At 35.5% G+C, this 144179-nt stretch overlaps 7 protein-coding genes, 6 long non-coding RNA genes and 1 pseudogene across 15 annotated transcripts; 8 read left to right on the forward strand and 6 right to left on the reverse strand.

Annotated features, from left to right (window-relative positions):
• The first annotated feature begins 8772 nt into the window (after window positions 1-8772).
• On the forward strand, window positions 8773-23932 carry LOC114295251 (putative disease resistance RPP13-like protein 1). Of its 3 annotated transcripts, none has more exons than XM_082916843.1 (9): window positions 8773-13428; window positions 14749-14940; window positions 15032-15093; window positions 16709-16840; window positions 17864-17908; window positions 20053-20119; window positions 22884-23153; window positions 23253-23300; window positions 23438-23932. In XM_082916843.1, the coding sequence occupies exon 1, from the start codon at window positions 9168-9170 to the stop codon at window positions 10572-10574; it is 1407 nt and encodes a 468-aa protein (XP_082772969.1). In that variant the 5' UTR covers window positions 8773-9167; the 3' UTR covers window positions 10575-13428; window positions 14749-14940; window positions 15032-15093; window positions 16709-16840; window positions 17864-17908; window positions 20053-20119; window positions 22884-23153; window positions 23253-23300; window positions 23438-23932. The 3 variants fall into 3 exon arrangements, with proteins under 3 accessions (XP_082772969.1, XP_082772971.1, XP_082772970.1); XM_082916845.1 differs by lacking the exon at window positions 15032-15093 and adding an exon at window positions 15407-15475; XM_082916844.1 differs by lacking the exon at window positions 15032-15093.
• Window positions 10652-13360, forward strand: LOC145819406 (putative disease resistance RPP13-like protein 1). The gene is made up of 3 exons (XM_082913394.1): window positions 10652-11192; window positions 11334-12279; window positions 12601-13360. Exons 1-3 carry the CDS (start codon window positions 10652-10654, stop codon window positions 13358-13360), a joined length of 2247 nt encoding a protein of 748 aa, XP_082769520.1.
• A 21692-nt stretch (window positions 23933-45624) lies between the features above and the next one.
• Window positions 45625-47709, forward strand: LOC114295241 (uncharacterized). Its single transcript, XR_014362460.1, has 2 exons — window positions 45625-45751; window positions 47508-47709. It is a non-coding gene; the product is annotated as an uncharacterized LOC114295241 (long non-coding RNA).
• Window positions 47710-54400: 6691 nt separating this feature from the next.
• On the reverse strand, window positions 54401-59463 carry LOC114295246 (two-component response regulator ORR26-like; annotated as a pseudogene).
• An 856-nt stretch (window positions 59464-60319) lies between these two features.
• Window positions 60320-61845, forward strand: LOC145819408 (small heat shock protein, chloroplastic-like). Its single transcript, XM_082913395.1, has 2 exons — window positions 60320-60447; window positions 61322-61845. The coding sequence occupies exons 1-2, from the start codon at window positions 60320-60322 to the stop codon at window positions 61818-61820; spliced, it is 627 nt and encodes a 208-aa protein (XP_082769521.1). The 3' UTR covers window positions 61821-61845.
• A 16266-nt stretch (window positions 61846-78111) lies between these two features.
• LOC145819409 (uncharacterized) lies at window positions 78112-81770 on the forward strand. The gene is made up of 4 exons (XM_082913396.1): window positions 78112-78143; window positions 78669-78987; window positions 80162-80475; window positions 81500-81770. The coding sequence occupies exons 1-4, from the start codon at window positions 78112-78114 to the stop codon at window positions 81768-81770; spliced, it is 936 nt and encodes a 311-aa protein (XP_082769522.1).
• Window positions 81771-83360: 1590 nt separating this feature from the next.
• Window positions 83361-85120, reverse strand: LOC145789316 (uncharacterized). Its single transcript, XR_014362493.1, has 3 exons — window positions 85063-85120; window positions 83888-83962; window positions 83361-83789 (listed from the first exon to the last, which is right to left on the reverse strand). It is a non-coding gene; the product is annotated as an uncharacterized LOC145789316 (long non-coding RNA).
• Window positions 85121-85344: 224 nt separating this feature from the next.
• Window positions 85345-95828, reverse strand: LOC145820606 (uncharacterized). Its single transcript, XR_014362489.1, has 3 exons — window positions 95705-95828; window positions 95344-95523; window positions 85345-85561 (listed from the first exon to the last, which is right to left on the reverse strand). It is a non-coding gene; the product is annotated as an uncharacterized LOC145820606 (long non-coding RNA).
• Window positions 95829-97218: 1390 nt separating this feature from the next.
• Window positions 97219-100751, reverse strand: LOC114297161 (uncharacterized). Its single transcript, XR_014362488.1, has 2 exons — window positions 100608-100751; window positions 97219-98062 (listed from the first exon to the last, which is right to left on the reverse strand). It is a non-coding gene; the product is annotated as an uncharacterized LOC114297161 (long non-coding RNA).
• A 10043-nt stretch (window positions 100752-110794) lies between these two features.
• LOC114295262 (large ribosomal subunit protein eL21x/eL21w) lies at window positions 110795-113141 on the reverse strand. Its single transcript, XM_028239484.2, has 2 exons — window positions 112495-113141; window positions 110795-111205 (listed from the first exon to the last, which is right to left on the reverse strand). Exons 1-2 carry the CDS (start codon window positions 112729-112731, stop codon window positions 110948-110950), a joined length of 495 nt encoding a protein of 164 aa, XP_028095285.2. The 5' UTR covers window positions 112732-113141; the 3' UTR covers window positions 110795-110947.
• Window positions 113142-118105: 4964 nt separating this feature from the next.
• Window positions 118106-120603, reverse strand: LOC114295238 (large ribosomal subunit protein eL21x/eL21w). The gene is made up of 2 exons (XM_028239452.2): window positions 120212-120603; window positions 118106-118473 (listed from the first exon to the last, which is right to left on the reverse strand). The coding sequence occupies exons 1-2, from the start codon at window positions 120446-120448 to the stop codon at window positions 118216-118218; spliced, it is 495 nt and encodes a 164-aa protein (XP_028095253.2). The 5' UTR covers window positions 120449-120603; the 3' UTR covers window positions 118106-118215.
• On the forward strand, window positions 118937-119267 carry LOC145820605 (uncharacterized). Its single transcript, XR_014362487.1, has 2 exons — window positions 118937-119072; window positions 119107-119267. It is a non-coding gene; the product is annotated as an uncharacterized LOC145820605 (long non-coding RNA).
• A 13469-nt stretch (window positions 120604-134072) lies between the features above and the next one.
• Window positions 134073-135644, forward strand: LOC114295250 (uncharacterized). The gene is made up of 3 exons (XM_028239463.2): window positions 134073-134238; window positions 134361-134422; window positions 135278-135644. Exons 1-3 carry the CDS (start codon window positions 134181-134183, stop codon window positions 135407-135409), a joined length of 252 nt encoding a protein of 83 aa, XP_028095264.1. The 5' UTR covers window positions 134073-134180; the 3' UTR covers window positions 135410-135644.
• Window positions 135645-137270: 1626 nt separating this feature from the next.
• On the forward strand, window positions 137271-137922 carry LOC145820609 (uncharacterized). The gene is made up of 2 exons (XR_014362492.1): window positions 137271-137403; window positions 137788-137922. It is a non-coding gene; the product is annotated as an uncharacterized LOC145820609 (long non-coding RNA).
• The last annotated feature ends 6257 nt before the right edge of the window (window positions 137923-144179 follow it).

Genomic DNA, 144179 nt, shown 5'->3' on the forward strand with positions numbered 1-144179 from the left:
TCCCAGTGACACCACATTGGTGCTCCTCTCTGGTTCGCTCACCTGCTCCTTCCCTAACTTTCGACTGGGAGGCGAGTCTACTGAGGCCAAGTCCTTGCCAGACCGGTCTACTAATCGATCTCCCTCTACTTCCCCTTCCTGATCAACATTTTGCGCCCCCTCTACCTCCAAACTCATCTTGGCCTCTTCCTCTACAACCTTGGGGCTATCTCCTCCACCCTCTCCTTCATCTTCTTCCCTACAGGCCCTTCTTCCCCACCCTCTGCAGTCACCTTCCTCTTCTTCTTCTTCTTCAACACCAACTCCACCTCTTTCTTACTTTCTCCTTTAGTGGATCCATCGGCGCCTACAGGGGCACGAAATCGATTAAGTCCTTCTTTCCCAAGGGTTTGGGACGTGGTTGGACCGACCTCTTTGCGACCAATGTTGGCATTGGGCCTAATTGTTTCTCCTTCTATTTTTCGACCATCGCGAAAGCATGCTTATCTTCTGTCCCTTGCACCTTCCTCCTTGCCTCCACCTCTTTTGGAGCAGGATCTCATTCAGCCAACTCAGGCCCTAACTTTAGGGCAAACAAGGCTAAAGGCTAAACAAGGTCGTCCCATTTCAGCCCCTCCTTCTCCCTAAACTCCCTTCACTTGCTTCACCCTCCTCTCCGCCGCCGCATCTAACTTCGGCTCTACTAACTTGGTGGGGACTTTCCAAATCGTGCGCACCCCCGTCCCATCATTCGTTGATACATAAAACCATCTTGGTCTCCAACTCTTCACTAAAGAGGGCAATCCCTACCAATCCCCTCATTGCTACCGTCTATAGGGTCACCCATGTCTCTTACTGCTCTAAGGACTTGTAGCATGTAAAAAATTCATTCACCCCCACCGTTTCTCCCCCAGTCGCCCGTGGCCATGCAATCGCACAAGCAAATGGAATTTTCTATTCATTTGACATTAGTTGTCTTAGAGCCACTCAAGGTGATTCAGCACGTTCACCACTACTTGTGGGAGGGGCAACCTCAGGCCCCCTCCACAGCGCCTCCTCATACAGCGTAAACTCCATCGGTCGTGCATCAGATGCCCTCTCATTCACCATCGGTAGCCTCAGCTCTACTTCTGCCAGAATCTGATATTTGCTATGCAACTCCTCCACATCCTCTACCATTAACGTGGATCTATCAGCCTTGGTGTGCCAATGGTCAGGCACCACTTGGCTAATCGGCTGTGCCGCCGAGATCATTGTGGAAGGCAGGGGTTGCTCTGGTTGCTACACCCCCCTTTCCCTATGCTTTTTTGCCCTATACTGTTCCACCAGCTCCACATCGTCATCCTCTCCTAAGGCCTCCAATGCCATGGCCGACACTTTGCCTTGTGCCATCTCCTTCATGTTTCTGTCTATTGCTTCGGTTGCGAGGGCAAGAAAGTTGGCAACGTACAAGAGGAGAGAGTCCGCTGAGATGTAGGAACTCAAGTATGGAATACGATAATTTTTTGTAATCAGATAGGTAAAGCACACAACTCCAAAGGCCCAAGGTTTGCCTATTTTCCAAGGGTCGAGGTTAAAATTCGCCAGTTTAAAAATTTGATAATAAGAACACCCCCCGCCTTTTCCACACCCCCCACCCATTCATTCCTCTCCCCTAACCACTTCGTATCACTTATCCGTGGCTTACATTGCCCCACATGTAAGGCCACGATCCCTCCCTCGTCTATTCCATTTCACATCATCACGTGCTTACCAGCTCCTTCAGCCCTGTACGTCGTCAATGCATTTTCGCCCTCCTCACGGTCGATCACCCCACTCGGCCACCTTCGTGGTCAGCCTCTCTCACTGTCAGTCACTCCATTCAGCTACCTTAACGGTCGGCTGCCCTAACTATCGGTCACCCCATTTGGCCACCTTCGTAATCGGCCCCCTAACAGTCAGTCACCCCACTCGGCCACTTTCAAGATCGGCCCCCTTCACAGTCGATCACCCCACTCGGCCACCTTCGTAGTCAACCACCCTCACAGTCGGTCACCCTACTCGTTCTCCTTCGCTGTCGGCCGCCCTCACTGCCAATCATTTCGCTAGGCCACCTTCGCTGTCAGCTGCCCTCACGGTTGGTCATTTCGCTCGGCCTTCTTCGCGGTCGGCCGCCCTCACAGTCAGTCACTTTGCTCGGCTACCTTCGTAGTCGACTGCTCTCACGGTAGGCCTCCCAAGGTGCCACTCCCTACCGGCCTATCTCTATCTCCTTCCCGGGCTTAAGGGACTACCTCCACTTTTCCTATTCCCTTCGTTGGTCTAAAGCTGCACTTGGGAATGGAGTACTACTCATACTGATGGGCCCTCAAGATGGTCCAACCCATAACTCAAGGCCCAAATCGAGGCCCGGATACTAAAGCCCAGTATCCTTGGAAAACCAATATTGAACCAAGACCAATAGCATTTAAATACTTGTCAGGCAGGAAATCAACCACTTGAACAGACAAAGATCCTACAAAATTATTACACCCACACATCAGCCATTAATAAGGCCCTTATAGCATTAAATGCAGCAACCCCCCCACGCTGGAGGATACAGACTCACCATGAACGATGCTAATTAGACTATAGACTTTAGGCCAACAAGACAACTTGAAATGGATAAGGAAATAATGAGCAACGGATATAAAAAGTCTTGGAGATACGTTGAGGTTAAGTTTTTCGATCCCTTGTTACATACACACACAGACACACACACACACACACACACACACACTCTCTCTCTCTCTCTCTCTCTCTCTCTCTCAAGTCAATCTGCCCTAACCTAACTTGGTCGTCGGAGTGTCCGTCGGGGGAACTCCTCCCCCTTTGGACCTTTTTGCAGGTATGCTTTGGGGACACCGAGGTCAGTAGATCCGTTAGAAGCGTAGATCAGTCCAGCCCATCTTTTGCTGAAGTTACCACATTATCAGATATATTTATAACGTACCCTTTTCTAATTTTTAAATCTACTTAGTAGGTATTTGGCATGCACTAAAAAAGTATACTTTTTTTTGTATACATACACTTATTTGGGTCACATTTATCAACATCTCCTCTCTACTTTTCTACCTACTTTCTCTACCTTTTTACACATTTTTTTATAAAAATTCAAAATGTACATTTATTTATAACATTCCAAACCACCCCTTAATCTTGATATACTTAAAAAAGTATAAAATTTGTACAAAATTATTTTACAAAATTCATTGAATACAAAAAAAATACAAGAATATACTAAATTTTCAATTTTTTTTTTTTTGGGTGTTTTTTGTATTTGGTTAATTTTTCTTTTTAAAAAAAAATTACAAAGTGTATCTAAATTATGTATATTGCTAAAAAAAATTATGCATATCTAAAAAATAAAAATAACTTAAAATATTCAAAAAAATTACTTAAAAACAAAAAACTTCCACGCAATATTCAAAAAAAAAATTAATAAGCAGCACATGATGCAACAACGAACAACCGTAGTAGCCACCCTTGAGATTGTTCACCACGTCATAGGGTATTAGCATAATAGTTTCCAAGGTGGCACCTTCCACCATGAAACCAGGTTTAGGGCCCTCTGGCTGAGTCTTTGTGCTCATGACTTCACTCCTGGCCTTGGCTTCTGCCTTCAGTTTATCATTGTTCTTTTTCCTCAGTTTGAAGTCCTCGATGCACCTTCAAGGCTAAACATGCTCGATACGGACATGGATCCTCTTGCGGATAATCCTGTTACCCACCTGTATTTATGTACATACACCATAACTTAAATTATGTTCTATTTCATCAGTTAAAAAAACAAAAACAAAAAATGTAGAAAAGCACTTCCAAATAAATTTTAAAAAATTAGTAGATGAGGGGAGGTTAAGTGTTATAATATTTAGTTCAGGGTAAAGTGATACGGGACAATAGTTGAGGGGAGTAAAGTGTAATTCACCCTTGCTGAATATGTCAATTACTTGTTTCATGAAAATATGTTTTGAGAGAAAAGGATGTTCATGCTAAATATGTCAATTGGTTTTTTTTTTTGGGTATTCACAACTAAATATGTTACAATGATAAGTATGTCAATTACTTTATCTTCTCTCTCTCTCTCTCTCTCTCTCTCTCTCTCTCTCTCTTTATTTTATGGTTGGGCTGTTTTATTGAAGTTTATTTTGAATTTATGAATGTTTTTGCATGTGTTCCACAAACAGAAGTTCGATCATTTGAAGGCAAATGGGGATCATGGTCAATTTATGTAGGTTGAATGTGCCAGAAGATGACTGCATTATGGACTCTGTTGGGGTTATTTGTGATGACACTGAAGGACATATAGCATCTAGAGCTTCAAGTGCTGGCATTGCACTGAAGGTGATTATTGCTTTGTTTTTGTGGCATTTTCGTGTTATATATGCAAAGAGTTTCTATATTATTTGTCTCAATTCCTTAAATTGTATCATTATTTTTCTACTATTCTTATTTAATTAACCCAAGTATGGTGATGGTGGTCGAATTGGTGTTCTGTGGGAGGAGTTCATTGGTGGCCATTGAAAGTTTGGTAGGGGCTATGGTGTATGAAGTTGTGTGTGTGTGTGTGTGTGTGTGTGTGTGTGTGTGTGTGTGTGTGTGTGTGTGTGAGAGAGAGAGAGAGAGAGAGAGAGAGGGGGGGGCATTCAGAGGCTTTGATTAAAAAATAAAAATAAAAATTCAGTTCCTCTATGGCATTTTGTCCTCCCAAGTTCCCAACAACCACGCAAAAGAAATGCTTTTCTTGGTAGTGAATGAAACCTTGAAGTGGTTATTGGGTAGCCAGTTCATTTGATGAAGTTAACCAAGTTTCTAGGGGCCTATTTGGCATCATTTTCATTTTCAATGCTTTTTTGGCGTGTCTTTTATTTAGATTCGATGCCTTTGTTGATCACAATTCACAACTAAAAGTTGAAATTTGCATGACATCATTTCTAAAATGGATCATTATTCAGTTAAACTTGAAATTTATGCTTCAAATATTTTTAACAAATAAGTGGACGTGTGGGATTAGCAGCAATATATGGCTCCGATTGTTAGGTATCCTCAAAAGGTCCATTTAGGGCTCCATTTATAGTTGGTTGTTGCGTTAGTGGTGTTGGACAGTATTTAATGAAAGGATTTGCTGCTCGGGAGTGTTGTGTCTCATCATCACTATATGTATCCTCGTTATTCAAAAATGCTATTTTATTTTCTTTTGGGAAGTATAACTAATAGAATAAAAACAGAAAACAAAAAGAAAATTGTATCTTATAAACATGCAATTTTAATTCATCTTTTACTATGAGGAACATTATATTTTCTTGGTATGAGGCTAGTTTAATATTGGGATATTTTTGTAAACGTCTTCGCGTTTTTGTGATTTTTGCCTAATTTAGTGCTTTCTTCTATGTATTTAGTTTTCATTATTTATTTTTGTGTTAAACCTACAAAAATCATATTCTTTGTTTCCATTTATGTATACCCCCAGCTTGTGAATCTAACATGGTTATTATTTTTGTTGCACAAGTCGCAGGCAGGTCCGGGCTCTGCTTGCATGAAAGTTTTACGCTCTGTTATGTAAGATAATAGCCAACACAGTACTGATAAAAGTGTCAGAACTCTGGTTGATCAAGCCAAGGCTCCTATATCAGTGAGAGCTCCCAACCCTCAACCTTAATGGTTTTTTTTAAGGAAAAAAATGACTTATTGTTTGTTTGTTTCCTATTTAGCTTCCCAGGACTTCAACTAAGCTGAAAGCTATAGAGATTGCAGCAGCCTACAATTCCCTGTCTTTTGGAATGGGTTATTTTGGAAGCTCTATGGAGCGGCCTAAGGTACTATAATATGTTTCGAGTAATATTTCAAAGCCCAGCATATAAATTTTCTTCTTTAATTGATATATTTAGATCAAATTTTAAGATCACAATGAGTTTAGTCATGGTGAATCATCTCATTGAGAGTAAACTAATACATTGTGTATTAATTAGGTGTGAAGTGTCCGTTAACATTTGATATATTTAATGATTTCTTGTTTTATAATTGAACAAATATTTTATAGAAGAGCATATCATAAACTGACTGGAAGAGATTTGCATTTCGTATCTAAATTGTTCATTTTGTATCAGTCATAATTGTAATGGTGACATATAACAGTTTGTAGTTTGTCCTGTTCGATTTTTTCTTTTTTTGCGTTTTTGTGTCCATATCATGTTATATTATGTTGGTTTACATTTATCGATTTTTTTGCTGATTACACGAAACGAGCAAGCATGCCGCAATTCAAACCTACTTATGTGTATAATTTTTTACTTAATTATGTGTTTAATTTTTTACTTATACGAAACTTATTTGTTTTATTCATCTGTTTTTATGCAGGTCTCAATTCTTAGGACTACAAAATAGCAAAATAGGATCGGCATCGACCAGTTTGCCACACGAAAATGATGTTGGTGAAAGTAAAGGATAAAATATTGTGTGCACTAAGATTTTGATAAGAAATTTAAAATTTGGAAGTAAATCAAATTGGTTTATTTATTATTTCTTTCAAGTGACTCATCATGTTTCAAATGGTAATTAAGGCAAACCTAAAACTTGAAAGATGTTCATTTTTGCTCATGAGAGAGATCAGCACAATTATTTTATGGACCATTCTTCCGCAACATGATAATGGGCTTGTTTGGTGAGAAAGTTGAAAATGTGTGAAGCCTCTTTCATTGGGCTACGGGCCAAAACCTTAAAGCCTAGGTGAGCTTGCATGGTGGACTGATGAGTGGGCCAAAATAGGCTACATCTATGGGCTCATGGCCTAGCCTCCAAGCTTAGCCCAAGATTTGAGTCTTTTTTTTAAAATAATTTTTCTTCACTTTTTTTTTTTTTTATAATTTTTTGTGGGCTGGGTTGTGCTGGGTTTCAAATTCAAGGCCCAATCTCTCTTGTGCTGGCATGTCTAGGATTTGGGCTTTATTTGTGTAAAAGCCCAATGAGCTTGGGCCAGGTTGGGTTTCAAGTTCAAGGCCCAATTCTAAGCTCTGTCTAACTTGGGTTGGCCTGTCCAGGATTTGGCCTTTGTATGAGTAAAATCTCAATGAGCTCCGGCCAGGTTGGGTTTCAAATTCATGGCCTAGTCTTACTTGGGCTGGCCAATCTAGGATTTGGGCTTTGTTTAGGTAAAAGCCCAATGAGCTTGGGCTGGGTTGGGTTTCAATTTCAAGGCTCAATACTAAGCCTAGTCTCATTTTAGCCGACATGTCCAGGATTTGGGCTTGGTTTAGGTAAAAGGCCCAACAAGCTTGGGCCGAACTAAGTTTCAAATTCAAGGTCCAATTCCAAACCTAGTCTTATTTGGGCAGACCCGTTTAGGATTTGGGCCTTGTTTGGGTAAAAGCCCAACAAGTTTGGGCCAAACTGGGTTTCAACGGCAAAAAACTATATGCCATTATCTTTGATATTTCTCAAATTTTTAAAATTGAGCCTTTGAGATCCATTACAATAAGAAAATAAATATGCACAAATTTTAATCACTAGTTTTTATAGTTTGGTTTTAGTGTCATTTCGACCTTTGTAATTTTAATTAATTCAATTTTAATCTTAAATTTTTTATTGTCTCAATTTAACTTAATTAACTGCAATCATTAACTCTTTTTTTTTTAATTATGAAAATTGCACACATAAGTAGCATGAGTTATGCTTTTAGGAACAAAATTATAATTTTTCTTAACTAAGTCAGTCAATCTCAATCATCTCATTAACGATTTTACTTCAAAAACACTAATTGACGTTATTAATTGAATCAAAATAATACAAAATTTAAAATTTAAATCAAAATTAAATCAATTAAAAATGTGAGAATCAAAATGATAGATAAGACAAAATAGAAAACTACCAATTTAATTTACCCAACAAGCATTACCACTTTCCCTATCCTGACTCCAGGAAAGATCCAAGGCTGCAACCTAAGATAAGAAAATAAAACAAACAACAAAATCAAATCAAGGCCAAAAAAAAAAAAAAAAAGCTATGGTACAAAAGAATTTCCCTATCTTGATTCTAAGGAAGATCCAAGTCTGTTGGCTCGCAAGCTATCAACTTGTAACCTAAGACAAGAAAATAAGACAAACAACAAAATCAAATCAAGGCCCCCAAAAAAAAAAAAAAAAAAAAACTATGGTACAAAAGAATTTTTTTTTTATGATTGTCAAGCAAATATTCAAAAATATAATAAAAAATAAAAAAATTTAGTCCTCAATTTGTATTGAAAAGTGTTGTTTGGACTCATGGATTTCGCTATGAGTTTCAGTCTGATAATCTAAACCAATCATTTTGTATTTTAAATTTCTCATTATTTAGTGTTTTTAGACTACTACACATTATTCATGTCAGAACACTTGTTCAATTATCTCTTACAAAAGAGAGAAAAAAAATTTAATTGAACTGTAAATTAAATCATTGATCTCTGTAATTTAAATGAAGTGTCATTTTAGTCATCGTAATTTTAATTTGAACATTTTAGTCCTTAGATTTAAATTTTGTTATAAGATGATCTTTCCGTCAAATGTTGTTAACAATTGAAACATAAAAAATTAAGTGCAAAATTAGAAGGATCAAAATAAAATTCAAAATAAATTATAGGGACCAACAACATAATAAATATATTAATTACATAGGTGATCATATAATTGGTTTTGAATTTCACTTCAGTCCATCTTTTATTTTACTCATAGTATTTTTCCGTTTCAAATTCAACAATAAGTAACAAAAAAAATCACATTCCAACAAAATTGAAAATGTATAAACCAAATCCCAAAACTATATTGTTGGTTAAAGATGGGAAAACTTCTAAGCCACCCTCTACCAACTGAGAAAAACCATGATAGAGATATGAATTCATTGAAAAACATATTAACAAACGTAATTGGGTTCTTCTACTAACAATATTATATTTGGGTTCTTTTATTTTTATTTTTTAATTTATATGTTGTTTTCGCAGAGTGACAGAGGGCTAATGAAAGGAGACTCTATTTTTTACTTAACTTTGAGCACTCAATTTCTTCTTCTTCTCACAAAAATATTGCCATTTTTTAGACTGCAAAAGCTTTTTTCACTAAAAAAAAAAGTCAACAACCTCTTTGCTTTGCTTTGCTTTGCTTCTGATCTGTTGGTTTTTTCTTTTCCTTCTATAATCGGAAACAATGCCTCTAGCACAGATCTTTCTCTCTGGCTTCGTCAAATTGCTGTTTGAGAAGATGACCTCTTTTGTATCCTCGAAATTACCTGCCTTTGAAGGTATTGATACCCAGCTGACCAATTGGACCAAGATGCTGCGCCAAATTGAAGCTGTCCTGATTGACGCAGAGGAGAAGCAAATGACAGTTCCAGCCGTGAACCTATGGCTTGATGATCTCCAGGATCTGGCATATGATTTGGATGATTTAGTGGATGAGTTCGCCACCGAAGTTTTGCAACACAAGCTCAAGGAAAAGCCACGCCAAACTAGTTCCAGCAAGGTATGGAACCTTATCCCTAATTTCAAGCCAACAGATGTTATCTTTAATTTTAAAATGAAGTCCAAGATTGAGGAGATCAATACCAGATTGCACAATAGTTTTGAACAATGTTCGAAATTTAATTTGGTTAAGATTGTTGGAAACACCACACCTACTAAGACTTGGCAAAGACCAGAGTCTACATCTTTATTTGATGAACCTCGTGTTTACGGCCGAAAACACGATCAGAGTAAGATAATTAAGTTGCTTGTAAAGGGGGATGAATCAAGTGATAACAACATTGGAGTAATTCCCATTGTGGGTATGGGTGGGATTGGCAAGACCACCCTCGCTCAGATGGTGTACAAGGATGAAACTGTGAAGGAGTATTTCAATCTGAAAGCATGGGTCTGTGTGTCAAATGAGTTTGACATTATGAAAATAACAAAAACTATTTATGATTCAGTGACTTCCCAAACATGTAGTTTTAATAACTTGGATCAAGCTCAAGTTGAACTACAGAAGGCTTTGGCGGGAAGGAAGTTTTTAATTATTTTAGACGATGTCTGGAACGAAGACTACAATGCTTGGAATGTTTTGAAGAAACCTTTCAATGATGGAGCCCAAGGGAGTAAAGTCATGGTGACAACACATAACAGAGACATTGCAACAATGATGGCAACTGTTGAACTCCATGACGTTAAGATCCTATCAGATGAGGATTGTTGGTCATTGTTTGCACAACATGCCTTTGCGAATACAAGTATTGATGCAAATCCAAATTTGGTATCAATTGGTGAGAAAATTGTGGAGAAATGTAAAGGTTTGCCTCTCGCTGCTAGGACACTCGATGGCCTTTTACGTAACAAAGTACAAGATGAGGAATGGGTAAATGTATTGCGTAGTAAAATATGGGATTTACCACACAATAAAAGTGACATCCTTCCTGCTTTGAGATTAAGCTACCATGATCTTCCTTCGCATTTAAAGCAATGCTTTGCATATTGCTCAATAATACCCAACGACTATGAATTTGAGAAAGAGGAGCTAGTCCTATTGTGGATGGAGAGGGCTTCATTATACAACAAAAAGAGAAGCAAATGGAAGATGTAGGAGCTGAGTACTTCCATGAATTGTTGTCAAGGTCTTTTTTCCAACCATCTAGTACCAGTAAAAGCTCTAAATTTGTGATGCATGACCTCATCAATGATTTGGCTCAAGTAGTTGCAAGAGATACTTATTTTAGAATAGAGGATAGATTGAAAGATCAAGACCAGTACAAGAATCTAAAGAAAGCTCGACATTCATCTTACATGCAGCAATACTATGAGGGTATGAAAAAATTTGAGATCATTGATAAAGCCATGCATTTACGGACTTTCTTACCATTTGGCTTAAAATATAGATCGGGTTATAATTTGGCAAGCAATGTTCCCCTTAATCTATTCCCGAAGCTAAAACGCTTGAGGGTGCTCAGTATGAGTAGATATTTCATCACAAAACTTCCAAATTCGGTTGGAGATTTGAAACATCTGTGGTATCTTAACCTTTCCTGCAGCCATATAAAAGAATTACCCGAATCACTAGGCTCTCTCTACAATCTACAAACATTGATGTTAAGAGAATGTAAAAAACTGAAAAAGTTGCCTCTAGATATGGGAAACCTAATTGACCTACGTCATCTTGATACTACAGGTGCAGATTCCATAGAAGAATTGCCAATGGGAATAGGTAAGTTGGTTAGTCTTCATACACTATCCAATTTTATTGTTACTAAAAACAATGGGCTTCGGATAAAAGAGTTGGGGAACTTAATTTATCTATAGAGGAAGCTTTGCCTATCTGGATTACAGAATGTGGTGAATCCTCTAGATGCAAGGGAGGCGAATTTAAATGATAAGAAGGGGTTATATGTGTTATCAATGGAATGGATTGTTAACTCAGATGATTCACGAGATGGAAGAGTTGAAACAGAAGTGCTTGACAAGCTACAACCTCACAAGAATTTAAAAGAGCTCCATATCAAAGGCTACCTTGGTACAGGATTTCCAACTTGGATAGGAGATTCTCTGTTCTCCAATATGGCTAACCTAAGTTTAGATAATTGTGGAAATTGTGCATCCTTGCCACCACTCGGACAACTACCCTCCCTCAAAAAGCTTTACATTAAAGGAATGAGTGTACTAAAGCATGTCGGTTGTGAGTTCTACGGGCAAGGTGGTGTTCAACCTTTTCCATTACTAGAGACTCTAAGCTTTGAAAATATGCCAGAATGGGAGGATTGGTATACTTTTGAAGATCACAAGGAAGTTCAACCATTCACACGTGTCAAGTATCTCTCCCTAATAAAATGTCCTAAACTTCTTAAAATGTTGCCTACTGATCTACCTTGTTTGAATAATCTAAAGATTTCAGAGTGCCCGCAATTCCTAGTTGAAGGTTCCAGCATTAGCCTCCCATCACTCACCTGTATAGCTATGAATGGCGTCCCTCTAACAAGCCTTGAAACGGTCCTTGAGATGGCGAGTATGGCTGATGATGAAGTGATATCGGCAAATGCAAAGTGTAAGCATCCGAGTTTAATAACTTCCTTGAACATTGGGATGATCAAGAAACTCGAGCTCTTGTCGAAATGGGTTACTCATGGGCTGATGGAACTCAAAGCATTGAAGATTACAAGCTGTGAAGAACTCAAGACACTGTGGAAGAATGAGGCGAGAGTGCAGCACAGTCTCCTTGCATTCCGAAGTTTGCAAATTAGAGGTTGTCCCCAGCTTGTTTCATTGTTTGAAGAAGATAAGGATGAAGAAAATGAAGGGTAACATCAGCAACAACAAGAAGAGGGACTCCCTTGCATAGCGAGGCTTGAGCATCTAAGAATATATAATTGTGAAAAGTTGGAGAAATTGCCACAGCTGCTACATACCTTCACTTTTCTTCAGGAGTTGTATGTCTATAACTATCCAAGTCTCGGCTCTTTTCCAAAGACAGGTTTTCCATGCACGCTGAAAACACTCAAGATACGTAATTGTGAGGCTCTGCAATCCTTATTTGGGTGGATAACACAAATTAATGACAATAATCTTGAAGTGTTAACGTTTGAGAATTGTCCATCCCTCACATGCTTGATATCGTGCAGAGGTGGGGGCCTACCACCCACACTTAAACACCTTGAGATTGAGAGGTGTAAAAAGTTGGAGGCACTGCTAGTAGAGGAAGGGATGGAAATTAACTGTCCATCTCTTGAGTCTGTTCGGATCTGGGGTTGTTATATGCTTAAATACTTGCCAGATGCCCTTCCTAATAATAATAATCTCAGGAATCTCAGTCGATTGATCTTGTATGGGTGTAAGAATTTGGAGTACATTCCGGAAGGATGGTTCCACTCCGCAACAAATGTAACATATTTGAATATCAGGGGATGCAAAAAACTGAAGGCCCTACCACACGGATTGCAGAGCATCAACTACCTCACTTCTCTTCAAGAGCTGTATTTGAATATTTCAGAATGGAACAACTTCAAGAAGATTGGTTTGCACAGTTTATCCTCTCTTAAAATCTTGTTGATTGAAGGCAAAGACGAAGAACATTCAGTGGGTTCCAGCTTTCCGATAGATGGGATGTTGCTGCCCACCTCTCTGATCGATCTTCATATCTCGAGTTTCCGAAATCTGGAGAAGCTATCTTCTAAGTTGTTTCAAAATCTCGCCTCTCTTGAATTTCTTAAAATCGGTGGTTGCCCTATGCTCAAATCTTTACCAGTGCAAAGGTTTCCTCCCTCACTTAAGAGATTGTCGATCATCGGGGGAAGTCGGAAACTAACAGGGAAGTGTGAAAAGGGGAAAGGCAAATATTGGCCCCACTTAGCTCACATTCCTTGTGTCGACGTTGATGGTTGATGATTGATGATTCTAAGTTCTAAACCATGTGGAAATTCCCATCGCAATACAAGCAATCAAATTGCCAGGTATCAAAACATAAACTAATTTGATAAATATATACATTTAAAAATATTTTCAGATTTTAAAAAACAATATTTTTTCAAAAAATAGAAAATCATATGAAAAACCATAACTGTTTTTGCTTATCATTTTTCAATTTTTTTTTTTTTTTTTTTTTTTTTAATGAGGGATCCCTGAAGTATGCAATACATTATATTTTCAAGTTAATCGAATTTTTTTGGATGAGGAACTTATTTGCAAATTCATATAAAAATTTAAAACAAAATAAATTTGTATTTTGAATTAACAAAAAAATATTTTTAAAAATAATGAAAAACATATGTTAAATTTAAATTCAGATGACCATTATGGAATGAGTAAATAATTTTTAAAATTTTGTTTGGTTTTGCAGTTTTCAAAAACAGTTTTAAAATTTTTAATTCATATTTTTTTAATATATTGGCTAATTTTCTTTTTTTTTTTAGATGCATCTAATCTACATATACTTAAAAAAATTTAAAAATTTAAAAATATTTAAAAAATTTAATAAATACAAAATAAATACAAAAATGTATTAAATATTTAGTGCTTTTTTAAACCATTTTTTTCATAAATTTAATATGTTTTAGGTGTATTTAGATTGAGTGGATCTAAAAACTTTAAAAAATATTGATTAAAATACTTGAAGAGTTCACTGAAAATTATAAAATATGGATTGAAACTTAAAAACTATTTTTGAAAACGCCAAAACTGAATAGAGTTTTAAAAATTATTTCAATTTCTAAAAACTAAATGAGTTTTGGATTTTTAAATTTCTAAAAAATATTTTTAGAATATACAACCAAACAAATTTTTAGAAAATTATCTTTCAAAATTGATTATGAAAACCAAACCTTAGTTTTTTGGGTTTTCTGTGCTAGTCATTAATAAATTATTTTTGTATTTGTTAAGTTGTTACCTGTCTAGTGACTAGGGAAAAGTCAGATTGAAAGTGATTAAGCTGGTGTAAATTCTTGTTGAAGGGGGAATTTTTTGGCCAGTCAAATGAGGGTAATGTTAAAAAAAAAAAAGAAAAGAAAAGGGAAGAGAATGAAATGCTATGAAATTATCTAAGTAGTTTGCAAATGCTTAGAAAAATTAAATAATTTTTTTGTTGTTGGAAGAGCAAACTTAAAGGTTACAAACAAATATACGCATATCTGGTGTTGAAATTTCTTTTTGGTGAGATATTCTAATAAATATGGAAATTGAAAGCAATTTTAATTGTATACTTGGAGTTGTTACATTTTCTGTATGAAAAGAATTCAGAGAAGTTGTATCAATCTATAAGGGATTATTTGATACAGATATGTGCTTTCAAGGATTTGAATACAAAGAGAGGCATATTCCGATAGATTTCCTTGCCTGCTTTTATTTCCCGAAGGAACCATAACAAATGGAAGAGTTCTCATTTCTTTCCAACTTGGTGCAATTGTCCCTGGATATCCTGTCCATCTAGTGATTGTTTGCTATCCCCATGTACACTTTGACCAATCCTGGTAAGAATTTTCTTTAGTTGAAATCGTTTTGTTGTTGTCTTTCATAATGTCTTTACCTAACTTGCATCATATGGCCTATCATTTTGTTTAGGGGAAATATAGCTTTGGGAAAGCTCATGTTTAGAATGTTCAAAGTTTCACAATTTCATAGACGTATGTTGAGTGATTTTTTATACTAAAAATGTAGTGAGTTTGGCTTCCCCCACTATTTTTGTTTGTAAAATTTTTGGGTAGTATGTTGTGTGAAGTGGAAATTCATATATATAGGTTGTTATAGTGATGCCCCAATTTGCTATTTTTCTTTTGATAACTAATTCACTCTCGCAGATCATCAATGTTGATTATTCATCAACTTAAATGTATATGCATTTATATGATGTGTCCTTGACTATATTATAATTTGAATTTTGGTTACAAAATAACTTGTATGTTGTAAAAAGTTGAAGCCATTTATTAAATTGTACAGGTAGAGTATCATCTTGTTATCTTACCCCTTGAAAATCAAGAGGAAAATGCTACCCATTTTGCTTAGAGGGTGAGTCGACATTATTTGATTAATCTTTGTTTCCTTGTTGGCTTTACTTAATATTTTAATATTAATTATATTCTTATACATCAAAGTTTTTAATGGGCACATTACATACAATTTGTTAATTATTTTTTATAATGTCAACATGTTCTGTATTTCATATGCTTAATCTCCTAAGCAATTCAGAACCAGTGGATCTTTAACACACCGTAAATATTGTAATTGAATTTGTGTGATGTTATGTCTACTGCATTTGTGTGTGGAAGCCTGCCCTTTTTTTTCGCATCTGTGCACAAAGAATTAGCCAATTGATGATTCCTGGTCCTTGGATTTCAAGTAATATTATATATATACAAGGATCAAAATTTCCGGTGTGTTGTTTCAAATAGTACAAAAACAAAAACATCTCGGAAATATTTTATGAAATAAAAATTAAATTGAAATGTTTGAAAATATAAATTGAAATATATCTAAATGTATAAAAGCTAATAATTGATTATAGCCATTCAAGTAAAAGAATTAAAAAACTAATGTCACCATGAACTAAAAATTATTAAGCATTGTCAAATAACTCAATTTTATTAAACAAAAATTTCCAATGAGGTCTAAAAACTTACTTAAACAGTAGCAATAAATGAAAATTTCTAAATTTGTATAGATACAATTTACTCTTTCAGTATGTCGCACTATGTTTTGGTGTGTTTCACTATGTTTTGATGTGTTTCAATGAAAACACTAGAATTTTATTATTCCACTAGTGTTTCGTTTCGGCCTCTTGGGAAATGGAAACACTTTGGCCATTTCAACGGAAACAAATGAAAATTTTGTTCCTCATATATATATTAAAGATAAATCCATGTCAAAAAGTTTTCATTCATGTATTGTCTACGTTTTCATGTTATTTGGTTCCAAACAAATGGCATATGGTACCTATTAAAATTGGGTGTAATTGCACATGCAACAGCCCTCGTGTCTTCTATGTGCACTATGTTAACTTATTACAATTGGAGGAATAGTTTCCTATTGTCCATCTTTAGTTTGGGAAATTTTTCCCTTTTGTATTCTTTTAGTAGCTGTTGGTGTATTGCCATGATTCCTAGGGCAGAGCCATGTATAACAAAGCTTCCACTGGAAATTTGAAGATCTGAAATTATATACACTCCACATGTTTACAAAATATCTACCTAACAAACTCTGTTACAACAAGTTGAACTAACACTTGACTTGTTTGGTTTGCAGAACAACATATCTCTAGTCTAGTCTTAGATTGAATCCTGGATTGCTGAGTCTTGCTTGGTTACACTAACTGTACAAACATTTCATTCCTATGGGGACATCATGCTGCTTGCAAAAGCTTCCGAGTCCAAACAGGTCACTTTTCGTGCTCATGTGTTTTGGCTTTTATAGTTTATCTTGCTTTTAGGTCGGCAAAAATGATCTTGTTCTTCATTCAAACATTCTATGAAGTGCTAGATTTCAACTCTTAAACTTAATTTGAAGGCCTTTTTTGCGATGGACCAAGAATATTTGATGCAGCTGCAATGATGGAATTTACATTGTCTCCTTGGGATCTCATAATTTATTAGGTGTAGGCCTTGAAGCACACCATTTAACACTTGTAATTCCTGTCTTCCAAAATAAATAACTTCAACTCTCTTTCACATGCATTACTAAAAATATTTTAGTGTACTCTGGTTTGCCAAGTTTGATTTCTTTCAAATTGGGTATTTTAGTATTCATTTCTCCGTTGTATGTTTCCACTTTGATGGAAGCGTATTTTTTTTTGGGCCAAATTCTAGGGAGTATATATGTTGTTTGGCAACATTGTGTTTGTTCATAGTGTTTATTGCCTAGCCTTGGAAAACTATCCAGGAACTTTCCCGAATGCAACTTTAGCTTCATTGGTTTCTTTAATATTTTTTCATATTTACTTGGAAAACTTTTTGTAAATTTCTCATCTTGTCTACTAACTTCTATACACGCCTTTTTCTAATAAATGATAATGTTAAATTATTTAAAGAGTCATGCTAATGGCAGCCCAATGGGCTGCCAATAAGGGGAAGAAAATGCCAAAAAACTCTCAATGTATTTTTTACACATCCCAAAGCATTTTCACAAATTTGGACACACTTTTTACACGTCCCCTGGTACTATTGACAGCCCAAAGGCTGTCTTTAGCATTTTTCCTTATTTAAATTATGCAAATGTATTCCATGTCCAAGAGATATGCTGGAAGACTCATAGGAATGATGGAAACAGCCGTAGAATACCACATGTTTTATAAAATTAAGTTGCATCTCTCTCTCTCTCTCTCTCTCTCTCTCTCTCTGTGGGGGAGTTTGAAGTCTTCTATGGAGTCCACCCTAATTTTTTTGTCATTTGTATGCTTTGCAGGAAAATCCCACACTATATACTGTTGAAATGGCAAATGTGGAATCAGTGAGTTTTTAATTGAATGATTTATATATGAATACTTTTGTTGTGTTATAATATGGTGAAAATACAGATAAATTCATATCATATCTTCAGGGGTTGTTTGGTAATTGTGTTGGGCTAAATAATCACAAAAGGACAAAAAAAAAGTCAAAAAATCACAAAAAGCCAAAAATCACAAAAACACAAAAAAATCCATCATTCCAAAGCTAAAAAGCCAAAAATCCAAAAAAGCCAATCAAGAATACCAAACGAACAAAAAAGTCTCAAGCTAAAAAAGTCAAAAAAACCAAAAAGTCAACTAAAAAAGTTATTGCCAAACGAAGGCTCAATATCTTTTGGTTTTGTTTTTTTTTGGTGTGTGTGTATATTTAATATAAATGTACAACACATTTTAGAAGAAAAGAACGAAGCATGCTTTTGTATCTATTGGTTAAAATGATGAAAATTTGAAAATGAGCTTTATAGACTTGTAATTTACATAGGGCTCTAGAAAATTATTTTTGGGTGCTTCGAATGCATGTTGTTCTGTGTTCCTATAGTCAAGAGCACTCTATCGAACTTGCCCATTTATTTTTTGTCCATGACCCATTTTTGGCGTTTTATCCTTTCAAAACGTTACCCACCTAAGGTTTTAGTTCAATTGTGAATTTTATTTTCCTCCCAAGGAAACCTTCGAGGAAATATATTTGAAAACCTTTTGAGATCATTAAATTTACGATTTTGGAACAAAAATTTACCATGTTTCGGAACGTGCTTTCCAAAATCTAATTCATTTGGGTGTTAACGTTTTGTGGTAACAATTTGGTTTTATGGATTTTGTAGAGAGCTTATTTCCATTGGTTTTTTAATTGGGGTGCATTCTGCACATAGCGCATGCCTATTGTCTCTGTTGGTTTGCAATAAATTATCCTTGTTTTTTTAAATGCAGAGGAAGATTCAAGTAATTTGATTACCATCAATTATTCTAAATACATTCTCTAAACCAAATTTCTCTCTTCTTATTCAGTATTCTAGTTCATCATTAATGGATTACTCTCAATTTTATAATAATTGGTCAATTGGAAAGAAGATGAAATGGATTATATCTCTTCTTTGCCAGACATTCGATTTAAGCAGTTCAAAAGCTAAGGACTTTCTGGATACATTTCTATCCATGAATCCAAATTCCAGATATGACGACAAGAAATTTTAATTTTAGTGATATTTCTATAATACAATAATTGTCATGTATGGCTTCATTTTCCTGTAAGGAGCTATTTATAATATACTTTTGATCAAAACTACTTGAGTTGTTCATTTGGAACTTCATGCCACCTTACCTACATGCAAGTCCCTAAATGTGATCAATTTTCCTTCATTCTGTCGCACAAGATTATTGAACAGGGTATTTGAATTATGGATGAGTGATCTTCTTGTTTTTTTATTTTTTATTTTATCCTTCATTTCATGTGTTCCTTCTGTCCTGTTTCTTTTTCCTTTCTTTCGCTTGTAGATGTGATTTTTATTTGAGTTTATTAAAATGTATATTTTCATTGAACTAAAGCTGCATGCATGCCAATGATGCAAATGAAGGATTTTTTGGTGGCTAAATGAAATTATTCTTGATATTTCATTATTTGATTTAAAAGCATATTTAAATTGCTTCTTCCCATTTTTCTCAAATATATCAAATCCTTGGTAGGGTTATAATTAACGTTGATCATGAGTATTTCTATGGATATATATTTTTGCCCTCATCAGTATGCTATGTCTTAGCTGTGCACTGGATAATCCTACTGTTGCACTGAAATTCATTAATCATTATCGTATCAGGCTTTTCTTTTCTCTTTATTTTTTCTTTTATGCATGATTTTAAAACATGTGAACTCAATTTTCTTCCAACAACTGGGTTTCGAAATTGACACTTTTTTTTATATTGTGATTTGTGACTATTATAACATACTGTAGTGCTTCACTGAACTGAAGATGTAGACCATATGTATCTAAATATGCTTAACTCTGTCCTAGTTGCAACATGCAGCACTGAAATGCTTTCTTTTCTCTCTTGAGTTTGTCTAATTGCATTTAAGTTTGTGTTAATATCAATAGCGCTTAAGTTGGCAGTGATGCAAGAATTGTTTTTCTCACTATTTGCATCCTGCTCATAGCGGACAGGTTAGAATCCACGATTTCTTCAGGGTCCTGAGATTGAAGGCTTGTAATCTTTCTGAAAAGGTTAGTTACCAAGTATTTTTCACTTTTTATGTAACCTGCTGATCTTTAATATGAATATCTTGTTTGTGTCTCCATGCTTGAAAGGCCTCTTTTAAGTATGTTATCTCTGTCTAGTTCTTTTTTTATTTTTGACATTCAAACTGCAAACTCATTTGTTACATATAAATATTTTAAAAATTAATTTGCCATAGAGTGAAGGTCGATATACATTTGAACAATAAAATTGTCAGAAGACAGGCATGACAATTTTTAACAAGGATTTGTGTTTGTGTCAAATGCCAATACTTTTCACACTTTCGGAGTTATGTAGAACACATTTTAAAGCTGTTCTTTATTCAAAAATTAAACTTCATGATTTATGACACTTGGGCAACATGTCCTCACACTGGCCAATATGTAACCCGCAGAACTCATTTGTTGTGTTACTGATTTCATCTAGTTTAGAGAAAAATTGTAATCATGAAGAAATATCAAGTCAAAGGCTTGTACAAAAATTTTCAATTTGACCATATTTTAAAAGAGGATAAATTACCTATAAGGAGTGGGGTGTGGGAGGAGAGAGGGTGTGGGAGGAGAGAGAAGTCATTATAGTTATTTGCACTTCTGTGCCTGACACAAATTCTGCTCTATCTGTCTCTGTTATCATCAATGATTATATCAATAGAATTCACTACTAGAAAGTTCAATTACAACTTAAACGATCCCATTACAGGGGTGAGGACACTCTAAATACACATATTGCCAATTAGAAGCAAATCAATTAGGAAATTGATAGATGATTGATTATTATCCGTGGATTGATATGACTACTTTCAGTATGTATACGTAACCAAGTAGGACTAGTTCAGTTGACCAGAATTCTTGCATCGCTCATGTAGGTCAAGGGTTCTTGTCTTGCCATGGACAAGGTTCCCCTCCTCCCAAGGCTATGATTGCAAATGTCCAAAAATAAAAATAAAATAAAATAAAGAAAGATATTACCACTTGGAACTTGCAGACTGGGGACCCTAACATTCCAAAGTTGTATAACAGAATGCTCAACTCCTAATTGGATTCCAAAGCTGCAATGGCTTGTCACACTTGATTAAAACCTGTGTTAAGTATCAAATGAAAAAAATACTAGAAGCATGTTTTTCCTTAATTTTTCTTATCAACCTGTATAGAATTGAGTGCAGCAAGTATTGAACGATGTTCTCCAGGAACTTCGCACCAGTGACTGCAAGGCTATGACAATTATCATGGTTATTAATTCCTCTGATTTACTTGAACAAAAATACTTAAGCATTAAGTTGCACAGATGATAGTTAATTAAAGGAGAAGGCAGTATAAGTTACGACCACAATATATTAGATTTGTGAATCATATACTATGCGATTTGCTATGTAATAGTACTCTTATTTGCTGTTGTGTATCTATTTTCTTATGATTTGATGAGTCACTATCTAACTTTCAATGTTGGACTGTAGTGATGTCCCATGTCTGTTCGTACTTCTTAGATGTTGACCCATGTTATGTCTTTGTGATGACTTGAACATAGTTGCTGGTGACACAAAATGGATGTGAAATTATGGTTACTAATAGGAAAATGCAATATTGTATAATTATGAAGCAAGGGTACAGATACTAATACGATACGAGTATGTCGATATGGCAAAATCTAAAAAAATTAGAGTACGGATAACGCTTGGTATGTTTGTAAAAAAAATATTTATTTTTAATTTAGAATAATACAAAAATTGATTAAATGATTTAATTTGTTAAGATTCAATCCACAATTAACATTGAATGCCAAAAGTAAAGGTATAAATCAAAATTAAATGTCATTATATTAAATAATTTACAAATCACAGCTTAATTTTATTTATAAGGGTAAACTATCAATAAGTCCTAATAATTAGACTTAATTCTCATCAAATCCTATTGAAAATAAGACCTAGTACAATGTGACAATTTTTTGCATATGTCGCTAAAAATTGACAATTAGTGACTTTTTTTTGTCACAGTTTTTTATAAATTGTTACTAAAACTTACAATTAGTGACTTTTTTGTGATAAATTTTTCAAACTGTCATTAAAAGTTAAAAATTAATAACATTTTTTTTAAACTGTTGCTAAAACTTATAATTAGTAACATTTTTTGTGACAATTTTTAATCTATCGCTAAAAATTAACAATTAATAGCATTTTTTAATAGTGTATGATGAAAAATGTCATAAATTATCATATAACCTATTGGACAATAAGTCCACTTAGTAGGACCTACACGTAAGTCTCCCATTTTATAATCATGCTAAGCATAAAATTAAAAATAAAAATAAAAAGTCTAGAGAAAGAAATTTTATCTTTGTAGTAGAAGAAAATAGTGTTTCGATTAAGGTACGGTATAACTTAGGTATATATTAGGTACGTTTGAATATTCCAAAAATTTGAATACGTGTTTCGTGTGTCCAGTAGGTGAGCAGAAGTACACCATACGAAATACCATTTGCCGGTGAGTACCCAGTACTGGTATGGCATGTTTGCCAAAATACCCATGCTTCATAGTTGTATAACTATGTAGATAATACTAGGCCTTAATCTTGAATGGATGGATATGAGGCCTTTGCTGGGGAAATAAATTAGATGCGTGACTAAATTTTGCTGTCCATGAAATGTGAAACAACATTACAATTTACAGCTACTTGATTTGAGAAAGTTTTCATATTTAAGAAGTTATTTTTTCTTGATTTCATCACCTATCTCATGGCAATTATTCTATGTTGTAGATATTTGGAGTCCTTGATGTGGAGAAAAAAAGGATAAAATAGCATTCAAGTAGGGGATAATCTCTCTCTTAGTTATACATGCGATCCCCAATTGGTCCCAACTGTGTCTGCACAAAGCCAATACAGAGCCTCTCATAGATAGAAAATCTATTGCTTGCAGTTCCTATATGGGTCAACTCATGTCCTACAGCAACCATTTTCAGACGAGCCTGTGAATTGGCCTTTGTTGAGTGTCACACTGGTGGAAACCATTACATTTCCGAGCAAGAAGTATGTTTCATACTCTTTTCCTTGGTATTCCCTTTTATTTATTATACTTTTGGATAAGGTTTAAGTTGTGTACTCTTCGTTGGTAAATGGATGGCTCAGTTGGGAGATTCCATTAAGACGGCTATTCCAAACATGGACGAGTTTGAGGTGAGTAATTGACATCCTCATGGGTTCAATGGACATGTCAGTCTAATCCATACAATAACCTTAGAAAAGTAACCACAACGATATATTTTTCTTGAAATTCTTTCGAACTGACGCTTTGTTTTACTTTACATTTGTAGATCCATGAACTATTCAAATCATTTGATACCGACAGCGATGGGAGGATCAACAAGGATGATTTTATCGCCTGTTTAAGAAGAAATCCTTTGCTTGTTGCACTTTTCTCTCCCCAGTTAATGCACAAGAACTTGTCTAGAGTCGATACATAGGAGGTTAAAGGAGATGGTGTGATGGATGATGGGTTGATGAGTCTTCTGTAGATTTGGCTCTATGAAACATTTTAGCTCTTTCACAAAGGGCTTAAGTGAGGGATAGGTCATTTGCATATAATTTTTTTTCTTTTGAAAATAGTCACTTAACTTCTTGTGGTTTGTTGAATAAAATATACTATCTTCATCAAAATTAACAATGTATTACACATGTCTACGTTTTCAAATAGTATGGGATTATGTGTATATATAGGGGTACAGTGAAGTGTTTAGTTTAGAAAATGAGATTATTTAAGTTTGTTTACAAGTACTTATAAATTACAAGGAGTCAATTGTTTATTTCAAATGACATGGGTATTATGTGCACATAACTTGTACTATAAAGGGATAACGTGAAATATTGGTTTTTTTTTTTCTTTTCTTTTTTTTGGAGGGGAGAGGGGATAAATTATAGATTTGCTACTTGAAATTTGTCTAGAAATATAGTTTACTTCTTGTGATTTTAGAAATTATAATTTTTCCCTCGTCAAAATTAGTTTATTAACAGAATTGATGAAAAAAATAAAATAACCCTTTTTTTTCCCATAATTAATTAACATTACCCTATTACCTATCTCCCTTTCCTTTGTTGTTAAACTTGTTCTTATTTTTCTTTCATTTCAACCACTTTCTATCCTTGTCCCCCTCTCTAGCACCCGACCCTCTCTCTCTCCTTCACAGCTACCATCGTAATTTCTTTAAATGGTTGGGGTACACTTTCTTTCCTAGTCACCTCCACTCCCTTCCCTACTTTCGCTGCTTACTCTCACTCCCACTTGTACAATCCTTTCTTGAAACACTTTATTAGTGCTCTTGTATTAAAATCTAATCAGAATATACCTGGAGCCATCTCCTTATTAATATAACCTTACCCATCACTCCTACTCCCAGTTGTACTTGAAAAAGAAAATAATAATAAACAAATAATTATCAATCCCTCAGCCAAATAAATATTGGTTTAACATTCAGAATTGACACCATTGTTGTGTGATTCAAAGAAAGAGACTTGCATTTTTTTTTGTTTTTTTTTTTTTGTATTTTAGTAAATGCTTTTGTGACTACTTTCTTCTTTCTTTGTGGTACCTACCATTATTGGTTCACACTCTCTTCTTTTCTGTTTGTCATTTTTTTTTCTTTTTTTTTTTTTTGGGTTAATTAAAAAAAAATCTAAGGTTTCACACATTTTTCATTTTAAATCTCAGTATTTCAGTTTTAACAAATTAAACTTTGGAGTTCCATCTGTATTTTAATGTGCCCTCTTCTCCGTTCATTTTCGTCTATATAAGGTAATGGAGAATCGTTTTGAGGTTTAAAGTAAAAAACACTAGAGTTTAAAGTGAAAAACGCATGAAACTTTAAAAAAAAATTGTAATTAACCCTAATATTTAGGGGTTGTTTGGCGTGTCCTAAATAAGTGCACTTTTTATATTTTTGGACTAAAAAGTTGAGGAAAAAAATATGAATGTTTGAGTTAACTTTTTGTCTTTTTACGAAAAAATGTGTAATAAAAAATTGTATAAATAAAATGTATAGGGGAAGAAAGTTGAGTAGGTTGTATGGCTGCCTTGCTCGGGGCAACGTGTTTTACACAGCAAATTATTACCTCCTTCGGGACAAAGCGTTTGGACAATGATGGTCGGTCCATGGGGGCCACCACGGGTCCCATTTTAATAATCCGAACCGTTCAATATGTACAACTCGTCGAGTATTATATGCCTGTAAAAAATCACGTTGATCAGATATCGATGGCTATATGATCGGATTAGTTTTTTTTTCAACAATTAACTATCACACCATCCGTTTTGTTTATACAAAACTGATTTGATCATATCGTTAACGATATTCGATTAACGTGATTTTTTACAGGCATATAGTACTCGACGAGTTCTACATATTGAACGGTTCAGATTATCAAAACGGAACCCTTAGTGGACCCCCAAGATCCTAATATTACCGTCAAACTTTGTGGCTTTACATATGTAATTTTTTTTTTTTGCCCAAAAAGTGTATGACCTACCTTCCTGCTGGGACAGTACGGCTGACAATGTAATGAAAACTTTTGTATTACAAAAATGTATAAAATATTTTTTAATATTTTTTATTTGTGAATAATAATGACTTTTTTTCTTTTTGTGTAACTTTTTGACTTTTTAAATTTTTTAGGACTTGCCAAATCTGGCCTTAATATTCTCACCTAATATTTACATAATTTTTTTAAACCAATAAATTTGGTTGCTAATATATTATTATCATCTTTAGGACCAAATATTTTCGTCATTATCCATTAAAAATATTTTGAGATCAAATATTTTTATTATCTATACTATATATTAAGCAAAAGGGGATTTTTAACCCCAAGCCTTGTGGGAGTTTCAATCTCCCAATCTAAATTTTCTAATTTTTTGATTTAAAAAAAAAAAAAACCTTAGCATTTATTAACTTCTCTCAACCCCCAAGTTTTACCCTCATAATAACACTTTAATGCATTAAGAACAAGCATAAAAAAAATTCTTTGAAATCCAACACATATGAATTCCTTTAAAAGTCACAACACATATGATTATTATCCCTCATAATAACACTTTAATCCATTAAGAATAAGCATAAAAAAAAAATCTTGAAAAGTCCAACACATATGATTATTATCAAAATATTAAACTTTAATATAATATAATAAAAAAAAAGACAGTTAATTCCTTGAAAAGTCTAACACATCTATACTTCTATCTATACTATATATTAAGCAAAAGGGGGTTTTTAACCCCAAGCCTTGTGGGAGCTCCAATCTCCCAATCTAAATTTCTTGATTTTTTGATTTAAAAAAAATAAAAATATTAGCATTTATTAACATCTCCCAACTCCCAAGTTTTACCCTCATAATAACACTTTAATGCATTAAGAACAAGCATAAAAAAAATTATTTAAAATCCAACACATATGAATTCCTTGAAAAGTTTCAACACATATGATTATTATCCCTCATAATAACACTTTAAAGTATTAAGAACAAACATAAAAAAAATTTCTTGAAAAGTTCAACACATATGATTATTATCCCTCATAATAACACTTTAAAGCATTAAGAACAAATATAAAAAAAAAATTTCTTGAAAAGTTCAACACATATGATTATTATCAAAATATTAAACTTTAATATAATATAATAAAAAAAAGACATTTAATTCCTTGAAAAAGCATTTAAAAAAAATCTTAAAAAGTCCAACACATATCATTATTATCAAAATATTAAACTTTAATATAATATAATAAAAAAAAAAGACAGTTAATTCCTTGAAAAGTCTAACACATCTATACTTCTATACTATATATTAAGCAAAAGGGGGTTTTTAACTCCAAGCCTTGTGGGAGCTTCAATCTCCCAATCTAAATTTCTTGATTTTTTGATTTAAAAAAAAAAAAAAACATTAGCATTTATTAACTTCTCCCAACCCCCAAGTTTCACCCTCATAATAACACTTTAATCCATTAAGAACATGCATAAAAAAAATTCTTTGAAATCCAACACATATGAATTCCTTTAAAAGTCACAACACATATGATTATTATCCCTCATAATAACACTTTAATGCATTAAGAACAAGCATAAAAAAAAATTTCTTGAAAAGTCCAACACATATGATTATTATCAAAATATTAAACTTTAATATAATATAATAATAAAAAAAAAGTTAATTCCTTGAAAAGTCTAACACATAAGATTATTATTAAAATATTAAACTTTAATATATAAAAAAAAAGACATTTAAAAATCACAATTCACATAAATAGATAATTGTAAATACAATCCGTGCATAGCACGGCTGATATGCTATCTATACTATATATTAAGCAAAATGGGATTTTTAACCCCCAAGGGCTGTAGGAGCTTCAATATGTCAATCCTAATTTCCTAATTTTTTGTTTTTTTTAAAAAAAAAAATTAACCTCAGCATTTATTAACTTCTCTCAACCCACAAGACTTTTTAACTTCTCTCATAATTACTACAGTACCTTTTCCGAAACAAATAATTTATATATTAAAAAAAAATTAAAACAAATATAAATATCTATATCTATATCTATATCTATCTATTTATTTATATCTATCTCTAACCCAAAAGTTTTGTGGGAGTTCAAATATGTGAAGCTTAAGTTCTTAATTTTTTTGATTTTTTTTTTAAAAAAAACTTAGCACTTATTAAATTCTTTCAAGTCTTTTTAACTTCTCCAATACACACACTCTTTTTAACTTTTCACATTAAAAAAATAAAAAATTTAACCTCAGCTTTTATTAACTTTTCTCAACCCACAAGACTTTTTGACTTTTCTCATAATTACTGCAGTACCTTTTCCAAAACAAATAATTTGTATATTAAAAAAAATTTAAAACAAATATAAATATCTATATCTATATCTATCTATTTATTTATATCTATCTCTAACCCACAAGGTTTGTGGAAGTTCCAATATCTGAACCTTAATTTCTTAATTTTTTTTGATTTTTTTTTAAAAAAAAAAACTTAACACTTATTAAATTCTTCCAAGTCTTTTTAACTTCTCCAATACACACACTCTTTTTAACTTTTCACATACCTATTGCAAACAGTGAGTCTCCTTTTTGTTTTCTCCTTCTTAACTTCTCACTTCTACACTTTTAACTTCAGTGACCACGTATGCAAACTGTCACGACCCCAAACCGCCCCTAGAAGTTTGGTGCCGTGATGGCCAGTAATCCGTAATTACCGAAGGCCAACTTTCAAAAACTTAACACAATCAGAGTAATAATGAACGGGGCTCACGAATGCGGAAGCAATAAATCAAATACAAGTAGTCCATAAGAGCAGTGCATAGATCAAATGCAATGACATTCATCTTACAACTTGAATACAGCCAAGCAAAATACATGTTACATCTTGATCAAAAGGCTTCTCGAGCCGACATATACAAAATACAATAAATACAAGTCAAGAAGCATGATTTTCAAGATTTGCCGACATGCAAAGCAGGGCATCGCCGACGTAAATACAAAAGCAAAGCCGACACAAGCACGAATCCAAAACAAGCATCCAAAACGATCTAGGCGTCGCCGCCGTCCTGCTCATCACCTACATATATATAGAGGGGTGAGTACAAAACTCAGTGAATGGTACTAGAAATAAAGGTTTGCATGAATAAAGCCGGAGTCTTTCAAAACGAACGAATCAAACTTTATCGAAGCAAGGGATGAACCGTATTCATCAATCAAGTATTACAAGTATCCAAAGATAATAACATCGGCGAAGCAAGGGATGAACCGTATTCATCAATCAAGTATCATAACATCGGCGAAGCAAGGGATGAACCGTATTCATCAATCAAGTATCATAACATCGGCGAAGCAAGGGATGAACCGTATTCATCAATCAAGTATCATAACATCGGCGAAGCAAGGGATGAACCGTATTCATCAATCAAGTATCATAACATCGGCGGAGCAAGGGATGAACCATATTCATCAATCAAATATCATAAGTCTCAAGGGTTACTTAGGCCCGTAGCCCGGTTTAACAAGGACCGTATCCTTTTTATACTTAGTACTGCGAAAGTTTAGAGTCCTCCAGCAAGGGACTTGTGCACTTGGTACTGCGAAAGTTTAGAGTCCTCTAGCACAAGGGACTTGTGTTACTTAGGCCCGTAGCCCGATTTAACAAGGACCGTATCCTTTTACACTTAGTACTGCGAAAGTTTAGAGTCCTCCAGCACAAGGGACTTTCCAAGGGTACATCAAAGCAAGGCTTATATTGACACATCAAAACAGGCTACTCATTCATGCTTAGCAAATACTTTCGTCAAAACAAAACAAAACAAGATTCATCAAAACAAGTGTAACATAGCTTTATTAGAAATACCACTCACCTAGTTCTTCAGGTGTAGACTCAAAGCAAGTGTCAAGGACCTACAACCACACGGCAAATCACAATCTCAAAGCAAGCTCTATACATGCAAATGATCTCGGCATTCTTGCCAGATCCAAGTCAAGTGAAGCAAAACAAGTTGGGAGTTCAAACACTGCTCCCGTCTTATGAAAACACACTGGGCATCGTCTAGGATTATGCCGAGGTCCCATTAAACAAAGTCGGGAAAAACCTGGGTTTCCCTTTTGAGTGTATGAAGAACATGATCATTTGGAAGATGGATGCAAGATCACAACTTGTTACAAAAATCTGAGTTTTCATGCCAAGAGTTCAAAACATGGACCTGGGTACTCACGCAAGAAGGTCATGCAAGAACAAACACAAAAACATGATTCTAGTTTCAAACTTTCGGATCAAAACGAGACTCTCCTCAAGAAACTCATGAAAACCATTTTCTCTTCTCAAAACCAACTTCAAAACAATGCATGACGTGTAAAACAGATCCGATCATGCAATGCAGCTAGATGGTCAGCAAGAACAACCAAAGGAGATCAAGATTCTAACCTCAAGACTCGGATCCAACGGTTCCAACCACGAAGATCAAGCTTGGAAGATCACTCTCACTCAAGAACTCCTCTTCTTCCTCCTCTCTAGAGCTTCTCTCTCTAAAACAAAGATTTGAGACAAAATGATTTGTTTCTAAGTCTGCCGGCTGTCTTAACAACTAGCCCGGACACGTGGCGTTATCGGGTTGGTTCAGCTCCAAAAAGGTGATTGATAGATAAGACAAGTCTCTGACAAAGTGTATGCAGCAAGCTCGGGTAAGACACATCGGCAATAAGATGACATCGGCTCAAATCAAGGATCCAGCAACAGGATAACAAAACATCGGCTAAGGAGGACGACACTTGACTAAGCTGTGCCACACCTTGGCCGGGGTGTGCCACATCTCGGCCTAGGCCATACCTGCCTGTGGATAAGGTTCAAGTGCGAAACATCTCGGCAATGAATGCCCGAGGTGAAGATGGGGTTGAACAAGATCTCAAGATAGTTCTAAGCACAAAGGGTCAAAGGCGGACTAAGCTCAAGATGACCTCGGCTATGCACACACACACTAAGCAAGGATCAAAATCATGCAAGCAACGGTAAGCAAATCAAGGCAAGACAAAACTTTCAATTTATCGTAACAAGCAAGACCATGCAAGAATGTATGCAAATATGACAAGAATAAGGTGAGGGTTGTTACATCCTACCCCCCTTAAAGAAGTTTGGTCCCCAAACTTGAATTACCTTGTTCCCAGAACAACTCCGGATAACGGGTTCTCATATCCTCTTCCTTTTCCCACGTGGCTCCGGTGCCATAATGCTCCTTCCATTCGACCTTTACCATCGGTATCGATCTGTTCCTCAATTGCCTCACTTGTCGGCCAATAATTCTTATTGGCTTCTCCACATAGCCCAAATCCTCATTAACTGTGATCTCGGAATGCTCAATTACATGTAGTGGATCTCGGATGTATTTTCTCAACATCGAAACATGAAACACATTATGGACTTGACTCAAATCCGGCGGCAAGGCAAGTCTGTAGGCAACGGGGTTAATCCTCTCAAGAATTTCAAATGGCCCGATATAGCGAGGTGCTAACTTACCTTTCCTTCCAAATCTGGAAACTCCTTTCATTGGTGAGACCTTCAGGAATACATGATTCCCAACTTCGAACTCAATCTCATTCCTTCTCTGATCGGCGTAGCTCTTTTGTCGGCTCTGGCAGTTTTAATCCTCTGTTGGATGAGTTTAATCTTTTCTGTTGTCACTTGAATCAATTCGGGACCAAGCAGGGCTCTGTCTCCGACTTCGGTCCAACATATCGGCGACCTACATTTTCTTCCGTACAAGGCTTCATACGGCGCCATGCCAATGCTAGCTTGATAGCTGTTGTTGTAAGCGAATTCCACTAAGGGCAAATGTGTTCCCCAACTTCCTTGGAAGTCCAATACACAAAGTCTAAGCATATCTTCAAGCGTCTGAATTGTCCTCTCAGTTTGCCCATCTGTCTGGGGATGAAAGGCTGTACTAAATCTCAGCTCGGCTCCGAAAGCCCTTTGTAGACTCTGCCAAAATCTAGAAACAAATTTAGGATCTCGGTCTGAAACAATTGACATCGGCACTCCATGAAGTCTGACAATCTCGTTCACGTATAGCAAGGCAAGTTGATTAGCGTTGAAGGTAGTCTTAACGGGTAGAAAGTGTGCTGACTTAGTTAACCTATCCACAACGACCCAAATTGAATCCATACCCTTTGGTGTTTTCGGCAACCCAATCACAAAATCCATGGAGATGTGCTCCCATTTCCACTCAGGAATCGGCAAAGGTTGAAGGAGTCCCGCTGGTCTTTGATGTTCTGCTTTCACTCGTTGACAATGTAAACACTGGGACACGAATTCTGCTATTTCTCTTTTCATATTTGGCCACCAGAAGGTCTGCTTCACATCTTGATACATTTTGGTGTTCCCTGGATGGACGGCAAACTTAGAACCGTGAGCTTCTTGCAAAATTTTCCTCTTTAACTCTGGGATGTCGGCCACACATAACCTTCCTTCAAACTTGAGTACTTGGTTCTCGATGGTATACCCTGGTCTCGGCCTTGTGTCAATCTCCTCGGCTATTTTCTTGAGGAAGTTATCCTCCATCTGTCTTGTCTTTACCTCATCAACAATAGTTGGCTCCACTGCCATCATGGTCAAACACGCCAAATTTCCATCTGATTTTCTGCTCAAAGCGTCGGCTACACTGTTAGCTTTACCTGGGTGATATTGAATTTGCATATCATAGTCTTTCAACAACTCCAGCCACCTTCTCTGTCTCAGGTTCAATTCCTTTTGTGTAAATAGGTACTTCAAACTCTTATGATCTGTAAAAACTTGACAAGGAGATCCATACAAATAGTGACGCCAAATCTTTAAAGCAAACACTACGGCTGCCAATTCTAAGTCGTGGGTAGGATAGTTTCTCTCATGAGGTTTCAACTGACGAGATGCATAAGCTATAGCCTTACCCTTTTGCATTAATACACAACCCAAACCCTTATGCGATGCATCACTATAGACATGAAATTCTTCATTACCTGATGGTAGTACAAGTACTGGTGCTGTAACTAACCTCATCTTCAGTTCCTGGAAAGCTGACTCCCGATCTTTAGTCCACTCATACAGTGTTTCTTTCTTGGTTAGTTGCGTCAATGGGGTTGCGATCTTTGAGAAATCTTTCACAAACTTTCTGTAGTATCCTGCCAAACCCAGAAAACTGCGAATCTCGGATACATTAGTCGGCCTCGGCCAATTTACTACGGCTTCAATTTTGCTAGGATCAACGGAGATACCCTCTTCATTAATCACATGGCCCAAAAATGAGATGGTAGAAAGCCAAAACTCGCACTTGTTAAACTTAGCATACAATTTCTGCTCTCTCAAAATCTGTAAGGTAAGTCTCAAATGATTTTCATGTTCAGTTTTGCTCTTGGAATAGATCAGTATATCATCAATGAAGACAACTATGAACTCATCTAAGTATGGTTTGAAGACTCTGTTCATTAAATCCATGAATGCAGCAGGGGCATTGGTTACCCCAAAAGGCATCACTAAAAACTCGTAGTGGCCATATCTTGTTCGAAAGGCAGTCTTTTCAACATCTTCGGCTTTAACTTTGAGTTGGTGATAACCAGACCTAAGGTCGATCTTAGAGAAGACTCGTGCTCCCTGTAATTGGTCAAGCAGATCATCGATCCTAGGCAATGGGTACTTGTTCTTAATGGTGACTTTATTAAGTTCTCTATAGTCAATACAAAGACGGAGTGTGCCATCCTTCTTCTTAACAAATAAAACAGGTGCTCCCCATGGTGAAGTGCTCGGCCTAATAAATCCCTTATCTAACAACTCCTGCAATTGTAGTTTCAATTCTCTAAGTTCAGCGGGGGCCATCCTGTAAGGTGTCTTGGAGATCGGCTGTGTTCCCGATATGATGTCAACAGTAAACTCTATTTCTCTATCAGTCAAGTGGCCAGGCAATTCGTCCGGAAAGACGTCGGGGAAATCACTAACAATCGGGATGTCGGCTAAGGTAAAATTTCCATTCTGATCCCTCAATATACTACACAAGTAACCTCGACACCCCTTCTGAATTAACTTATAGGCCTTAATGGACGAAATCAAGTAAGGTGGGGGCACTACCCTTTTACCCTGAAAAACAACCTCGGCTAGGTTTGGGGGTCTCAATGTGACACTTTTCGAAACGCAGTTAATAGATGCATCGTTTGCGACTAACCAGTCCATTCCCAGTATAATATCAAAATGAGTTATGTCTAGAGGCATTAGATCTACTAATAATTCAACATTCTCAATCACAACAACACATGCTCTGTAAATGGATGCAACGATCATAGGTTTCCCAGATGGAGTAGACACAGATAATAAGAAACCAAGGGGCTCTAACTCTCTATTAATTTTCTCGGCAAACTTAGTAGATATAAATGAATGGGTAGAACCCGAATCAATCAACACATAGGCATCTTGAGAGCAAATTAGAAGCATACCTGACACTACTGCCTCGGCATTTTGAGTGTCTCCCGGTACTAATGCAAACACCCTGCCCTGCCTCATCTGTCCTTTCCCAGCATTTCCCTTCTGAACGGAACCCGAGGTATTCTCACCCTTCTTGTCGTTATCAGCTTTTGTCTTGGGGCAATCTCTCACATAATGGCCCATCTCGCCACATTCATAGCAGGCTCCAGTCGTCCGTCGACAGATCCCGAAATGCTGTTTCCCACAATCCGAACACATCGGTTTAGCACTCCCTTCCTGCCTTAGGTTACTAGTACCGCCCACATTCGTTCTCTTCTTGGTGCCCAGTTGTTCTCGGCGATTGTCACAGTTTTGCCTTTTTCGTTGGTTCTCTCCCGAGCTCTGGTATCGGTTCAAATTAGCTTCGGCGTGAATGGCTTTGTCCAATACTTCGGCATAAGTCGGCATATCGAGCAAACTAACCCGGTCTTGAATCGGTCCACGAAGCCCACACTCAAACTTCCTGGCTTTCATGTATTCATCGTTGGTCATGTGAGGTACAAACCTTACCAATTCAGTGAAAGCGCGGTCATATTCCGCCACTGTTCTGTTGCCTTGCGTCAGAGTATGAAATTCGGTAGCCTTGCGGTTTCGAACACTTAGGGGAAAATGTTTCTTGTAAAACAACTCTAGGAATCGGGTCCAGGTCAAATCTGGATTGCTCCCTCTAACCATCATCCACCACCTGCGGGCGTCATCATCTAATGTGAATGCTGCCAACGTCACTTTCTGGGCGTCGGTGCTAGGGAAGATCTCGAACAACTTCTCCATTTCTAAAACCCATGCCTCAGCCTTCATCGGCTCTATACCCCCAGAGAATCTCGGTGGTCTCATTTTCTTGAACTCCCTGATCAAAGCTATCGTGCCATCCCCATATAAGGCAGGCTGCGGGGGAACTTGCGGCACTGGCGGAGGTGGAGGTGGAACTACGTTTCGGCCGTTGGTCTGCTCGGCCTGGGTCGACGTAGCACTAGCGAACTGCTGTCTGGTTTGCCTCAACTCGCGGGCCAAACCTTCAACTAATCTTTCCAATCTGTCCATTCTGTCTTCGGGCTGATCTCGGCCAAGCGGTGGTCTACCTCTCCTCATGATACTATGAGTGTGCAAAGTATGACTTTTAAACAATTAAGCACATAACCACATAGGCAAATAGCAAATAAGTATATCAAAACAATGCACACTTCACTCAACCAACGAATACCATGATGCAACCCTAACATCTTTCTAAGGGAAATCCTATGCTCTTCAGGACTCAAGTGTGTGAATAGCGTATACTGAGGAACTTGTGCTCTGATACCACTCTGTCATGACCCCAAACCGCCCCTAGAAGTTTGGTGCCGTGATGGCCAGTAATCCGTAATTACCGAAGGCCAACTTTCAAAAACTTAACACAATCAGAGTAATAATGAACGGGGCTCACGAATGCGGAAGCAATAAATCAAATACAAGTAGTCCATAAGAGCAGTGCATAGATCAAATGCAATGACATTCATCTTACAACTTGAATACAGCCAAGCAAAATACATGTTACATCTTGATCAAAAGGCTTCTCGAGCCGACATATACAAAATACAATAAATACAAGTCAAGAAGCATGATTTTCAAGATTTGCCGACATGCAAAGCAGGGCATCGCCGACGTAAATACAAAAGCAAAGCCGACACAAGCACGAATCCAAAACAAGCATCCAAAACGATCTAGGCGTCGCCGCCGTCCTGCTCATCACCTACATATATATAGAGGGGTGAGTACAAAACTCAGTGAATGGTACTAGAAATAAAGGTTTGCATGAATAAAGCCGGAGTCTTTCAAAACGAACGAATCAAACTTTATCGAAGCAAGGGATGAACCGTATTCATCAATCAAGTATTACAAGTATCCAAAGATAATAACATCGGCGAAGCAAGGGATGAACCGTATTCATCAATCAAGTATCATAACATCGGCGAAGCAAGGGATGAACCGTATTCATCAATCAAGTATCATAACATCGGCGAAGCAAGGGATGAACCGTATTCATCAATCAAGTATCATAACATCGGCGGAGCAAGGGATGAACCGTATTCATCAATCAAATATCATAAGTCTCAAGGGTTACTTAGGCCCGTAGCCCGGTTTAACAAGGACCGTATCCTTTTTATACTTAGTACTGCAAAAGTTTAGAGTCCTCCAGCAAGGGACTTGTGCACTTGGTACTGCGAAAGTTTAGAGTCCTCCAGCACAAGGGACTTGTGTTACTTAGGCCCGTAGCCCGATTTAACAAGGACCGTATCCTTTTACACTTAGTACTGCGAAAGTTTAGAGTCCTCCAGCACAAGGGACTTTCCAAGGGTACATCAAAGCAAGGCTTATATTGACACATCAAAACAGGCTACTCATTCATGCTTAGCAAATACTTTCGTCAAAACAAAACAAAACAAGATTCATCAAAACAAGTGTAACATAGCTTTATTAGAAATACCACTCACCTAGTTCTTCAGGTGTAGACTCAAAGCAAGTGTCAAGGACCTACAACCACACGGCAAATCACAATCTCAAAGCAAGCTCTATACATGCAAATGATCTCGGCATTCTTGCCAGATCCAAGTCAAGTGAAGCAAAACAAGTTGGGAGTTCAAACACTGCTCCCGTCTTATGAAAACACACTGGGCATCGTCTAGGATTATGCCGAGGTCCCATTAAACAAAGTCGGGAAAAACCTGGGTTTCCCTTTTGAGTGTATGAAGAACATGATCATTTGGAAGATGGATGCAAGATCACAACTTGTTACAAAAATCTGAGTTTTCATGCCAAGAGTTCAAAACATGGACCTGGGTACTCACGCAAGAAGGTCATGCAAGAACAAACACAAAAACATGATTCTAGTTTCAAACTTTCGGATCAAAACGAGACTCTCCTCAAGAAACTCATGAAAACCATTTTCTCTTCTCAAAACCAACTTCAAAACAATGCATGACGTGTAAAACAGATCCGATCATGCAATGCAGCTAGATGGTCAGCAAGAACAACCAAAGGAGATCAAGATTCTAACCTCAAGACTCGGATCCAACGGTTCCAACCACGAAGATCAAGCTTGGAAGATCACTCTCACTCAAGAACTCCTCTTCTTCCTCCTCTCTAGAGCTTCTCTCTCTAAAACAAAGATTTGAGACAAAATGATTTGTTTCTAAGTCTGCCGGCTGTCTTAACAACTAGCCCGGACACGTGGCGTTATCGGGTTGGTTCAGCTCCAAAAAGGTGATTGATAGATAAGACAAGTCTCTGACAAAGTGTATGCAGCAAGCTCGGGTAAGACACATCGGCAATAAGATGACATCGGCTCAAATCAAGGATCCAGCAACAGGATAACAAAACATCGGCTAAGGAGGACGACACTTGACTAAGCTGTGCCACACCTTGGCCGGGGTGTGCCACATCTCGGCCTAGGCCATACCTGCCTGTGGATAAGGTTCAAGTGCGAAACATCTCGGCAATGAATGCCCGAGGTGAAGATGGGGTTGAACAAGATCTCAAGATAGTTCTAAGCACAAAGGGTCAAAGGCGGACTAAGCTCAAGATGACCTCGGCTATGCACACACACACTAAGCAAGGATCAAAATCATGCAAGCAACGGTAAGCAAATCAAGGCAAGACAAAACTTTCAATTTATCGTAACAAGCAAGACCATGCAAGAATGTATGCAAATATGACAAGAATAAGGTGAGGGTTGTTACACAAACAGTAAGTCTTCTTTTTGTTCTCGTCTTCTTGACTTTTCCTTTTGTTTACTGTTTTAATATTGTACTTAGATAGCGCATAAAAATATTTGTAATTTGTCTAGCGAATAAAAAATTATAATTTGATTTTTTAATATGATTGAAGTTAGATAAATATAGATCCTCACAAAGAGAAAAATGTGATTATAATTAGTTGAAAGATTCTTTTTTTTTAATGTGATTGTAGTTAGTTTAATAGTTCTTTTTTTTCATTTATTTATTTTATTATTGGAAAAATGTGATGTGATTGTAGTTTGTTCAATAGTTCTTTTTTTTAATATGACTGTTGTAGTTAGTTTAATGGTTTTTTTTTAATGTTATTTAATCTTTTTATTTACTATTTTAATTTTATTTTTAATATAATTGAAGTTAGATAAACATAAACACTCACAAAGAAAAAAATGTTATTGTAGTTAGTCAATGGTTCTTTATTTCATTTATTTATTTTTTTTATTATGGGAAAAATGTGATGTGATTGTAGTTTGTTCAATGGCTCTTTTTTTTAATGTGATTTAATCTTTTATTTACTGTTTTAATGGTTTTTCTTTACAATTATTTATGAAAAAAATATGATTGTAGTTACATAGTATAAAAATATTTGTGATTTGATTTGATTTTTTTCTGATTTGATTTTTTTCTGATTTGATTTTTAAAGTACCAATTATTGATAATGATCAGATTGTATTCTGAAAAAAAAATTGTAATTGATTTTTTTAACTCATTGTGTTTTTTGAAAAAAATTATTGTGTTTTTTTAACTATCAATTCACTTAATTTATGATTTGATTTTTAACTCACTGTGTTTTTTGAAAAACAAAATGAATTGTACTCATTAGGGTCACATAATGTACCAATTATTGATGATGATTAGATTGTATTTTGACCAAAAAAAAATTGTAATTGATCTTTTTAACTCACTATGTTTTTTGAAAAATAAATTATTGTGTTTTTTAATTATCAATTGACTTAATTTGTGATTGATTTTTTTAATTATTGATGATGATTAGATAGCATTAAAAAAATTGTGATTTGTATGATTGAAGTTATCTTCTTTTGTTTATAATTTTATTTTTTAATATAATTGAAGTTAGATAAACAGAAACACTCACAAAAAAAAATGTGATTGCAATTTGTTCAATGGTTCTAAATAATCTTTTTTATTTACTATTTTAAAGGTTATTTTTTCAATTATTTTTTTTTTATTATGTGAAAAATATGATTGTAGTTAGATAGTATTAAAAAAATTGTGATTTGTATGATTAAAGTTATCTCATTTTGTTTCTAATTTGAATTTTTAATATGATTGAAGTTAACTCACAAAAAGAAAAATGTGATTGTAATTTGTTCAACGGCTCTAAATAATATTTTTATTTACTATTTTAATGGTTCTTTTTTTCAATTATTATTTTTTATTATGTGAAAAATATAATTGTAGTTAGATAGCATTAAAAAAATTGTGATTTGTATGATTAAAGTTATCTCCTTTTGTTTATAATTTGATTTTTTAATATGATTGAAATTAACTCACAAAAAGAAAAATGTCATTGTAGTTTGTTCAACGGCTCTAAATAATATTTTTATTTACTATTTTACTGATTCTTTTTTTCAATTATTTTTTTTTTATTATGAGAAAAATATGATTGTAGTTAGATAGCATTAAAAAAATTGTGATTTGTATGATTGAAGTTATCTCATTTTGTTTATAATTTGATTTTTTTTAATATGATTGAAGTTAGATAAACATAAACACTCACAAAAAGAAAAATGTGATTGTAGTTTGTTCAATACTTCTAAATAATCTTTTTATTTACTATTTTAATGGTTCTTTTTTTCAATTGTTATTTTTTATTATGAGAAAAATGTGATTGTAGTTAGATAGCATTAAAAAAAATGTGATTTGTATGATTGAAGTTATCTCCTTTTGTTTATAATTTGATTTTTTAATATGATTAAAGTTAGATAAACATAAACACTCACAAAAAGAAAAATGTGATTGTAGTTTGTTCAATGCTTCTAAATAATCTTTTTATTTACTATTTTAATTGATTTTTTTTTCAATTATTTTTTTATTATGAGAAAAATATGATTGTAGTTAGATAGCATTAAAAAAAATTATGATTTGTATGATTGAAGTTATCTCTTTTTGTTTATAATTTGATTTTTTAATATGACTGAAGTTAACTCACAAAAAGAAAAATGTGATTGTAGTTTGTTCAATGATTCTAAATAATCTTTTTATTTACTATTTTAATGGTTCTTTTTTAAAAGTTATTTTTTTTGTTATGAGAAAAATATGATTGTAGTTAGATAGCATTAAAAAAAATGTGATTTGTATGATTGAAGTTCTCTCTTTTTGTTTATAATTTGATTTTTTAATATGATTGAAGTTAGATAAACATAAACACTCACAAAAAGAAAAATGTGATTGTAGTTTGTTTAATGCTTCTAAATAATCTTTCTATTTACTATTTTAATGGTTATAGCGATCCTGGTTGTCCTTTTACTGTTCTGTTGTATTCCGGACTCGGTTCCGTGATGTTGGTAGTTGTATCTATCTTGTTGTCGTCCTTTAATTCCACTTGATTGAGTTTTAGAATGTTTTGGGCAGGGTTGTTACAGGTTGGTTAGGCCTTGGTTTCAATTCCTTGTTGCCCAGTTTTTAGGCGGTCCGCTCGAGCGGGTATTCTTGTGCTCAAGCGGGGATTGCACACCTCCAGTATTTCGTGTTCCTGCAAAACTTCTGCAGGTGTGATTTCTACGCTCAAGCGGATTTCTTTACGCTCGAGCGGTGGTGCTCGAGCGGGTTCGTTGACGCTCGAGCGGGTAGTACTTTCTGGGTATAAGTTCTGGGATGGGAAAATCTACGCTCGAGCAGACTGGTTTTCGCACTCGAGCGGATGTGCTTTATTCTTGTGTCTTGGCGCTCGAGCGGGTCCTTTTGCGCTCGAGCGTACCTAGTTTTTGTTCTTGACGCTCAAACGTTGTATTTTCCACTCGAGCGGGAATGTCGTATATCAGTTGGCTGTGAGACAGTTTTAAATCACTTTTTCTCATCCTTTCTCTCTCTTACTTTTCCAAAAAAGCCATTTGAGAGCCTCTCTCTCTCTAAAACCTTGCCTTCTCTCTAGGTATTGATCTAGCTAGGGTGTTTTCCTCACCTTTGGCCTTTACAAAAAGGTTGTTGATTGTTGAGGGCTAACTTTTGATCCGAGAAATTCGTGGTTTGGAGCATTTTCGTTTTCTTCACCTTCTTGGTTGGGAGTCATCTTTTAAGGTAGGGATAACCTACTCCTCACTATGGATTTTGTCTTTAAATTTTAGTATTTTGAGATGTTAGGGTTGGTTTGGTAATTTTGCAAAAATTTGGGGCTTTTGTGTAAATTTGCAGAAGTTGGGGTTTTAACCATATAAAACCTAGATGCATGTTTGGCATGGAGAAGTGAAATAAATGTTAAAACATTAATGAAAATGGAACCTAAGGGTTGTAATGTTAATTATGGAAAATGCCCTAATTACATTGGTTAATTAATTCGCATAATTAATTATGAGGAATGAGGAATTGATTTGGAAAGGTATGGGATTAAAGGGTGTAGTTGGATTATTTATCGCTCACCTAGTTGAAATGTTGATTATATATCCATTGTTGCATTTATATTCTGTATAGAAATAACTGCTTTGGGCTATCGGTAGAGGATAGTCTTGATTGTTGTAGACAATGCATGATGATTAGGCAAACTAAAACTAATCACTGGAATGCGTCATTGAGCATGACGGTTGAAAGAATACATTAAATTTATGTATTGTGTGATGATGTGTATAATTATTGTTTATATGCATTGTGTCGTGTTGGAGGAGATAGGGGATGTACTCCACGGTTTAGGGGAAGATAGGGGATAGACCTCTAAATCGGATGTTGTTGGGAGAAGATAGGGGATGGACTCCATAGATAGAGCTCATATGCTTATCTAGTAATGTGTTGACACAGCTCATATGCTTGTCCTTGGAAGTGTGATAGTGCTCTTATGCATATCTATGGAAGTGATGATATAGCTTGTATGCTTATCTGTTGGTGTGTGATATAGCTAGTATGCTTATCTATTATGAAATGGGAAAGTGTTTAATATGAGTTACTGTCTCATATAAGTTGTTCGGCCAGGTTCTGAGCCATGGTTATAAATTGAGAATTTAAAAGAATTGGAAAATGGACTGTATCATGGGCTTGTATGTCATGAGACTGTAAAGTGTTATAAGTGAAAGTATCAGTGTGGCCATCTATCAACTGCTAATCTTTTAGTCATTGTTCATATTTGGTTTAGTGTATTTCTACTGGGCTGTGGCTCACCCTATATGGGAACATCATTTTCAGGTACAAGTAGCATGCCACCTCCAAGGACATAGCTTGGGAGGCTAGAGGCGGACACGCTTTTGTTGTCTTATTTCTTTTTGATGTATTACATGTAAATTCAAGCCAAGGGCTTAATGTGTAATTGAGTTAGTACTCTCTTTTGTAACCAAGTGTTAACTTAGAAAGCTGTAAGCCCGTAGGGCATTTGCTTTTGTTGTTAACATGTAATACTTTTGTAATAAAGTACTCTGATGAATTGAAGAATGTGGATCTTTTGTATATAAATGTATGTTTACATTGATGGGTTTAATGTTACTATTTTGAGGGCGTTACAGTTTTTTTTTCAATTATTTTTTTTATTATGAGAAAAATATGATTGTAGTTAGATAGTATTAAAAAAAATTATGATTTGTATGATTGAAGTTATCTCTTTTTGTTTATAATTTGATTTTTTAATATGATTGAAGTTAACTCACAAAAAGAAAAATGTGATTGTAGTTTGTTCAATGATTCTAAATAATCTTTTTATTTACTATTTTAATGGTTCTTTTTTAAAAGTTATTTTTTTTATTATGAGAAAAATATGATTGTAGTTAGATAGCATTAAAAAAAATGTGATTTGTATGATTGAAGTTATCTCCTTTTGTTTATAATTTGTTTTTTTAATATGATTGAAATTAGATAAATATAAACACTCACAAAAAGAAAAATGTGATTGTAGTTTGTTCAATGCTTCTAAATAATCTTTTTATTTACTATTTTAATGGTTTTTTTTTCAATTTTTTTTTTTATTATGAGAAAAATATGATTGTAGTTAGATAGCATTAAAAAAAATTATGATTTGTATGATTGAAGTTATCTCTTTTTGTTTATAATTTGATTTTTTAATATGATTGAAGTTAACTCACAAAAAGAAAAATGTGATTGTAGTTTGTTCAATGATTCTAAATAATCTTTTTATTTACTATTTTAATGGTTCTTTTTTAAAAGTTATTGTTTTTATTATGAGAAAAATATGATTGTAGTTAGATAGCATTAAAAAAATTGTGATTTGTATGATTGAAGTTTTCTCTTTTTGTTTATAATTTGATTTTTTAATATGATTGAAGTTATCTCCTTTTGTCTATACCTTTCAGAAAGTAATGAAAAAAAGATGTAAGTATAACATTTTTACTTTATAACATTTTATAAATACATAATATATGTGTTGTTCATTAATTATAATACTAACTATCATGTTGACAATGCAGGAATGCTGATAGAAGGCCCACAACAATTTAGATTTTCGTTATTTTTTGTTTTACTTATTCAGTGAATTTCGAACAAATGTAATAAATTCTTATTTTTATTACTTTAATTATGCAATGTCAATATTTTCTTTTAAAATTTCATATATTTTATGCTAACAATTTAAAAATATGTTTGACATAACTATGAATGCTTTTTTTTTTTTAATTTAATCTCGTGCATAGCACGGGTGATATGCTATCTATACTATCTATACTCTATACTATATATTAAGTAAAAGGAGGTTTTTAACCACAAGCCTTGTGGGAGCTCCAATCTCCCAATCTAAATTTCCTAATTTTTTGATTTAAAAAAAAAATCTTAGCATTTATTAACATCTCCCAACTCCAAAGTCTTACCCTCATAATAACACTTTAATGCATTAAGAACAAGCATAAAAAAAATTCTTTGAAATCCAACACATATGAATTTCTTGAAAAGTCCCAACACATATGATTATTATCTCTCATAATAACACTTTAATGCATTAAGAACAAACATAAAAAAAATTTCTTGAAAAGTCCAACACATATGATTATTATCAAAATATTAAACTTTAATATAATATAATAAAAAAAAGACATTTAATTCCTTGAAAAGTCCAACACATATGATTATTATCAAAATATTAAACTTTAAGATAATATAAAAAAGGAAAAAAAGAAGACATTTACAAAAATAATAATTTAAAAATCACAATTCACAGATATAGATAATTGTAAACACAATAAAATAGGAGGGCATTCATGTCTACACGTTTTTTTTATAAGATCTCCTCCATCATAATAAAATAGCACTTTATTTCTCTCATCTTATAATATATATATATATATATATATATATATATATTATCTATCTATCTATACTATATATTAAGCAAAATGGGGTTTTTAACCCCCAAGGCATGTGAGAGCTTCAATATTCCAATCTGAATTATCTAAATTTTTTATTTTTTATTTAAAAAAAAATCTCAGCATTTATTGATTTGGTCAAAATCCCCTGATCGGCATTTATTAACTTTTTTCAATCTACATGTCTTTCCACATGTCTGCTTTTATTGATTTGATCAAAATCCCTGTTCAGTATTTAAAATCCCCTCATACAAATAATTATAGATACAGCCCGTGCATAGTTACTGCAGTAGCCTTTTTAAAAAAAATTATTTAAAAAAAAAACTCAACATTTATTGATTTGATCAAAATCTTCTGATCAATATTTATTAACTTTTTTCAATCTACATGTCTTTCCACATGTCTGCATTTATTGATTTGATCAAAATCCCTGATCAGTATTTAAAATCCCCTCATACAAATAATTATAAATACAGCCCGTGCATAGTTACTGCAGTAGCCTTTTTAATTTCTCATATACACTATGGCTAGTGATAAGATTGTTAAATTATTTTTATAAAAAATCTTTAAAAACATAATTTATATATTAAAAAAATAATAAAAAATATAAATATTTATAATTATCCCGTGCATAGTACGGGTGATAAGCTAGTACTATATATTAAGCAAAAAGGGGTTTTAAACCCCAAGCCTTGTGGGAGCTCCAATCTCTAAATCTAAATTTCCTGATTTTTTGATTTAAAAAAAAAAAAAAAAAAAAAAAAACCTTAGCATTTGTTAACTTCTCCCAACCCCTAAGTCTTAAACTCATAATAACACTTTAATGTATTAAGAACAAGTATAAAAAAAATTCTTTGAAATCCAACACATATGAATTCCTTGAAAAGTCCCAACATATATGATTATTATCCCTCATAATAACACTTTAATGCATTAAGAACAAGCATAGAAAAAATTTCTTGAAAAGTCCAACACATATGATTATTATCAAAATATTAAACTTTAATATCATATAATAATAATAAAAAAAGACATTTAATTTCTTGAAAAGTCTAACACATATGATTATTATCAAAATATTAAATTTTAATATAATATAAAAAAGAAAAAAGAAGAAGACATTTAAGAAAAAAAAAAAGACATTTAAAAATCGCAATTCACATGTATATAAATAATTATAAACATAATCCATATCCGTGCATGGTGATATGCTAGTTTTAACAATTAAAAAGTCGGGCCCTAACTTGCTCATTCTCGCTTCAACGGTTTGCTCAATCTTCAGCCCTAAAGTTGGGAGCTCCAAGGCAGATTGGGAGCTCAATCTTCTTCAAATGTTGGCGCTTCTCTCTCTCTCTAATCGATCTCCGTAATCGACCTGTAAGAGCTCCAATTCAAACTTTCAATTTCTTATTATTTCATAGATTGAACTTTTTGTGTGTGTGTATATATATATCTTAATGCGTGTTGGAATTGAAGAATTCTTTACATAGATTGAACTTGTGTGTGTATATATGTATTGTATATCCAACCTAATGCGTGTTGGAGATGAAGAATTGTTTTCTCGCATAGTTCGATCAATACTGTATTTCGTATGCTGTTAATTTGTTGCTTCAGTGAGTTTTCAGGTGTTACACTATCATTTTTCTTTTTTTGATTTCCAATTTCTGATTATTACATGGATTGAACTTGTGTGTGTGTATATATATATATACGGCCTTCTTCTCTGTTTTCTCTCACTTAGAATAAGAATGATGAATGAATCGTCTCTCAGTTGGCTTTATGTATCAAACTCTCCATATGTTGTCAGATTGGGTTTATCTCTGTTTTCTCTCATTAAATCATCCTCTTCTTCATGGATGGATTGAACTTGTGTGTGTATATATCAAACTCTTGAGATCTTAATGACAGTAAATTGCCTACTACTGAACTAATGACAGTAAATTGCCAACTACAAGAAATATTTAGGGACTAGTTAGATTTGGTCCCTAAAAATAATCTTTTAGAGATAAATCTAAACTTATGATAATTTACTTATAAAAATCTTCATAACTTTTGGGAATTCTTATGAGTTTACTCGCAAATTTAATTACCTAAGTATATGTTTTTTTTTTGGGTCCCTCACCTCCCGCACGTGTACGCCTCTTCTTCCTTTTTCAAAATAAAAATAAAATTACCTAAGTATATTTTTTTTGGGGGGGGGGTCCTGACTCAGTCTTCTGAGTCGGTACCGAGTAGTAGTTCCCAGGGGATATGATTTCAGGAAGCTGTGCTGTGTGTGGAGATTGTTTAGCTGATTTAATATTATTACTATGTTCATAAATAAAATTACCTAGAGAATTTGGGTTGTTGACATAATTAGACTTGACTGTTCCCCAATATCTAAAGTAGTAGTTGACAACTTGACACAACACAAGTATATGTTTGTAAACATTTAGTCTACAACAATTCTAGATATTAAACGTCCAAATATGGAATAGAGACTACTATGGCAAATAAACTTTTTGGATGAATGTAATTTGAAAACGTATCGGTGAATGATTACTCATGAGTAATAATGGTGAATCATTTGAATTACCAGTGAAGGAAAGTAACAAATTTTTATTTTGTTTTTAATGACATTAACTAAAGTAGCAACTTAACCATGTCCCTTGTGTATGAGTTGCAGTTTTTTGGTGATGCAAAGAGTTGAAGGATTCTTTTTCTATACTTCTTCCACAAATTGTTTCCTATAAGACTTTTGAGAAAGTCAAGAATATCATTTTACCTGACTATTTTCATCAAGGTAGCATTAACTGAAAACCTTTTAATCATTCTGAGGAATTTTGTTTCTTATACATGATAATGCCTGATTTTGTAGCAATTAATCAGTATGCTTTCAATGTTAGGATGGATTTCTTGATTTTCATGACCAAAAAATTAAAAATAGGCATAATTAAAGTTGAAAGATATATTTAGACATATCTACATGAATTCAGGGACTTGGTGTTTTATGTAATGGAAGGTAAAGTAGATCCCCAACTTTATAAACTCCACAATAAGTAAAATTTAACAGCGTTTGCAATTTTTATTTATTAGTTGTAAATGCTTACTGCTTTTTAATCTGGGTTAGACATTAATTCAATTTTTTCTATAGGATGAAGAGGTTCTAGATGAGGTGTATGCTTCTAATGGAAGCAAACCAGCTCCAGATTATTCTAGGCCAAAGAGGAGTAAGCGATCAAAGCGGAAGCGCGCAGTATGAAAATGTATACTTAATTGAGTGTAGTTTAAGTGGGTTCTGTATATGTAAACAAATTGTATCTTAGTCAATATATAGTGGGCATTTTTTTTCTTTACAGCTTATTCATTTAAGGTTTACTTACAAATGATGACAATCATTCTTTTTTGTTTGATTGAAAAGACTTGCACATCCATCATGATGTTTGAAACTGATATTTATGTCAAAAGTTTTTGAGTGCTCTTTAGGGAACCTTCTACACCATATTCTTTCAAAAATTAGAAATTGTTGAACCATAAATCCCATCAATGGATCAAAGCAGCAAAGCAGGCTGTTTTACAGATGTAGAATGCTAGCTTTTGAATATTTTGATAATTTTATGCCCACCAATCCCAATATTTGAGGGCTATGTTACATGGACTTGGCACTTTGGGGTGAAGTACCCGTGTCGACACGACACGACACGGGTGCGGGTGTGGGATCTGTGTCGGATTCGCCTATTCTCTCTTGGACACGGCTCTTTACAGACAAAAGAAATGAAAGAAGAAAGAGCAAGAGAGAACTTGGTCGAAGCTCCATCCAGTCGAAGATCGAAGACCTCCAGTCGAAACTCCATCTGGTCAATCCAGTCGAAGATCGAAGCTCCATCAGTCGATCGAATAGTCGAACACCAGACAACTTCGAAAAGCCTCTCTCTCTTTCGCCTTCTCTCTCTCCCTTGCGATCACGATCCATCGATCGCTTTGCTTCTCTTCCTCTCTCTGTTGTTTTATCTTCTTGACTTTTCATATCTCTGTTGATTCATATCTATTTGTATCAATCTATATATAATAATAGTTAATAATAGTTAATAACTATTATTATATATTATATAATAATTATTATATAACATTTAATATATTTATAAGATAATATATATTTATATATATTAATAAAAAAAATAAATACATGTATGTAAAATCTTAGTAGCAGGAATCGTTCATGCTGCTTACGATTCTTCCTCAGAAGCGCGATTATGTGCTTCTGACTCAAATTCGTTGAAGAATTGCGATTTTGATGCAAAAGAAACGTGAATCTGATCACGAATCTTTCTTCTTCTCAATCGAAGCTCCATCGCTGGCCATCGCAAGACCTACACAGGCCATCGCAGACTTCTCCCTTCCTCCTCGCTGGTCTTCGCAAGTCGCACACAGGCTACGCGACTTCTCTCTCCTCTTCGCTGGTCTTCGCGAGACGTCTCTCTCTCTGATCTTCTCTTCTCAGATTAAAGATATATATATATATATAATATGTATTATGTATATATATTTGTTTTTATAAATATATGTTTTTATTTATATATTATATATAACTTTTATAAATTATATATATATATCTGTTTTAATTTATATATTATATATTACCTTTATAAATTTATGTGTTTTTATTTATATATTATAGTTATTGAATTAATGTTATTATGCTATTTTTTTAAGAAAATAATATAAAACAAAAAAATTTAACAAAATTTTTTTAGAATAAATAGATAAAATTAACAAAAAAAAAATTTAGAATAAATAGATAAAAAAGTAATAAAAATATTTTAGAATAAATTAAAAAAATTCTAATAAAAGTACGTAATTAGAATATTTTAACATATAATTTTTTATAATTCTTATTTATTTATAACATATATAGTCCCATAAAAAATATAATCTTACAATATATTTTTATATATTATTTGAAATATATACAAACACTCTCAACTAACGATTCTTGAAATGTCTACGATTCCACACTCTCGCTCCCGCTCCCGCTCCAGCTCCCACTTCGTGCAACTATGTGTAAAATAAAATAAAAAAATTAATTAGAACACATTATTTAAAAAATATAATAAATAAATAAAATAATTAATGTATATTAAAATAAAAACATTTATAAAAAAATTAAGAAATTTGGCGTGTCCCCGGCCATGTCTGTGTTCCCATTTTTTAGAAATTGTCATGTCCCGTACTTAGTTGCAGGAATCATGCAACCAGGTGACGAATCTTCGTAAGAAACGCGATTCCGCGTTTCTTAGAAAGAAACGTGTAAGAATCGCGTTTCTGTAGAGAGAGAAACGCGATCTTGTCCAAGATGGGATCGTTGGTGGCTATGAACAAAAACCCTAGCTTGTTGGTCAACAAAGAGACAGAGGAGAAAGAAGGTGAAGAAGAACCTAAACGTCGTCTCTAGGTATGTCCTCCTTTGCTTCCTTTTCTTCTTCTTTCATCAATTCGAAGGTCGTCTCTCTTTGTGTTTTTCGTCTCTGTCACAGTTCGTCTCTCTCTCTCTCTCTCTCTCTCTCTCTCTCGCACGCACGCGCAGATTGTCTCCTTGCTGATCATTGTCTCCTCTGCCTTCGTCTTTGCCTTCTGTCTTTGTCTCACTCGCGCCCTCTCTCTTTCTGGCTTTCTGTCACGATATATATCTAATATAAGTAATATATATATATATATATATATAAGATGAAACATATATAATCTTTATATAAATGCATATATATTTAAAAAATAAAAAAAAAATCAACACATTATTATTTAATATATATCATATATCTACATATAAATATATAATAAAAAAACATTAATAAAAAAAATAAAAATATTAATATATATAATCTTTATAATATATATGCATAAAAAAAACATTAACACATATAAATATAATATATATATATATATGAGTATATATTATACATATTAATAAAAAAGCACAAACACATATGTAAAATAAAATTAAAAAAAATTAACATTAACACATTATTTAAAATATATAATAAATAAATAAAATAATTAATGTATATTAAAATAAAAATATTTATAAAAAAAACTTCTAATGTGTATTAAAAATATATATATATATATATATTGTCGCTCCCCGAGAAGCTCCCAACCTAAGAAACTTCTATCAGCTCCCGCTTCCTCGCTCCCGCTCCCGCTTTGTGCAACTAAGGTCCTGTATCTGTGTCTATGTTCGTATGTGTGTCCGTGCTTTATAGATTTTTATTTGTTATTTATATAATATAACTTATCTTCATATAATAAATATATTTTTTTAAAAAAAACTATTTAACGTATCCCCGTACCCGTATTCAAATTTGGATACATATCCACGTATTCTTAATTTTTAATTTTGAAGTATCCGACTCCTAGATACACACCCGCACCCAATATTCGTACCCGAGTTCGTATAACTTAGTTTGAGGGTGTTGGCAGGGGTGTATATTTGATACAGACCTAGCATTTGGCATCCTTGAGCTATGACAAAGGACAATTAAATAAAAGGAAGAAGTAGATTATATTAAAGGACATTGCAGCTAAGTCTGCACGATGAACTTTCCCATGCCGTCCAAATCAGCTGCAACATATAAGTCTAGCTTATGCAGAACCGTTATACATGTTGACAAATCACCCCGAATAATATTTGCTTTTCTAATGAGTTTATTGTTTGAATATAGTTTCAGAAGCTAGGTACTGAATTTTCCTTGGCTGCATTGAAAAAAATATTAGGAGCCAATATATGTTTTGTTTTAAATCATGTCACAAGCCATTTAAAAATGATGTAGGGGTTTTCACCAACAAATGTGCTAATTTACTATTTAAAAAAGGTCATAGAATTCAAAACGTGGAATATATTGCATCTTTATACAAACATAACACCCTAGACACAAGATGTTTCTAACTTAACGCAAATATGTCTAACCTCCATAAACTCCAAAGAAATATTTTAATAACCTGTTCCACTCATTACGTGACACAATTGCATTCATTGATTCATGGCCTTGATGGGGGACGATCATTTTCGACAGGGTTGGGTCCAGATGGTCTTTTATGATTCTTCTTCCCTTCAACCTGCTTGACATTATTCGTCTGTTCAATTAGATATTTATTCATGTAGAATATATTTTGCACTATATGAAACAGAAAGGGAGAGAATACTCTTTATACTTACCCAAGGGGTGAAAATTTGTCCATTGGTCTGCCTTGATCCGAGTTTTGCAGGTCTGAGCTTGAAATCAACGATATATGGATCGTTATTGCAAAGGTAAGCTTCGTTAGCATTTTTGCTTCTTTAAAGCAATTCATATATTATGTTTATATTTGTTTTCTTCCCTCTTAGTTTGGTTTAAACTAAAAAGACGTTATAATGTACTTTGCAAATGAAAAGCATTACATTCGATAATGAGTAGGAAGAGAAGACAGGGGTGTCTTGTCTGATTGTGTAGCTTGAACCTTGGTATGGCATTGATATGCTGTAAGTAGAAGCCATAGTAAGAGAAGATGGATTAGAGTCTGTGCTCTCCTCATCTGGGGCTTGAGCTTGAGCTTTGGTTTCAATGTCAAAATGGGATATAGATATTGAGAGTCTTTGGTCTTAGTGGCTCAAAAAAGAGAAGTTGGAACATGTATATGTTAGGTAATGATGACTAAACTTGAAAAAGCATGGAATGTTTGTTAATGGTGCTTGGGATACTACTTCAATGAAAATTTTGAAAGTTAGTTGAGTTTGGAACTTGGTTGTGCCAAAATAGAATGTCACCATTGGAGTGGTATAGCAAAAAAATGGCTTATTTTATTATTTATTTATTTTTGCACTATAGCAAGCCAAAAAATGGTTTTTGCCTTGCGCCATTGAAGATGCTCTAATGGCAAAGTGATAAATTTGAGATGGCATGGATGCTCTGCTTTTCTATTAAAACTAACTATTGTTTTTTTTTTATTTATTTGTTCTGTTCTTTTTCCCGCAATTTTAGCAATCTAATTCATAAAATTGAATTCCCAATACAAGTAAAAGAAATCTGATTATTATTTTTAGATAACTATGAATGGCAATATATTAGATATAACAACCACAACTAGCTGAGTCCTATTTAATGAATTAGGAATCATTTAGAAACACAAATATCATGAATACATATATAAGTAATCATGAATGCAAGGGCGTCATCTATGGTTTACTTTTCATTTGGATTGTATTTCTAAATATGATCTTACAATATAACTTGTTTTTGATGTATTGGTTATCTCCAACTATTATGCTCCCAAAAAGACAGATTTGGGAATTGGGGACCATCTTTTGGTTTGTATTCTTTTTGCTCCAGATAAGTACACTAAAGTTTGATCAATTTAATAGTTCGTCATGACTCAAGCTGGTTCTCTTTGAGATACTCAACATAATATTGACTTGACCTAAAATCTTGTTTTCTATATCCTTGTCCATAACAGTTCTTATGGGAACTTAACTTTAATAGAAACCATATTTATGCAATTTTATGGAGGTTGTTGACTAAAAATGGGCCAACGAACAACACACAGCTCTGTTGTGACCTAAATTGGTTTTTGCACAAATGCATTTGTTTAGGCTGTCAATTTTGTGTATTTTTTGTTTTGGGAAAGTTTTCACTTATCAATTACAGATTTCCTGATTTATATGCTGTTGTTTGTTATGGTAAGTTTCTACTCCTTTCTGGTATCTAAATTTGAGCTGAACTCAAATTTGCTATATTTGGCAATTGCATATTTTTCTTTATTAATTTCGTGTTTTACAAGGAATTAAATTTGATTGCATAACTTCCTAGTGGTGCAAGTCACCTTGTACAGTAGATAAACCTACCATGTTACACCTTCTTGGTGCTTTTAGCAGATTGCCTTCCCTATGAAAAGCAAAAACTACAATGTTGGATTAGATTTATAAACATAATTTTCTAGAAGTTTGAAGACATCATAAAACAACATATGCGAATATTTTTGTTTTATTTACTTGTTATTATCATTATTTTTTTATATAGCTCTGGTATCTATCCCTGTGATCCATGGTTCAAGAAATTGGCCAGTACATACCAGTTTGTGGGCCCTCCAATTTGAATACACCCCGGTTTACTGTTGGGATAAAAAATTGCAAGTGAATCAGCTGATTCGCAATAGGTATCACTCTGAATTGGAATTTGATAGTGGATCATAGCCAAATCCGTCTTGTTCATTAGACATCTCCCCTACCATAGTTAAAACTAACCATGGATATGGCTATTTTGTTATGTAACTTTGTGAACAATACAGGTGATAGGGTGTCATATAAAAACATTGATTCATAATTTTAAAAACATGATTCATTTTATGGTTTGGTTTAGTTTGCAAACTTCTAAGAGTGTCTTAATTGTTTCCCTCATTCCTGCTACAATTCATGCACACACAAATTGGTCTTCCTTTTCATTTTAGTTTGATATTTTAACATTGTAATCCTGACCTGGCTTGCTGATCCAGATCCTTACAATTAATTATCGTTCTGTGCTTTTGATCCTTCCACAGACATATACCTAACAGTTGTTTTGATTGATTGGCAGAATGGAATGCATTCTCTTTGTCCAGATGTATGGTCTGAGCATAGAAGGTGGTTGTTGATGTCAATGATCTGTCTCAATCCTTTAGCGTGTGTAAGTTTGAAACAATGATCATACAAATACACTGTTAGGATGTGGTTGGTGTCTCATTAGTTCTCCTTGAACAGATTATGTACCATTTTTACTTTTAGTCACCTATATGAATGAGTATTGAGATGAAGCCTTGAAATCATTGTAGCCAGAATAGATGTATGATAATATTGAGATTTTACTAAGTGATTGACAAATCGTGATGAGTATTGTGCAGTAGAGCTCTTCATGACTAGGTAACTCTCTAATGTTAATCACATTTTTCTTCTCTAGTGTCAATGAAGATGAAGGAATGCCAGGCAGAAGTAGATTGGGCAGGAAGGGGAAATTTTGGTTTTAAATAATTGTGTCCCTTTCTACCTTAGGGAGCTTTGGTGTTTGTGATGCTAACGAGGAGTCCTTTGACGAAAAGTATAAGAAGCTTCGCTGTGACATTGCTCTGCTTCCTCATAATAGCAACGATTATCTGTTGATAGAGAATTACTTGATATGTCAATTTTTGGAAATTTTGAATTTGAAAACTTTGAATATACTCAGAGCTATGTACTCATTATGATTTGGTAATAGAGTGTCTTTGATTTGTGGATGTCAAATTTTTTCTTTTTTTATTTATTTTATGATTGGATGACATTTAATTTTTGTGCATTTTTAGTTATCCCAACTTTAGCGACGAAAATGTGTAGAGAAAGTTATTTTTCTTTTAGGGACCAAATATCATTGTCATTAAAAATGTCATCATTTTGTTTTTCGCGACCAAATTGAGACATTTTATGACGGAAGTATTAGCGACCAAATGTTTAGTCTTGTAAAATCAAACATTTTGTGACAATATAAAATTGGTCGCTAATTGTCTTTTTCAGCGACATTTTCAAAAATTCGTTGCTAAAGACTTTTCTAGGCACATTTTTAGTGATTTTTTTAGTGATGAATTTAATTTTGTCACAAAAATCATTTAGAGACCAAAATAATGGTTTTAGTTTGGTTGCCAAAAGTCTTATATGTTGTAATGGAGGATCGGGAATATCATGAACCGGAGCTTTCTTGGGTTCTGCCATTGGCAATGAAACAATACCTTTTAGATCACCTTCGTGGATTTTGGGATCGACATTTTGGACAAGAGTTTTATTGCTAGATATTTCATAGATCTCGCTAGCAGCATCACTTTGTTGCATATTGATCGAATTCTAAAGGCCAAGACTTGCAGCAGCGTCTCTTGAAGATAAATCCAATTGCTTTACCCCACCAAACGAAGCCTTTAGCTCGTTTTCCTTCTGTAACCTACTCAAGTAGAGGCGGTATTTCTGTACAATGAAAATATCTCTGTCAAATTTCCAGCGAGTGTCGAATAGATAGCATATTTCCCTTCAATATTCAGAGCTATCATTCAAACACATGTACTTAATTTTAATTTTAATGAAAGAAGATATCATTCACAGAATGAGTGCGGTCTATCATAGATGGTGAGCTTAGTAATAGAATCTACTTAAGAAAGGCACAAGTGGAATTAGGGAGACATTTATATAAAATATGAGAACCCATAATATCTGATAATTAGGATGAAGCACAATACTACTCTCCAAAGACAACCAATGTAAAAAGTTAACCAACAAAACGTAAACAGGTTCTTAAACCCACTCCCCAACAGCACTCAAAACCCGCTACCCCCTAATCACGAATGTCAAAATATATGAAACAAACCAATGCGATTGTCAATATATATATTTTCATCACTAACACCTCCCCATATCGATAGTTAATTCCAACTAATATTTGAGCAAGAGTTACGAGTATTGCCTGCAAGTGGCTAGCAACATTTTCTCTTGTCAACCATGGTATGTTCATCAAGTCAAGAATTTTTTTAGGACCAACTTCTGCCAAACAAAGATGAAAATCATCACCTTCTAGAACACAACAGCCGAATAACAGAAAACCAATTAGATTGCAAACAACTGTAACTACAGAGTTGCACCTAGGAGGTCAAGGGTTCGAATTCCCTTCACCTGCATGTGGGTCTTCTCTCCCACTTAGTTGTAACAATTTACCAAAAACAAAAACAAAAAGAAAAAAACAAAATAGAATCAGTAGGACTTCTAATTCCCACTTTAAAAGAAAGGTCATAATAAACTCACTATCGAATCCAATCTGATTTACAGCTTTGACAAATTTCTGATGCAGATCGACAGTCCAAACTACTCTAGCTTTCTTCACTGAAGAAGGATCAACAAAGTCTTTGTCGTCATGCCTGTTTTCAGCATCTTTTCTTTTTTTTCCTGAAGTCAAGTCACCTCCACCAAACAACTGCCCATCATCAGATTGGTCTGATCCATGTCTCATCATCTGAGTTTCTTCATAGCCTTTGTTAGAATAGTAGAGAGAGAGAATAACATGTATTGTATTGAATGATATGTCTTATACAATAGAAGGCTTGTATATATAGGCTGAGAAAGAGTATCCTACTAGAAATCTAACTATGACAATACCTAATATATATAGGAAATCAATACCTAATATATGTAAGAATATATACCATATACACGTTAACATCCCCCCTCAAACTCAAGGAGGATAAACATCTTCAGTTTGGAAAGAGAAACTAAAACATGAAATAAAACTAAATAAAATAAAAGGCAAATAGATTGCAAAATCCAAACGGGAGCACAAGGGCATTTGAAATAGATCAGAGGCTGGGACTAAAGCAGGGAGACAGTTTATGGTCGTGTCGAACCATTGTAGGAACTGGTTGAAACTAATGCCAGGACAATTTAAGGTAATGCCGAGAGACAGTTTATGGTTGTGTTGGACCATCGTAGGAACTGGCTGGAACTAATGCCAGGACAGTTTAAAGGGGTCATGCCGAACTGATGTAAGAGCCAACCGGAATAATTGTCGGCACAGTTTAAAAGGGTCATGTTGAACCGATGTAGGATTTAACCAGAATCAATGTTGGGACAGTTTAAAGGGGTCGTGCCAGACAGATGTAGGAGCTAACCGAAATCAATGTCGGGACAGTTTAAAAGGGTCATGTCAGACCGATGTAGAATCTAACCAGAATCAATGTCGGGACAGTTTAAAGGGGTCATGCCGAACCGATGTAGGAGCTAACCAAAATCAATGTCAAGGCAGTTTAAAGGGGTCATGCCGGATCGATGTAGGAGCTAACTGGAATCAATGTCAGGATAGTTTAAAGGGGTCATGCTGGACCGATGTAGAGAACTGATGTTGAACTAGCAAGCGTGGCACACACATAGCTTATGACATGGTGCTGAACGATAATGGCAACAAATGACTGAGTGTGCCAGGAGACAGCTTGGATGATACACCAAGGAGCGAGTTTGGTGGTGCGCCAGAGAGGGGCGGCTCGGGTTGTGCGCCAGAGAGTGCAGCTTGGATTGTGCGCCAAAGGAGACGGCTTGGGTGGTGCGCCAAGGGGCGACTTAAATTGTGCACCACAAGGGACGGCTTAAGTTGTGCGCCATAGGAGACAGCTTAGGTGGTTTGCATGGTTTATAACCATACTCACCATGATTTAGTAATATCCCCCCTCAAACTCAAATAGGTTGGAAGAGAGAAACCGATTTGAGGGTGAAGTAAAGGAAAAGATAGAGTGAAGAAAAAAATGTATTGCGAGTAAAAAAATATGATAGAGATATTTGGGGTAGGAATAAACAGCGGACAAAAGGAAGAGATCACCACGAATCGATACTAACAGGAAAACATGACAGCGGAATAGGTTGAGGTCCGGTGGTCGGCCAAGGCAAGGCTGCCGCCGGCCGGTGAAACGAAGAATACCAAGAGCTTAACCTATAGCTCTGATACCATGTTAGAATAGTAGAGAGTGAGAGAATAATATGTATTGTATTGAATGATATTGTATTGAATGAATTATATTATACAATAGAAGGCTTGTATATATAAACTGAGAAAGAGTATCCTACTTGAAATCTAACTACAAGAAAGAGTATCCTATAAGAGACCTAATTATGGCAATACCTAATATATCTAGGAAATCAATACCTAATATATGTAGGAATATATACCATATATACGTGCCTTCATGACCTTCAATATCTCTCACTTCATGTATCCTCTTTCTAAAGACATGTTGCCATATATGACGTAGTTCTTTCATTCTTATAGGCTTGAGAAGATAATCACATGCCCCATGTTGGACACCTCTCATTACTTTGCTTGTTTCCCCGTCAACAGACATCACTGCAAAGATTAAGAATGCAAAAGCGTTAGAAATAAAAGTTTTAATGGACATGAATGGAAGAGAACAAGAAAATCTAGCAATCACAACAAAGCTTCAAATATTAATCACTAGTACTGACTGATGACAGGAAGATCCATCTCAAGACCAACATGCTCAAGAAACTTAAACCCATCCATGTCAGGCATGTTGACATCACTGATTACGATGTCAAATCCATCTTTTCTTTCACGAAGTGAGTTCAAGCCCTCTCTTTCCAGACAACATGTAGTCACTAAAACACAAAAAAGTAGCATAGAAAAATTATAAAATGTCAGCAAGTACAGACATTAAGCATTTTCATCACCAAAGAAATGATGAAAGAAGAATGAAAGAAAGAAAGATGTCCGGTCAATAAAGATCATTCGTTGAACAAAATGAAATATGCGGAGGATGGGAAGTAAATCCACATCTTTTGAGATCAAGGATGCTTCAGTGTTCATCTAGGATCAAGCATTTCCACACCAAAGGCAGGCTGTGATAGTTTGATCGATATGTTAGATGCTCTGCCTAGCTCCCACCGGGAAATATGGTCCTATATGGCCCACCCCAACAGTCGGTGTCCCCTTGGGCTCCAACCCAAAAGGCACCTCCAAGTTAGAAGTGTCATGTGCTTTCTTATAGACTTCAAATCTAGTTTTAATTTGTTTTTTCTATTGAAATTATAGTCAAAATTTTCTACACAATTAACATGTTTTCAAAAATCATAAATTTTAACTATTAACTTAAATGAAATAATGAAATTGAAACTGAATTAAAAATATAAAGTCCAACATTATTTAAATTGAAATTATAGTGATTAAAATACATCTAAGTAAAATTATAATAGTAAAAAGTATAATTTATCTAATCGAAACCATAGTGATTAAAATACATTGAAGCAAAACTACAATGGTAAAAAGTATAATTTTATTATTTAATTATGGGGAATGCATTAATATCTAGGGGATTTTTTTTTTTAAGATCCCTGGTATTAAGATTTTATAGCATAAAGGACAGCCAACATTGTCCTAATGTCTAAGGTCTTTCAACATCGATCCAGAGAAAATTCGACCCAAGAGAAATTCTCTCCAGAGAAATTCTGGAAATTTTTCTGGACCTCCCAGAGATTTTCTCTCCAAAGAAATTCTAGGAATTTCTCTGCACTTCCTAGAGAATTTCTCTGGTCCTCCCATAGATTTTCTCTCTAGAAAAATTCTCTCCAAAGAAAAACCAGACTGTAAGCCATTTAGACAACAACAAACTAGAGAAAATTGAACAACCACCATTTTGACCAATTTTCTCTAAGTACCAAAGAAATCCAAAGAAAATTGTGTAGAGAAAATTTGTGTAGCTTTGTGTAGCTCTATCTAGAGAAAATTGTGTTAGAGACAATTTGTGTGGCTTTGTGTAGCTCTATCCAGAGAAAATTGTGTAGAGAAAATTTGTGTGGCTTTATGTGGCTCTATCCAAAGAAAATTGTGTTAGAGAAAATTTGTGTGGCTTTGTATGGCTCTATCCAGGGAAAAATGCGTGGCTTTATGTGGCTTTATCCAGAGAAAATTGTGTAGAGAAAAATTGTGTGGCTTTGTGTGGCTCTATCCAGAGAAAATTGTGTAGAGGAAGTTGTGCGGCTTTGTGTGGCTTTATCTAGAGAAAATTGTGTAGAGAAAATTTGTATGGCTTTGTGTGGCTTTATCAAGAGAAAATTGTGAAGAGAAAATTTGTGGATAGAGTTAGAGAAAATTTCTCTGAGTTCACAAATTTCTCTAGCTCTATTCACAAAGAACTTCTATGACTTTGTGTAATATGTAAGCCAATAATGCAATCTTTACTAACAAACCCACAAAATAATACTAAAGCAGTCAACAATCACAAATTTCAAATAAAGTTTTCTCCACTTAAATTTAGTTCTAACAAGAACTTCTCCATGAATAGAATAGTTTGTCTCTACTCCGAATTCCAAAACTTACCAGATATGTGTGTGCTACAGTACAATTTCTTTTGCAAAATGTAAACATCGGCCGCTTCATAGGCATATTCAGGGTGCAAATGCTCGTATGGAACCTTCTGGATATTGAGAAGAAGATGCCCATTCAATTCAGAGAATTTCTCTGGTCTAAACTAGAGAAATTCTCTGGATTGAAACTAGAGATATTGTCTCTATTTGCAGCAGAGTTGTATTTTTATGAATAGTCCTTGGTGATCGTACATTGATCCAAGAAACCGTAGCCTTGGATGTGTCATCACAATCTTAAATCACATCTCATAATTGAGTTCGTGGGAGTGAGATTCCAGTTCGCCATGACTCTGGCCAGCCAACATCAAGTTCATTGAAGCCTAGCCAGTTGTGATCTAAGTTCACAATCAAGCTCATCCAATCTAATAAGAATTTCAGAAATAAACAGGGGTGGTGTTTGGGTCAGAAGAAAAAAAAATACACATTTCTCAGATTTCTTAGTACTACACAAAAAATTGAATTACGGATATCAATTGAAGACTCAATAAAACAACAAGTACAAAGAATAAAACATTTTTAGATCAGAAAATTCAAATCTTCAATGGATCTACAAATAGACAAAAAACCATATAGTAAAAAATTCACATAGATACAGATCTAAGCAACCACAAACATATACATATAGATATAGATATAGATATAGATATAGATAGAAAGATAGAGCGAAAAGGCACTTACTCCTCTCTATGGCGAAAGAGGTCTGGGCTCGAAATCTTTAAAAACCTTAGAAAATGGATGGAGGAGGAGTTTGTGTATGTATATATAGTGGTCAGTCCGAAGCTGGAGGCCTTTGTTAAATTATCAGACGAGGAAGAAAACCAAACTTTAAAATCTCGAATTCAAAGATCAGTCTCTGCATTCTTTTCTCTAGGAAGATCAGATATGGAGGGAGATGTATGGGAATGTGTGATGGACCTTAGACATCACAAAATAATATTGTGGATCTCTCCCATTACTAAAAATGGGAGAGAGACTTTAGACTAATTTTCCCTAACATCTATATAGTGTAGTTTTGACCCTTCATTATATGCAAGGTTGTGGAATAGATTTCCAACAGCAAGGACAGTGCAACAAATGATGGAAACCGTGGAGAGGATGATGGAAGACCCTTTTGTCTACACTAGCGGGTGGCCGTTGCCGACATTAACTGAGACCGGCGGGTACAGCAGGGGAAGGACTCCACGGGAGATAAAGGAAGGAGAGGGAGAGTACAAGATGAGATTCGACATGCCCGGTATGACCAAAGATGATGTGAAGGTCTATGTTGAAGAGAAAATATTGGTTGTCAAGGCTGAGAAAATGGCCAAGGACAGAAATGGCCAAGAAAGTGAGGTAGAAAATGAAGTGTGGTCTGCAAAGAGCCAAGGTAGGTATAGTAATAGAGTTGCTTTGCTTGAGAATGTTGAGTTTGAGAAGATTAAAGCTGAGGTTAAAGATGGGGTTTTGTATATAACTATACCTAAAGCTAGTGGCACTTCCAAGGTTTTGGGCATTAATGTTCAACGAGTAGCTGAATGTATAATCAATTATTAGGGTTAATTTAGTGGTTAGATTTCCATGTTAGTGAGTTTAATTTTTTTTCTCTCCTCCAATGTAGTGAAAAAAAGAGTAGCCTTTTCAATTTAGTATTTTGTTCTCTTTAAATATTTTGTGTTGGTTTCATTTTTATTGTTTTTCTAATTTTGTTTCTCATTTATTGTTTAGGATGTTCATACCTTATTTTATAATGAGTCCATGAAATTAACATTTTCAATGTATGAATGTGTACAAACTCTTTTTTATATATATATATATATAAATTTTGTGCAACAATTTTATATTATGCCTCATGAAATGTTCTGTTTTTGTTGTTATTACTTATATTTTTACTCAAGTTGATTAGAAGTTTTGGTAGAAAGTTTCATATTCAATGAATAAACTTAAATGTAAGACTGATGAGTGTTGTAGTTTGAGTGGAAGCTATAAATTAGAGAAAAGCATGATAGTGGAAAGATTGGATAAAAGCGTTCAATTTTTTAGTTTTTAAGTAATGATTGAAGAAATTTAAGAGATTGTAATCACGAAAGTCTTCAAAAATAGTTTTAAAATTTTTAATTTTTATTTTTAAATTTTTTTAAATATTTTAATTCACTTAAGTTTAATATACTTAAAATTAAAAAATATATACAAAAATCTTTAAATATAACAAAATATAAAAATGTATTTGTATTTGATAAATTTTTTTAGTTTTTTTTATTACATATATTATATTTTTAAGTATATTTAAATTAGATAATATTTAAAAAATAAAAAAATTTGTGTAAAATATTAAATAAAAAATTATTAAAAATATATATAAAAAAATAAAAAAATTTAATTTTTTGAAAAGTGGACTCAAATTTATGGAATCAAATGACTTTTTATTCAAATTTGAATTTTAGTAAGGATTAGAGATGTCCATGTAGTGTTCATCTGCCACAAAATTCGTAGGGTTTATTTGGATTTTTTTGCAAAATTTTCCCTACACTAATGTCAAACAAAGAACAAATCTTGCAACACTATGTAAGGATTGAAAGTCTAAAAAGAATATTAAAAATAGATCCAATTAAAAAGTAGAGAAGTTTTTTTAAAAAAAGAGAGTTGCGCTATATTTATAAGTAAATAATCCTTTCAAAAATTAATCCAAGTTTTTCTCAGATCAGAAATTAATTCAAGTTAAAATTAATTTTTTTGCAATCCAACTAAAAAGCCATGGAACACCCAAAATAAAATTTTAGCTAGAATGATATGAATCTCATGTAAGACTCACACTCAAAAACTGACTTGTAAGGGGAGAATGTCTAAGAGACTTAGGTCTCGTTTTCGTTTGGAAAGTGTTTATTTTAGTTTAAGTTAAAAAGTTATTAAAAGATTAATAAATTATTAAAAAAAGTAAAATATTCTTCTTTTCTAAAATAAAAATATATCATAAGTATATCACTTTTTTTACCTCATATTTTAGCCCCAAAAAAATCAAAAATTACAAAAATAAAATATTCACAAACGAGGTCTTATATGCACGGGTGATAATTCGATAGTCCGGAAATACGGTCACGTGGTGTTTCATGATAGTATAATTAGTAGAAAAGGTGGAATATTAATTATTTATATTATGGTAGTATAATTAGTATAAAAGGTGGAACATTGATTATTTGTATTAGATAATTGAGAAATATAAAGAAGTATAATAAATGATAATTGGTAAAAGAATATAGTTACGTGATACTTTAGGACTATTATATAATTTTCCTATATGGACATTGGCAAAGCCTTTGTTAACCAATTTGAGATTGTAACAGAAATTAAAAATCCCATCCAAGAAGAATTATTTGGTTTCTTTGCATTCTAAATTCAAATCTCCAAACAAAATTAAAAGAATTTTAAAATTAAGTTGAAACAGATCAAATAAATTCTCACAAATCCTAATTTAAAGAAAATATATCAAAATCAAATTAATTTAAGGGTAATTAATAAACAAAAAAATCAATAAGTATGCAATGTAAAAAAATGTTTTCACTAACTCCTTCCCCAATTTTTAAACTATTAATCAATTGACCTATCTTTTAAAATAAAACCATCGTGAATGTGAAGGCAAACTAGTGACACTAGGCTATGAGGACTGCTGTCCAAGGAAAAGAATAAGAAGAGGAAAGAACAAGGTAAGGAGAGAACAAGGCAAGGTTTGATGTAACGCCCTCAAAATAATAACATTAGACCCATCAAATAAGACATGTGTTGACGTATAAGCAAACCACCTTCTATTATTCATTAGCGTCTCATTACATAAGTATTACATGTTAGCATCATAACAAAATGCCCTACGGGCTTACAGCTTTCCAAGTTAACACTTGGTTACAACAAAGAGTTCTAACTCGTTTACACATTAAGCCCTTGGCTTGAAGTTACATATAATACATCAAAAGTAAAACGGCAAAACTATGCCCGCCACTAGCCTCCCAGCTATGTCCTTGGAGGTGGCATGCTTCCTGTACCTGAAAATGATATTCCCATATAGGGTGAGCCACAGCCCAGTAGAAATACACTAAACCAACCATGGACAATGACTAAAACATTAGCAAATGATAGTTGGTCAACACTGATACAATCACATAAATTTCATATTTATGTCTTACAACTTATGAGTCTAAGTTACCTTTCATTTTCCCTTTTTCAACAGATAAGCATGTCAGCTCTATCATCATTTCAACAGATATGTATAAAAACTATATCTCACATTCAGATAAGCATAAAAGCTATATCCACATTCTCAACAGATATGTATATCAACAATATCCACAGATAAGCATACAAGCTGTATCCACATTCTACAACAGATATGTATATCAACAATATCCACAGATAAGCATACAAGCTGTATCCACACTTCACAAAGATAAGCATATGAGCTCTATCTTCACTTCTCTAGACAAGCATATGAGCTCTGTCTACGGAGTTCATCCCCTATCTCCTCCCAATACCTATCCGGTTTAGAGGTACATCCCCTATCTTCCCCTAAACCGCGGAGTACATCCCCTATCTCCTCCTCTACACATAACGTATACAAACACAAAGGTTCTATATACAATCACACAATACATATAATTAATGTATTCTATCAATCGTCAAGTTCCATGACACATTCCATTGATTAGTTTCCGTTTACCTAATCATCATGCATTGTCTACAACAATCTCGACTATCCTCCACCGATAGCCCAAAGCAGTTATTTCTAAAACAGAAAATAAATGCACAAATGGATATTCAATCAACATTTCATTTCCTCATTTCTCACCAATTAATTATCCCAATTAATTAAACAATGTAATTAGGCCATTTTCCATAATTACTATTTCAACCCTTAGGTCCCATTTTCATCAATGATTCAACAATCATTCCATTTTTTTCTAAGCCAAACATGCAACTAGGTTTATTATGAATAAAACCCCAACTTTTGTAAAATTACACAAAAGTCCCAATCTTTCACAAAATTACCAAAACCAAGCCCAACATCTCAAAATACCAAAATTTAAAGACAAAACCCATAGAGAGGAGTAGGTTATCCCTACCTCAAATTCGGAATCCCAAAGGAGAAGATGACAAAACCCAACGTGCTCCAAAACCCGAGATTTTCAGATTAAAATGAAGCCCTCGACGATCAACAACTTTTTTGTAAAGGCCAAAGGTGAGTAAATCACTCCTACTAGATCAAAACCTAGAGAGAAGGTAGAGTCTAGAGTGAGAGGCTCAACAATGGTGATTTGGAAAAGTAAGAGAGAGAAGAGAAAGTGAAAAAGTGATTTGAAAAGTCACAACTTCGGGACTTTAACCCAGGTCTCCGCTCGAGCGTAAAACACCCCGCTCGAGCGTCCACTCACAGACTTCCGCTCGAGCGGCCAACCTCCCGCTCGAGCGCAGAATGCACTCGCCCAGCACTTTTGCAGAACCAGGCCTCCGCTCGAGCTCCCAACCCTACGCTCGAGCTCACAACACTGCACAACAAGATACTGGATGGATGTATTCCCCGCTCGAGCGCCAACACCTCCGCTCGAGCGGACAGGCCAAAAATCTGGGCAACTAGTTTGGTTTCTAAACTCAACCAACCTGAAACAAATCCGCCCAACACATCCTATAACTCAAATACGAAGTGAAAAGGATGTGAACAAGATAATAAACAACTACCAACATCCACGGACACATGTCCGGATCACTATACAACAAGGGTAAACCCGGGATCCCTATAACCTCCCCCCCTTAAAGAATTTCGCCCCCGAAATTAAGCACAAGTTGCAAAACAAGCTTTCCTACATTTTAAACGGTGTTACACTTGAACAGTCAACAACTCGACCCATTACCGGTCATCCCATCCCTTTAACAAGAGACATATCACAATATGTAAACAACATATGTACTTTCAACATGCATCAACATTATGCACTATCCTTCCAATTTCAACAATATATTCAACACATATAATGTTACATTCAACTTCCGTATGAGGCAAGTTCTAAAACATACTTCCAATAAACCAAAACATTCTCAATGTTTCACAACTTAAGACATATATAAAAGCTCTTAAGTTCAACATAACGTAAAATTTAAATACAAGATCACACATCAACAAACAAGTCCGGATATTTCTCACGGACTTCTAACTCACGTTCCCAAGTGGCTTCCTCCACTCCGTGATGTTTCCACAAGACTTTCACCAAAGGAATGGTCTTGCCACGCAGGACCTGATCCCGCCTATCCAAGACCCGAACCGGTCTCTCCTCATACGAGGCATCCTCATCTACCTCTAAATCAGTCCAATCCAACACATGTGATGGATCTGGCTCATACTTCCGAAGCATACTCACATGAAACACATCATGCACTCCGGACAACTGCGGCGGTAAGGCTAACCGATAAGCAACCTCACCTATCCTCTCAAGGATCTCAAAAGGACCAATAAACCGAGGGGATAACTTCCCACTCTTCCCAAACCTCATCAGGCCTCGCCTAGGTGATATTTTCAGAAAGACATGATCACCTACCTCAAACGCCAAAGGCCTCCTCCTACGATCGGCATAACTCTTTTGTCGACTCTGGGCTGTAACAAGCCTCCTACGGATAAGTTCAACTTTCTCCGTCGTCTCCCTAACCAACTCCGGACCCAACAAAGGTGCATCACCCACCTCGGCCCAACAAACTGGAGACCTACACGGTCGGCCATACAAGGCCTCAAACGGTGCCATACCGATGCTAGACTGAAAACTGTTGTTGTAGGCAAACTCTACCAATGGCAAGTGCCTCTCCCACGTCCCACTGAAATCCAGGACACAACCCCGAAGCATATCCTCGAGGATCTGAATAGTACGCTCGGACTGCCCGTCAGTCTGAGGATGATAAGCCGTACTAAAGGTCAACTTAGTGCCCAAGGCACTCTGCAAACTCTGCCACAACCTAGCAGTAAAACGAGGATCTCTATCTGAGACGATCGTCACTGGGACCCCGTGCAATCTCACTACGTCCCGAATATACAAATCGGCAAGATGATCTACCGAATCTCTCACGCGCATAGGAATAAAGTGCGCCGACTTAGTCAACCGGTCTACAACCACCCAAATAGCATCACTACCCCGCTGAGTCCTCGGAAGACCTACAACGAAGTCCATAGTGACATGCTCCCACTTCCACTCGGCAATAGGCAAGGGTTGCAACAAACCCGCTGGCCTCTGATGCTCGGCCTTCACTTGCTGGCAAGTAAGGCACTTCGATACGAAAACAGCCACATCTCTCTTCATACCCCGCCACCAAAACTGGCGACCCAAATCCTGATACATCTTAGTACCTCCCGGATGCACCGCAAGGCGCGAAATGGTGAAACTCTCGGAGTACTTCCTCTCGGCAAGACTCCGGTACAAACAAACGGTTTCGGTATCTCACACTCAGGTCGGGATACACCGTCAAACCCTTCTCAACTGTCCCACTGGAGATCTTCTCTCGGAGGGATTCTACCTCAAGGTCACCTCTCTGTGCCTCTAACACTCTAGTCACAAGTGTAGGCTGCGCAACAACAGAAAATAAGGCCGCAGCCTCAACAGATTCGCCCAGTAGCAAATCGAACTCGCCAAGTGCTCCCAACATCACCCATTCCCGGATGGCTATACTAGCAACATCACTAATGGATTTCCTACTAAGGGCATCGGCCACAACATTGGCCTTTCCCGGATGATAATGTAACTCAAAATCATAGTCTTCGATGAACTCCATCCATCTCCTCTGCCTCAGATTCAAGTCTCTCTGTGTAAACAGATACTTCAAACTCTTATGATCCGAGAATACCTCGAACTTCTCACCATAAAGGTAGTGCCTCCAGATTTTCAAGGCAAAGATCACAGCTGCTAACTCTAGGTCGTGTGTGGGGTAATTCTTCTCGTGTATTTTCAACTGACGTGAACCATAAGCTACCACTTTTCCCTCTTGCATCAACACACAACCTAAACCCTCTCGTGAAGCATCACAATAAACCGCATAACCCAACCCTCTCTCCGGAATAATCAATACCGGAGCGGTGGTCAATCTAACTTTCAACTCTTGGAACGACTTTTCACAAGTCTCACTCCACACAAACTTGACTCCCTTCCGAGTCAGTCTAGTCAACGGTGACGCTAACCTGGAGAAATCTTTCACAAACCGACGGTAATACCCAGCCAATCCCAGAAAACTGCGGATCTCAAACACACTCTTAGGCTGTGCCCAATCTTGCACTGCCTCAACCTTGGATGTATCAACAGACACCCCTTCCCCGGATACCACGTGGCCTAAGAATTTGACTTCCCCCAGCCAGAACTCACACTTCCCAAACTTGGCATACAGCCTATGGGCTCTAAGTAACTCAAGCACCACTCTCAAGTGTGCCTCGTGCTCCTCCTCAGAAGACGAATAGATAAGGATATCGTCCACGAAGACAACCACAAATCGGTCTAAGAACTCCCGGAAAATCCGGTTCATCAAGTCCATAAAGACTGCCGGTGCATTGGTAAGCCCGAATGGCATCACCAGAAACTCGTAATGGCCATACCGCGTACGGAATGCCGTCTTAGGAATATCTTCCTCCCTGACCCTCAACTGATGGTAACCCGATCTCAAGTCTATCTTAGAGAAACAACGGGAACCCTTCAACTGGTCAAACAAATCATCTATACGGGGCATAGGGTACTTATTCTTAACCGTAGCCCGATTCAACTTCCGATAGTCAATACACAATCTCAAGGCACCATCTTTCTTTTTAACAAAGAGGGCCGGTGCTCCCCACGGTGAAACGCTAGGGCGAACAAAGCCCTTATCTAGCAATTCCTGGAGCTGAACTTTCAACTCAACCAACTCTGCTGGAGCAAAACGATAAGGTGCCATAGAAATCGGCGCCGTGCCGGGCACTAAATCAATAGAAAACTCTATCTCTCGGTGAGGTGGCAAACTAACAAGATCTTCGGGAAAGACATCCGAATACTCACAAACCACCCTCGGTAACACAACCTGGGTCTCACCACTCTCACCACTCTCAAAGCTGGCAAGTAGACTACTAAGCTCACTTCGCCCTCGCGAATCATACCCCGGTGGCAAAACACTACCAACCCGGTCTCCCAAGAAATGGAACCACTCCTCGCTCAAGGTACATAACGTGACCCTCTGGCGGTAGCAATCAATAACAGCCCGGTATGACGATAGCCAGTCCATACCCAAAATAACATCAAAACCCTTCATGGGCATGACAACAAACGGAAAAGGAAGCCTATAGTCGGCGACCTCTATATCACAACCTCTAACACCCTGTTTTAGGATCAACTCACCACCCAAAGGCGATACCACACAAATAGGAGATGCTAACTGTGCTAACTCCAATTCCAAAACAGATGCAAATGCAGCAGATACAAAAGAATGAGATGCACCCGTGTCTATCAACACATTAGCAACTGAGTTGCAAAACAGAAAAGTACCTCTCACTACTAATGGAGCTGGTACTAAATCCTGCGCGGTAACAGCATACACGCGCCCCGTAGGCCCCTGGTCTACCTGCTCACCTCTCGGAGCAAAAGACTGCTGCACAGACTGGGATGACGAAACTCCCGGATTGGCCCTCGAGGCCTGCACAGACTGAGCTGGCTGAAAACCCTGCGTCTGCCTAGAACCAGACGCTCCCGAAGTGGCACACAACTGTGGGCAAAACCTCTTCATGTGCCCAGGTTGTCCACACTGAAAACAAGTCAAGAGCTGCCCCCTGCCTAAACTCTGACTCTGCGGTCTAGCTGAAGAAGAAGCAGCTTTCTGACCCCCACCCTTCTGCGGGCAAACAGATACCTTGTGACCCAGCTGGCCACACTTGTAACAGGTGAAATCCCCCTGACCACCTCTCCCTGAGCCTACACTCGGCACTGGGAAGGTCGATCTAGCAACACTACCCTGCGACTGCTGAGGGTTAGAACCCCTCTGCCTCCTGCCATCACTCTGACTATCCTGGCTCCTCTTGGAGCCTCTCTGCCCCTCATCCTCCTCCTGCATCATAAGCTCCATATGAGCTGCAGCGTCCACTAGGTGTCTATACTCTCGAATATAAGACCCACCAATTCTCAACTTGAGGCCCCGCCTCAATTTCCGCTCAAACTCATAGCAACGGCGTTCCTCAGACGCCACCAGTTCAGGTGCAAACCTGGACAAACTGGTAAAAGTAGCCTCAAACTCGGCCACTGACAAGCCCTGCTGATTAAGCCGGCTAAACTGATCCCTCAGCTTCTCTCTAGCTACTGCAGACAAAAACCTCTCCTGAAAAGCATTCACAAATGCCTCCCAAGTCCCACCAACACGAGCCTTCTCGTATTTCCACCATTGACCCGCATCTCCCTTCAGTTAGAAGGATGCCAAGGTCACTTTCAGTGCTCCGTCCTCGATGCCAAGCATCTCAAACGTCTTCGTTGTCTGTTCGAGCCATTCATCTGCCTTAAGCGGCTCTTTAGGATCCCCGATAAACTCGTCCGGATTACACCGAAAGAACTCCCTCTTCAAGAAGGAAGGCCCTACCTCAACTGCCTGATTCTCAGCCCTAAGAATACCCAAAGCTCCTGCTAACTCTCTGGCCAAGGCACCCATAGCCTGCTGACCCACTGGCTCGGCCACAGTGGCCTGCCCAATCTCCTCCTGCACTGCCGGAATCTCACCCGGTAACGGTACTTCCTGCCTCGCAGGTCTACCCCGCCTAGCTCCTCTTCCTCGTCCTGACATCCTAATAAAGGCAACACAGAACGTTAGCACATTCATGAATGTGCCGAAACTAAACACTCACGTCCTAATGCCTGGACAACTGTAATTCACTCCACATAAGCACATAAACACATAAGCACTTACGAACTTCATTTCCGGATAATGATAGTCCCGAGACGTTACTAGAGTTCCGGTTAGAAATAGCATTGATCAAGTGCTTTTCCAACAAGACTCCCAGAAACTCAAGGATCCAATCAACATCCTAGAAATTAAATCCCATACCCACATAGTCACATAAGCATGTTATCAAATAAACACATAGCATATGGTACTACATCTACGTCTCTATCAAGCGAGACAAACCCATTGTGATCCTAATCACTTCCCACGTACCCAAAGTATTCGAACCCGGTACGCTCTGATACCAAGTTGTAACGCCCTCAAAATAATAACATTAGACCCATCAAATAAGACATGTGTTGACGTATAAGCAAACCACCTTCTATTATTCATTAGCGTCTCATTACATAAGTATTACATGTTAACATCATAACAAAATGCCCTACGGGCTTACAGCTTTCCAAGTTAACACTTGGTTACAACAAAGAGTTCTAACTCGTTTACACATTAAGCCCTTGGCTTGAAGTTACATATAATACATCAAAAGTAAAACGGCAAAACTATGCCCGCCACTAGCCTCCCAGCTATGTCCTTGGAGGTGGCATGCTTCCTGTACCTGAAAATGATATTCCCATATAGGGTGAGCCACAGCCCAGTAGAAATACACTAAACCAACCATGGACAATGACTAAAACATTAGCAAATGATAGTTGGTCAACACTGATACAATCACATAAATTTCATATTTATGTCTTACAACTTATGAGTCTAAGTTACCTTTCATTTTCCCTTTTTCAACAGATAAGCATGTCAGCTCTATCATCATTTCAACAGATATGTATAAAAACTATATCTCACATTCAGATAAGCATAAAAGCTATATCCACATTCTCAACAGATATGTATATCAACAATATCCACAGATAAGCATACAAGCTGTATCCACATTCTACAACAGATATGTATATCAACAATATCCACAGATAAGCATACAAGCTGTATCCACACTTCACAAAGATAAGCATATGAGCTCTATCTTCACTTCTCTAGACAAGCATATGAGCTCTGTCTACGGAGTTCATCCCCTATCTCCTCCCAATACCTATCCGGTTTAGAGGTACATCCCCTATCTTCCCCTAAACCGCGGAGTACATCCCCTATCTCCTCCTCTACACATAACGTATACAAACACAAAGGTTCTATATACAATCACACAATACATATAATTAATGTATTCTATCAATCGTCAAGTTCCATGACACATTCCATTGATTAGTTTCCGTTTACCTAATCATCATGCATTGTCTACAACAATCTCGACTATCCTCCACCGATAGCCCAAAGCAGTTATTTCTAAAACAGAAAATAAATGCACAAATGGATATTCAATCAACATTTCATTTCCTCATTTCTCACCAATTAATTATCCCAATTAATTAAACAATGTAATTAGGCCATTTTCCATAATTACTATTTCAACCCTTAGGTCCCATTTTCATCAATGATTCAACAATCATTCCATTTTTTTCTAAGCCAAACATGCAACTAGGTTTATTATGAATAAAACCCCAACTTTTGTAAAATTACACAAAAGTCCCAATCTTTCACAAAATTACCAAAACCAAGCCCAACATCTCAAAATACCAAAATTTAAAGACAAAACCCATAGAGAGGAGTAGGTTATCCCTACCTCAAATTCGGAATCCCAAAGGAGAAGATGACAAAACCCAACGTGCTCCAAAACCCGAGATTTTCAGATTAAAATGAAGCCCTCGACGATCAACAACTTTTTTGTAAAGGCCAAAGGTGAGTAAATCACTCCTACTAGATCAAAACCTAGAGAGAAGGTAGAGTCTAGAGTGAGAGGCTCAACAATGGTGATTTTGGAAAAGTAAGAGAGAGAAGAGAAAGTGAAAAAGTGATTTGAAAAGTCACAACTTCGGGACTTTAACCCAGGTCTCCGCTCGAGCGTAAAACACCCCGCTCGAGCGTCCACTCACAGACTTCCGCTCGAGCGGCCAACCTACCGCTCGAGCGCAGAATGCACTCGCCCAGCACTTTTGCAGAACCAGGCCTCCGCTCGAGCTCCCAACCCTACGCTCGAGCTCACAACACTGCACAACAAGATACTGGATGGATGTATTCCCCGCTCGAGCGCCAACACCTCCGCTCGAGCGGACAGGCCAAAAATCTGGGCAACTAGTTTGGTTTCTAAACTCAACCAACCTGAAACAAATCCGCCCAACACATCCTATAACTCAAATACGAAGTGAAAAGGATGTGAACAAGATAATAAACAACTACCAACATCCACGGACACATGTCCGGATCACTATACAACAAGGGTAAACCCGGGATCGCTATATTTGAACAAGGAAAAGAACAAGAAAAGGAAAGAGTAAGCGAGGGAGAGAAGAAGGCAGGGTTTGAACATACCTGTTAGGAGCCTATAATCTAAATATGGAAAATATTAACAAAGTGAATGAACTGCATTCTCGGAGATTCCAAAATTTAGAAGAGCAAAGAAGACCCTATAAGAGAATCAAAAAAAAGAAGACCCTATACGAAGAAGATACAGAGAGAAAGAAAGAGGATTCAGGGAATCATAGGGTAGGTTTCTTTGGGTTTCTTTGAGTTTCTTTGAGTTTCTCTCTCTTCACTGCGAAGACAGAAATGGGTGAATCGCCAACTTGTCTTGTTCGATCCTTCTCTCAACCTGCTGGCACTACTTCCACTGAACCCGAAGAGGTTTGTCCAAAAAACACAATCTTCTTCATTTTCACAGAAAACCCTAGTGGGTTTTGATTTTTCTGACATGGGATTGCCATTTCTTTGTCGTTTTTTTAATATTCTTTTGACAATACTTGATTTGTTACTGTTCTCAGTATTTGGTTTTTCATTTGAGTTCTTGATTTGTCCCTTTTGCTAGTTATAGTTTCTTCTTCTTCTGATTCTTGTGCTCCTTTCTTTCCTAATAACTGCAATCATCAACCAATTGCATGGGAATTTCATGTAATGCTTAGTCAATGTTGTTACAGCAAATTACACCCGTAGTCGTGTAGTTTGCTTCTTGTGTCAATTTTGTTCTTATAGATAGTTCTAATTTGATCAATTCTACCCTTGAATTCTTCACATTTTGTGTCAGTTTAGTGTAATTGATAATGCCCATTTAGAAATTGAACTGAAATTAAAGGGCAAAATAGTCTATTTCAAAGCGATTGATGGATTAAAGTGATTGATGGATTAAAATGATTAATTCCCTTTTTAAATGTACCATTTTCTCTTTGATTTTTGTCTAATTTCTTAGCAGATGTTTATCAATTGAACTAAATTTACACAATGTGAAAGGTTAAGAGGCAAAATTAATACAATGGGAACTACAATGACTAAATTGACTAAAGTGTCAAATTATAGAGACAACTGGTATAATTTGCCCATGTTTTATTAGAATCACAAAATAATAGGGTACCTTGTTAAAATGTTTCTCATCACATGTGTTCTTGAAGTGGATTATATTTGGAGTTGGGTATGTATGTCTTTGCAATTCTATTTAAAATATATTAGTGGATGCATGTGTAAGCTTTGATGATTTTACTAAGAAACACTTGAAAGAATCTCATTACAGGGAGATCCTTATTGTGCCCTGACAACATCAATCTCATTTCGGAGGTTCATGTTGGAATCATTGGCGTGTGAGAAATGGTCGTGTTTCTCTAACAATCAGTACTTGGAAGAAGCTAAGAAATCTTCTAAGCCAGGTTTAGTTGCCCAGAGGAAAGCTTATTTCGAAGCCCTTTACAAGAGAAATGGTGCTAAGAAACCTGCAGCATTGCTCGAGGAGCAAAATGCAACGAGTAATGAACCAAATGTTATGGAAGAGACATCCAGAGACAGCTCAAATCCTCAACGAATTCCAACTAGGGTGCTTACTTTACTTCCTTGCCTACACCTCATTCACCTTGTTTCATGCTTTGTGCATGTGCAATAGCGTGCTAGTGCACACTGCATACAAAGTAGTTTATTTAAACAATCTGTAACACATAGCTGAGATAAAGTTTTTGGTTTTTGGTAAACTGCAGGCATCAGGGAATGGTTTATCTGTGCATTCTTCAGCAACTCCTCAAGAAGAAAGAAGAAGGTTGTTTGTTTACATAACCCTTTAAAATTGTACCATTTTTCTACGTGTATGTATATTCATCTTCTTTCACTAAAACGTTTAATTTCATGGTTTACAGAAGTAAACCAGTGGATGATTGCTCAGTTTCTAGGAGGATAGCAGATGGCAAATCACATGGGATAGAGTAAGATCTTAGTTTGTCTATGTTGTGGATTGTGGAGTTCTCATTAGATGCTCATATCACTATCTACTGAGCGTAAAGATTTTGTATTGCATACTAGGAACAATAGCTCCACGAAAGTTCCAAAAGTCTTGCTAGTATTGTGTTTCTAGCACAAGGTACTGATAAGACATGGATGCAAACTAAAAAAAGTAATAATAATAATAAAAAAGTACTCCCAGTTTAGCGCCCATAGGATTGGGGTTATTTGCACAAAGTGGCTACTCTCACGGTCGAACCCACAAACTATCTATCCAAAATGAAGTAGCTTCCCTTACACTTTTTGTTATGCTACCTTCTGTTTGTTACTACTCATGCCTAATTTATTTCATATTAAATACATATTTCAATACCATCCATGCCAATTATACCATTACAGTTTATGGGAACCAATTTTGCAATTCAAGTATCACTTTTCCTCATCACATGTGAGAAAACCTAAACAAAATTTCAGGCAACACAATTACTCTAACGATGTTATGCAAGAATTCTAAATGTTATTTAACACTATGCAGCCATTTGAAGACTTCAGGTGTATCTGGACCCAAAGCACGACCTCCCACGGTACCCTCCTCTTTTAGCTTGATGTGCGAAGAAAGAGCAGCAAAACGTAAAGAGGCAAGTCTAGATCCATTCACTTCATATATATCTACAGTTTTACTCATTTATTGTTATGCTGATTTTTTTGCTGTCTTTTTATCGTTTGCTGTTTCAGTTCTTTCAGAAGCTAGAAGAGAAGACAAATGCCAAGATCTTAGTTTCTGGAAGGAGGATAGCAGATGGGAAATCACATGGGATAGAGTAAGATCTTAGTTTGTCTGTGTTGTGGATTGTAAAGTTCTAATTAGATGCTCATATCACTATCTACTGAGTGTAAAAATTTTGTATTGCATACTAGGAACAATAGCTCCAAGAAAGTTCCAAAAGTCTTGCTAATATTGTGTTTCTGGCACAAGGTATTGATTAGAAGTTGATGCAAAAAAAATAATAATAATAATAAAGTACTCCCAGTTTAGCGCCCATAGGATTGGGGTCTAGAAGGGGTAGATTGGATACAAACCTAACCTTTGGCATTATTTGCACAAAGTGGCTACTCTCATGGTCGAACCCACAAACTATCTATCCAAAATGAAGTAGCTTCTCTTACACTTTCTGTTATGCTGCCTTCTGTTTGTTACTACTCATGCCTAATTTATTTCATGTTAAATACATACTTCAATACCATCCATGCCAGTTATACCATTACAGTTTATGGGAACCCATTTTGCAATTCAAGTATCACTTTTCCTCATCACATGGGATAGAGTAAGATCTTAGTTTGCCTATGTTGTGGATTGTAGAGTTCTCATTAGATGCTCATATCGCTATCTACTGAGTGTAGAGATTTTGTATTGCATACTAGGAACAATAGCTCCAAGAAAGGTCCAAAAGTCTTGCTAGTATTGTGTTTCTGGCACAAGGTATTGATAAGACGTGGATGCAAACTAAAAACAGTAATAATAATAATAATAAAGTACTCCCAATTTAGCGCCCATAGGATTGGGGTCTATTAGGGGTAGATTGGATACAAGCCTAACCTTTGGCATTATATGCACAAAGTGGCTACTCTCATGCTCGAACCCACAAACTATCTTTTCAAAATGAAGTAGCATCCCTTACACTTTCTGTTATGCTGCCTTATGTTTGTTACTACTCATGCCTAATTTATTTCATATTAAATACATATTTCAATACCATCCATGCCAGTGATACCATTACAGTTTATAGGAACCAATTTTGCAATTCAAGTATCACTTTTCCTCATCACATGTGTGAAAACCTAGACAAAATTTCGTGTAGCACAATTACTCTAACGATGTTATGCAAGAATTCTAAATTTTATTTAACACTATGCAGCCATTTGAAGACTTCAGGTGTATCTGGACCCAAAGCACAACGACCTCCCACAGTACCCTCTTCTTTTAGCTTGAGGTGTGAAGAAAGAGCGGCAAAACGTAAAAAGGCAAGTCCAGATCCATTCACTCCATATATATTTGCAATTTTACTCATTTATTGTTATGCTTATGTTTTTTGCTGTCTTTTTATCATTTGCTGTTTCAATTCTTTCAGAAGCTAGAAGAGAAGACAAATGCCAAGGAGGCAGATAAAGTGCATCTCCAATCAAAAAATAAGGTCATCTCTCGACCTATATTTTAATGGTGATTGGATTAATTGATTGAATTTTTTTTTCTTCTTTTTTGGACACAAGCAATGCAAATGAAATGCATACCTCTCACAGTCCTGAAGAACTAACAAGAGCAAGTGCCTAAATGTCTTGGTCCGATTTCTAAGTAATTCATGGACAAAATAATTGAGAAACACAAATAGCCTCAGTTGATCTGAAGTTGTTGGGTTCAATAATTCATGAGAAATGTTTAACAGAAATTGTACCCCTATGACACCCAAAAGGTGTAAGAGAAACATGGGTGTCATAGGGGTTCAATTTCTGTTAAATATTTCTCATGAATTCTTAAAACTATTTGCTTTTCTCTTATACCTTCCCTGCCAGCACTGAACCTGTTAATGTAAATTCTTTGTTGCAGATCTCACCGACACAGCCTATGCAGGTTAAGATGAAGTTAGTTAACCTGGGACATGCTCAGAGGTAGAATCCCATGACATTCCATCTTGTTATTTCAATTTTTGGTTCTGCTATTTTTCTTTCTATCATCGAATTTACAAGTACTTGGTTATTCATAAACATTCTGGATATTCACTAACAAAAAAATCCTGGATATTCTGCTTGTCTTGTTAATTGATGTTCTGGTCTTTTGGATTGAATCTTAGATGGGTTCAGTCATATGGGTTCAGTTAATTGATATTTGTTTTTCTCTTTTGTTGGTTCTTGCAGGCTGAAACCAGAAAAAGACTAAACTATTTTAATTTTTTCCTCCTTCATTTTGTAATAATTTGTGCCTTTTTTCTGTTAATATTAGTCTGTTTTCTTCTTCAAATATGAGATTTTGGAAATTGAGAAGATTCAGTGAATTATATGCTTGGCATTACCCTGGATTTGTACTAGGGCCTTCTTTAATTCTAACAGGAGTTTTGAGTTTTTGACCTTCAGTTTGTAATTTTCCACATACTGCTTTAATCACTTTATTTACCATGTTCTTTATTGATTGTGCAGCGAAGAAACAAGGATGAAAATTGGCAATGGAGTGCGAATGGGGCGGGAAAGACGCCGTGAAAAAATGAAGCTACAGGAAACTTGCTACTTTGAGTGGCAGGATTTGATAGCAGAAGCTTCTAGAAAGGGACTTGTTGGTGAGGAAGAGAAGCAGTGGGACTCCTATAAGATCTTGGATGAACAGCTCGAGCAGGAATGGTTAGAGAGTGTTGAACAAAGGAGAAAAATGGCAAGACCGAAAGGTAGCAAGAGAGCACCCAAGCCTCTTGACCAAAGGAGGAAAATTTCAGAGGCCATTTCTGCCAAATGGGCTGATCCAGTAAGGGCATATGTTGCATTTTCTGCTGAGAATGTATGCTGTTTATTTGGCCTAGTCCATCTTGTTTGCTTTTCATCAAGTGATCATTTAATTCACTGTCTAACCCTCCAAATGCGGAAAACATTTTCTGCCGATTTTTGGTGTTTGGTACAACAGAAAACGGAAAATGTTTTCCATGGTCAACGAAAAATAAAATTATTTGGGTAGAAAATATTTTCCACCACCATCACCACTAAAACCACCACGCCACAGCCACCACCACCACTAATACATAAGTTTGAAGAATGTAATAAAACATAGAAAAATGTTTTCCATAGAAAACATTTTCTGGAAAAAAAGGTTTCCGTGGAGAATATTTTCTGCTGAAACAAGCGGGGCATAAATGTTCTGAAAAAGGGGTGGTAGCCTAATCCTATCAAGCTCTGGGTTTTGTTGCCATTCCTAAATGGATGACTAACTTATTACTTGTACTAGCTATGCATATGCCTCTTAGACTACATTAGCACGAAAGCGGTGTGCAAACAGCTAATTGATGGGTATTTGAATTGAATCCAAGTATACAAAAAAAAGTAGAATATTTGATGGACGAACGAGGGATCCTTTTGAGCATGTTATAATAAGAAAAGCCTTATATCTTGAAATTAATTCATCAAGTTGATGATAAAAATCTATAACATATTATTGGAGCTTAACATTCCAAGATACCGATTTGTAGATGTTTCAACCTACTTTGTTTTTTGTCTTGTGATACACCATTGAATGTCCAATGAATAAATCCTTATACCCTCCATTTTCTGATTTAAGACTTGAACTTCTATGCTACTTTTTACATAGAATTTCTCCAACTTCTTTTTTTTTTTTTTTTTTTGCCCTCTCTTTTATCCTGTGTGTAAGTTCCCAACATCTACTGATTATTTGTGAAGAGAGAAGTATCAAACGATAGGTGAGTTGGACTGAATATAAGTTTTCCCTTTTGGGCCCAAGGCTCACTTGTGATTTGTGGTGATAATCTATATATTTCATTGCAAAGTATCAGAAGAAAGATAGTAATATTTGTCCCACTGTAATTAAGATAGTCATTATAAGTTAATAAACCCTTTTGACTTTTTTTAATATATCACATTAAATTTGCCAAAACATGGTTTGTTAAGCAAGTTTTATCTTTTCCGACTAGGCATACCGTAATAGGGTTTGCACTGCCCTTTATAAATATCATGGCACACCAGTTGGAGCAGAAAGGAAGCCAAAGAGCAGGCCAAGTAGTGAGAGACAACTCAGAACACAGAATCCCACAAAGAAGAAAGCTAATGACACTGATAATTCCACAGGGAATGTGACTGAAAGCCAAAAGCGTCGTACTAGGTTAAGAAGTAATATGCCCTTATTTAAGGATCCTTTGGCAAGCTCCAAACTAGAGATGATAAAGAACATTAGAGCAGAGAGAGCAGCTGCTGAAAATAAGAAGACTGAAGCCATTGAACGAGCAAAGTAAGTGCCAATTCTTCTTCAATTATATTGTATTATATATTTAACAAGGAATTAAGAGAATATGGAAGCAATCCACAGCTTGTTTTGGTGCAGCTTATGGGGACTACTTATCAATTATTTTATTTTATTTTGGGAGAATCTACGTGAGAGTTTGGTATAGCTTCTACTTACAACTAAGAGGGCCTCCAATCTTTGATCTTTTTTTCATCGAATTTGAATGAAAATTTGATTAAAAGCTTAGTGGTTGTTTGGCATGTGCTAAAATAGCACATTATCCTATTTAGGTCACAATTATCTTATTTAAGTCATATCACCTCTCTACCACATCACTTCAAACTCAACCCATATTTTACGTTTGTTCGTAAAAAGTCAAAATATATAGCACTTCCAAAACAACCGCTAATCTGATACAGAACACTACCATCCTTTCTCTTTTTTCATTTTTCATTTTTTGGTCAAATATTTTTGAAAATTTTCGATCTTCTCCTAAAAACTTGTTTTAACCATTTTTGGTGAAAGAAAATCATCTCCAATCCTTGCTCTTTTCAAAATTTCATCAAATTTGAGTAAAAATATGACTGTTGGGAATTTGGTGAAAGATTTGGTTCGTCATTGATTTGTGAAAAAATAGCCTCCCTTGAGATTTGATGAAAAAGTTGGAGCACACTTTTAACCATTATGTAAGATGCTCTAACAAGCCAAAAATATCTTAAATAAACTGAAAAAGCTGATTGTTGAGAAACTGAGGAACGATGCATTTAATTTCTACTTTATGATTATTATCTTTTAGCTTATAAGAAATTGTACCAAACAAGCCTGAGTCACTAACAATCGGTGGCTGGCTAAGTTATTGTTTGTACCTGTACATCTGTCACTACACATCATATGCAGAAGTGCAGAAGTCAGAAATGAATCCCCCCCCCCTTCTCTCTCTCAATTGACGTCGAGTCCCTGTTGATATGTTAGGCTGGTTTAGCTAAGATTTATCTGAGGATTCTATTCATAGATTTATAACATTTTACAGGTTATTGATTGTTGAAGGTGAAAAGGCTGCAAAGGCTCTTGAGGCAGCTGCAACAAAGAGCCCTCTTGCTCAAGCTTCCCTCATTAAAACTAGGAATCTCATAACCAAAGCAATTCAAACCATAGAAATTGGACAGATTGATTCTCATGGGAATGGTAGACACCCTTCAATCGCCTTAGCAGAACTGGTCAACCAGGCTGAGAAGGAAAATAATCCAGGTATTCAAGGTCTGAGCCAAACAGATCACGGAGAAATGGCACCCAAACAGTAGAATCAAGTAAGAGCGATTATAACGACTTTGGTTTTGGTAAATTCAACTTCCACGATTTGCTTAATGGTAAGGAGGAACTTTATCAAACAAGCATGAGTGATTATGGTTTGCCTCCATCAGAACTGGATGGTGTAATAAAACAATGCAGCTTCACTGAGCAACTGAGTTAGCTTGAACTGAATGGGAATGGAGCAAAATTTCAGTACAGGAAAGATGAAACACCACCTAATTTCGTTGCAGGCTGGTTGAAGTGGTGGATGGAGATTAGGCTAGTGTACAAAAATGTTGTGAAGTTGGCCGAGTTTTCATCTGTTTATTCTTTTAAATATATTGATAATTACTTGAAGAGGGATAATTTTGAAAATTTTTAGATTTAAAATTTTGACCTTCAAAGTGGACATATATTTTGGCACTACAAAAAATGTAATGATGGACCAATAAAATAAGATGGAGAGTATCATCGAAAGAGTCAAATTTGAATAAAAAAATTTCACCATATATACAAGTATCCTTGTACATATACAATAAGATATGTAAATTATATATATACACACACACAAAATATATATATATATATATATATACATATATATAAGGGTTAATTACAAAAAACTTCAAAACTTCCCGTATTTTTCACTTTAAACTCTAGTATTTTCACTTGAAACTACAAAATAATTCTTCGTTACTTTACACAGATAAAGATAAACAGAAAAAGCACATTGAAACACAAATGAATCTCTGAACTTTAACTTGTCTAAATTGAAATACTGGGTTTCATAATAAAAAATACATAAAACTTAGTTTTTTTTTTTTTTGTTTTTTTAAATTAATTCATTTTTTTTTAAGTGTTCAAGATTTGGGACTAGTTTGGGTAAAAGACCAACAAGTTTGGGCCGGACCGGGTTTCAAGGACAAAAAACTATATGCCTTACTCTTTCGTCTTTCTCATAATTTTTAAAATTGAACCTTTAAGATTTATTTAATCCTCTTAAAAATAAGATTTATCTGAAAGAAGTGTTTTCATGAACGAGGATTGATTATATATATATATATATATTTCTTTTTGAATTTTTTTGAGAAAAATATTTATATATGATTTTTTTTAGGTTAAACATATTGTTTTAGAAAATATATTTTGGCCTACTACTCATTTATTTGTATTAAAAAATAATTTCAAGTAAGAATATCGAATTTTGTTATAGCTACAATTGGGAGGAGGAAACTCGAATCTCCACATTATCAGTGGGCATCTTCAACTAATTGATGTGTCATCAATGTATTGATTTATTAAATCTCACCTTCATGTCTTATAACAAATACATTAGTAACACAAAAATAATCTAAAATTTAGTCACCGCAACATAACTGAAATTGAAATTATCCAAACAAGCAATTATTAATACAATTGACAAACAAAAAGGAATCCAAACATGCAACAAGTTCCTGCTAATGAACATCCAATGCAATCAACCAATCCATGAATCTACACATTCTCACAAAAACAGTTTCTCCATATGTAACATCATATCATTTTGACCATTTGCATTATACAGCATGATCAAAACTAACAGCTAAGAAAGTACTCTAAGATTATGGAATGCAATGTGATTAGTGAGATAAGAAAGTCCTTTTAGACAGCTTTACGAGGGCCTACCAAAATTTATCAGATCGAAATACAATTAAAGAAAGAAAAAAGAACAGTCACCCCTTTCACGCAGGGGGAATTATTAGAACAAAAATGTCCATGTGACTGATCAACAAATGTGTCTACTACTGCCACTAATTCAGCTATATTTCTGTACAATTTATACCAAAGGGTTCAAGTAAACCGCTGTACAGTTCTTTGTGATCTGTTTTTTAATATTATTATGTCAGTTCTTATCTTTCGATGATGGGTTATATTACCAGTGTTCCTTCAATGATTTGATTATCATCTGAAGAATCAGAGGGTTGAGATTTGGGTTTACTCATGATCCAAGAGTATCCATAACCGAGAGAGCCTCCACTTGCTTCAAAGAGCTACATGCAATATTTGATTGTGGTAACTCAGTCAAAATCTAGCATGATCAAAACTAACAAGACTAACCGAATTATGAAAATCAAACATTAATAAGTACCTCGGTAAGCTCAGAAAGATGGCGGGACCTAAACTCGTTGATAATAGCTTTTATTTCTGACATGGGCAGTTTAGCCTAACAAGGAAAAACAAGATAAAGTAAGAACATTCAAAAGATGCCAAACCAAAATAACCAAACTTCTATAATGATTTTGACTTTCCATAGCACATGCTAACAATTTCACAAGCAAGCATCAACCAACAGTTGTAACTAGGGCTGCAATCGAGCCGAGCCGAGCCGAGCCGAGCTTTAGTATGATTAGGCTTGTTTATTAAGATTTTAACGAACTCGAACTCGAACTCGAACTCGAGCTCAATAAAAATTTAACGAACCGAACTCGAGCTAAGTTGGTTTAAGCTTGACTCGAGCTTGAGCCTATCATAAGCCTTAATGAGCCAAAAAATTTATAAATTCATACTTGCATATGAGACTAAAGTTACAATTAAAACTTTGATTATACAATTATATATACAATATATATAAACATTCTAAAAAAAAGTCAATATTTTACCAAAATAATAATATCTACTACCACTATTATATAAATATACCATCTATAGTTAAATATTATTTATATTTATATTTTTTAAATATATAAATAACATATTTATCTTATTTTTTATACATATTTTTATATTATTTAATAGATAAATAATAAATATTAAATGAACCAGCTAACGAGCCGAGCTTACGAGCCCAGCTTTAGAATGTTTGGGCTTGTTTATTAAAAATTTAACGAGCTCGAGCTCGAACTCAAAAAAAAATTAACGAACCGAGTTCAAACGAGCTCTTACCAAGCCGAGCTCAAGTTTGTTCACGGACAGCTCTATTCATTTGCAGCCCTAGCAATAACAAGAGTTTGAGTTGCTGCGTTACAGTTGGCGGATCCACAAGATCAGATCCAAATGCCTTCAGTTTTCAATGCGTTAACCGAGTCAAATGCATTTGTGTGTGTGTATGTCACGTGAAAGTGAAATTATATCATATAAATCAGAAAACACTTTGGAGAAGTAACAGTCGCTTCTGCTTTACAATCAAAGAACCAGCATGGACATAAAATAGGTGCTCAACAATGAAGACGGTGTACACAAATAGTTAAATTGAGACTTAAAGGTAAGCATGTAGCAAGTCACTAATTCAAATTAAAATATCCAATAAGATGCACTGTTTTTTACCTGTGCAAGAACAGCAGCAGCTAGTTGGAGACTAGGTTCCAAGGTCTCGGGGACAACCTGCAAGAGTTTCAACTAAAACTCAAAATATGATGTAATTTGAACAAAAATTTGATCTTTATATAGATAATGCAAGATATATTAGTACTGATAAAAGATTTATACACAACTCAAACAAGAATAATGAGATCCTAAAACATAATCCTAAAATAAAATTGTAAGATTAACCTATATAGGCAATTAGGAAGAGTGGAATAACTAATGAAAATAGCAACAGAAATGTACCGTTGTTGCTCTCGCCTTTTCCAAAATGAGGCCATGATCAACGTCATGAGCACGGAAAAATGTCTTGACATTTGGGAAATACTTGCTTAAAGCCCACACTATTCTATAGTTTGCACCGGGGGTATCTAAAGTTATTGCTGCTGCACATGCTCTTTCAGCACCAACTTTATAGAGCACCTCGTGGCCAGGAATACGAGCAGCATGTCAGACAATGAACCTGCACAAAGCATATTTAAGTTTGAGCAGGATCATCTATCCCTCTCGACTACCAGCATCACCAAAATACAAGGGAAGATCAAGTGCACAGCCAACTACTACTCAGTCACTGAAATGATGGAAACTCTAAAATCAGTTATCTGGATACTGTTGTAAAATATTCTCATAACCATTTAACACATTCTCAATAAGTCATGGACACGGTACCTGTGGAGAAGTGGTTTGAAAATACTCTTCAAATCCTGGGAGACGCTAGTGATCCTCAACTAGTCACCTGAAAAGATACAAACACTCCGGTCGGGGGTGCCGGAATTAGCACTCCGACGGACAAGTCAGTTCAAACACTCAGGATAGCTTGTTTACTAAGTTAAGTGAAGTAATTCTTACATACCTTTCTCAATCCATTGTTCCTGTATTTATACCTGTTCCTTTTGATCCTCGGGGCTAGGGCCTACTTTTTAATCATTGTCCTTTCTCTTATTCGGCTCTAAGGATCTACACTTATACGGCACATATATTATATTCGGTTTCCCATTCTCGTAGGATACAGCCGATTAATATCAGTCTTCTAAGGTATGCACCTTCTAATTTTGCCATTATTCGGCTCCCACAATTGCCCCCGAACTCCCCATTGACGGTAGTTAATCGGCGTGTTTGGTCTTGAATTGGAAAAGTCAAAATAGGTCAGGCGGCTTCGCGTACCCCAATACAGATATCAAAATGCGCACACCTTTTCGGTCATCATTACACTTTTCCGCCTCATTCGTGCGTCTCGCATTTATTGCGATTTGAAATTTCAGTCCTTTCGAGTGCACATTTCGTCGAGTATTCGAGACTCTTGGACCGCCAGCGGGTATCCCTTCTCTGACTCGCATTTTCTGCAACTCTTCTCCGTCTACCCTCTTCCCCCTTGCTCCTTGTAAGTCTTCTTCTCTTTTCTTTGCAATCCTACTTTCTGTTTGTTATTTTAATTTTGGCGAACCCTTGATTCCACGTGAAAATGGCTAAACACTTGAAAGACCTCCTTTCTGAGGGTCATGTTTTCGGATTCCGGCGACACTTTTTCATCCCCGACGATGTTCATCTGTCTCTAGTGACGGACAATACTCTGGATATTGAGAGAGAGGATCGAAATTCAATCATCTTTCCTCTCCTATCCATTGCAGAGGGCGGGGTCCATTTTCCCCTACATCCATTCCTTAGGGCCGTCCTCCGCCATTGGGGTCTGATTCCTTCTCAACCCAACGTGAACTTTTTTCAAATCGTAATGGGGATCGTAGAGTTGAACCGGCACCTCAGGATCGATCTTGGCATTCTGGCCATTCGGCACTGCTATGCTTTAGCCAAATCTTCCGGTCAGCTTGGGCGGTACTTTCTTAAGGCCAAGGATACTGACCATCATTTGGTAACCATGCTTGCCAGTTCTGGTAAGCGTGTGGACGACGTAATGGTCAATGTCCGAGTGAACTAGGAATTTGGCGAAGGCGAGGGTCGCCTAGACCCTATTCCCAGACGGAGGGATGAACCAGGTTGCCGTGTGTCTCCTTGCGTTTATTGAACTTTTCTTTCACTCGGCCTTCTCTCCATGTTTAACCCTTTGTCTTTGCAGGCAGTAAATTGAAGAAGATTCTGGTTTCTACTGACGACGCAGTCCTTGCGCAGATTGTGACTGCACTCGGATACTTCGGCCGTCCAAACGTACAGAAGCAAGGGAGAGCGGCCCATATACTTCTTCGATACGAGCCTACTTATACTACTTTTTCGGCCGCTGACAACATTTCGATTCCATCCGGCGATCAACACCTTACGGCTCTTATCTTCCCTAGCTTCAGAAGCCTTAGGCAAGTTGGTCTCGAAGCTTCTGATTCGGGGCAAGACGTGGAGCCGGTGGTAGAGGTAGTCGCCGAACTAGCCAGAGAGTTCGCTGAGGAGGCCAAGGGGTTGACGAGGCCCTAAACTCGGTGTTTGAGGCAGCCAGACTTAGTCAGCCTGCCTCGCCGTCCACTTCGGATCGGGCAGAGTTTTCTTCTTGAGATATTTTTGGAAGTTTGGGAGACCTACTCGGCGATTTTTTTGAAGGTATGGCTGGGAAAAACCTCACGCAGATGGCTCAAAAGAAAAATGCCGAGCGAATGGCCGCCCGAAAAAAGGCCGAGGCCGCCCGTTTTGGACCTGCCTTGATTGAGTCTTTCGAACCCGTTATTGAAGAGCCGGGTCAAATTGTTGCGGCCAAAACGGTGAAAGAGGTTGAACAACTGGTCATTGAAGAACGGTTGATTCCGGAAAAGCGGGGCAAGAAGCGTAGCGCCGAGGGATGGGCCGGTTCAGAAGATAGTCCTGCTGACAAAAGGCCTCGCTTAGAAGAGTCGGACGAGGTTGTTCCTTTCACTGTTCAGCCAAAGATCAGAGACACGCCGATTTCCTCTAACGCATCCATCATTACCGACCTAGCGGTAGCTTTAAGCCTGGCGGCTTCAGTCTTCCTACCAGCTGATAAGGCATCCTTTCATGTCGTGCCGGATTTGGTGGCCGTAGCCCTATCTGCACAGTCGGCCCTTTTGGTAGGTGAACTTGACTTGTTTTGATTTTGGTTATCTATGGCATCTAACAATCCCAACTCGTTTTGTAGACGGTCGGCAGGATCGCCGACTTGGGCCGTCGCCTACACGATGCCCTTGAGAGGATTGACCGTTTGTAGTTAGAAGTGGGCGATCAAAAGAGCAGGGCCGAGTTTGAGATGATGAGAGCCGCAATGGAGACTGCGCGAGCCGAAGCCGAAGTAGAAAGGGCTCGGAATGTCGATCATCTTCGTTCTGATGCCGAAGATAGGGCGAACGCGAGCAAAGAATCGCTTAGGCTAGCCGAGAAGGCGCTTAACAAGGTGGAGACTGAGTTAGCAGAGTTGAAGGCAGCCAAGGAAAAGGCAAAATCTGAGGCTTCTGCCGCATTCAAAGCAGGAAAAGGCGCCGCCTTCGAGGAATACGTAGATGAAGTCCCAAAGTTTGAGAATCGGGGATTCAAACATGGGTGGCTTAGGCCCTTGATACCGCTGGGGTTACATTGGCCTTGCCAATTCCTTATGAGCAGGTGGACGTTGAGCCACTTGAGTCTGACCCCGAGGATTGATCTGGGAGTCATTCGAATTTTATGAAATGCTTTCCCTTTTGATGTATGTTTTTGTTTTAAGGACTTTTGTTGGTTCCGAGTAGTTTTCATGTATAAATTGGTTACTATCTGCGCTCAATTTATTAATGAAAATTACCTTATCGTTTCACTACTACTTATGCGCAGTTTGTGATGTTATGTTGGTGAAGAATTTTTGCCTTTCACTACTTTAGATAAAATGATTACTCTGTTGAGCTTTCCACGATTGAATATCTTGGCAATATTGACTTATCATTCATATTCCGAATAGTTCGTGGGTATTACGCTGGTGAACCGATTCATGGGCCGGCTGGGGCACTTAATCCAAATAGATTGATTAATCTGCCCTTGTCCCAGGCGGTGCATGATCATTCGAGCGCCGGATGAGACGAACTCAGGAGTTTTGAAATCGATTCATGGGCCGGCCGGATCACTTAAGCCGAATATATTCGATCACTTAAGCCGAATATATTGATAAATCTATCTGCCCTTGCCCCAGGCGGTGCATGATCACTCAGGAGTTTTGAAGTCGATTCATGGGCCGGCTGGAGCACTTGAGCCGAATATATTGATAAATCTATCTGCCCTTGCCCCAGGCGGTGCATGATCACTCAGGAGTTTTGAAGTCGATTCATGGGCCAGCTGGATCACTTAAGCCGAATATATTCGATTACTTAAGCCAAGTATATTGATAAATCTATCTGCCCTTGCTCCAAGTGGTGCATGATCACTCAAGAGTTTTGAAGTCGATTCATGGGCCGGCTGGAGCACTTGAGCCGAATATATTGATAAATCTATCTGCCCTTGCCCCAGGCGGTACATGATCACTCAGGAGTTTTGAAGTCGATTCATGGGAGCACTTGAGTCAAATATATTGATAAATCTATCTGCCCTTGCCCCAGGCAGGTCGATCCAGTCGGCGCCGGGCGATTGAGGTTTTCACAATTAATGAGATTGCCTCGAGGGTGTTGCCTCTGTAGAGGATAAATGATTAAAGGTACAACTTTTATGAGCACAGTAAACAACTGACTCCAGCTTTTGAAGGTATTGTGTGAATGTCGAACAGACTCTTCTTTAATAGCAGAGGGGAAGCGAGGACGCTAGCTGAGCTGCGTGGAGACATGAATCGAGGTGGTGACCCTTCGCGCATAGGGAGTAGGAGTTCCAGGGATCGAGAGAGGCGTCAATCTCCTCGACGTCGAGTAGGTCGCCCAGGCAGGACAAGCAGTCGCAGGGCAGATCTCCTCAACCTCGAGTCGAGAGGGGATCTGACGCAAATCCGTGCCCATTAAGCTTTGCGGTATTTGTGGGGAATAGACCCATGACAGAGGTGGACTCGATCGTTCGAGACCCAAATGTAGCGGTCGAGTTTGCTCGACAAATTTTTCCTCCTGAGGTTCAGCGATCGATGGTAAGTCGACAGGACTACGAAGTATTTCGTGAAGGCATTCACGGGACGGTGAAGAGGCTTTACACTGCCTATGAAATCGGCATGCGGCTGCGCGCTGCTCGCCGAGAAATGGAGAAGAAGAAGGAACGTATTCAAAGTTTGGAGGCTCGCGCGGAGGCCGCTGAGCGTGAGTTAAGGAAGACCAAGGTGGCTTAGACATAACCCACCGGGCAGGGAAACCCAATCATGGAAGAAAAGGTTACCAGTCGGCTCATCAGTACCGTGCTCGCCGATCGTGAGATGGCGAGTATGTTCGCAATGGAGACCGCGAAGGGGAGGGCTTATGAAAAAGGTTTTCATGAAGGCCGAAAAGTTAGAATCGAAAAGACCAAGGAGAAACTTGCCGAAGAAGTTTGCCGATGTGAAAATCGTGGATTTAGGCACGGTTGGATCAAGGCATCTCAAGCCGCGGAAGCTCTTCGAACGTCGGGCATTGATTCGGCATCGTCACTCTACCGCAGTAAACATTTTCTATTTTTGAAGTCGAGAAGAGCGAGGATGAGGGTGACGCCGTATAAATATACCTATTGTAAGGTTGAAATGCAGATCACATTCAAAACTATGTAATTTATTGTTTGTTTGATTGAATAGAAACGTTCTATTATAAATATTTCGTTGCAATTCGTATTCGGCATGTACGTGTTTCGTTTTATTGTATACATGTTTGAATGAATGTATAAACGTTGATCGGTCCGAGTATCTGTTAAGTGTCTAGTGATACGCCGGTTTATTCCTGAATGAGGCCATTGTAACTTGAGGAAGCCGAAAACCAGTGAGTAGACTGGCTGCGGCAAATTTGACTCGGCTCGGGGCCTAGATTTTTGGCCAATGCCGAATAGATAACTAGGCCATGGCGAATGTCAACCGACATTTGTCTCATGGAGTTTAGTGTTAATGAAATCGCCTCGGGATTGGGGCCTCGAGATCGCTGCCAGTATTGAAAATAAAAGGAGTGGGCGCTTCGCGCAGATAAACAATCACTTATTATGTGAGGTGAGATAAGTGGGGATGTTAGTTAGAGAGGCTTGGAGTTCAGCCGAGCTTGGTATTGCAATGGAGCGCGGCAGAGGGCCCATCCGTATGGGAGGTAGGGCGTCCAAAAGTTGGCATGAGTCTTCAAGTCATCGAAGCAAATCACCCCGAAAGGAAAGGCAACGACCGTTGGGTTTATCCTTTCTTGTCCTGGATCTTTGCCTTGACATTGTCAATGGTATCAGGGGAAGTTTGGCAATACGCAAGTCATGGGCTTGGCCACAATTGGCTCAAGGCATTGCAAACCGTGGAGGACTTCCAGGTGACGGGAGTTGATTCGGCGCTGCCGCTTTACCAATGCGTTTTTTCCCTTTTTTAGCTTTTAAGGTTGAAAATGGGTATTGTAATGCTCAAACGCGGGTTGCGTTTATGTAACGACTGTTTGATCAAATAAAAAGTTTTATTTCAAACATTTGCATCTTATTCTAAATTTTTTATATGCTTAGTTAAGCACCTTATTTCGGATGTTGGCGTGTTTTGTTTTGTTTTGTTCGTGCCGAAAGATACTCCGAATACGGAGACTTAATCGGCCCTAAGGTGTCATGCACCAAAGGGGGCTCCGAATCCAGAGACTTAATGTGGCCAATCGTGATATCCACGAAGGGCGCTCCGAATCTGGAGTCGAATCGGCCCTAAGGTGTCATGCACCAAAGGGGGCTCCGAATACGGAGACTTAATCGGCCCTAAGGTGTCATGCACCAAAGGGAGCTCCGAATCCAGAGACTTAATCGGCCCTAAGGTGTCATGCACCAAAGGGGGCTCCGAATCCGGAGACTTAATATGGCCAATCGTGATATCCACGAAGGGCGCTCCGAATCCGGAGTCTTAATCGGCCCTAAGGTGTCATGCACCAAAGGGGGCTCCGAATCCAGAGACTTAATCAGCCAATCGTGATATCCACGAAGGGCGCTCCGAATCCGGAGTCTTAATCGGCCCTAAGGTGTCATGCACCAAAGGGGACTCCGAATCCGGAGACTTAATCGGCCCTAAGGTGTCATGCACCAAAAGGGGCTCCGAATCCAGAGACTTAATTGGCCAATCGTGATATCCACGAAGGGCGCTCCGAATCCGGAGTCTTAATCGGCCCTAAGGTGTTATGCACCAAAGGGGGCTCCGAATCCGGAGACTTAATCGGCCCTAGGGTGTCATGCACCAAAGGGGGCTCCGAATCCGGAGACTTAATGTGGCCAATCGTGATATCCACGAAGGGCGCTCCGAATCCGGAGGCTTAATCAGAGGCTTAATCGGCCCTGAGGTGTCATGCACCAAAGGGGGGCTTTGAGAAATGAATTGAGGGACGAAGAAAAATGGTTTGCATTGCAGAAGTGATATATATACAAGTATCAAAACACACAGGTCAGGTCAGTGATAGGGTTTTCATAAAATCTCTGTTTGTGCCGATTGCGGGGAGCCACGGATTTCTTCAATGCCATGGGCTGTCGGGAAGCGCACAAGCTGATGATAAGTGCTTGGAACGGCCTTCATAATATGTAACCAGGTTCGCCCCATGATGACATTGTACGGCGAAGGGAGCTTTACGACCAGGAATTCTACCTCGACCGTTCTGAAGCCCGCTCGAACAGGTAGTATGATCTTCCCTAACGGGTACTCAGGATTTGTATTAAAACTGAACAATGGGTGAGGCGCCAAAGACAGATCTGACTCGTTGAAGTCGAGTTTGATGAAAGTTTTGTAATACATAACCTCTGAAGTACTCCCTGGGTCTATGAGAATGCGTTCAATGGTGAACCGATTTACGCGTAATTTGATGACCAACGGATCGATGTAGGAGGCTGTTGTGCCGCTAAGATCGGATTCATTGAAAGTAATTGTCGGAGCTTCTCTGGGCCATTCGGTCAGAATACGTTGCTTTTGGGGGATTGGATGTGATTGAATTGTGTGCACGGTTGGGGATGCAGGCAGGCTGTAGATTATATGGATCACGCCAAGTGGAGGTGAGTCTTGCCTCAAGGCTAATGCCTTGATTGGCTTTCCCTTTCTCACGTACTGTTGCAGTCGGCTGTCTTGCACCAGTTCTTCCAGGTGATCCTTTAATGCGTAACAACTCTCGGTTTCGTGGCCGTGATCTTTGTGATACTCGCACCGCCTATCCCTTCTTCGCGTGTCGGGTGGCCCCACCATCTTTGACGGCCATTTGAAGAATGGAAGGTGTTGGACTTTGGTCATTATTGCAGTGATTGGTTCTGACAACTCTGTGTACTTCTTGTCGGCACACCTCGAGCGTCTGCTGTCGACTTGCAGTTGTTCATTCGTCCAGTGGGAGCATTGATCGCTTGATCGGCGAGAGTCCCGCCTTTTGTCTCGTTTAGCGCGTTGCCGTGGCTCAGGGCTCGGAGGTGGCACGGAACTTATTGGTTGAGCAATTTCAAGGGGGGCCGTTTTGTTGGACATTTGTCCGGTTTTTATTCTCAATGCATCATCTTTCACTTTGCAATACTCTTCAACTTTCTTCATCAACGCCCAGACTGTTTTGGGGGGTCTTCTGGTCAGGGAACTACAAAGAACACTGTTAGGATGTAGTCCCATTTTGAAGGCGGTGATGACCATAGAGTCGTTGCAAGCGTCATCGACGAGGTTGAAGCACTGCCAATAGCGCGCCGAATACGCTCTAAGTGTTTCTCCTGACTGGATCTGCATAGCCCAGAGAGAGTCGACCTGTTTCGGCTGTACCTCGTTGGTGATGAACCTGGCCCTGAAGGATTTCTGTAATTGATGGAAGCTTTTGATCGAAGCCGGCTCCAGCTTGTAATACCACCTGACAGCTAATGGCCCCAGGCTGCTGGGGAATATTCGGCACATAAGGGCTTCATTGTTTGCATGCAATGTCATGGCCTGCTTATAGTGACGGATATGATCAATGGGGTCTGATTTTTCATCGTAAAGAGTGAATGACGGAGCTTTGAACTTCTTGGGCAGGGCTGCCCTTGCAATCCGTCGGACAAAAGGATCGTGCTGGTCCTCTTCGTCTGAACTGCTTCTTCTGCGCTTGTTCCTTGTATGTAGGCTCTTTTCGAAGGAGCTGGAAGTTTCAGATCGTCCCTTCTTGTTGAGCTCCGTGGGTAATGAGTTGGAGTCGCTATCGGTATCCTTTGGTCGGGCGTGAGGTCGTTGTCCACCTGCCCTCGGAGGTCGTTCGGGATCTTGGCGCACGGCTTCTCTGGATTTTGCTACTTCCACAGCCAAATCTTGACGGAGACGTTCATTTTCAGCGATCATATTCTCCAGCCTTTGTTCATTCTGCTTTGCTTGTTCCATGGTCGCTTGCATTGTCTCTTGCGCTGAAGTCGTTGGTGAGTCGAAGTTCAAGGCGCGTCTTGCAACGATGGTCTCCTTTCCGAGCATATTTGCTGGAGTGAGGTCATCACTCTATGCAGTCTCATCAGTGGCTATCGGAGGATTTTCAATCACACTTGCCATGGATGTATTTGAGTATTCCCACAGACGGCGCCAATTGTGGAGAAATGGTTTAGAAATACTCTTCAGATCCTGGGAGACGCTAGTGATCCTCAGCTAGTCACCTGAAAAGATACAAGCACTCCGATCGGGGGTGCCGAAATTAGCACTCCGATGGACAAGTCAATTTAGACACTCAGGATAGCTTGTTTATTAAGTTAAGTGAAGCGATTCTTACATACCTTTCTCAATCCATTGTTCCTGTATTTATACCTGTTCCTTTTGATCCTCGGGGCCAGGGCCTACTTTTTAATCATTGTCCTTTCTCTTATTCGGCTCTAACGATCTACACTTATTCAGCACATATATTATATTCGGCTTCCCATTCTCGTAGGATACAGCCGATTAATATCAGTCTTCTAAGGTACGCACATTCTGATTTTGCCATTATTCGGCTCCCACAGTACCTTTTCTTTTTTTCCAATTTGCATTTATGTTGAAATGTTCACAGAGATTTAGGGAATATAAGTAAATATAGGAAAATATGGAACCAAAGGCCGGATAATCCTGGATATTCACTTCATAGACTTGAAATCCCCATGTTGTCCTTGGCAAGTAATACTAGATTTTATCATAAAAAATGGACGTCATAAAAAGAAAAAGAAGGCATACCCCCAGAACAGAACTACATGAAATAGTCATCAAGCTGGCATAGATTACCCAAAAGGAACTAGAAAACTCACACAGCCCACACTCATATGACTAAGATTTTCAGCAGAATATTCAATCAGCAATCCCTTCTCTCTCTCAGCCCCAAAATTGACTTTATTCCAGGAATATCAATTCATTGTGATGGAAGCATACCTCCTCACATCAGGAGCAACAAATGGAATAAGTCATTCTGAAAGAAGCTGCGCAATGATCTGAAAGAACAACAGAAGGAAATACTACTCTTAGACAAAACATGATACATACATCCATACATGAACTACATTATTTTTTGTGGTACGAATCTATAAATAAACTACGTTAAAAATAGATCCACCACAACAAATGATTTAAAACAAATTCATCAAAAAAAAAAAATGCAAATAGTGACAATACCTGGCCAACACGTCCAAATCCACATAATGATATGGTCCTGCAAATCATCTGTCTGGAAACAAGCCAAAGGAAATCAACGATCAATACATTTAATTAATATTTTGGTGTAATAACAACATCAACCCTATATCAAAAATAGACAATTCATCCCATGGTTAGATGTATGGCTGCACCAGTCATTAAAAACGATTTAAAATTATTGAATAAAAATTTAGTAGATCCTAGGTACAGTTGGACATACTATATTCAGGAGTTTGAATAGATTTAATAACGGATCATATCTTATACAAATATTGCAAGACCTAACTTAGCCTAATGCGCAGACTTTACGACGGCCAGTGGTTCTTCACCACCTTCATCCATCATCATCAAATATTTTTGCATGAACTCAAAATGGCAAGACTTCGAGAAGTAATATAAACACAAAATACCAAATGCAAGCGAGTAAGTGTTTACCAAAGATTTCTCAAATGCATAAGCACAGTGAGTTTATTGAAACCTAAGATCAAAACAAATTCATACACATACATGGTTCAACATTAAAAAAGGCTTCATGATGTTGACAGAGAGACTTTTGAGAGCACATCATAAATATTTCCCCACATTCTGGTGCAATAACTAATAAAAATGCTTATAATACTTTTTTCTTTTTTTTGGGTAAAAAAATGGATATGCAGATAGGCTACTCCAACATATCCGCCAGGAAGTATTGCCCTTAGCACCTACAGCATATCTGCAGGGAACTCCACTGCACCTACGTTGGGGCTGAAGCTTAGGCCCCTCGCGTGCTCCAACGCTAAAGAGTATGTTTAGTCCCAACAAGGGACTATGGAGACTCGAACCCCAGCCTTAAGCGAGAGATTCGAATGTCTTATCTACTGAACCAACCCCCTGTTAGTCATACAACAAAAATAAATAAATAAATAAAAATACATTTTTTTTTTTTTTCGATTTGCGCCTCCCATGATATAGTTAGAATGATCACTAAAAAAACTATACTCCATTTTCCTAACCATGCTGAGTTTGAAAAGCTAAGCTACCTAGTAAGCCAATCCTGATTGACAAATCATATCCATAACTAACATAGTACCAATAAACTACAAATTATTATCTAGTGGAAATAAATAAATGAATTGAATTCTGTAAACCACCAATATAAATGCTTACTCAGATATCATCAAACTTGAAATTATGAATTCTACCTCACTCTCTATAGGCTATGAAGCATGGACACTCCAAAATCGGTGCCGTGGTGGTGTCTGACACGTGGACACGCCAGGAACACGGGGACACATACGGGACACGCCATTTGGCGTGTTCCTTTAATTTAATGAATTTTTTTTTAGGGGACACGGCGGGGACACGCATGTCCATATCAGGACATGGCATGGGACACAACGGCGATGAATTTTAATTTTGTTATATTTATTTGGGGTCCAAGTGTAATATTTAAAAAGTAAAAATAAATTAATTAATTAATTAAAAAAAATCAACTTGCCCTAATATAGTCTATCAGTGTTGCTGAATTGAAGAGTAATCAATCGATTGAAGAGTATCATCAGTGCCCTAAACCAGTTGATCCACCACCTCCTTGAACCAGTCGATCCAGTCGAAGCTCCATCTAGTCGAAGATCGAAGACCTCCAGTCAAAGCTCCATCCAATCGATCCAGTCGAAGATCGAAGCTCCATCAATCGATCGAACAGTCGAAGACCCTAGATGACTTCGAAGGTAAGCCTCTCTCTCTCTCTCTCCTTGTCAAAGCTGAACGAAGCTGAAGACTTTTCTTTTTTAAAATTAGATTTATATATGTATATATATATATATATATACAGACTGTTTTTAACCTTCGAAGACTTTTTTTTTTTTTTTAAATTATAGGTTTATATATATACAGACTGTTTTCAAATTGAAGAGTGTTTATAGGTTTATATATATATAATTTGAACTATAGGAAAAATATATAATACATATTATAAGATAATATATACTTATACATATTAATTAAAAAAAATAAACACATATAGGTAAAATAAAATTAAAAAAATTAATTAGAACACATTATTTAAAAAATATAATAATAAATAAAATAATTAATCTGTATTAAAATAAAAAAAATCATAAAAAAATTAAAAAATTTGTCGTGTCCCCATTTTTTAGAAATTGTCGTGTCCCGTGTCCATATGCGTGTCCGTGTCCGTGCTTGTGCTTCATAGTCTACAAGTAACAAACTCCACACATCATGCAGCTCAAAATGAGAGGCTAGTAACTAGCCTCCAGCAGCTAACCATGGGGTGAGGGCAATTGATACCCCTACCACAAGAAACAACAAAGATGACATCTAACAAGACATTATACCCTGCAAAAAAGGCCAATTAGCAAACAATTAGTTGTGCTAGGAATACTAATGGCAATAGTTACCATTTATATTGTTTTGTTTTATTTATCTAGTGTGGGAATTCCAGTCCTGCACAGTTTATTTATCTACTGTTATGTATTGAAGTTCACAAAAACATATACATATGTGTGTGTGTGTGTGTGTGTGTGTTGAAAAATAGGAATCAAAAGGGGAAAAAAAAGACCTAAAATAATAAAGGGATAGCATGAATTTCAGTCAATAATACTAGCTTCCATTCAATGCACCACCACAGATTTGCTTAGACACCCATTCTCAAAATCAAACTCTCAACAGCAATCCAGTCCTATGGTCCTTCAAACATAAAATAACCCAAGGTTCACCCAATCTTGGTGGCCTATGTAACTTTGTCTAAATAAAGCCCACATTATTTTCAGACCTTGCAATGCTAAACTGACCTAAATTTAGTACTATATCACTTTCATATACTTTTGAACAAGTATTAAGTACTTATGCTGGTGCATTCTACTAATCAAAGACAAATGATATGGCATATCATCAGTGCATAATGGATAACTCGGATATGGGTGTAAGGTGCAGGTATGTATCTAGGTGTTGGATTAATCTAATTCTCATGTCCAAGGACACCACAACATGACTAGATTTCATTTTTCTTAAACATTTGTTTGTTTTGAATTTTTTTAGTATAGAATGGTATTTGCAACCAAAAATTGTTATGAATGAAACGAAGTTCTAATGCATAGTGATATAGTAAACTCAAACCATTTAGACATTCTTGTTTGGTGCATGTCCAACTATACATGTTGGATGCATTTCTCATACGGAACCCTTACCCTTACACTTACACACGTGGCATGTCTATGTATCAAACACATCATATGGCTTGTCAAATTATTAATTATTATTTTTTGCAAGACATGTTGAGAATACTTCACGGACACACGTCCTATGTCTAGACAAGTCTCTTAGAAAACTGATTTGGGGTCAAAGTAAATATATGGAAATCGATGCTTCTCATATCTTTGTGCCCTAACTTAATATTCATATACATAGCAAATAAAAATATATATATAATAAATAAATAATTTGTATCCCCCATGTTCATATCTTAATTTTTTTGAAAATTCCATGTCCCATGTCTGTACTCGTGTCTAGGTCTGCCACTATGAAACCTAAAAGGATATGCGAAAGCATTTCACTTTCACACTCAAAGATGGTAGAAGACTATCTAGAATGATTTGCAATAATAATAATAATAATAATGTGTCACAAACTCAATTGAGATATCAAATCCATTCATACATTAGCACCTTCTTAATAAGCCAACCAAATGGAAAACCACAAATATAAATTTTTTACTTTAAGCTCATCTGACAGAAATCCATCTCTTGGACTGTGTTCAGATCATGGATTTGGGTTTTCAAATCCCAACCCAAATCCATGATCTAAACAGAGTCTTAGTCGATGCATAATACACATGGAAAATCATGGGTGCCTAAAATTTTGGATTTTAAGTTTTAGGAGACCTAAACCTCCAAGATTGTCCTAAAATGAATTTTCCTTCAGTATCAACTTTAAGGTGAATATACAATGCACACACCTTTTAGCTATAACATGCATGCGCATATATGTACATTTAAACAAGTAATTTATGTCTCACCAATTATGAGTCCTATTATATGGATTACAAACCCCAATGCATTTGTAACCACAACATACATTGATATATTCTCATGTTCGCCCAGTTACAAACCAAGTATTCATATTAAGTAATGCTCATTCATTGAAAATAAAATAAAGTCAAGTTTTTATTATGTGAGCCCACAGACATGCTTGAATCCAATACCCAGGAATTAGTAAAATTAAACAAATAAACAAAACAAAAAAAGTAAGGCTGTGTTTGGAATAATTTCAAATCTGTAATTATACCCACACATTCCAACTTCATATTTGGATATGACTTTCAAACTGTATTTCCAAAACTCTACAGAAAACTGTCTCAGACGCGATTTTCAAAAAAAAAAATTCAAATTTGGCCTAATCGGTCGTCCCACAGGACGTCCCACTGATCATCCGGTCGATTGACCGAAACAGTGTAATTTTTTTTTTTTTTTTTTTTTTTGCAATTGACACATGTTAATTTTTATATATTCAAAAAGTATATTTTCTAAATTTTTTTAAAAAATTTGTGAAATTTAATAGAATTTTGAGTTGTGTGTTTGGTTATGAGTTGTAAGTTTTTATATAAAATATCATACGTCACATCAAAAATTCCCCACTCAATTCAAAACTCTTTCACCAAACAAATTTTTCACACTCAAATCATAATTCCAAAATTTATAAACTCAAAATACAACTCCAACTCTCAAATCATATTTAGAAAACTCTACCAAACAGAGCCTAAAACTTCGCCACATAAACCATCAACTATACAAACACTCAATTGGTACACATTAATATGTGTTTGGGAGGACAAATCAGACAAAAAAATTTGCAAGAAAAATATTTAGTTCATAGAGAGGAAAACCTGATTAACAGCTTCACCAAAAGCCACAAATGCGAACTCTCCACCCGGAGCAAGTAGAAGGACAACTCTTATCGCAGATATGATTGAAATACCAAAAATTCTACCCACTACAGCAATCTCCCCAGCCAGTTCACCATGCAAAGCCTTGCAATACATATACAATACAACACAGTATTAGAAGCCAAATTATGAAGCAAAAACATAGCCACAATACTCGAACCCATCACAGTCTGAAGAACAAAAGATAAGCACTTCCACACATCACTGAAACTGCCTAAGAAAGTTCCCAAGCAAGCCCACACAACCCTAATCACAGCCCCAAAACATAGCATTAAATACAACGAAACTAGTCTCATCCCCTTCATCAAATACGTGCTCCGCCACAACGGCTCGAGCCCGCATTTCGATTCCACCACGACAATCACACACTCCAATGCCCAATTCACTTGCAAAAGAACTAATACCAGTAACAAAATCACTGAAACCACAACACAAAAATCCAGAAAATAATTCGAATTGCAATCAACATCAAGCCTTAGAATCTCAACAAGTTGGGCACCAAAATCACAAAAGAGGCAAAAACTATAAGGACGACGGTTTAAGAGACGACTGTTGTGATGGCAAGGGGGATAAAGGAATAGAATAGGGATATGATGGCGGAGGCGAATTTGACGGGTCTACCGTAGAAGTCGCGGTAAGTGTTGGAAATGGTAGAAAAATTCTGGGTAAAACCAGAAAATATTTCTCAAGTTTGGTCTATTTTTTAAGTGAGCCCCGAGCGTCGATTTACTCCGGTCAAAGTGGTAACGCGTTCTATGCCACGTTGTGATTCACGTGGTATATTTGGTTGCTCAAAACCATTACCGAGTGAATGGGAAATTGAAGCCAAAGTATGCTCCATGGAAATGGAGTTTTGGTGAAAATTCCTTAAGGTTGTAAAATGGCTTGTCCCGCAATGATTTGGTGGAAAGTTTTGAAAGGGTTTATAAGGCATGGGTTTGGTACTTAGGGTGTGCCCGAAGGGGTACCCAAGTGTTTTAGAGGGAGAGGTTATGGGCAAAATGGGCTAGACCCATTGGACCCAAAAATCACCACACACGCGCGTGCCACCGCCGCCGTCCGTCTGGGCGGGCTGGGCTGGGCCTGGGCTTGGGTGCGTGGTGTATTAAATAACTTACTTGATTTAATTTGTTTGAATTATAATTCAAACAGATAACAAAAATAGGAAATTTGTGTAGAAGCAAAACTAACTAAGGCTCCATTTAAATCGGTTGAAAGGAAAACCGAAACTCTAGAATTAATTCATACTGATGTATGTGATCTAAAATTTATTCAAACTAGAGGAGGTAAAAAATATTTCATAACATTTATTGATGATTGCACAAGATATTGTTATGTTTATTTACTTAGAAGTAAAGATGAAGCCTTAGAAATGTTTAAACTCAACAAAATAGAAGTTGAAAATCAACTTGGTAAAACCATTAAAATGGTTAGAAGTGATAGAGGTGGTGAATATGATGCACCATTAAATGAATTTTGTGCACAACATGGCATTATTCACCAAACTACAGCCCCTTATTCTCCACAGCAAAATGGAATTGCTGAAATGAAGAATAGAACCCTAAAAGAAATGATGAATGCCATGTTACTAAGTTCAGGCTTACCACAGAACTTGTGGGGGGAAGCAATATTGTCTGCAAATTATGTTCTTAATAGAATACCCCACAAGAAAACCAAAAGCATTCCTTATGAATTGTGGAAAGGTCGACCACCTTCCTACAAATACTTAAAAGTGTGGGGGTGTTTGGAAAAAGTTGAAGTACCTGTTCCTAAAAAGACTAAGATTGGACCAAAAACAGTAGATTGTGTGTTTATTGGTTATGCTCAGAATAGTAGTGCATATCGGTTTCTGACTTATAAATCAGAAATACCTGATATAAATGTGAACACTATTATAGAGTCAAGGAATGCTGTGTTTTTTGAACATGTCTTTCCTTATAAGAAATGACAGGAATTAAGTTCACAGAAAAGAACTTATGATTATACACAAAGTCAAGAAACTAATGACAATCAAACACAAGAGACTAATAATGGTCTCGACCAACAGGATTTAACTGATGATGAACCAAGACGAAGTAAGAGAGCGAGAACATCAAAATCCTTTGGTCCAGATTTTCTGACATACTTGTTAGAAAATGAACCTCAAAGCTTTAAGACAGCAATGACAAGTCCTAAAGCACCTTTGTGGAAAGAGGCTGTTAATAATGAAATTGAATCCATTATGCAAAATCATATTTGGGAATTGGTGGATCTTCCACCAGGTTCTAAAACTCTTGGATATAAATAGATATTCAAGAGAAAAATGAAAGCAGATGGTTCAATTGACAAGATAAAGCAAGACTTGTAGTTAAAGGTTACAGACAAAAGGAAGGTCTGAATTATTTTGACACATATTCCCTGGTGACAAGAATAACATCCATTCACATGCTTATTGCTATAGCAGCGTTGTTTAATTTAGAAATACATCAAATGGATGTTAAGACAGCTTTCTTAAATGGTGATCTAAATGAAGAGATCTATATGGAACAACCCGAAGGGTTTGTAGTATTAGGGAAAGAAAAGAAAGCTTGTCGACTTGTAAAATCCCTTTATGGATTAAAACAAGCACCTAAGCAATGGCATGAAAAATTTGATCATGCAATGCTTACTAATGGGTTTAAGATAAACGAATGTGACAAATGCGTCTATGTTAAAAACACTGACCAAGGATATGTCATAGTTTGTCTTTATGTGGATGACATGCTTATCATTGGAAGCAGTCAAAACATGATCAAATCAACTAAGCAAATGCTTAACAAAAGATTTGATATGAAAGATATGGGGGTCGCAGATGTTATATTAGGAATGAAAATTACTAAAACATCTGACGGATATGCATTATCTCAATCTCATTATATTGAGAAAATTCTTGATAAATTTATCAAGGATGATTTGAATTTAGCTAGAACACCTGTAGACATCGGTCTTTATTTATCGAAAAATAAAGGTGATATAGTGTCTCAGTTAAAATACTCTCAAATCATTGGAAGCTTAATGTACCTAATGAATTGTACTCGTCCTGATATAGCTTATGCTATCAGTAAATTGAGTAGGTACACTAGTAATCTTGGAGAATACCATTGGAAAGCAATCATTCGGGTTCTTAGATGTCTAAGATTTACTCGTGATCATGGTTTGAACTTTACTCGATATCCAATAGTACTCGAAGGTTATTGTGATGCCAATTGGATATCGGATACTAAAGATTCAAAATCCACTAGTGGATATGTCTTTACTATAGGAGGCGCTGCTATTTCTTGGAAGTCCACGAAACAAACTTGCATCGCACGATCCACAATAGAATCGGAGTTCATTGCTTTAGACAAAGCAGGTGAAGAAGCAGAATGGCTTCGTCACTTCTTAGAAGACATTCCAATGTGGCCAAAACCTGTGCCAGCTATTTGCATTCATTGTGATAGTCAATCTGCAATAAGCAAGGCACAGAATCACATGTATAACGGTAAGTCACGACATATTCGTCGTCGACATAATACCGTAAGGCAATTGTTTTCAAACGGAATAATCTCAATAGATTATATAAAATCTAAAGAGAATATTTCGGATCCGTTAACAAAAGGTTTGACAAAAGAGCTAGTGTATAGTTCATCAAAGGGGATGGGATTAAAGCCTATTACATAAGAGTTGTCATAATGGTAACCCTACTTATATGACTGGAGATCCCAAGAACTAAGTTCAAAGGGACAACTAAGTTATGTATGGCTCGCCATAAATCATCAAGGGATTAAAATTCCCATACATTCCTATGGTGAGAGTGATATCTGCAACATATATTGTCTGCAGGGGTATAAGGATAAGCTTTGCTTTTAATGATTACTTATATCTTGATTAAGGCATAAAATCAAGACGAGTATAAGGAGATACTCACAATAAGAATCACCTATATGAGTGTTGAACTGGGGCCGGTTCTATGAGAATGAAAAATGCTACATTCTCTAGAAATACTCATGAAAACCAGGTGCGTTCAAGGCCAAAATGAACACAACAGTGAGAACCACGATGTGTCAGAAGATATTTTGTGTGAAATCTATTGTCTTGGCTTATACAAACAGCTGAATAATTCAAGGCATCGCGTCCATTGGTTAGCCAGTAAGTCCGATAGGTTATCACTAGGGAAGGTTCAAGGCCGAAAACTACCTATCCTGATGCAAGATATTTTCGACTTATACTCTTTCGTAAAAGTCTGTATATTGTTGCATTTCCGTTGTCATCAAATTCCATTCATGTGGGGGATTGTTGGAAATGGTAGAAAAATTATGGGTAAAACCAGAAAATATTTCTCAAGTTTGGTCTATTTTTTAGGTGGGCCCCAAGCGTCGATTTACTCGGGTCAAAGTGGTAACGCGTTCTATGCCGCGTTGTGATTCACGTGGTATATTTGGTTACTCAAAACCATTACCGAGTGAATGGGAAATTGAAGCCAAAGTGTGCTCCATGGAAATGGAGTTTTGGTGGAAATTCCTTAAGGTTGTAAAATGGCTTGTCCCACATTGATTTGGTGGAAAATTTTGAAAAGGTTTATAAGGCATGAGTTTGGTACTTGGGGTGTGCCCGAAGGGGTACCCAAGTGTTTTAGAGGGAGAGGTTATGGGCAAAATGGGCTAGACCCATTGGACCCAAAAATCACCACACACACGCGCGCGTCGCCGCCGCCGTCCGTCCGGGCAGGCTGGGCCTAGGCTTGGGCGCGGGTGCATGGTGTGTGGTTAGGTTGGGCTTGTTCGGCCCAATACTAATCTTTTTGGGCCAAAAACATTTGAATTTATTTTTATTTTTTAGTAAAATAAAATCCATAATTCAAATTAACCGGAAATAATCTGGTCCGGTTTTTTCTGTACATCCAAACAGGGCCCTTCCGTTTTTTGAACCCAACAGCTCTAAATCTGTTTGAATTTCAAACCAAACAGTGCCTAAACAGTTTTGTATCTGTTTAATTCAAATTGAACAGGTACAGTACCTGTTTAATTCAAAATGGAAAGTCACCAATCCATCTATAAATAGACTAAGCCCCCCATTTGGAAAAATACTCCAATTTTCGTACTCCATCTTCTGCTATAAATTTATTCTTCATTTTGCATTAAGTTCTTGTTACAGAGAGTATAAACACTTAGTGTGTTTGACGAACGAATAAATTGTAGTGCTGCTTTTATTCGTTGATAGATCATTTTATCCTGGGAGATAAACGTCCAGATTCTGAAAGCACCGTGGAGAGGACGAATCTGTCTTAAGGACACAGTGTTAAGCATTGGACTTGATCAGATAGTTATTCAAAAGAAATTAACCAAGTAAGTTGTTTAATTTTTATTCTGTTTTTTTTTTATTTAATCAGATTTTAATTTTGTTTTTGTAACAAAATAAAATCTATTTTTATTTATTTATTTTTATTTCAAGTTTGATTTTTGTAATCAAACAAATTCTCTCCTTTTCTTTATTTCTTTATATTCTTGTTGTTGTTTTGTACACAATAGAATTTAATATATTTAAATACAGTGAAGATTGTCCAACAGTAAGTGATGTAGGTGATTGTGCTTATTGCGTAGAGAGAGAATAGGGAGACAAAGGGGATGAAGATGAGGGGGAGAGCTAGGGTGTGGGGAGAGCAATCAGAGATTTGGGTTGGGTGGGAGGGGAGGGGAGCATTCGGATTTGTTTGGGTTGGAATTGAGAGAGAGTAGTTTGGAAAGTTGGGTAGATGATGATAGAGAAAGAGATGAGGAAGAGGAAGAGGACTGTGAGGGCGAGGAAGTGGCAAGAGTGGGCTTTGATGATTCATTTTGATTCAAGGACTCCCTAGAAGTTGAGGGTTGGGGATAGGGTTGCCATGGGAGGTGAGCTTTACACTGTGCTTGGAAGAAAAAAAAAAGAAATGATTAATTAATTAACATATAACATAAACGAAAATGATCCGCAGCTCGAATGCGTAGAGCTCGAATGGCCCGAATGGTACGGAAAATATTATCTTATTGGTAAGAAAATTAAAAAAAAAGTCTTAAAACGATGTCGTTTTGGGATTTCAAGCCATTCGAGCCTTTGATATTTCGAGTTACGTAGCGGAGTTGTAACATAAAAGAGAATAAATGATTGTAATTTTTCTCCTTTTTATTTGGATAAGAAATAAATAAAAGAAAAAAAAAATGATTGTGATTTTTCTCATTCTTGTTTAGTTAAATTTCATTAAGAGAAAAGAAAAGAAATTATTTTATATTATATTACCAAAATAATCTTTTTATATTTTCAATCATTTTATTCTTTTATTTTTATAGGGATAACATTGATATTATGAAAATAGTGGTTTCTTTTCTCTCTCAATTTCTCCACTTTTGGAAAGATTGAAAATGAGACTTATAAGAGAAATGAATTTCTCTTCATTTCTCTCTATTTATTCTCATTTCTCTCTACTTAGGTTATCCAAACAAGTAAAAGAAATATATATCTTTTCATTTCTTTTCTTTTCTCTCTAAATCACTCAATCTAAACATAACGTTAGAGAGAGAAAGTTGAGAGAGAGAGACCAAGTCTAGTAAGGGTGCAACTCGGTCGGGTTCGGCGAGGTTGAGAGGTTGTCCAAGCTCAATCCAAGTTGGGCTGAGACCCGCCCAGTCCGAATTATAACCCAAGGTTGTCTGCTCAAATCCGATCCGTGTTAAACCCGAATTGTTCGAGTTGCCCAAATTACCCAAATTGTAAATGAATTTCAATTTTTTTTATTTATTATTTTTTTTAGCTACATTATTAAATTATTAAAATTTGACTCTATTTACATTTTTTTTTAATAGAAAATCATTAATACCATCAAAACAAATAATTTATGTAATGTAAGAGAGATGCATTTATAATAGTCTTTATAATTTATGAGTGAATAAAAAAAAAGTAAGATTTTATATTATTTGTATATATAATATATATTCAATATGATTTAATAATCTAAATTACTTTAATATCATATAATGGCTAATAATTTATATATATATTTAATATTTTTATATATTTGTATATGTATAATTCGGGTTTTGGGTTGCTTGGGTTGTTTGACATCTTTGCCCAAGCCGGTCCAAATTTAATTCATACTTTTGAGTTTTTGCCTAAACCCGTACTGAATTTGAAAATATCTTGTCCAAGCCCTAAAAAAATTCAGACTGGATTCGGGTTGCTCGGGTTGAGCCCGTCCAAGTTACACCCCTAAAGTCTAGTGGTCAAATCAAACGACTAATGTAAAATATTTGGGGGCATTTTTGACTTTTTGGGCTAGTTTAACTTTTAATTTATGTTAGATCATATTACCTCTTATATTTTTTTACACGTTTTTATAAAAAAAAAATTCGAAAAAATTAAAAAAATAATTTTTAACCATCTTCTCAAAACACTCATTTGTTTCTCCTGTTATGTAAGTTCAAAATTGCATTGTAACATAAAATTTAGGAGATTTAAATGGTACAAATGAAATTATAAGGGTTCGTGTTTTTTCATCAAGCCACAAAGGGTTAGTGTAATTTACTCTCTTTTTTTACCTCTTAAAAAAATCAAAAAATTAAAAAATTACTAAAATATCAAGTTCTCAAAGGGACACAAAAACTATGTTTAATTGAGAGATTTAAGAAACTCACTTTAAAGAAGGCTATGTTTGCTAGAGCTTTCCAAATTTAATTTCACCCCTTGGTTTGAATATGGTGTTTGGTTAGAGTTTTTAAAAATTGATTCATCACTCACTTTTGAAAACACGCCTACCCAATCATCTTCCTGGACGTCCGGCCAGTTGACTAGAATAATTTTTTTTTTTTTTTGTACCTGTTATTTTTATATTTTAAATTAAAAAAAAAATTGAAATTTTTTTAAAAAATTTTATGAGCTTTAAATAGAATTTTGGGTTGTGTATTTGATTATGAGTTGCAAGTTTTTAAATCAAATATCATATGTCACATCAAAAATTTTAAATTCAATTTAAAACTATTTTCAAAACTCATAACCAAACAAATTTTCTACACTCAAATCATAATTCCAAAACTCACAAACTCAAAATACAATTCTATTATCAAATCATTATTCTAAAACTCTACCAAATATTACCTTAAATTTGGGTTTAACTCCAAGAATTTAGCGTATGTTTAAATTGTCCAAATTCAAATATAAATTGATTAGTTGAGGTAGGGATGTAAATCTGACTTGGCCCGACCCATGGCGGGCCTGCGGGCTCCCGCCAAAATTCAGGCCAGGCCATGGGCCAAGAAATTAGGCCAAGACCTAGGAGTATTCGGGCCTTGGACGGGCGGGCCTGGTGGGCCTGGGCCTAGTCTCGAGCTTGGGTTGAGCTTGGGCGGGCCTGACTATTTTTTTTGTTTTTTCAAATTTTTTCTACCAAAATTTTATTATTTTTCACTAAAATAGACACTGGGCCTTGGGAGGGCAAGGCCTCAGGTGTGGCTTTGAGTGGGCCTTAAGCAAGACTGGACTTCAAAATGATGGTCCAGACCCAAGCCCAAGCCCAAGCCCAAGCCCATGGGCTCAGGCCGCGGGCTATTTTAACACTCATAAGTTGAGGGAACGTCTATACTCAATTTGAAGTATGGAGAGATCAATTAAATTGAGTCAGCAATCTCTCTCTCAACTTGTTTGGACAAGTTCAAGTTTGAGCTTAGCTCAAATAACTTTGGGTTATAGTTGCACAAATTCAAATATCAAAAACAAAAAAAAAAAATGTTTATCTTAAACTAATATATTTCATCTTTAAACACTATAATAAAAAAAAAAATCTCAAAAATTACAAAATACGGAACTTTAATATGAAATTTTGTTTGTGTGTATCAAAGAGTAAAATATAATCCAAATATTAATATAATAGTTTGTGAGAACCCTTGCATAAGTATTATCCGAATTAATTCAAATGGCCAACTTTAATCCAAACCCCAACCAAATTAAAAATTATATTGTCAAATTCTTTTATAAAAAATATTTAAAAATAAAATTAACTAGACTCATGTTGTTAGAGTTAAAACATTACTAGTGAATATAATATAAATGTCAATAAATAAGGATATTTTTCTGATAAAAACAATAAAATAAGGATACTTTCAGTAAGTTTTATCTGACATGGACATTCTTCATACTTTTTTGTGATTCACTTATGTAAAATTAGTCCAACAAAAACAATTTGAATAAGATGGCTTAAGAAAATGGGGTCATTCCAAACTTCAATCAGGTTGCCACTCCACGAAACTATAGATAGCCTAAACTTGTAACCTTGGTTTGTGTCAAGCATTAAACAAGGAGATTCCATGGTTTGTGAAAGCCTAGCATACATAGCCTAAACTTGTAACCCTAAGTTGTGGATGCATCAAAGCCCATGATTATCATTCTCTGCTATGCTTACATTGTTGATGCATCAAGAGTGGTGTAGGCGTCGTACATCTCTTTGAAATGTCGTACATCTCTTTGAAATGTTATATGCCCTGTTGTCCTCCTTTTTCTTTTTTAATGTTTTCATCGTTCTTCTCATCTCAAGGTAGTGTGAGATTTGTACATCATATTTTGGAGACTAAAATTATGCTTTGAGAAATCCACACAAAATGAAATATGTTCTACCATTCTAAACTAAAAACTATGATACCACTGGTGGTTTAAGCAATGTTTTATATCCTCCAACAAACATGGATAGAAGGAATAGATGTCTGGTCTTAGGGTGTGTTTTTGACAGCATTGTACAAAAGAAGAAAAAAAACAAGAATTCCAAGGTTATCTAAGCTTAGCTCCAAAACTAAAATAATAAATAAATTTAATAAAGAAAAGCCAGCTGTAATTCACCAAATTGATTAAAGTGTCAGTCTACTTGATAGGAAATTTTCAGAAATAATTTTCTGAATTTTCAATTCATATAATTATATATTTTTAAATATTTTAATCAACTTTTTTAGTTTTTAGATTTACTTAACCTTAATATACTTAAAAGTATAAAATTTATGCAAAAATCTTTTAAAAAATTATTGAATATAACTAAATACAAAAATATACTAATTTTTTGTATTTTTTTTATAAAATTCACATACTTTTTAAAGTGCATCCAAATTAGATTACGCATATCTAAAAAAATTTAACATAAATTATTTTTAAAAATCCACTAAAAAAAATACAAAAACAAAAATAAAAATAAAAATAAAGAGGCACTCTCTAGTATTCAAAAACACATCAAAATTTTAATCAGCAGCACATAAAATGAGACAAAGAGGCACTCTCTAGTAGCCACCCTTTAGATCATTAACCACATCATAAGGTATGGGAGTGACAGTCTCTAGCGTCGCACCTTCAACCATAAAACCCGGTTTGGGTCCCTCTGGCTGCCTCCTGGTGCTGATAACCTCACCCCTTGCCTTTGCCTCTGCCTTAAGCTTATCATTCTTCTTTTTCCGCAATTTGAAGTCTTCGGTGCACCTTGAAGGCTGAACATGTTCAATGCGCACATGAATCCGCTTTCGGATGATCCTGTTACCCACCTGTATTTATGTACACCATAACTTTCATTTATTTATTTTGATAAATAATACACCATAACTTCCATTATGTTCTATTTCATCAGTTTAAAAACCAAACAAAAAATAAGCACTTCCAAAAAAATTCAATTAGAATAGCACTGACACAAAAATAGAAGGCTAACAATGACCAATTGAAAAGCCTAAAACTGTGTCATAAAACTGTGTTTGGATATTGGATTTATGGATGGAAAAAATGGATAGTTTCTAATCCTCCACAAATCCAAGAACCAACCACAGCCTGAAAAGAAGAAGGATCAAACCCATCACACATCCATATCAAACGCAAAATAACCCAGCTAATAAAAAAGCATTTACATGCACCAATTTAAAAACCAAACTCTCCAAATCAACTGACATAAAAATGGCACTTGTTTCTCTGCTATAAATACACAAAACTATGGAAAACCTGATGATTACTCCACCATTTCAAAACAAGCAAATCATCAAATACCATTCAACTATATCACCATTTCAACACATCCAATTAACTATATCACCTAAAAACCGCATTCTTAATCAAATTACACAAAAAGACAATTGTTTTTTTTTTATAAAAATGCACAAAGCTAAGTAAAACAAACCCAGACCACCATTTCAACACAAGCAAATCATCTAACACCTTCAGATCACATACCAACTGACTATATCATCTAAAAACAAAATATTCTTAATCGGATGATACAAAAAACACTTGTTTTTCAAATATAAATCCACAAAACTAAAGAGAACCCCGATGAATATTCTACAATATTAACCCAAGCAAATCGTCGAACACCTTCAGATCAGAAAAACACAAAATCACTATTGTTTTTCTTATATAAATCCACAAACTAACAAAACCACAGATGATTACTCCTCTGTTTCAACAAAAGCAAATCATCAATCATATCTTCAGAGCAAAAACAGATTTACAACAACCAATATATGAACAAATACTACGCTTATTTATATATATATATATATACTCAGAAATTTATAATAAATAAATAATAAATAAATAAAAAAACCAGATGATACCTCCAACATTTCTACACAAGCAAATCGTCGAACACTTCATAGCAGAAACAGATGTTCATATATTCTGATATAAATACACAAAACTAAGAAAAACCCAGATGATACCTCCAACATTTCAACACAAGCAAATCATCAAACAACTTAAGAGCAAACACAGATTTACAAAATCCAATACATAAAAACATATTAAAGCATATATATGTGGGAAGGATTAGAAAAGAGGGTATTTGGACCTGCTTGTTCATTTCAACACCGATGGCGCGCTTGGTAACGTTCCAGACCTGACCAGTGCGGCCATGGTAGAACTTGTGGGGCATGCCCTTGTGAACAGCACCGTTAACCTTGATGTCGACATACTCACCGATGTGGTAAGTACGAAGATATGTCGATAGATTAATTGTGCCCTTCTTGCGGAACCCTCGAGAGAACAGATCTCTCGTCCGGGACCTCAGTCCATGTCCAGCCGGCATCTTCTCTCTCTCTCTAAATCTCTGCACTCTCTGTGCTCTGGAGAATGATGAGAGAGGCGTTTTTAGGGTTTTGACTGTGACGCTGTTCAGTTCTACTAATAGGCGACACCTACTAATTGGGCCGGGCCGGATGAATCCTTTAGACCCGGCCCATGTTTACACGTGTATCTCTATTTGAGTCGGAGTCCAACTTCTATTTCTTTTTTTTCTTTGTTTTTAACCTAGGTAGTATGATTAGGTATTAATAGGTGATGTAACATTATTTTAAAAATTTTAAATATTTATAATGTTTACAATAAATATAATTAATAATAACATTATAATATTAATTAATATATTAATTAATACATGTAATATTATAATTAATTATTATATTACTTTTAAAAAAGACTTAAATTTTTAAAAAGAGCGTACTGTTTCATCAAGTCAAACCCATTATATCTTGAGGGTATTTGGTAGGATTTTTTTGAGTCAATTTATGGTTTTTGACTTTTAAAAAGTTATTTTGGACTATTTAGTTAAACTTATTTCAAACAGCTTCTGATTCTAACAATTTATTTTAAGTCAAAAAGTTGATTCTAATAAACTGTTCACCCCTTACTTCTGATTATCAGCTTCTGCTGTGGACATGTTAATTCACGGTTATACTTTTTTTTAAAATAGAAAAAGACCCAAATAGACTATAGAATATTATTATTATTATTTTATGAGAAATGTAGACAAATAGTAAATAATAAAAAATAAAAATTAATTAAAAAAGTTACTTCACAGCTTATTTAACAAACACTACTCAGTAACTTAAATCTATAATCTAACAGTTACACCAAATAAATTAATAACTTTTAATTAAAATCATAATAAAGTACAATTTATAATCTATTTTAACAGGTACACCAAACAACACCTTAAGGTGTAGAGTAATTCCAAACTGCCGCAAGGGCGTTGGCCGAGTCCAACTTCTATTTGAACTTGCGTAAAAAATTCTACGGTTGTTTCGGAATTCAATTTGACCTTCTTTTTTCCTTTTTTTTTTTTTTTTTAGCGCTTATTTTGACTTATTAAATATAAATGTGTTTTTTTTAACTTTTTTAGCGGTAGATCAAAAAATATTTTTAAAAAAAATTTAACAAAAAAAATTATTAAAAAGATAATAAATAAAATAAATAAAAATGTGGCTTTTTTCATACATCCTAAGACCGGTTTATTTTGGAAAATAGAGGTAAGATTGGGATTGATGTGAAACCCACTATATGTTGGGTTTGTTTTGAGAGATAAAGAAGGTATTCATAATCCCATGAAATTAGGATGGACGTTGGTGTTGAGATTGAGATGGAGGTGGTAGGGGTGGTATTAGGAAATTAGATTAGGTTTTTTTTTTTTTTTACATGTTGGACATTTTTTTAACATTAATATTTAATGTTTTTGTATTTTTTTGTTTAGTAAAAATTATAGTTTTATTTGTTTTAATATTTAATATTTCTTTTATAGAGTAATAATTTAACAATTCCCACACTAACCACTACCAACAAAACAAACACAATTTTACTTAATCCCCACACTATCAATCTTCTCCATTTTACTTCTGAAAACAAACGAAGCCTCAACAAATTTGGGTTTAACTCAAAGAATTCAGAGAAGGTAAATTCAAATACAAATTGGTTGGTTAAGGGCTATGTCTAGCATGTAAAGTTGGGACTAAGGCTGTGCAAAGTACCGCTCAATCCGCTAAAATCGCACCGATCCGCATCTATTCGCACCACTCTAACCGCTAACCGCGGTTTAAATTTTAAAATTTATAATCCGCCAACCGAACCGCTCCGCTCCGCTATAGTTAATACATATATATTTTTTAACCTCCAATGAAATATCAATGTAAAAATGAGTGTAAGAGAGATTTAAGATATAAAATTTATTATAAATTAGTGGTTATATATATAAAACATATTATTTAAAATTACATTGTGTTATATATCAAAAAATATTATACAAATTAGTATTATATATTATGCAATTGTACGATAATTAGTTAGAATATTCTTCAATCTGCCAATCCGTCAAAAACCGTCCAAACCGCAAATTGTCAATCCGCCAACCCGCCATGCGGTTTGTAATTTTACTCTCAAATCGCCTGAACCGCACCGTGCACACCCCTAGTTGGGACTAATAAGCCAATAAATTATTTTAATCAATAAGATAAAATATTACATTCAAATTATATTAATTTTATTTTTTCTTTTACAACTATCAAATCAATTTTTTTTATAAAAAAGGTCAATTATTATCTCAAACACAAACTAAAAAAATTCATCCCGAACGAAAGCTTAAAATTCATCCCACGTAAAAAGAGATCGGTAATGTAACCCCAACTTGTTTGAAGTAGTCTAATTTGGGTTTAACTGGAACTCTGAAGTGAGTTTGAATTATCCAAAATTCAAATACAAATTAGTTAGCCTCTGTTTGGCAAATTGGTTTATGGACTTTTTTGGCTATTTTAGCCACAACAAACAAAACATCACATTTAACTCATAATCATTACATTTTTCTCTCAAAAAAAAAGTCAAAAAAATCAAAAAGTCCTTCCCAAATCAAGCTTTTAGCCCAGATTAAAATAGCTAAAAAAATTAAAAAGTCAAAAAATCAATCCACCTCCCAAACGAATCCTTAGTTGATGATATGTTTAAACTTGATCTAATGGTTTGTTTGAAGAAGTCTAATGATTTGTTAAAGTTCGAGTTTAACCTGAGTCACAAATTTGAGTACGAGTTTAACTCTAATAATTTGGGATATACGTGGATAATTCAAATTCAAACACAATAAATTATCTTTATGTGTACCTTAAATTAATGTATTTCACTTTTAAAAACTCAATAAGTAAATCAATAAATAAATACACATGACACTTAAGTCTAATTTGGCATCTTGTGAAAAAGATAAAAACTCAAAAAATTATTGAAAAAGTAAAAAAATTAACACTATTTATAATATTTTAATAGTACAAAACAAAAATAAAAATATTATATCAGAACGGTACACATCAAGGGTCTAAGGCCAAAAAAAATTAAAAATAATTTTTTATATGATTGATAGAGACATGCATCAATGCCACACACGTCCAAACAAAATAAAAAATAAAAACAAATTTTCAAATATTGTACCAGACCACGGTGGAAAAGAACGGGGAAAAAAAAAATTCCAACTTTTTTCAGTACACACAGATCCATACTGACATACACGCAGATTTATATGGGTAAAATTGTAATTTTGTTAATTTATACAATATTTTAATACACATTTTTCATAAAAAATAAAAAAGTTAACCCAAACAATCATCTTTTTTTCCTCAATTTTTAGTCTAAAAATTCAAAAAGTACAGACAGCCCAAACAATCCCTTAATATGAAAATACTTTGTGTGTACGAAATAATAAAATTTATTACGTTATAATATAATTTAATAAATATTAATAATAAATTTCGAGTTGGTTGGGTTGGCCGCATTGTGAGATTCCTTGCACAATCATTGTTCGAGTTTAATTTAAATTGACAAAGTTTAATGTTCAATTTATATTATTTCAAACTAGCATATCACCTGTGCTATATACGAATTATATTTATAATTATCTATATATGTGACTTGTGATTTTTAAATATATATATATTTTTTTAAATATCTTTTTTTTTCTTTTTTTATATTATATTAAAGTTTAATATTTTGATAATAAATCATATGTGTTGACCTTTTCAAAGAATTAAATGTCTTTTTTATTATTATTATATTATATTAAAGTTTAATATTTTGATAATAATCATATGTGTTGAACTTTTCAAAAAAAAAAATTTATGCTTGTTCTTAATGCATTAAAGTGTTATTATGAGGGATAATAATCATATGTATTGGAACTTTTCAAAGAATTCAATGTGTTGGATTTCAAAGAATTTTTTTTATGCTTGTTCTTAATGCATTAAAGTGTTATTATGATGGTAAGACTTGGGAGTTGAGAGAAGTTAATAAATGTTAAGATTTTTTTTAAAAAAAATCAAAAAATTTAAATTGGAAGATTAGAACTCTCACAAGACTTGAAATTAAAAATTTCCCTTTACTTAATATATAGTATAGATTAACAAAACAAACTGAAGTAAGACTTGTACCGTTGGAGTTAGAAACCTCCACAAGATGCCTCTCCAGATGAAACAAATTAAAGGAAAATGCATTTTACTCCCAGCTGGGGGTGACACCCAGTGAGGTGTCAGCTGGGGGTTGGTCCGAAAAAAACAGTTTTTCTTTTTTTTTTTTTTTTTTTTTTTGATTTTCGACCAGTGGGGGCGCGCCACGTCACTGGGGCGCGACCCCCACTGGGTGTATGAAGCAAAACCGCAAATTAAAATGCTAAGGTTTGGCACCCTTGTTTTGAAAAATTGATAAAAAATTAACTTTTTAACTTTTTTTTAATCTGTTGTCTTTTTATAAATAAAAAATGTAAAAAGTTATGTAACCCAAAATTAATAAAAAACTAAAAGCTAACATTTTAGTGGGTTGCCAAAGCACCCCGTATGAGTCGAAACACTGGACCTGCCAGCCTGTATTTTAAGGCTCTTTTTAAAAAATCAACTTTTAACTAATTTTTTAAAATAATATTTAAATCACATTGTAGAAAAGAAAAAAAATAAAGAATGGCATGGTTAGCTAAAAAATAAAATAATAAATAAATTTAATAAAAAAAAGCCAGCGGTAATTCATCAAATTGATTCAAAATAACAAATCAATTTCTCTTAAATAAATTACAAAAACATCTCCTAAAATATATTTAAAATACAAATTACTCGTTATATTTTAAAAAATTACATATACCTTCTTGTAATAATTTTTTATTTAATAAAATTAATTAAAAAAATATCATTACTAATTGTTTTCCTAACAAAATGAAACTTCGAAACTATGGTATAGTTTTTTTTTTATTCTTTTATACAATAAGAAAATTAACTACATTATTAATTAAAATATATTTTTAACATCATTAAAAATTATTAATAGCCTTGACAATTTATTAATAAAAAAACCACCTGTTATGACATTAAAAATTCAAGAAGCAACTCATATTTTAAGAAATCTCAAGAGATATATTTATAATTTACCCCTTATTTTTAATTTCTCAATCTACTTAATCTTGATATATTTAAAGAGTATAAAATGCATACAAAATTATTTTAAAAATTCATTGAATACAAAAAAGAATACAAGAATATACTACATTTCCAATTTTTTTGAATTTTTTGTATTTGGTTAATTTTTTTGCAAAAAAAAAATAGTAAAGTTCATCTAAATTATGTATATTGCTCCCCAAAAAAAAATTATGTATATCTAAAAAATAAAAATAGCTTAAAATATTCAAAAAATTTACTAAAAACAAAAAAAACTTCCATGCAATATTCAAAAAAAAAAAAAGAAAAATTTTAATAAGCATGACATCATGCAACAACGAACAACCCTAGTAGCCACCCTTGAGATCGTTCACCACGTCATAGGGTATCGGCGTAACGGTTTCCAACGTGGCACCTTCCACCATGAAACCAGGCTTAGGACCCTCTGGCTGCCGTTTAGTGCTTATGACTTCACCTCTGGCCTTGGCCTCTGCCTTCAGTTTATCATTGTTCTTTTTCCTCAGTTTGAAGTCTTCGGTGCACCTTGAAGGCTGTACATGCTCGATACGAACATGGATCCTCTTGCGGATAATCCTGTTACCCACCTGTATTTATGTACATACACCATAACTTAAATTATGTTCTATTTCATCCGTTAAAAAAACAAAAACAAAAACAAAAAATGTTGTATAGCACTTCCAAATAAATTTAATTAGAATAGCACTGACACAAAAAAAAAAAAAAAGGCTAACAATGAGCAATTGAAAAGTACCAAACTGTGTCATAAAACTAACTGTCTGTGTTTGGATATTGGATTTGTGAATGGAAAAAATGAGAGTTTCCCCTTCTCAAATACTACACAAATCCAAGAACCACACACATCATCCTGAAAAGAAGAAGCACCAAACACATCACACATCCCCTTCAATGGCGAAATAACCCAGCTAATAAAAACACATTTACATACACCAATTTAAGCACATCGCCTAAAAACCAAATAAAGGCACTTGTTTCTCTGCTATAAATACACAAAACTATGGAAAACCTTATGATTACTCCACCATTTCAACGCAGGCAAATCACCAAACACCATTCAACTATATCACCATTTCAACACATACTCAATTAACTATATCACCTATAAACCACATTCTTAATCAAATGACCCAAAAAGGCACTTGTTTTTTTGATAAAAATGCACAAAGTTCAGGAAAACCCAGACACCCTTTCAACACAAGCAAATCATCGAACAGCTCCAGATCACATACCCAACTAACTATATCATCTAAAAACAAAAAATTCTTAATCGGATGATACAGAAAAGACACTTGTTTATTCTAATATAAATCCACAAAACTAAGACAAACCCAGATGAATATTCTACCATTTAAACCCAAGCGAATCATTGAACACCTTCAGATCAGAAACACAAAACAAGACTGCTTTTTTCTGATATAAATCCACAACTAACGAAAACCCAGATGATTACTCCTCCATTTCAACCCAAACAAACCATCAAACACCTTCAAAGCATAAACAGATTTTCAACAACCAATATATGAACACATACTACTATTCTGATATAAATAAACAGAAATAAAGAAAACCCAGATGATACCTCCAATATTTCAACACAGGCAAATCATCAAACACCTTCAGAGCAGAAACAGATGTTTATATATTCTGATATAAATACAAAGAACTAAGGAAAACCCAGATGATGCCTCCAACATTTCAACACAAGCAAATCATCAAACACCTTGACGCTATGTTTGGTAACTTAGTAGAGAAAAGAAAAGAAATGATTACTTAAGTAATAAGAGAAAAGAAAAGAAATGATTGTAATTTCTCTCCTTTTTGTTTGGATAAGTAAGAAATAAAAGAAAAGAAATGATTGTGATTTCTCTCCTTCTTGTTTGATTAGATTTCATTAAGAGAAAAGAAAAGAAATTATTTTATGTTATATTATCAAAATAACCTTTTTATATTTTCAATCATTTTATTTCTTTTATTTTTACAGGGGTAAAATTGATATTATGAAAATATAAACATTTGTGGATTTCTTTTCTCTCCCAATCTCTCCACTCTTGAGAAGATTGAAAATAAGGATTATGAGAGAAATGAGTTTCTCTCCATTTCTCTCTATTTCTCCTCATTTCTCTCTACTTAAGATAACCAAACAAGGAAGAGAAATACATTTCTCTCTATTTCTTTTCTTTTCTCTCCAAATCACTCAATCCAAACACAGTGTGAGAGCAAACACAGATTTACAAAATCCAATACATAAACACATATTTAAGCACATATAAATGTGATAAAGATTAGAAAAGAGGGTATTTGGACCTGCTTGTTCATTTCAACACCGATGGCTCGCTTGGTGACGTTCCAGACCTGACCAGTGCGACCATGGTAGAACTTGTGAGGCATGCCCTTGTGAACAGCGCCGTTAACCTTGATGTCGACATACTCACCGATGCGGTAAGTTCGAAGATATGTTGACAGATTGATTGTGCCCTTCTTCCGGAACCCTCGAGAGAACAGATCTCTAGTCCTGGACCTCAATCCATGTCCAGCCGGCATCTTCTCTCTCTCTCTCTAAATCTCTACACTCTCTTTGCTGAAGATGATAGAGGCGTTTTTAGGGTACTGAATAGGAAGCTGTTGAAGTGTGCTTATATGTTGAATCCTACTAACTGGGCCGAGTCCAGGTGGATCCCTTCAGGCCCATGTTTATATGTTTATAGAGAGAGATATATCTAACTTCGAGTCGAGCCCATCTTCTAACTTACTTAAAAAGTAACGGGGGTTGCTGCTGTGCTCAAAGCACAATAGTGACTGTGTTGTTTCTGTTTGAGATATATTATGATCTTATTTTTATGATCTACACCGTTATATTGTAGAGTTTGTTGAGTACTTCATGTCTACCAAAAATTATATTAATCGGATATCAATAACTATATGATCGAATTGCATATTTTTTATGCTATTTCTTAAAAGAAAAACTTACTATTTATTTTTTTGGTTATCGATTATATAGTTATTAATATCCGATTAAAATAATTTTTGATAGGCATGAAATACTCAACAAACCTTATAAAATAAACAATTTGAATAATAAAAATAAGACCATAATATAACTCAAACGGAGACACTACAATCACTGCTGTGCTTTGAGCAGAGCAGTGACCCCTTTTCCACTTAAAAAAGTCTATTGGTGTTTGAAGTGTGCTTGATGATTTTTTTTTTTTTTCTAACTTATTTTAGTTTTTAATAAATTCATTTTTTTTAATATTTTAAAAAGTTTTAGGCTTCTTATTCAACTCGACCAGGCGAAATTTTTTATAAAAAAATTAAAAAAAAATTAAAAAAAAAATACAAAAATAAGTTAAAAATAGTGGATTTTTTTTTTTTTACTTATTTCAATAGACAAATTAAGAAAAATTAAAAATGACAAAAAAAAGTCATTAAAGAACAAAAAGAAAAAGAATAATAATGTAACTTATTTAGCTCACTCCAAACAAATTTGAAAACTCATAACCAAATATATAACTCAAAAATAAATTCTTTTCAAAACTCTATTTTTTTTAAAAAAAATCAAAAAATTATTTTTTATTTTGTTTTTTAAAATTAGTTTTAGAATTATGATTTGATTGTAGTGTTATATTTCGAGTTTTGAATTGAGTTTTAAGCTATATGTTTAGTTATAAGTTTTGAAAATAATTTTTGATGAATTGAATTTTAAGTAATTTTGAATTATGTGTTTGGTTATAAGTTTTGAAAATTTTTGATTGAAATCATAATTTGAAAAAAGAACCAAACACGGCCGTAATGTTTATTGGGTAAATTAAATTGCTAGTTTTGTATTTTGTCTCATATATTTGTTCTTAAAAACGTAACTCATGCTGCTCATGTGTACATTTTTCATAAATATTTTTTAAAAAAAAAAAAAAGAACTTAATGATTGTAGTCAATTAAATTAAATTGAAACAATAAAAAAATTAAGATTGAAATTGAATTAATTAAAATTACAAAGTTCAAAATGATACCAAAACAAAACTATAAAAACTAGTGATTAAACTTTGTAATGAGTAATGAGTAATGAGTAATGGTGTTCGTTTGGTATGCATGGAGCTTTTCTCATATCACATACACAAGCATATCATGCCAATTATTCATTTTTGTGAATGGAATGTTTCTCCCCTCCCTCTTTCTCGATGGAATTTTTGTAGATGAGTTTCGTATTAATCTTTGTGAAAAAAAGTATCAAAATTCACAAATTTTTATCAAATGATTTTGTATTTTCAAAACAAGAAAGTGTGAATGTTTACACATTTTTTTTATTGAAAGGATCTTTTATTTTCGCTATAAAAAGGATTGTTCCCAAAAGTAACTATCAAAAACATTTTATTAAACAAAATTTTCATATCATGTTCTGATTTTCTTTTCTTTTTTTTACCAAACAAAAATGCCAAACTGATCCAATTATTTAACAGGATTTTTAATCAGAAACAGATCCAAAATTTAAACTTAAGGGGATAAAAAATACAAGTAACTTTTCATCGAAAATAAGTATTGTAAAATTTTAAATTTTAATTTATACTAACACAAAAAAAGTGAATAATATTAGTATTAATTGAATATTCTTTATCAACATAATTGAAAACAAAAATATAATCAGACATATTTTTTTGTTTACATTAAATTAACAAAAATCTTAACTACTATTATGTCTACTCTCCCTCTATTAAAGTTGTTTATTTGAAAATATAGATTTTTTTTTTTGAACTTGAAAATTTGCGAGTGCAACGTAGAGAAATGATTGAGAAATTGCAAAGAAAAATTATGTGCCAAATATAAAATAGATACCATTGTTATGATTTCTAAGGGGAGACTTGCTTAATGCTCTTTTTCACTACTTTCTTTTTTTTTTTTTTTTTGGGTTTATTGGTAATTGCTTTGTCACCACTCTCTTTGTATTAAAGTTAATTATCTGAAAATATAATTTTATTTTTTTGTTTTGAAATTGAGAATTTGCTAGTGAAATGTGGAGACATGTCTGAGAAACTGCAGACAAAGATTATGGAGCGCAAATAAAATAGACACAATTGCTATGATTTTTAGGGGACAGACTTGCTTAATGCTTTTTTTCACTACTTTTTTATTTATTTATTGGTAATTACTTTGTCATTACTTTTTTCTTCCCGTGTGTGAGACCCATCATTATAATTCACTTCCACCTTATGTTTAGACTCCATACTTGAAAAATCTAGAAACCTAGAAATCCTTAGATATTGATTTGTGATTATATATTAATTTTAACAGAAAATAGCAATCCCAATCAAACAATCAAAAACAAATCCGCACAACAATTTTACGTGAAAAAATCACAATTGGAGCGTCTCCAATTATGATAAAAAATCACGGGCAAAAGCCATAAAATAATCCATTAAGAAGACAAAAGGAATGACACAAGTGTACTCTCAATTACCTCGCGAATCTACGCCTGAATTGAACCGACCCCTATATGCCTCTTCCATCACGGCCTTCACCTCAGAATTGTCTTACCCAACGTTGAATCTACAATGTCAATGTCGAATCCACAACAATGAGACATTCCAGAATCCACCAAAGTTTCAGGCCAAATTCCACGGAATCCACAGAATAGCAACTCTCTCTTTTGTATTGAATAAATAAAACAAACAAACCCTTTGATATAATCCACTCAATTCATTATTAAACTCTCACAGACATCAAATGAAACAAGCAAATAAGCTCCAGATGAAAACCCTAATACCCAATAAGAAGATTTGGAAGTCGTACCCTAAAATCGAACTGAAACACATATTTATAGAAAACAAATCCGTGATCTCCGCTCAAGCGCAAGAATGGTCGCTCAAGCGGATCTACACTCGAACACAAGAATAGCCGCTCGAGCGAAAAAAAATAACTCTCAGCACTTTTGTAGGCGTGTGAAACTTCTGAAAGGTCACAATCTCCGCTCGAGCGCAGGAATGCCCACTCGAGCGGACTAAACAACTTCGACTGCAATTTTACTTTTTGATTCGAGGGAACTGCCCCTCCACCCTACCTGAGCGCTGCCCCGGACCCGCCAAGGGGCGCTACCCCCTAGACCCCCGCGAGCTGTCCGAGCAGCTCGATCTCCGACATAGTTAGCGAAGTGGCAAAAATAAAAGAATTAACTTCTGAAACAACTCTGCAAGGCACAATTCGGGTTGGATTCACATCTAAAAACTCATAACCTCACTGAAATAAAAGTTGAACAAAAGTACAACTGAAAGGGGTTTTGTCAAATGAGATTGCCAAAAATAAGAACCTAATAATATTGATATTATGTTTGTGAACATCAAAAAGCATAAGAAAAAAGAGTTAATTACAAAAATAACTCTAAGATTTTACATATTTTTTTATTTTAAATATTAGTGTTTCAATTTCTGACAAATTAAACCATGAAGTTTTATTCGTTTCAATGTACCCCTTCCGTCCATCTCCGTCTGTGTAAGGTGACGAAGAATTGTTTTGAGATTTAAAATAAAAAATGCTGAGGTTTAAAGTAAAAAAACGAGTGAAACTTTGGAGTTTTTTTTAATTAATCCTAATATTATTTTTTTTGTGTGTATATGTATAACTTACATATCTTATTGTATATATACATGTGTGCTTATATAAATATATATATGGTGATATTTTTTTATTCAAATTTTGACTCTTCCAATGAAATTTATTTTGTCCTAATTTATTGGTCCCTTCTTACATTTTTTATTGTCCCAAAATGTATGTCCTTTTTAAAAAGTCAAAACTTTAAATTTAAAAATTTTCAAAATTATCCCTTGTGAAGTGATTATAAATATATTTAAAAATAAAAATAAATGGGAAAATTATTGATAAATCCCATTTATAAGTGTTTTAACCCAATAAGTCCATGAAGGAATTTTTTAACCCATTTAGTCCCATGTATGTATAGTTTTATTCCATAAAGTCATTTTTCTTGATTTACACTATTTTTCTTGGACACTTATGCCCTTATATTTAATTTTGATACCCTTATAAATTTTTTTTGAACGGTTAGCAATTTTATGATGTGAACATTCATATTTTAAAATTCACATTGGTAGGAATGTAAAATTGACCCGTGGGCGGCCCGAAACCCGCCCGTAAACCGGGGCGGGCCCGACCCGTTGACAATGTGAATATTCACATTGACATGTTAACATTCACATTAATAGGAGTGTAAAATTGGCCCGCGTCCCGTAGCGGCGCGAAACCCGCCCGTGGCCCATGGGCGGCCCAGGACGGGCCTGATTCGACCCGTTAACAATGTGAATATTCACATTGACATGTTAACATTCACATTGATAAGAGTATAAAATTGGCCCGCGGCCCATGGGCAGCCAAAAGCTCGCCCGCGGCCCGGGGCAGGCCCGACTCGTTGACAATGTGAATATTCACATTGAAATGTTAACATTCATATTGATAGGAGTGTAAAATTAGCCCGCGCCCCGTGGCTGTCCGAAACCCGCCAACGGCCCGTGGACGGCCCGAGAAGGGCCCGATCCGCCCTGTTAGCAATGTGAATATTCACATTGACATGTTAACATTCACATTGATAGGAGTGCAAAATTAGCCCGCGCCTCGTGGCTGTCTGAAACCCGCCCACGGCCCGTAGGCGGCCCGGGGCGGGCCCGGCCCGGCCTGTTGACAATGTGAATTTTCACATTGACATGTTAACATTCACATTGATAAGAGTATAAAATTGGCCAGCGGCCTAGGGCGGGCCCGACCCGGCCCATTGACAATGTGAATATTCACATTGACATGTTAACATTCACATTGATAATAGTGTAAAATTGACCCGCAACCCGTGGGCGGCCCCGAAGCCCGACCGCAGCCCGAGTCGGGCTTGGCCCGATCCGTGACAATGTGAATATTCACATTGACATGTTAACATTAACATTAATAGGAGTGTAAAATTTGCCCGCTGCCCGAAGCTTGCCCGCGGCCCAAGGTAGGCCCGATCCGGCCCGTTGACAATGTGAATATTCACATTGACATGTTAAAATGCACATTGATAAGAATGCAGAATTGGCCCGCGGCCCGTGGGCTGCCCGAAGCCCGTCCACGGCCCGAGGCAGGCTCGTTTGGGTATGGGCCTAAGCATGTCCGAGACCCTAGGTTGGGGCCTAGGTCATCACTTTGAAACCCGGCTCGGCCCATCGACCCGCTTAAGGCCCATTCAAGGCTCGATCCGAGGCCCAGCTCGCCCGAGGCACAATATATTTTTTTGTAGAAAATAATAAAATTTTGGTAGAAAAAATTAAAAAGAATTAACAAAAAATGGCCAGGCCTACCCAAGCCCGACTTAAGCTCGAGACTAGGCCTAGGCCCAGGCCCACCGGCCCGACCCAAGGCTCGATCCATCGGCCCATCCAAAACCCAAATACCCTTGTGCCAGGGCCTGAGCCTAATTTTTTGGCTCGTAGACCGGCCCAACCTGGCCCGAGAAAGGCTCTTTTGGGCCCAGGCTCGAGCCTAGTCCGAGACCCTAGGCTAGGGCCTGAGCCATCACTTTGAAGCCCCGCCCCGCCCATCGGCCCGATTAAGGCCCATTCAAGGCTCGGTCCAAGGCCCGGCCCGCGCCGAGGCCTAGTATCTTTTTTTGTAAAAAATAATAAAATTTTGGTAAAAAAAATTAAAAAAAATTAAAAAAAAATGGCCAGGCTCGCCCCGGGCCGTCCACGGGCCATGAGCGGGTTTCGGGCAGCCACGAGGCACGGGCTAATTTTACACTCCTATCAATGTGAATGTTAACATGTCAATGTGAATATTCACATTGTCAACGGGTCGGGCCGGGCCAGGCCAGCCCTAGGCCGCTGGCCAATTTTATACTCTTATCAATATGAATGTTAACATGTCAATGTGAATATTCACATTGTCAACAGGCTGGGCCGGGCCCGCCCCGGGCTGTCCACAGGTCGTAGGCGGGTTTCGGGCAGCCACGAGGCGCGGGCTAATTTTACACTCCTATCAATATGAATGTTAACATGTCAATGTGAATATTCACATTATCAACGAGCCGGGCCGCTGGCCAATTTTATACTCTTATCAATGTGAATGTTAACATGTCAATGTGTATATTCACATTGTCAACGGGCCGGACCGGGCCCGCCCCGGGCCGCCCATGGGCCGCGGGCGGGTTTCGCGCCACCACGGGACACGAGCCAATTTTACACTCCTATTAATATGAATGGTAACATGTCAATGTGAATATTCACATTGTCAACGGGCCGGGCCGGGCCGGGCCTGCCCTGGGCCGCTGGCCAATTTCATACTCTTTATCAATGTGAATGTTACCATGTCAATGTGAATATTCACATTGTCAACAGGTCGGGCCGGGCCCGCCCAGAGCCGTCCACAGGCCGTGGACAGGTTTCGGGCAGCCACGAGGCGCGGGCTAATTTTACACTCCTATCAATGTGAATGTTAACATGTCAATGTGAATATTCACATTGTCAACGGGCCGGGTCGGGCCCGCCCCGGGCCGCGGGTCAATTTTATACTCTTATCAATGTGAATGTTAACATGTCAATGTGAATATTCACATTGTCAACGGGTCGGACTGGGCCCGCCCTGGGGCGCCCATGGGCCGCAGGCGGGTTTCGCGCCGCCACGGGACGCGGGCCAATTTTACACTCCTATTGATGTGAATGTTAAATGTCAATGTGAATATTCACATTGTCAATGGGCCGGGCCCGCCCCGGCCCGACTCGAATTTTTTCCGGGCACCCATGAGGATCGACATGGGCCAGGCCCTTACACATTGACGATATGAACATTCATTTTGACGGTGTGAACATTCGCATTAGGGGTATTTTGGTAATTATGTCACCCATAGGACTTATTGAAACAAAAGAAAATAATGTGAACCAAATGGAACATAAGTAGATGAAAATGGTATTTTGGTCTTCTTATCTCAAATAGGACCTAATGGAATAGTAAAAAAGAATATGGGTTAGATGGAATAACACTCTTAGAAAGTGAATTTATCAAAAAAGCTCCCAAAATAGAAAGGTACTTTTGGAATTAATTATATAAAATTTGAATTTAAAGTGTAATGATCACGTTTCTTTAAAAAGGTTGAATTTTCAAAAAGAGACTATGGATGGAGTAAAATTTTGTTTTCATTCCTAATTTCGATAACTAAGAAAAAAATTAATCTATTAAAGCACTATAAGTATCTCTTACATTTCAGGTAATCTTAATCCATTAAAACACTAATAAGTGTCTATGGAGACATATTTTTTGGATAATCCACGTGGCTGAGATTGTTACCTGAGGTACCACATGGACGAACCATGGTGCCGAGATGTGATGCTACAAAATCGAAGTCCAAGATATTTAGATAGAAAACTAGAGTCCGAGACAACATCAAGCTACCTATTTGGATAGAGATGAGACTCTTGAGGAAGTTCATCTTAATATGAATAGTGTGAGTTGTGATAAATATTATCCTTGTAAAGGATAAAATCCCATGACAATAAGACTTATAGGGAAAGTTAGACACTAATCATTATAAAAGTAAGGCACCCCTGTGGGTCTAAGGTATGTGATTTATTTTGTGAGCTCTTGATTTGCGTTTATAGACATGTTTGGTAGAGCTGTGGGAAAGTGATTATAGATTATAGCTTAACAGATTATAACTTACAGCTGTGAGCATAAGCTGGTAACCTGTTTAGTAGCTGTGGGATTATAGATTTAAGTAGCAGAATAGTGTTTGGTAAATAAGCTGTAAAATAGCTTTTTCTGTATAATTGACTTTTTTGCCCTTATATGATATAAAATGATAATTTTGTTATTTTTTTTTTCAATTTTAATTTTAAAAAATTATTTCATTAATAAAAGTTGATATAATTAGTATTAATTAGTATCAATTAATATAAAAATTGATACACTTGATAAAATTTAATTAATATCAAATAATATTAATATTATTTGATACTAATTATTATTATTTTTTAATATAATTCTTTTTAATACTAATTACAATTAAATTGTTATAATGTTAATATAATTCTTTTAATTATTTCAATATTAGTAAATTGTTAATTATTATTTCAATATTCTTTTAATTATTATTGTTAATTATTATTTCAATATTAATAAATTGTTATAATTATTTCAATATTAATAAATTATTTTTATTATTATTTTGATTAATTTATTTTTTTATTTTTATTTCAATTTATTTTGTTCAATATTATTTTTATTATTTTATTTTAATTATTATTTTTGCTTAATTTATTTAATTTTTTTTCCTTCTCTTCCTTTCTGAGCAATCCGTACGCCGCAACCCTAGCCGAGATCGACGCGTCGCCGGTGGTCTGCAATCCTAGCCGAGATCGACCCTTCGCCGGTGGTCTGCAACCCTAGCCGAGATCGACCCTAGCTGATGGTCTGCAACCCTAGCCGGTGGTCTGCAACAGAGAGAGAGAGATGAGATCGAGTGAGATCGAGAGAGAAAGACGAGATTGAGATCGAGTGAGAGTGAGATTGCAGATCGAGTGCCAACCCAGATCTTCATCAGATTGAGTGAGATGACAGATCAAGCAATCCAGATCTTCATCTTCATCGAGAGAGAGAGAGACACGTCGCCAGAGCTAAGGACACGTCGCCGGAAATCGCCAGTTGTTGCCGGAAATCGCCAGAGCTTCATCAAAGAGACAAAAATGAGAGTTTTTTATTTATATACATGGTACACTTATAATTATTTGAAATTGTGAGGGGCATTTAAGTCATTTCATGCCCCTCAAAACAGCTGCGCGCTTAAGCGAAAATCTGAAGCACCTCTAGAGCAACTTCTTTAAATTGGCTGAAAATGACTTTTTTTAAGTTATAATTTGGTGCTTTAAGCTATGCCAAACAGATCAGAATGACTTAAATTAAGTCATAAGTTGAAATTAAGTTTCACCAAACAGACACTATATATTGTGAGATAAGTGACTAACTTAATCATTTGAATACCCCTGGGTGAACGAGCCACTGCAGTATTTCTTGTCTTCTTGTGCACAGGTGTTAGCTTAATTTATTCTGCCATGTGCTCTCCAGCTAAGTTTCCTATTTGGTTGTAAGGTCAAAAATCAACACCTACAATTTGGGGACGTCTGTGGAAACTTAGTTAGAATAGATGGCCATCATCGTGCAAGATCAACGTGTTAGCAACAACGATTCAGCGAAGATGGAGAACGCATTGACTTTGATAGAATGAAGAGCCTTCCAGAAGGAATGAATGCAAACATAGGAGACATGAGCGCTCCCGAGGAGATGAAGACGACCTTCAAGTATGAAATGATCGAGCTAGGTGAAGTAAATCCCAGAAAACAAGATCTCGGCCTAGACGATTAGGTCCGAGAAAACAATAGCTCAACCTAAGTAGACATATCCCAGATCCCAGAAGACAAGATCTCTGCCTAAATGATTAGGTCCGAGAAGACAAAAACTCAACTTAAGTGAGCAAATCCCAGATCCCAGAAGACAAGATCTCAGACTAAATGAGTAGGTCAAAGAAGACAAGAGCTCAACCTAAATGAGCAGATCCTTAAAAACAAGATCTTGGCCTAGATGAGTAGGTCCAATAAGACAAGAACTCAATCTGTGTAAAAAGATCCCAGATATAAGTACTCAACCTAGGTGAGTAGATTCTAGATGAATGACCTCGGCTAGTAATGAGATATTGGTTGAGATGTTGATCTTGATTGAAATGTTGATCTTGGTTAAGATAATGATATCAATTGAGATGGCGATCTCGGCTGAGATGTTGATCTCAACTGATATAATAATCTCGATTGAGATGTTGAATTTGGATGGGACAAAACTTGTTTGTTCTTGGTTCTTAATGAGTTGATACTAGGATCTTGATGTTTTTGAACTATAGAGTCATGATCTCTGCTAGTAATACGATCTCTGTCGAAAAGTTGGACCTGGATTAGATAAAACACGATAGTTCTTGATTCATGATTATTGGTTCTTGATAAGTGGACTTTTAAATCCTTATTTTTTTTATGCTGGCGAGTCATGATCTCGGTCAGAAAAGTATCTCTAGCATATTGTTTAGCCAACATATTGGAAGATGAAATGATGTAGGTTCCATCACCTCAAGTTGCTGAGGTAATAGAACTTAGGAGACAGTTGTGGAGACATATTTTTGGGTAGTCCATGTGACCGAGGTTGTTACCCGAGGTGCCATGTGGATGGACCATGGTGCCGAGATGTGATGCTACAAAACAGAAGTCCAAGATATTTAGCTAGAGGACTAGAGTCCTAGATGACATCAAGTTGCCTGTTTGGATAGAGATGTGACTCTTGCGGAAATTCATCTTAATTTGAATAGTGTAAGTTGTAATAAATGTTATTCTTATAAATGATAGTCACATAAAGTAAGACTTCTAGGAGAAGTTGAACACTAATCATTATAAAAGTAAGGCACCCCTGTGAGTCTAAGGTATGTGATTTATTTTGTGAGCTCTTGATTTGAGTTGATATATTGTAAGATAAGTGACTTACTTGATCATCAGAGTACCCTTGGGTGGACGAGCTACCGCGGTATTTCTTATCTTCTTGTGCACAGGTGCTGGCTTAATTTATCCTACCGCGTGCTCTCTAATTAAGTTCCCTATTTGCTTGTGAAGTCAAAAATCAACACCCACTGTGTCTCTTACATTTTAGATAACCCTTCTTACATAGTCATCAAAATTTTATCATTAGAAGAGTCAAAATTTGAATAAAAAAATTTCACCATATATACAAGCACACATGTACATATACAACAAGATATATAAGTTATTACACACAAAAAAATAAATAAATACATATTAGGGTTAGTTGCAAAAAAAAAAACAAAACAAAACAAAAAATAAAAAAAACTAAAGTTTCATACGCTTTTCTTTAAAATCCAAAACAATTATCCATTACCTTACACAAATGAAGATAGACAAAGAGGACACACTGAAATACGAAACTCCCAAGTTTAATTTGTCGAAATTGTAAGACTGGATTTTATAATGAAAAACGCATGAACTCTTGAGGGTTTTTGTTGTAATTAATCCAAAAAAAATCATACACAAATATTTTTATCAAAAAAAAATCAAAAAGATATATAGATATATATAGAATCAATACTCTTTTCATGAAATCACATCTTTCAAATAAATCTTATTTTTAAGAGGATTAAATAACTCTTAAAGGCTCAATTTTAAGAATTATGAGAAAGATCAAAGAGAATGGCATACAATTTTTTTGTCCTTAAAATCCAGTTCAGCCCAATTTTGTTGGGTTTTTACCCAAATAAGGCCCAAAGTTTAAACAGGCCGAGCCCAGTGAGACTCGGCTGGAATTGGGCCTTTAATTTGAAACTCAATCCGACCCAAACTTGTTGGCCTTTTACCTAAACCAAGCCCAAATCCTAAACATGTCGGTTGAAGTGAGATTGGGCCATGAAATTGAAACCCAACCCAGCCCAAGCTCATCGGACTTTTAGCTAAAACAAAGCCCAAATCCTAGACTGGCCAGCCCAAGTGAAATTGGCCCTTGAATTTGAAACCCAACCTGGCCCAAGCTCGTTGGGATTTTACCCAAACAAAGCCCAAATCTTGGACAGGCAGCCCAAGTTAGACTGAGCCTAGAATCAGGCCTTAAATTTGAAACCCAATCTGGCCAAATCTCATTGGGATTTTACTCAAACAAAGGCCAAATCCTGGACAGGCAAGCCAAAGTTAGAAGGAGCCTATAATTGGGCTTTGAACTTGAAACCCAACCTGCCCCAAGCCCATTGGGCTTTTACTCAAATAAAGCCCAAATCCTAGACATGCTAGCACAAGTGAATTTGGGCCTTGAATTTGAAACCTAACCCAACCCAACCCATAAAAAATTATAAAAAAAAAAAAATTGAAAAAAAAAAACTACTTAAAAAAAGACTCAAATCATGGACTAAGCTTGGAGGCAAGGCCACGAGCCCATAGAGGCAGCCTATTGGCCCACTCATCAGTCCACATGGGTGATTCTATTTGCACTTAAAAAATCATTTGTGCCTAATTTTTCAAGTACACTTTATTCAATTATTTAGATTTATAATTTATTCTCAATACACTTTATATTTTTTTACAAATTATTTTTCAAGATAAAATCATAATTTATGATACACGTAAATAATAAACAAACCAATTCAACCTAAAATTTGTTTCATTGTTTTTTCGATTTTCATAGTGGTCAGGCATAGAACTGATGCAATTTTCTTATGGATGATGATTCCGTTGAATATCCCAAGTTTTTTTTTTTTTTTTTGTGGTGTGTGTGTGTGTTTTTGGTGTTGTTATAGTTTGATATTTATATAAACACTTACCTCATTTTTTATGTATTGCTTTTAAAAATACTTTTGATTATTATTATTTCTTCTATTGTTTGAGTTTGTTCAAACTTTACTTTATTTAAAAGTAATAACGCAATAAGAAACAATAATATTGATGATAATAGCAGATTGGAGTTTTGGAGTGATGGAAAAGATGAAGAGAAAATAATTAAAACTTAGGAAAGAAGATGAACAAACTTGAATATATGTGATTAGGGCGTATATTAAAAAATATATTTTATTTTACGGTTTAATGTATATTGTTCTTAATAGTAAATTTATATTCAGGTATAATAGAAATTAAAAATTTAAAATTTTAATTGAAGTTCTTTTGTTTTCACTATTTTTTTTATTTATATTTTAAACAATTTTTTTAATTTTTACATATACCTAACATAAATACACTTAAAAAGTATAATATTTGTGAATTTTTTTTAAAAAAAATTCAATAACTATAGAAAATATAAAAAAAAAACGAAAATTCAGTACATTTTCGTATTCTTGTATATTTATTGATTTTGTAAAATATTTTTTTTACAAATATTTTGCTTTTTAGATATATCTAAATAAGGTGTATTTAATTTTTTTTTTTAAATACTTAAAATTTTAAAAATAACAAAATATGGAAAAAAAAATTAATTTTTAAAAAATTAAATTTAGAAAATTGAAACTAAAAGAAGGTGAATAGAATCAACCAAATAAGACCGGCCCAACGTAGATCGAAAAATAGAGGGAGAAGTGAACCCGGCCCAAAGAGTGTTTATTAGGGCTTAAAAGCCCATTTCAAATAAAACAGGCAAATAAGAAACGCAGAATTAGGGTTTCAAGTATCTTCTGGAGATAGATTGAAGTGAAAACCAGAGTACCAGAGAGAGAGAGAGAGAGAGAGAGAGAGAAATGTCGAAGAAGAACGACCTAGCTCGCAGAAAAAGACAGCACGAATTCGAACTCCAAAGTAAACTCTCTCTCTATATGTATTATATGAATTGAATTGGGTTTTTGGTAGATTGGCCTCCTATATGTTTTTGTTGGGTGTATCTGATTGAGGTTGTTCTGATTTGTATTTGAAAAAATCAGGAGAGAAATTAGAGAAAGAAAAGAAGGCAAAGAAGCTGCAGGCCAAGAAGAATAAGATGAAAGTAACTCCCTTTCCTCTTCCTCCAAGTCCACTCTCTTTATATATGTATATGCCAATCATTTGTTTAATTGCTCATGTGTTTTCATTTTATTCTCTAATTTTACTCTCTTTTATTTTTATTTTAAATTTTCTTTTAAGGATTTTGTTAATTACTTGATGAACTTTGAGGTGGGTTTGGGAAATGGACTAGGATTCTCTACATAATCACCCTTGCAATAATCTTGCAATGGTAGTTTAGGTAAGTATTTTAAGCTCAAAACATGATTGGTGATAGTGTAATGCTTTAAGCCCAAAACACCAAGATTATTGCTTGAAAAGTATTGAAATGCTTTAAGCCCAAAACACCAAGATTATTGCTAGAAAAGTATTGAACAGTTTTAGTAGGTTTTTTGCTTTTAAAAAAAAAAAAAAACCTTTTTTAAGGACAAATGCTAAAGAAATTATTTATTTATTTTTATTTAAGTGAGAAAAGATAATCTTTACCTTTGTACTCTTTAACAATTTCTTTGTTAGTAATTTACAATTTCTAATTTGAATCTCCCCTCATACCCTTATTTGCTTTGTACCCTTTTGTTGGCTAAATAAACCATTGCCAAACAGACAAAAGTGCTTTGCCTTGTGATTTCAGCTGAAACCAAACTGGGATTAGAATTCTATTATATAGATTACACGGTGAAAAATATTATATTTGATTGACGGATTTCTTTTTATGTATAAATTTGAGATGAATAGTGGTTGAATGCAAGGATTAAATTGAATGGGATAAGTCAATTAATTTTCTTATTACTTGAGCTAAAGCTTTAGTTGGTGTTGGAATGTGTTGAAGAGCTTTGTGTTTGGGCAATTATGTGTTTAGGTGGATGGTAGTGACAAGAAGAAAAAGAAAAAGGGTGCAAGTGGATTCCAAGTTGGGAAGAGAAAGGTGAAGACCAAGTTGACAGCATTGGCAAAAGCAAAGGCTGCCCAAGCGATGGAGGTTGACAAATGAGGTTCTACTTTGAGTCACTGAGGCATGTGTTGATATTTTACCAAGTGCACACCATTTGTTCTCGAGTGTGCATCGTTAGCTAACTTTAGGATATGTAACTTTGAAGGAAAAGGTTCATATTTACCTCTATAGTCTTTGACAATTTCTTCTCTAGTTATTGGTTCCTATGAAAATTAATATTCTTCATTATACTGTTTTTCCATTAATAATGTGAATATGTGATTGTGTTTTATAATTTCGCCGAATTTGAAAATATTGAGTGTTGAGTGTGAGTGAAGAAACCTTACTTGTTTTGTTTTAGTGATACCTCCTACAAAATGGATGCTAGTGATTTAAATCCCATCTCTGACAAAAAATAAAAAGACAAGGAAGACTGGGTGGCAGAACTGTTAGTGACATCTTTATTTGTCTTTGAAAAGTATGGACTCTTCTATTACTCCCGAGTAATCGTCTCCACCTAACATAACAAGGGTAATAGTGTGGGACATGTGTCTGATACCCGTATCTAATTTAGACACTTCAATTCTCTAATTGTTTACAATGTTTAAAAAGAAGAAATTCACATTTGTTAGTTAATAAACACTTATAGCTCTCGATGAGAGATAGAAATTTTATATTTCCACCAAATCCTATTTAAATTCAAATACAATTCTACATTATATCTCATTGAAGAATGTTGTATTATATGCAATTAAATAATTGTCCCTGACATTTTTCCTTATCAATATCCAACTTATGGATATATAAATATCTTAAGACATAGATTATAAAGGCTTCACACTTGGATGTGTACCCACACCTAATATTCTTGCCTGAAGTCATGTAACATAGGCATCTTGTATACAGTTTGGGGTCCAAATTGCAAGATGATGTGTGAGCAAAACAACTTGTTAAGTATCCCAAAAAATCATGGCAACAATGGTTCAGTTGAGTCATTATTAATTATTGCCTGGCTTGAATGTGCTGCATTTTGATTTTTTTTTTTGTTTTGTTTTGGAATCTCTTGCAGAATGGGGAAATTGGTTTTGATGTGCATCCATTTTTTTTTTCAGCATTTGTAAATAGATAGTTGTGAAGTTTTCGCCATGTATCATTTTTCCTGTATTTCTAAGATACTACTGTTAATGTTGAATTTGTGAAAACTGATGCTTCGGTTGAGCAATGATGCCTTGGGACTTCATTAGCTGCAATAGATGGGTCACTTTTTTTAGATCTTTGCATGCAAATTACATCGCAAGTAGTGTTCAATGAAGAGGTAAATAATAGATATATTGGAGGATTATTTATTAAAAAAAGAAGAAGATATATTGGAGGATGCTTGCATTCTATGAATCACTGACACTTACAAGTGCTGTAGTAGTGTTGGACATGAGATATGTATGGGACACGCTATATTTTGATAGATATTGAATGTTTATTACTTTTTTCCTTAGATTTAAATACTTAATAGATCATCACAAAAGAAGATATAAACTTTAAGTGTTAATTTTAAAGTGATTTTTTTTTGTAATTAATCTCAATGGATGTCACAACAACTACCTGTTAAACTGGGTGGAACAAAGGAAGAATATTGATCTCCATGGTTTTCAAAACAAATATTAGCTAGACCTGAATGGTAAACAAGAGTGATATGCAACATGTTTAAATGCTTGAAATTTGGTTTTGTTAAATATGAAGTTTTTGTTTATGCATTTTTGTTGATTTGTGTGGATGAGGAAATGTTCCATCATTTTTATGATTCCTCACATAGTTTTGCCTTTTCAATTTTTATCTGTGATGTTATAATTGTCACATAATTTGAGGATGAGTAGTGCTCACTGCTCCCAATTGCATTTCAGACTCTTAATCCTTAATTTTTACCAAAAAAGGCAAGTTTGATTTTGCCAATTTCCCGTGTTTGGTGCCCATTTTTGGTAATCAGAATCCAAGATTAAGATACCCTCATATGGATGGAATCTCTTTACCATGGAGAAGGGGTAGCATTCTCGTTCTATGTAAGGATTTATTTATTTATTCTGTATATCTAGTTTATAATGGTTATATTCTTTCCTTAATATGTTAATAAACTAAGACCTCGTTTGGGAACAGGCTAATTTAGTAACTTTTTGGCTATTTAGGTAAAAAAAACTTGTATTTTTGGGATGACTTTTTGGCTAATTACGAAAAAATGTGCAAAAAGTAGAGAGAAAAGAGAATCTTTCACTTTTTGGTATGGGTTGTTAGCTTTTTGGCTAATTGGCTAAAATAGCCTCTTGCCAAACGAGGCCTAAATATGAAAATGATCTTGAAGTTTCATTTTCAATATGCATTAATGGTATATCCAAATATTAAATTGGGTATATTCAATTCCCTAACATTCTTAGGCATCTCATACACAGGTATGGAATGTTGATTCCTGAACTCTCTCATTCCTGACCACCAAAAACTCCACAAGTTTTCTAGGTAGGAAAGTGACTGAGTGAGGTAAACTAGGAATGTTATTGACAGGTAGTTGAGAAGATGGTTTGAAGAAATTAGCAAGTGGTTTGACCATGCTTTGTGGAGGTAAGTGGGATGTCTTTGTTTGAACTTGATGGTTATCTAGTTAAGAGGGTTCTGGATTTTGAAAAGCCTAGTTGCATCTGTACTTTCAAAACTATATAATTGAGATTATGAACTTTCTGGTATAATGTAGTTGTCAAAAGGATATTATCGTCTTCATGTAGTATTTGATATTGCTCGAGTATAAGCCTTACGCATTAGATAACCACGTCTACGCAGTGTTCGACAAGCCTGATATGCACATTCTCAGAAAAATGTTTCTAAATTATTCAATCCCTTGTAGGTTTTGTGGATGATTGTAGATACTATTTTCTTATTGAGGGGGTGTTTGGAAAGTGGGTTGGATTAAAATAATCTACTAAAAGATAAAATAGTCTAAAATAGCTAATAAGACAAAATGTCACATTCAATCCATAATTATTTTACTTTTTCTCTCACAATGATCATATCAATTACCAAAAAAAAACAACAACAACAACAATTAACTTTCCAATTATAACTATTTTAGCCAAACTAAAATTGTTAAAAAGTCAAATAGTCAACTTTTCAAAAAGGCCTAAGAGAGTTGCAAACGTTTTAGGTTGATGATGGCTTGCTTGGTTATGTTTTAGGCATTTGTGAGGCTAACAAAAATAGCCAAATTTAGTGAAATCTAGATGCTAAATTGTTTTTAAGTTTTCTAGTAAAACATTTTATCATTTTAGCCTTGAGGGTGAAGGCAGCCTAGTTGTAATCCAGTTCTCACTCTTGTGAGTCTGAGGTGTTGTTTGGCAATTGGGTTGGGTTAGTTTTTTGGTTAAATAGTCACAAAAAGGCAAAATAAATTAAAATTTTAATAAGATAAAATGTCATGTCTACATTATAATTATTTTATTTTTTCTCTCATAAAAGTCAAAAAAGTCAAAAAAATCAACCCAAATGAACTTTTTGCCTGGGTTAAAATAGTTAAAAAACTAAAAAGTCAACACAACTTCCAAAACGAAGCCTTGATCCATGACCCAATAGTTCTACATGTAAATTTCTATGTAATTTAGGGGTGTAAATGAGCCTAGTCAAATTGAGTAGTGAGTTGTTTAAATTTGGTTTGAAAACTTAACGAGTTTCAAGAACGTTTTTTTATCTTGGTTTGTTTTTATCTTTCAAGTTGTCTCGAACAAGCTTCAATCGAGTTAAGCTCAAGTAGTTTAGTGTTTTATAGCCTATAATTTTATAATGTGTAAAATTATTGAGCCAAGTTCGAATCAAGCTCTAAAAATTAATAAAATTTAAAATGTGTTTAAACTTGACTTGTTTATTTCAAATAGCTTTTAACAAATTAAACGCGAGATGAACTCAAATAACTTAGTTTGATTAACAACTATATGCAAGATTGTAAATTATTATTCTATCTTCTTTTCAAAGTTTATGTCTAAGGGTAGGGTATGCAAGAGATGAAGAGAACCAATTTTTTTTTTTTCATTGATCACAGTTTATTTTATGAACATTTTTATGGGATACCCTCTCTTGGAAAGACTAATTATTTTTTATAGTACTTTGGAGGTTGTAGCATGGAGCGGAGGAGGAGGGGATGGCAAAATCCCCTAACCCGATTGTATTTGATTCAACCCGATTTTAATAGAAAAAGTTTGGGAGAACTTTGGCAAGGTAGGGTCGAGTACAGAGGTAGATAGATCAAAATTGTCAATGTTAGGTAAAGTATGAAGTTTTATTGCTAAACTAATTGAGTTTAAAATTAAAAAATCACATACGAAACCCCAAAAAAAACCCGACCTGTTACCCTCCCAATCTTTCAGTAAGGGGCAAGATTTTGACTAGATTTGAAAAACTAGTTCTTACAGTCCAACTGGATCTTATAAAGTGCCTTCCAAATATTGAATTTGAAAGCACAAAACAAAAAAATGAAGTTATGAGATAGTTTTCCATTAATGGCAAGTGGGGGTTGCTTAGTCAAAGCAACAATTGTTTATGCTTTGGAATGTAGTCATACCTAAAATCCATTGAGTAGTTCTTCAACCAATATAGGTTGAGGGTTGTTTCACCAACCAACATAATCTTCTCTCATTCAACTCTCACGTCATTTTCTCTCAATAATAATTTCCCTTTTCCTTCTTTTGGAGATGAATGTGTAGGAATGTGACTTTCTATTTCACTAATCATAAATGATTTCAAGTACGACTTTGCTCGTGACCCCTTTGATTTTTTTTTTAATTTTTTTTTTGGGTACACCAGAAGAACAAAAAAAAAAAAAAAAAACAAACAAACAAACTAGGATGTACACAATATCCGCAACTAGCAAGGTACGGATAACAATAAGATCAACTAGTTGATGTTCGCCTAATTTTGGGTTTATCACTGCACTTTTTGCATTTAATTTCTTCTGTTGTTCAACCTTGAGTTTATTAATTTATTTTTGTCAATTATATTAAGGGTTCGTTTGGCAAGAAGAGTTTGGGGCTTTTTTGGCTATTTTAGTCACAAAAGACAAAATAGACAAAATAGGCTGTTTTAGCCACAAAAAACAAAACATCACATCCAACCCATAATCATTACACTCTTCTCTCACAAAAAAATTCAAAAAAGTCAAAAATTCAAAAAGCCCTTCCCAAATCAAGCTTTTTAGCCCAGGCTAAAATAGCCAAAAAAGTCAAAAAGTCAACCCACTACCCAAACGGAGGCTAAGTTTTAGTTGCAGACTTGGATTGGGGACGAGAGATAGTAGAGATGAGAAATGGAATGGGAATATATATGCAATTAAGAGAATCCTTTGTAATTTTTATTTATTTAATATTTATTTTTTATTTTTTATGCCCAGTAGCGGCCTAGCTTACTCATATGGGATGGATGGGTGCTACGAAGGCCACGATTGAGAATTGATTTTTTTAATAATTTTTAAATTTTATGAGATGAAAAAAATAAATGTATTTAAGAATAATTTTTTTATTTTATTCAAAAATGTAAATTGGTAAGATGTTTGACGCTTTTGTTCTAGTGATTTTTTATTTTTATTTCTTTTTACTTTTTGGCATAAATGACATCAAATTTAGTTTTAGAAAAATTATGAATGATCTAGCTAATGGTGTTCTTAACCCACATTTAATATATATATATATATTTATATTGTTTACTATACACCAACATTACTAGTCAATGATTTAACATTTTTTTAACCATTAAATAGGTGATTATTAAAATAAAATAAAATAAAAAGCAATCCAGGGAAAATCCCTTTCTAATTATGGCCAAATAATAATGAACATGAAGTGGACCTTTTGTAACATATTGTTCATGATGGCCTGTCTGCAACTATTGACTAACATTAAACTTTTGTGTTGGAATGCAAAAAATAAAGAAAAAAAAAATATAGGAACAGGATTGTCTCTACTTTATAGAGTGGATTGCGCGGTATTATTGTTGGTCCATGAAATTTATTATTAGTCGTATTTTAATAATTTGGATCATTTAATATATAGATTTTATTATAGAGTTGAGTAAGGAATTCGTAAAATTCATAATCTGATCCGATTCAGTCCAATCTAGTAGATTTGGATTATTTTTTAAATTCGTAATTCGATTCCGGATTGAAAAGTTAAAAATATGTAGTCTACGGATCGGTTCCAAATTGAATCCCACGGTTTCGGATTAGAACCGATCTGGACCGTATACAAATAGTCTATATTTATATTATATACTCTCCCGCGAAGTATCTTCTCTTATTTCATATAAAACTTAAACTACCTAAATCTGTATAGTATTTCTTTTTGATTTTTAGTTTTAATTTGTAATAGTCTAAATATTTATAGTGGAATCAATTTTTCTAATGGCTGTTTAAATTTTAGAACAATATGTCGCTATTGTAGAACAGTATGTCGCTAATATGATGTTATGTTTATGTTTTTATGAAATTAAAATGTTTTATATTTTTTTTGGTTATTTAATTATGTGAATCTATTGTTTCTAAATCGATTCGATCGGTGTTTAAATTGATTTATTCAAATTGATTCCACGATTTAAATAGATTGGATTGGTTCTAAATTTTCAGGAACCGTAGATAATGAATTAGTCTTGATTTTACCTCAATTCGAACCAATCTGGACCACGCTTACTCCTAGCTTATTGAGTATTTCATCCCTACAAAAAATCACATTGATCGAATATTGAAAGTCCCTTAATTAGATTATATTTTTTCCAATAGTGAATATTATTTTAAAAATAAATTATTGATAAAAATATATTTTGATTAAGAGGTTATCGATATTTGATCAATATAATTTTTTTACAGAGATAAAATATTTGATAAATTTTACATATTAAATGATTTAAATTATCAAAATAAGACTCATAATAGACCCTACGGACCCAATAATATCATTCACTGACGAGTCTTCTCCAAAAAGACATACTATGTCATTATTATTGTTTTTTTGGGGTGAATTATATCTTAAAATTTGAAAAAAAATATATATAATAAATTTCATAATTTTGATATGATTATATCAAATTTTTTTTTTTATTAAGGTTAAATGAATTTGAACTAATGGCTTGTTTGTTTTGATGGAAAATATTTTTTGCATTTTATAGTGTTTGGTATAATTGAAAACAAAAGTCAACAGAAAATATTTTCAATGGATAATGAAAAATATAAGTCTATTTGGGTGAATTTTTTTTCACTTTTGAAAGAAAAAATATTTTTCGAACTAAACTTTTACCAATGCAACCACTATCACCACCATTTCTGTCGCCACCAACACCCCCCCAACACCTCAATTCTACCGTAGCCACTACTACCCCTTAATGCAACTATTAATGTATTAGTTTCAATAACGCAACCAAAACAAATGGAAAATGTTTTTTGTTGGAAAATGTAAGAGTGAGTGAAGTTTGGATTGGTCTAGATTTGGGTAAAATCAGGATCAATCTGTTATTTACGGTTCTTGAAAAATTGAAACCAATCCAATCTGTTTAAATCGTAAAACCAATTCGAACCAATTTATTTAAACACAGATTGGATCGGTTTATGATTACGTATTTACATAATTAAATAACAAAAAAAAAATAACATTTTAATTTCATGAAAACATAAGCATAGTATCATATTAGTTTTACAACAGCAACATGTATTTTCACAATAGCGACATACTGTTCTAGAATTTAAACTGTACGGGGAAGAAATAAACCTTCTCGATAATCTTGTTGATCAAGTTTGCACTCCTCCAAACAACGTTTGCTTTGCCACCTGAAAACACAAATGTGAGCTAGCCGGCGGGTGTGTGCCGGAAACCCCTCCGATGCCTAAGTCAGCAACTAGACAATAGACAATAAGCTCTGTGTATTCTAGAGTAAGAATTGGGATACCTGTATAAAGGTCTGGTCATGAGCTTTTATAGACTTTACTTTGGCACAATCCTAGTAGGATTCCAACTCTCCCTATGAGAGTCCTTCTAGGAATCACACACCCTACTCACTACCAACCAAGTGAGATGGTTTTGCACAATCCTAGTAGGACTATAATCTCCTTAGCAGAGTCCTCCTAGGAGTCATACTCCTACTCACTACCAACCAAGTGAGATGGTTTACACAATTCCAGTAGGACTCTAACTCTCATTAGTAGAGTCCTACTAGGAGTCTCATCACTGCAAACCAAGTGAGATGGCTGAACTTTTTACCTCGGTTATACATTCCTGCCCGAACTGATTTATCTTTGTCCCCTGCCCTTCGGACCGTGTGATCGAAAGCCGATCTAACAGATGCCACCCTGCCGAGCTATACACAACTCGACCCTCGCCAATTGATGCTACCTTCTTTTAATAAGCTGCTGCAACCACACCGAGTTAAGTTACCTCGGTCACACGCTTAAGTAATGATGTAGATGGCGCCCGGCCGAGGTATACCAAGACCAGCGGCCGAGCTATACCAAGCCCGACATCCTTTCTCACCAATACATCGGCTAACCACCAGGCCCACTTATTTCGGATGACATCTTTATCTCGGCTAACATTGCGGTCAGCCAAGTTACTTCAGCTCTGTGATACTTTAAGCACTACTATCAGTCTTGACTTCGAGATGACGCCTTGTAGAGTTATCGTTTAGCTCGGTCCTCTTTCTACTGATACCTCGGTCCATAGTTCGGCCCAAACCCAAAATATGAGATGTCTTCTTGGCCTAAGACCGAGCTACACCAGCCCTTATCTCGGCCCATTACGCAGTCCAACTCCCAAAGAAGACTCTTCCT

This window comes from Camellia sinensis, chromosome 2 (assembly GCF_055761805.1).
Source record: "Camellia sinensis isolate YWXY chromosome 2, ASM5576180v1, whole genome shotgun sequence".
In the NCBI taxonomy this organism is placed as follows: domain Eukaryota; kingdom Viridiplantae; phylum Streptophyta; class Magnoliopsida; order Ericales; family Theaceae; genus Camellia; species Camellia sinensis.

Excerpts from the sequence above, each read along its gene's own strand:
- LOC145819406 (XM_082913394.1), top strand. The coding sequence starts at position 10,652 with ATGCATGACCTCATCAATGATTTGGCTCAAGTAGTTGCAAGAGATACT. Across the intron at positions 11,193-11,333 it reads AGAATTGCCAATGGGAATAG|ATGCAAGGGAGGCGAATTTA; the intron begins GTAAGTTGGTTA and ends TGAATCCTCTAG. Across the intron at positions 12,280-12,600 it reads AAGGATGAAGAAAATGAAGG|AGGTGGGGGCCTACCACCCA; the intron begins GTAACATCAGCA and ends GATATCGTGCAG.
- LOC145819409 (XM_082913396.1), top strand. The coding sequence starts at position 78,112 with ATGAAGTTAGTTAACCTGGGACATGCTCAGAG. Across the intron at positions 78,144-78,668 it reads AACCTGGGACATGCTCAGAG|CGAAGAAACAAGGATGAAAA; the intron begins GTAGAATCCCAT and ends TTGATTGTGCAG. Across the intron at positions 80,476-81,499 it reads GAAGCCATTGAACGAGCAAA|GTTATTGATTGTTGAAGGTG; the intron begins GTAAGTGCCAAT and ends AACATTTTACAG.
- LOC114295250 (XM_028239463.2), top strand. The coding sequence starts at position 134,181 with ATGTCGAAGAAGAACGACCTAGCTCGCAGAAAAAGACAGCACGAATTC. Across the intron at positions 134,239-134,360 it reads GCACGAATTCGAACTCCAAA|GAGAGAAATTAGAGAAAGAA; the intron begins GTAAACTCTCTC and ends TGAAAAAATCAG. Across the intron at positions 134,423-135,277 it reads CCAAGAAGAATAAGATGAAA|GTGGATGGTAGTGACAAGAA; the intron begins GTAACTCCCTTT and ends TTATGTGTTTAG.
- LOC114295262 (XM_028239484.2), bottom strand. The coding sequence starts at position 112,731 with ATGCCGGCTGGACATGGACTGAGGTCCCGGACGAGAGATCTGTTCTCT. Across the intron at positions 111,206-112,494 it reads GTGTTGAAATGAACAAGCAG|GTGGGTAACAGGATCATCCG; the intron begins GTCCAAATACCC and ends ACATAAATACAG.
- LOC114295238 (XM_028239452.2), bottom strand. The coding sequence starts at position 120,448 with ATGCCGGCTGGACATGGATTGAGGTCCAGGACTAGAGATCTGTTCTCT. Across the intron at positions 118,474-120,211 it reads GTGTTGAAATGAACAAGCAG|GTGGGTAACAGGATTATCCG; the intron begins GTCCAAATACCC and ends ACATAAATACAG.
- LOC145819408 (XM_082913395.1), top strand. The coding sequence starts at position 60,320 with ATGCTCGTATGGAACCTTCTGGATATTGAGAAGAAGATGCCCATTCAA. Across the intron at positions 60,448-61,321 it reads TCTCTATTTGCAGCAGAGTT|GTTGTGGAATAGATTTCCAA; the intron begins GTATTTTTATGA and ends ATTATATGCAAG.
- LOC114295251 (XM_082916843.1), top strand. The coding sequence starts at position 9,168 with ATGCCTCTAGCACAGATCTTTCTCTCTGGCTTCGTCAAATTGCTGTTT.